We start from the raw sequence: 144,179 nt of genomic DNA on the forward strand, positions 1-144,179 counted from the left end.
GCATCACGGAACGGTTTCCTTTTTTAGTTTCGAGAGAGCACTTCCCAGGAAGAGTCTGACAGCATTGTCAACTCCCACATATATCTCGTGAAATGACCACGACGACAAATTGGAGCTAATACATAGTCTTACAGGGTATCATACCTTCCGCGCCCCATATCCAAGTGGAATAGGAGCGTGGATTAGTTAGGAGAGACATTGCGCATCACGGAACGGTTTACTTCTTTAGTTTCGAGAGAGTACTTCCCGGGAAGCGTCTGACACCATATTGTCTCCTCCCACATTCATCTCGTGAAATGACCACGTTGAGAAATTGGCGCTAATACAAACTCATACGGGGTATCAATCCTTCCTCGCCCCATATCCAAGCCGGCCGCGGTGGTCTAGAGGTTCAGGCGCTCAGTCCAGAACCGTGCGACTGCTACGGGCGCAGGTTCGTATCCTGCCTCGGGCATGGATGTGTGTGATGTCGTTAGGTTGCTTAGGTTTAGGTAGTTCTAAGTTCTAGGGGACTGATGACCACAGGTGTTAAGTCCCATTGTGCTCAGAACCATTTGAACCAACCCATATTCAAGTGGAATAGGAGGGTTGGTTAGTTAGGAGAGATGTGCATCATGGAACGGTTTACTCCTTTACTTTCGAGAGAGCACATCCCAGGAAGAATCGGACAGCATGTTGTCTCCTCCCACTTCTTTATCGCGAAATGACCACGACGAGAATTTCAAGCTAATATATAGTCATACGGGGTATCATTCTTTCCACGCCCCATATCTAAGTGGAATAAGAGGGCGGATTAGTTAGGAGAGACGCTGTGCATCACGGAACGGTTTACGTCTTTAGTTTCGTGAGAGCACTTCCCGGGAAGAGTCTGACCGCATATTGTCTCCTCCCACATATCTCGTGAACTGACCACGTCGAGAAATTGGAGCTAATACATAGTCATACAGGTTATCATTCCTTCCACGCACCATATACAAGTGGAATAGGAGGGTGGATTAGTTGGGAGAGACGTTGTGCATCACGGAACGTTTTACTTCTTTACTTTCGAGAGAGCACTTCCCGGCAAGCGTCTGACAGCATATTGTCTCCTCCCACTTATATCACGTGAAATGACCATGACCGGTAATTGGAGCTAATACATAGTCATACGGGGTATCATACCTTCCACGCCCCATATCCAAGTGGAATAGGAGGGTGGATTAGTTAGGAGGGACATTGTGCATCACGGAACGGTTTACTTCTTTAGTTTCGAAAGAGCACTTCCCGGGAAGAGGCTCACAGCATATTGTCTCCTACCACTTATATCTCGTGAAATGCCCACAACCGGTAATTGGAGCTAATACATAGTCATACGGGGTATCATACCTTCCACGCCCCATATCCGAGTGGAATAGGAGGGTGGATTAGTTAGGAGAGACGTTGTGCATCACGGAACGTTTTACTTCTTTACTTTCGAGAGAGCACTTCCCGGGAAGAGTCTGACCCATATTGTCTCCTCCCACATATATCTCGTGAACTGACCACGTCGAGAAATTGGAGCTAATACATAGTCATACGGGGTATCATTCTTTCAATGCCTCATATCCGAGTGGAACAGGAGGGTGGATTAGTTAGGAGAGACATTGTGCATCACGGAACGGTTTACTTTTTTAGTTTCGAGAGAGCACTTCCCAGGAAGACTCTGACAGCATATTGTCTCCTCCCACATTCATCTCGTGAAATGACCACTTCGAGAAATTGGCGCTAATACAAAGTCATACGGGGTATCAATCCTTCCTCGCCCCATATCCTAGCCGGCCGCGGTGGTCTAGAGGTTCAGGCGCTCAGTCCGGAACCGTGCGACTGCTACGGGCGAAGGTTCGTATCCTGCTTCGGGCATGGATGTGTGTGATGTCGTTAGGTTGCTTAGGTTAAGTAGTTCTAAGTTCTAGGGGACTGATGACCACAGATGTTAAGTCCCATTGTGCTCAGAACCATTTGAACCAACCCATATCCAAGTGGAATAGGAGGGTTGATTAGTTAGGAGAGATGTTGTGCATCATGGAACGGTTAACTCCTTTACTTTCGAGAGAGCACTTCCCAGGAAGAATCGGACAGCATGTTGTGTCCTCCCATTTCTTTATCGCGAAATGACCACGACGAGAATTTTAAGCTAATACATAGTCATACGGGGTATCATTCTTTCCACGCCCCATATCTAAGTGGAATAGGAGGGCGGATTAGTTAGGAGAGACGTTGTGCATCACGAAACGGTTTACTTCTTTAGTTTCGAGAGAGCACTTCGCAGGAAGAGTCTGACTGCATACAGTCTCCTCCCACATATAAATCGTGAAATGACCACGTCGAGAAATTGGGCTAATACATAGTCATACGGGGTATCATTCCTTCCACGCCCCATATCCAAGTGGAATAGGAGGGTGGATTAGTTGGGAGAGACGTTGTGCATTACGGAACGGTTTACTTCATTAGTTTCGAGAGAGCACTTCCCGGGAAGAGTCTGACTGTATATTGTCGTCTCCCACATATACCTCGTGAAATGACCACGACGAGAAATTGGAGTTAACACATAGTCATACAGGGTATCATTCCTTCCACGCCCGATATCCGAGTGGAATAGGACGGTGGATTAGTTAGGAGAGACGTTGTGCATCACGGAACGGTTTACTTCTTTAGTTTCGTAAGAGTACTTCCCGGGAAGAGTCTGACCGCAATTGTCTCCTCCCACATATATCTCGTGAACTGACCACGTCGAGAAATAGGAGCTAATACATAGTCATACGGGGTATAATTCTTTTCACGTCCCATATCCAAGTGGAATAGGGGGTGGATTAGTTAGGAGAGACGTTGTGCATCACGGAACGGTTTACTTCCTTACTTTCGAGAGACTACTTCCCGGGAAGCGTCTGACAGCATATTGTCTCCTCCCACTTATATCTCGTGAAATGACCACGACGGGTAATCGGAGCTAATACATAGTCATACGGGGTATCATACCTTCCACGCCCCATATCCAAGTGGAATAGGAGGGTGGATTAGTTAGGAGAGACATTGTGCATCACGGAACGGTTTACTTCTTTAGTTTCGAAAGAGCACTTCCCGGGAAGAGACTGAAGCATGTTGTCTCCTCCCACATATATCTCGCGAAATGACCACGACGGGTAATCGGAGCTAATACATAGTCATACGGGGTATAATTCTTTTCACGTCCCATATCCAAGTGGAATAGGGGGTGGATTAGTTAGGAGAGACGTTGTGCATCACGGAACCGTTTACTTCTTTACTTTCGTGAGAGTACTTCCCGGGAAGTGTCTGATCGCATATTGTCTCCTCCCACATATATCTCGTGAACTGACCACGTCGAGAAATTGGAGCTAATACATAGTCATACGGGGTATCATTCCTTCCACACCCCATATCCAAGTGGAATAGGAGGGTGGATTAGTTGGGAGAGACGTAGTGCATCACGGAACGGTTTTCCTCATTAGTTTCGAAAGAGGACTTCCCGGGAAGTGTCTGACAGCATATTTACTCCTCCCACATATATCTTGTGAAATGACCACGACGAGAATTTGTAGCTAATACATAGTCATACGGAGTATCATTCTTTCCGCGACCCATATCCGAGTGGAATAGGAGGGTGGATTAGTTAGGAGAGACGTTTTGCATCACGGAACGTTTTACTTCTTTAGTTTCGAAAGAGCACTTCCCGGGAAAAGTCTGACAGCATATTGTCTCCTCCCACTTATATCTCGTGAAATGACCACGACCGGTAATTGGAGCTAATACATAGTCATACAGGGTATCATACCTTCCACGCCCCATATCCAAGTGGAATAGGAGGGTGGATTAGTTAGGAGAGACATTGTGCATCACGGAGCGGTTTACTTCTTTAGTTTCGAAAGAGCAATACCCAGGAAGAGTCTGACAGCATATTGTCTTCTCACACTTATATCTCGTGAAATGACCACGACCGGTAATTGGAGGTAATACATAGTCATACGGGGTATCATACCTTCCACGCCCCATATCCGATTGGAATAGGAGGGTGGATTAGTTAGGAGAGACGTTGTGCATCACGGAACGTTTTACTTCTTTACTTTCAGGAGAGCACTTCATGGGAAGAGTCTGACCGCATATTGTCTCCTCCCACATATATCTCGTGAACTGACCACGTCGAGAAATTGGAGCTAATACATAGTCATACGGGGTATCATTCTTTCCATGCCCCATATCCGAGTGGAACAGTAGGGAGGATTAATTAGGAGAGACATTGTGCATCACGGAACGGTTTACTTCTTTAGTTTCGACAGAGCACTTCCCCGGAAGAGTCTGACAGCATATTGTCTCCTCCAACATTCATCTCGTGAAATGACCACGTCGAGAAATTGGCGGTAATACAAAGTCATACAGGGTATCAATCCTTCCTCGCCCCGTACCCAAGCCGGCCGCGGTGGTCTAGAGGTTCAGCCGCTCAGTCCGGAACCTTGCGACTCCTACGGGTGCAGGTTCGAATCCTGCCTCAGGCATGGATGTGTGTGATGTCGTTAGGTTGCTTAGGTTTAAGTAGTTCTAAGTTCTAGGGGACTGATGACAACAGATGTTAAGTCCCATTGTGCTCAGAACCATTTGAACCAACCCATATCCAAGTGGAATGGGAAGGTTGATTAGGTATGAGAGATGTTGTGCATCATGGAACGGTTTACTCCTTTACTTTCGAGAGAGCACTTCCCGGGAATCATCGGACAGCATGTTGTCTCCTCCCACTTATTTATCGTGAAATGACCACGACAAGAATTTCGAGCTAATACATAGTCATACGGGGTATCATTCTTTCCACGCCCCATATCTAAGTGGAATAGGAGGGTGGATTAGTTAGGAGAGATGTTGTGCATCACGGAACGGCTTACTTCTTTAGTTTCCAGAGAGCACTTCGCGGGAGGAGTCTGACTGCATATAGTCTCCTCCCACATATATGTCGTGAAATGACCACGACGAGAAATTGGAGCTAATATATAGTCATACGGGGTATAATTCCTTTCACGCCCCATATTTAAGTGGAATAGCGGGGTGGATTAGTTAGGAGAGACGTTGTGCATCACAGAACGGTTTACTTCTTTAGTTTCGAGAGAGCACTTCCCTGGAAGAGTCTGACCGCATATTGTCTCCTCCCACATAAATCTCGTGAACTGACCACGTCGAGAAATTGGGCTAATGCATAGTCATACGGGGTATCATTCCTTCCACGCCCCATATCCAAGTGGAATAGGAGGGTGGATTAGTTGGGAGAGACGTTGTGCATTACGGAACGGTTTACTTCATTAGTTTCGAGAGAGCACTTCCCGGGAAGAGTCTGACTGCATATTGTCTTCTCCCACATATACCTCGTGAAATGACCACGACAAGAAATTGGAGGTAATACATAGTCATATGGGGTATCATTACTTCCACGCCCCATATCCGAGTGGAATAGGAGGGTGGATTAGTTAGGAGAGACGTTGTGCATCACGGAACGGTTTACTTCTTTAGTTTCGAGAGAGCACTTCCTGGGAAGCGTCTGACAGCATATTGTCTCCTCCCACTTATATCTCGTGAAAAGACCACGACGGGTAATCAGAGCTAATACATAGTCATACGGGGTATCATTCCTTCCACGCCCCATATCCAAGCGGAATAGGATGGTGGTTTAGTTAGGAGAGACATTGTGCACCACAGAACGGTTGACTTCTTTAGTTTCAAGAGAGCACTTCCCGGGAAGAATCTGAAAGCATATTGTCTCCTCCCACATATATCTCGTGAACTGACCACGTCGAGATATTGGAGCTAATACATAGTCATACGGGGTATCATTCTTTCCATGCCTCATATCCGAGTGGAACAGGAGGGTGGATTAGTTAAGAGAGACATTGTGCATCACGGAACGGTTTACTTCTTTAGTTTCGAGAGAGCAATTCCTGGGAAGTGTCTGACAGCATATTGTCTCCTCCCACATTCATCTCGTGAAATGACCACGACGAGAAATTGTCGCCAATACAAAGTCATACGGGGTATCAATCCTTCCTCGCCCCATATCCAAGCCGGCCGCGGTCGTCTAGAGGACCAGGTGCTCAGTCCGGAACCGTGCGACTGCCACGGGCGCAAGTTCGAATCCTGCCTCAGGCATGGATGTGTGTGATGTCGTTAGGTTGCTTAGGTTTAAGTACTTCTAAGTTCTAGGGGCTGATGACCACACATGTTAAGTCCCATTGTACTCAGAGCCATTTGAACCTACCCATATCCAAGTGGAATAGAAGGGTTGATTAGTTAGGAGAAATGTTGTGCATCATGTAACGGTTTACTCCTTTACTTTCGAGAGAGCACTTCCCAGGAAGAATCGGACAGCATGTTGTGTCCTCCCACTTCTTTATCGCGAAATGACCACGACGAGAATTTCGAGCTAATACATAGTCATACGGGGTATTATTCTTTCCACGCCCCATATCTAAGTGGAATAGGACGGCAGATTACTTAGGAGAGACGTTGTGCATCACGGAACGGTTTACTTCTTTAGTTTCTTGAGAGCACTTCCCGGGAAGAGTCTGACCGCAATTGTCTCCTCCCACATATATCTCGTGAACTGACCACGTCGAGAAATTGGAGCTAATACATAGTCATACCGGGTATAATTCCTTTCACGTCGCATATCCAAGTGGAATAGGGGGGTGGATTAGTTAGGAGAGACGTTGTGCATCACGGAACGGTTTACTTCTTTATTTTCGCGGGAGTACTTCCCGGGAAGCGTCTGACAGCATATTGTCTCCTCCCACATATATCTCGTGAACTGACCACGTCGAGAAATTGGAGTTAATACATAGTCATACGGGGTATCATTCCTTCCACGCCCCATATCCAAGTGGAATAGGAGGGAGGATTAGTTAGGAGCGACGTTGTGCATCACGGATCGGTTTACCTCTTTAATTTCGAGAGAGCACTTCCCTGGAAGCATCGGATAGCATGTTGTCTCCTCCCACTTATATCTCGTGAAATGACCACGAAGAGAATTTGGAGCTAATACATAGTCATACGGGGTATCATTCTTTCCACGCCCCATATCTATGTGGAATAGGAGGGTGGATTAGTTAGGAGAGATGTTGTGCATCACGGAACGGTTTACTTCTTTACTTTCGAGAGAGCACTTCCCGGGAAGAGTCTGACTGCATATAGTCTCCTCCCACATATATATCGTGAAATGAGCACGACGAGAAATTGGAGCTAATACATAGTCATACGGGGTATAATTCGTTTCACGCCCCATATCCAAGTGGAATAGGGGGGTGGATTAGTTAGGAGAGACTTTGTGCATCACGGAATGGTTTACATCTTTAGTTTCGAGAGAGCACTTCCCAGGAAGAATCTGACCGCATATTGTCTCCACCCACATATATCTCGTGAAATGACCACGTCGAGAAATTGGAGCTAATACATAGACATACGGGGTATCATTCCTTCCACGCCCCATATCCAAGTGGAATAGGAGGGTGGATTAGTTGGGAGAGACGTTGTGCATCACGGAACGGTTTACTTTTTTAGTTTCGAGAGAGCACTTCACAGGAAGAGTCTCACAGCATTGTCAACTCCTACATATATCTCGTGAAATGACCGCGACGACAAATTGGAGCTAATACATAGTCTTACAGAGTATCATACCTTCCGTGCCCCTTATCCAAGTGGAATAGGAGGGTGGATTAGTTAGGAGAGACGTTGTGCATCACGGAACGGTTTACTTCTTTAGTTTCGAGAGAGCACTTCCCGGGAAGAGTCTGACAGCATATTGTCTCCTCCCACATTCATCTCGTGAAATGACCACGTCGAGAAATTTGCGCTAATACAAACTCATACGGGGTATCAATCCTTCCTCGCCCCATATCCAAGCCGGCCGCGGTGGTCTAGAGGTTCAGGCGCTCAGTCTGGAACCGTGCGACTGCTACGGGCGCAGGTTCATATCCTACCTCGGGCATGGATGTGTGTGATGTCGTTAGGTTGCTTAGTTTTAAGTAGTTCTAAGTTCTAGGGGACTGATGACCGCAGATGTTAAGTCCCATTGTGCTCAGAACCATTTGAACCAACCCATATCCAAGTGGATTATGAGGGTTGATTAGTTAGGAGAGATGTTGAGCATCATGGAATGGTTTACTCCTTTACTTTCGAGGGAGCACTTCCCGGGAAGCATCGGACAGCATGTTGTCTCCTCCCACTTATTTATCGTGAAATGACCACAACGAGAAATTGGAGTTAATACATAGTCATACGGGCTATAATTCCTTTCACGCCCCATATCCAAGTGGAATAGGTGGGTGAATTAGTTAGGAGAGACGTTGTGCATCACGGAACGGTTTACTTCTATAGTTACGAGAGAGCACTTCCCGGGAAGAGTCTGACCACAAATTGTCTCCTCCCACATAAATCTCGTGAACTGACCACGTCGAGAAATTGGGCTAATACATAGCCATACCGGGTATCATTCCTTCCACGCCCCATATCCGAGTGGAATAGGAGGGTGGATTAGTTAGGAGAGACGCTGTGCATCACGGAACGGTTTACTTCGACCACGACGGGTAATCGGAGCTAATACATAGTCATACGGGGTATAATTCCTTGCACGCCCCATATCCAAGCGGAATAGGAGGGTAGTTTAGTTAGTAGAGACATTGTGCATCACGGAACGGTTGACTTCTTTAGTTTCAAGATAGCACTTCCCGGGAAGGGTATGAAAGCATTTTGTCTCCTCCCACATATATCTCGTGAAACCACCACGACGGGTAATCGGAGCTAATACATAGACATACGGGGTATCATTCTTTCCACGCCCCATATCCGAGTGGAATAGGAGGGTGGATTAGTTAGGAGAGACGTTGTGCATCACGGAACGGTTTACTTCATTAGTTTCGTAAAAGCACTTCCCGGGAAGAGTCTGACCGCATATTGTCTCCTCCCACATATATCTCGTGAACTGACCACGTCGAGAAATTGGAGCTAATACATAGTCATACGGGGTATCATTCTTTCCATGCCCCATATCCAAGTGGAACAGGAGGGTGGATTAATTGGGAGAGACATTGTGCATCACGGAACGGTTTACTTCTTTAGTTTCGAGAGAGCACTTCCCGGGAAGAGTCTGACAGCATATTGTCTCCTCCCACATTCATCTCGTGAAATGACCACGTCGAGAAATTGTCGCTAATACAAAGTCATACGGGGTATCAATCCTTCCTCGCCCCATATCCAAGCCGGCCGCATTAGTCTAGAGGTCCAGGTGCTCAGTCCGGAGCCGTGCGACTGCTACGGGCGCAGGTTCGAATCCTGCCTCATGCATGGATGTGTGTGATGTCGTTAGGTTGCTTAGGTTTAAGTAGTTCTAAGTTCTAGGGGCTGATGACCACAGATGTTAAGTCCCATTCTGCTCAGAACCATTTGAACCAACCCATATCCAAGTGGAATAGGAGGGTTGATTAGTTCGGAGAGATGTTGTGCATCTTGGAACGGTTTACTCCTTTACTTTCGAGAGAGCACTTCCGGGAAGCATCGGACAGCATGTTGTCTCCTCCCACTTATTTATCGTGAAATGGCCACGACGAGAATTTCGAGCTAATACATAGTCATACGGGGTATCATTCCTTCCACGCCCCATATCTAAGTGGAATGGGAGGGCAGATTAGTTAGGAGAGACGTTGTGCATCACGGAACGGTTTACTTCTTTAGTTTCGAGAGAGCACTTCGCAGGAAGAGTCTGACTGCATATAGTCTCCTCCCACAGATATATATCTTGAAATGACCACGACTAGAAATTGGAGCTAATACATAGTCATACGGGGTGTAATTCCTTTCACGCCCCATATCCAAGTGGAATAGCGGGGTGGATTTGTTTGGAGAGACGTTGTGTATCACGGAACGGTTTACTTCTTTAGTTTCGAGAGAGCACTTCCCTGGAAGTGTCTGACCGCATATTGTCTCCTCCCACATAAATCTCGTGAACTGACCACGTCGAGAAATTGGGCTAATACATAGTCATACGGGGTATCATTCCTTCCACGCCCCATATCCAAGTGGAATACGAGGGTGGATTAGTTGGGAGAGACGTTGTGCATCACGGAACGGTTTACTTCATTAGTTTCGAGAGAGCACTTCTCGGGAAGAGTCTGACTGCATATTGTCTTCTCCCCCATATACCTCGTGAAATGACCAAGACGAGAAATTGGAGCTAATACACAGTCATACGGGGTATCATTCCTCTCACGCCCCATATCCGAGTGGAATAGGAGGGTGGATTAGGTAGGAGAGACGTTGTGCATCACGGAACGGTTTACTTCTTTAGTTTCGTGAGAGCACTTCCCGGGAAGAGTCTGACCGCATATTGTCTCCTCCCAAGTATATCTCGTGAACTGACCACGTCGAGAAATTGGAGCTAATACATTGTCATACGGGGTATCATTCGTTCCACACGCCATATCCAAGTCGAATAGGAGGGTGGATTAGATGGGACAGACGTAGTGCATCACGGTACGGTTTACTTCATTAGTTTCGAGAGAGCACTTCCCGGGAAGAGTCTGACAGCATATTGTCTCCTCCCACATATATCTCGTGAAATGACCACGACGAGAAATTGGAGCTAATACATAGTCATACGGGGTATCAATCTTTCCACGCCCCGTATCCGAGAGGAATAGGAGGGTGGATTAGTTAGGAGACTCGTTGTGCATCACGGAACGTTTTACTTCTTTACTTTCGAGAGAGCACTTCCCGGCAAGCGTCTGACAGCATATTGTCTCCCCCCACTTGAATCTCGTGAAATGACCACGACCGGTAATTGGAGCTAATACATAGTCATACGGGGTATCATACCTTCCAAGCCCCATATCCAAGTGGAATAGGAGGGTGGATTAGTTAGGAGAGACATTGTGCATCACGGAACGGTTTACTTATTTAGTTTCGAAAGAGCACTTCCCGGGAAGAGTCTGACAGCATATTGTCTCCTCCCACATATATCTCGTGAAATGACCACGACGAGAAATTGGAGCTAATACATAGTCATACGGAGTATCATACCTTCCACGCCCCATCTCCAAGTGGAATAGGAGGGTGGATTAGTTAGGAGAGACGTTGTGCATCACGGAACATTTTACTTCTTTACTTTGAAGAGAGCACTTCCCGGGAAGAGTCTGACCAAATATTGTCTCCTCCCACATATATCTCGTGAACTGACCACTTCGAGAAATTGGAGCTAATACATAGTCATACCGGGTATAATTCCTTTCACACCCCATATCCAAGGGGAATAGGGGGGTGGATTAGTTAGGAGAGACGTTGTGCATCACGTAACGGTTTACTTCTTTAGTTTCGTGAGAGCACTTGCCGGGAAGAGTCTGACAGCATATTGTCTCCTCCCACATACATCTCGTGAAATGACTACGTCGGGAAATTGGCGCTAATACAAAGTCATACGGGTCTCAATCCTTCCACGCCCCATATCCATGTGGAATAGGAGGTTGGATTCGTTAGCACAGACGTTGTGCATCACGGAACGGTTTACTTCTTAAGTTTCGAGAGAGCACTTCCCAGTAAGAGTCTAACAGCATATTGTCTCCTCCCACATACATCTCGTGAAATGACCACGTCGGGAAATTAGCGCTAATACAAAGTCATACGGATCTCAATCCTCCCACGCCCCATATCGATGTGGAATAGCAGGGTGGATTAGTTGGGAGAGTCGTTGTGCATCACGGAACGTTTTACTTCTTTAGTTGCAAGAGAGCACTTCCCGGGAAGAGTCTGACAGCATAGTCTCCTCCCACATATATCTCGTGAAATGACAACGACGGGTAATTGGAAGTAACACATAGTCATACGGTGTATCATTCCTTCCACGCCCCATATCCAAGTGGAATAGGAGGTTGGATTCGTTAGGAGAGACTTTGTGCATCACGGAACGGTTTACTTCTTTAGTTTCGACAGAGCACTTCCCGGGAAGAGTCTGACAGCATATTGTCCCCTCCCACATACATCCCGTGAAATGACCACGTCGAGAAATTGGCGCTAATACAAAGTCATACGGGGTCTCAATCCATCCACGCAACATATCCATGTGGAATAGGAGCGTGGATTAGTTGGGAGAGACGTTGTGCATCAGGGAACGGTTTACCTCTTTAGTTTCGAGAGAGCACTTCCCGTAATGGGTCTGGCAGCATTATATCTTCTCCCACTTATATCTCGTGAAATGACCACGACGAGAAATTGGAGCTAATACATATTCATACCGGGTTTCATTCTTTCCAGGCCCCATGCCGAAGTGGAATAAATGGGTGAATTAGTTAGGAGAAACGTTGTGCATCACGGAACGGTTTACTTCTTTAGTTTCGAGAGAGCACTTCCCGGGAAGTGTCTGACAGCATATTGTCTCCTCCCACGTACATCTCGCGAAATGAAAACGACGAGAAATTGGAGCTAATACATAGTAATACGGGGTATCATTTTTTTCCACGCCCCACATCCAAGTGGAATAGGAGGGTGGATTACTTTGGAGGGACGTTGTGTATCACGGAACGGTTTACCTCTTTAGTTTCGAAATAGCACTTTCCGGGAAGAGTCTGAGCGCATATTGATCCTCCCACATATATCTCGTGAACTGACCACTTCGAGAAATTGGAGCTAATACATAGTCTTACCGGGTATAATTCCTTTCACGCCCAATATCCAAGGGGAATAGGGGCGTGGATTAGTTAGGAGAGACGTTGTGCATCACGGAACGGTTTACTTCTTTAGTTTCGTGAGAGCACTTCCCGAGAAGATTCTGACCGCATATTGTCTCCTCCCACATATATCTCGTGAAATGACCACGACGAGAAATTGGAGCTAATACATAATCATACGGCGTATCATTCTTTCCACGCCCCATATCCGACTGGAATAGGAGGGTGGATTAGTTAGGAGATACGTTGTGCATCACGGAACATTTTACTTCTTTACTTTCGAGAGAACACTTCCCGGGAAGCGTCTGACAGCATATTGTCTCCTCCCACATATATCTCGTGAAATGACCACGACGGGTAATTGGAGCTAATACGTAATCATACGGGGTATCATTCCTTCCACGCCCCATATCCAAGTGGAATAGGAGGGTGGATTAGTTAGGAGAAACATTGTGCATCACGGAACGGTTTACTTCTTTAGTTTCGAGAGAGCACTTCCCGGGAAGAGTCTGAAAGCATATTGTCTCCTCCCACATATATCTCCTGAAATGACCACGACGTGAAATTGGAGCTAATACATAGTCGTACGGGGTATCATTACTCCCACGCCCCATATCCATGTGGAATAGGAGGGTGGATTAGTTGGGAGAGTCGTTGCGCATCACGGAACGGTTTACTTCTTTAGTTTCGAAAGAGCACTTCCCGGGAAGAGTCTGACTGCATATAGTCTCCTCCCACATACATATCGTGAAATGACCACGGCGAGAAATTGGAGCTAATACATAGTCATACGGGGTATAATTCCTTTCACGCCCCATATCCAAGTGGAATAGGGGGGTGGATTAGTTAGGAGAGACGTTGTGCATCACGGAACGGTTTACTTCTTTAGCTTCGAGGGGGCACTTCCCGGGACGAGTCTGACTACATATTGTCTCCTCCCACATATATCTCCTGAAATGACCGCGACGTGAAACCAGAGCCAATACATAGTCATACAGGGTATCATTCCTTCCACGCCCCATATCCATGTGGAATACGATGGTGGATTAGTTGGGAGAGACGTTGTGCATCACGGAACGGTTTACTTCTTTAGCTTCGAGAGAGCACTTCCCGGGAAGAGTCTGACAGCATATTGTCTCCTCCCACATATATCTCGTGAAATGACCACGACGAGAAATTGTAGCTAATACATAGTCGTACGGGGTATCATTCCCTCCTTGCCCCATATCCAAGCGGAATAGGAGGATGGATTAGTTAGGAGAGACATTGTGCATCACGGAACGGTTTACTTCTTTAGTTTCAAGAGAGCACTTCCCGGGAAGTGTCTGATAGCATATTGTCTCCTCCCACATATATCTCGTGAAATGACCACGACGTGAAATTGGAGCTAATACATAGTCATACGGGGTATCATTCCTTCCACGCCCCATATCCAAGCCGGCCGCGGTGGTCTAGCGGTTCAGGCGCTCACTCCGGAACCGTGCGACTGCTACGGTCGCAGGTTCGAATCCTGCCTCGGGCATGGATGTGTGTGATGTCCTTCGGTTGCTTAGGTTTTAGTAGTTCTAAGTTCTATGGGACTGATGACAACAGATGTTAAGTCCCATAGTGCTCAGAACCATTTGAACCAACCCATATCCAAGTGGCATAGGAGGGTTGATTAGTTAGGAGAGATTTTGTGCATCACAAAACGGTTTACTCCTTTACTTTCGAGATAGCACTTCTTGGGAAGAGTCTGACAGCATATTGTCTCCTCCCACGTATATCTCGCGAAATGAAAACGACGAGATATTGGAGCTAATACACAGTAATACGGGGGATCATTTTTTCCACGCCCCACATCCAAGTGGAATGGGAGGGTGGATTACTTAGGAGGGACGTTATGTATCACGGAACGGTTTACCTCTTTAGTTTCGAAATAGCACCTTCCAGGAAGAGTCTGACAGCATATTGTCTCCTCCCTCATATATCTCGTGAAGTGACAACGACGAGAAAGTGGAGCTAATACATAGTCATACGGGGTATCAATCTTTCCACGCCCCGTATCCGAGTGGAATAGGAGGGTGGATTAGTTAGGAGACACGTTGTGCATCACGGAAATTTTACTTCTTTACTTTCGAGAGAGCAATTCCAGGGAAGCGTCTGACAGCATATTGTCTCGTCCCACTTATATCTCGTGAAATGACCACGACAGGTAATCGGAGCTAATACATAGTCATACAAGGTATCATTCTTTCCACGCCCCATATCCGAGTGGAATAGGAGGGTGGGTTAGTTAGGAGAGACGTTGTGCATCACGGAACGGTTTACTTCTTTAGTTTCGTGAGAGCTCTTCCCGGGAAGAGTCTGACCGCATATTGTCTCCCCCCACATGTATCTCGTGAACTGACCACGTCGAGAAATTGGAGCTAATACATAGTCATACGGGGTATCATTCCTTCCATGCTCCATATCCAAGTGGAATAGGAGGGTGGATTATTTGGGAGAGACGTTGTGCATCACGGAACGGTTTACTTCATTAGTTTCGAGAGTGCACTTCCCGGGAAGAGTCTGACAGCATATTGTCTCCTCCCACATACATCTCGTGAACTGACCACGTCAGGAAATTGGCGCTAATACAAAGTGATACGGGGTCTCAATCCTTCCACAACCCATATCCATGTGGAATAGGAGGGTGGATTAGTTGGGAGAGTCGTTGTGCATCACGGTACGGATTACTTCTTTAGTTTCGAAAGAGCACTTCCCGGGAATAGTCTGACTGCATATAGTCTCCTCCCACATATATATCGTGAAATGACCACAGCGAGAAATTGGAGCTAATACATAGTCATACGGGGTATAATTTCTTTCACTCCCCATATCCAAGTGGAATAGGGGGATGGATTGGTTAGGAGAGACGTTGTGCATCACGGAACGGTTTACTTCTTTAGTTTTGAGAGAGCACTTCCAGGGAAGAGTCTGACAGCATTGTCTCCTCCCACATATATCTCGTGAAATGATCACGACGAGAAATCGGAGCTAATGCATAGTCTTACGGGGTATCATACCTTCTGCGCCCCATATCCAAGTGGAATAGGAGGGTGGATTAGTTGGGAGAGACGTTGTGCATCACGGAACGGTTTACTTCTTTACTTTCGAGAGAGCACTTCCAGGGAAGAGTCTAACAGCATTATCTCCTCCCACATATATCTCGTGAAATGACAACGACGGGTAATTGGAGCTAACACATAGTCATACGGGGTATCATTCCCTCCACGCCCCATATCCAAGTGGAATAGGAGGTGGATTAGTTAGGAGAGACATTGTGCATCACGGAACGGGTTACTTCCTTAGTTTCGAGAGAGCACTTCCCGGGAAGAGTCTGACAGCATTTTGTCTCCTCCCACATATATCTCGTGAAATGACCACGACGAGAAATTGGAACTAATACATAGTCTTACGGGGTATCATACCTTCTGCGCCCCATATCCAAGTGGAATAGGAGGGTGGATTAGTTGGGAGAGACGTTGTGCATCACGGAACGGTTTACTTCTTTACTTTCGAGAGAGCACTTCCAGGGAAGAGTCTAACAGCATTATCTCCTCCCACATATATCTCGTGAAATGACAACGACGGGTAATTGGAGCTAACACTTAGTCATACGGGGTATCATTCCTTCCACGCCCCATATCCAGGTGGAATAGGAGGGTGGATTAGTTAGGAGAGACATTGTGCATCACGGAACGGTTTACTTCTTTAGTTTCGAGAGAGCACTTCCCGGGAAGAGTCTGACAGCATATTGTCCCCTCCCACATACATCTCGTCAAAAGACCACGTCAAGAAATTGGCGCTAATACAAAGTCATACGGGGTATCAATCCATCCACGCCCCATATCCATGTGGAATAGGAGCGTGGATTAGTTGGGAGAGACGTTGTGCATCAGGGAACGGTTTATTTCTTTAGTTTCGAGGGAGCACTTCCCGGGATGAGTCTGGCAGCATATTGTCTCCTCCCACGTATATCTCGCGAAATGAAAACGACGAGAAATTGGAGCTAATACATAGTCATACGGGGTATCATTTTTTCCATGCCCCGCATCCAAGTGGAATAGGAGGTTGGATTACTTAGGAGGGACGTTGTGCATCACGGAACGGTTTACCTCTTTAGATTCGAAATAGCACTTTCCGGGAATAGTCTGACAGCATATTGTCTCCTCCCACATATATCCCGTGAATTGACAACGACGCGAAATTGGAGCTAATACATAGTAATACGGGGTATCATTCGTTCCACGCCCCGTATCCGAGTGGAATAGGAGGGTGGATTAGTTAGGATGGACGTCGTGCTTCACGGAACGGTTTACTTCTTTAGTTGCTTGAGAGCACTTCCCGCGAAGAGTCTAAAAGCATATTGTCTCCTCCCACATATATCTCGTGATATGACCACGACAGGTAATCGGAGCTAATACATATTCATACGGGGTATCATTCTTTCCACGCCCCATATCCGAGTGGAATAGGAGGGTGGATTAGGTAGGAGAGACGTTGTGCATCACGGAACGGTTTACTTCTTTAGTTTCGTGAGAGCACTTCCCGGGAAGAGTCTGACCGCATATTGTCTCCCCCCACATGTATCTCGTGAACTGACCACGTCGAGAAATTGGAGCTAATACATAGTCATACGGGGTATCATTCCTTCCATGCCCCATATCCAAGTGGAATTGGAGTGTGGATTAGTTGGGAGAGACGTTGTGCATCACGGATCGGTTTACTTCTTTACTTTCGAGAGAGCACTTCCCGGGAAGAGTCTGACAGCATTGTCTCCTCCCACATATATCTCGTGAAATGACAACGACGGGTAATTGGAGCTAACACATAGTCATACGGGGTATCATTCCTTCCACGCCCCATATCCAAGTGGAATAGGAGGGTGGATTAGTTAGGAGAGACATTGTGCATCACGGAACGGTTTACTTCTTTAGTTTTGAGAGAGCACTTCCCGGGAAGAGTCTGACAGCATATTGTCTCCTCAGACATATAACTCGTGAAATGACCACGACGAGAAATTGGAGCTAATACATAGTCTTACAGGGTATCATACCTTCTGCGTCCCATATCGAAGTGGAATAGTAGGGTGGATTAATTGGGAGAGACGTTGTGCATCACGGAACGGTTTACTTCTTTACTTTCGAGAGAGCACTTCCAGGGAAGAACCTGACAGCATTGTCTCCTCCCACATATATCTCGTGAAATGACAACGACGGGTAATTGGAGCTAACACTTAGTCATACGGGGTATCATTCCTTCCACGCCCCATATCCAAGTGGAATAGGAGGGTGGATTAGTTGGGAGAGATTTTGTGCATCACGGAACGGTTTACTTCTTTAGTTTCGAGAGAGCACTTCCCGGGAAGAGTCTGACAGCATATTGTCTCCTCCCACATATATCTCGTGAAATGACCACGACGAGAAATTGGAACTAATACATAGTCTTACAGGGTATCATACCTTCTGCGCCCCATATCCAAGTGGAATAGGAGGGTGGATTAGTTGGGAGAGACGTTGTGCATCACGGAACGGTTTACTTCTTTACTTTCGAGAGAGCACTTCCAGGGAAGAGTCTGACAGCATTGTCTCCTCCCACGTATATCTCGCGAAATGAAAACGTCGAGAAATTGGAGCTAATACATAGTCATAGGGGGTATCATTCGTTCCACACCTTATATCCGAGTGGAATAGGAGGGTGGATTAGTTAGGAGAGACATTGTGCATCACGGAACAGTTTACTTCTTTAGTTTCGAGAGAGCACTTCCCGGGAAGAGTCTGACAGCATATTGTCCCCTCCCACATACATCTCGTCAAATGACCACGTCGAGAAATTGGCGCTAATACAAAGTCAAACGGGGTATCAATCCATCCACGCCCCATATCCATGTGGAATAGGAGCATGGATTAGTTGGGAGAGACGTTGTGCATCAGGGATCGGTTTACTTCTTTAGTTTCGAGGGAGCACTTCCCGGGATGAGTCTGACAGCATATTGTCTCTTCCCACGTATATCTCGCGAAATGAAAACGACGAGAAATTGGAGCTAATACATAGTCATACGGGGTATCATTCGTTCCACGCCTTATATCCGAGTGGAATAGGAGGGTGGATTAGTTAGGATGGACGTTGTGCATTACGGAACGGTTTACTTCTTTAGTACCGTGAGAGCACTTCCCGGGAAGAGTCTGACCGCATATTGTCTCCTCCCACTTATATCTTCTGAAATGACCACGACGGGTAATCGGAGCTAATACGTAGTCATACGGGGTATCATTCCTTCCACGCCCCATTTCCAAGCGGAATAGGAGGGTGGTTTAGATAGGAGAGACATTGTGAATCACGGAACGGTTTACTTCTTCAGTTTCAAGAGAGCACTTCCCGGGAAGAGTCTGAGAGCATATTATCTCCTCCCACATATATCTCGTGAAATGACCACGACGGGTAATCGGAGCTAATACATATTCATACGGGGTATCATTCTTTCCACGCCCCATATCCGAGTGGAATAGGAGGGTGGATTGGTTAGGAGAGACGTTGTGGATCACGGAACGGTTTACTTCTTTAGTTTCGAGAGAGCACTTCCCGGGAAGAGTCTGACCGCATATTGTCTCCCACCACATGTATCGCTTGAACTGACCACGTCGAGAAATTGGAGCTAATACATAGTCATACGGGGTATCATTCCTTCCATGCCCCATATCCAAGTGGAATAGGAGGGTGGATTAGTTGGGAGAGACGTTGTGCATCATGGAACGGTTTACTTCTTTACTTTCGAGAGAGCACTTCCGGGGAAGAGTCTGACAGCATTGTCTCCTCCCACATATATCTCGTGAAATGACAACGACGGGTAATTGGAGCTAACACTTAGTCATACGGGGTATCATTCCTTCCACGCCCCATATCCAAGTGGAATAGGAGGGTGGATTAGTTAGGAGAGACATTGTGCATCACGGAACGGTTTACTTTTTTAGTGTCGAGAGAGCACTTCCCGGGAAGAGTCTGACAGCATATTGCCTCCTCCCACATACATGTCGTGAAATGACCACGACGAGAAATTGGAGCTAATACAGAGTCTTACAGGGTATCATACCTTCTGCGCCCCATATCGAAGTGGAATAGGAGGGTGGATTAATTGGGAGAGACGTTGTGCATCACGGAACGGTTTACTTCTTTACTTTCGAGAGAGCACTTCCAGGGAAGAACCTGACAGCATTGTCTCCTCCCACATATATCTCGTGAAATGACAAAGACGGGTAATTGGAGCTAACACTTAGTCATACGGGGTATCATTCCTTCCACGCCCCATATCCAAGTGGAATAGGAGGGTGGATTAGTTAGGAGAGACATTTTGCATCACGGAACGGTTTACTTCTTTAGTTTCGAGAGAGCACTTACCGGGAAGAGTCTGACAGCATATTGTCTCCTCCCACATATATCTCGTAAAATGACCACGACGGGTAATCGGAGCTAATACATATTCATACGGGGTATCATTGTTTCCACGCCCCATATCCGAGTGGAATAGGAGGGTGGATTAGTTAGGAGACACGTTGTGCATCACGGAACGGTTTACTTCTTTAGTTTCAAGAGAGCACTTCCCGGGAAGAGTCTGAGAGCATATTATCTCCTCCCACATATATATCGTGAAATGACCACGACGGGTAATCGGAGCTAATACAGATTCATACGGGGTATCATTCTTTCCACGCCCCTTATGCGAGTGGAATAGGAGGGTGGATTAGTTAGGAGAGACGTTGTGCATCACGGAACGGTTTACTTCTTTAGTTTCGTGAGAGCAATTCCCGGGAAGAGTCTGACCGCATATTGTCTCCCCCCACATGTATCTCGTGAACTGACCACGTCGAGAAATTGGAGCTAATACATAGTCGTAGGGGGTATCATTCCTTCCATGCCCCATATCCAAGTGGAATAGGAGGGTGGATTAGTTGGGAGAGACGTTGTGCATCACGGAACGTTTCACTTCATTAGTTTCGAAAGAGCATTTCCTGGGAAGAGTCTGACAGCATATTGTCTCCTCCCACATATATCTCGTGAAATGACCACGACGAGAAGTTCGAGCTAATACATAGTCATACGGGGTATCATTCTTTCCACGCCCCATATCAGACTGGAATAGGAGGGTGGATTAGTTAGGAGAGACGTTGTGCATCACGGAACGTTTTACCTCTTTACTTTCGAGAGTGCACTTCCCGGGAAGCGTCTGACAGCATATTGTCTCCTCCCACATATATCTCCTGAAATGACCACGACGTGAAATTGGAGCTAATGCATAGTCGTACGGGGTATCATTCCTTCCACGCCCATATTGATGTGGAATAGGAGGGTGGATTAGTTGGGAGAGACGTTGTGCATCACGGAACGGTTTACTTCTTTAGCTTCGAGAGAGCACTTCCCGGGAAGAGTCAGACAGCATATTGTCTCCTCCCACATATTCCTCGTGAAATGACCACGACGAGAAATTGGAGCTAATACATAGTCATACGGGGTATCATTCCTTCCACGCCCCATATCCGAGCGGAATAAGAGGGTGGAATAGTTAGGAGAGACATTGTGCATCACGGAACGGTTTACTTCTTTAGTTTCAAGGGAGCACTTCCCGGGAAGAGTCTGACAGCATATTGTCTCCTCCCACATATATCTCGTGAAATGACCACGACGTGAAATTGGAGCTAATACATAGTCATACGGGGTATCATTCCTTCCACGCACCATCTCCAAGCCGGCCGCGGTGGTCTAGCGGTTCAGGCGCTCAGTCCGGAACCGTGCGACTGCTACGGTCGCAGGTTCGAATCCTGCCTCGCGCATGGATGTGTGTGATGTCCTTAGGTTGCTTAGGTTTTAGTAGTTCTAAGTTCTAAGAGACTGATGACCACAGATGTTAAGTCCCATAGTGCTCAGAACCATTTGAACCTACCCATATCCAAGTGGAATAGGTGGGTGGATTAGTTAGGAGAGACGTTGTGCATCATGGTCCGGTTTACTTCTTTAGTTTCGAGAGAGCGATTCCCGGAAAGAGTCTGACTGCATTTAGTCTCCTCCCACATATCTATCGTGAAATGACCACAACGAGAAATTGGAGGTAATACATTGTCATACGGGGTGTAATTCCTTTCACGCCCCATATCCAAGTGGAGTAGGGGGTGGATTAGTTAGGAGAGACGTTGTGCATCACGGAACGGTTTACTTCTTTAGATTCGAGAGAGCCCTTCCCGGGAAGAGTCTGACAGCATACTGTCTCCTCCCACATACATCTCGACAAATGACCACGTCGAGAAATTGGCGCTAATACAATGTCATACGGGGTATCAATCCTTCCACGCCCAATATCCAGGTGGAATAGGAGCGTGGATTATTTGGAAGAGACGTTGTGCATCAGGGAACGGTTCACTTCTTTAGTTTCGAGAGAACACCTCCAGGGATGAGTCTGGCAGCATTATATCTTCTCCCACTTATATCTCGTGAAATGACCACGACGAGAAATTGGAGCTAATACATAGTCATACCGATTATCATTATTTCCACGCCCCATACCCAAGTGGAATAAATGGGCGAAGTAGTTAGGTGTAACGTTGTGCATCACGGAACGGTTTACTTCTTTAGTTTCAAGAGAGCACTTCCCGGGAAGAGTCTGAGAGCACATTATCTCCTCCCACATATATCTCGTGAAATGACCACGACGGGTAATCGGAGCTAATACATATTCATACGGGGTATCATTCTTTCCACGCCCCATATCCGAGTGGAATAGGAGGGTGGATTAGTTAGGAGAGATGTTGTGCATCACGGAACGGTTTACTTCTTTACTTTCGAGAGAGCACTTCCAGGGAATAGTCTGACAGCATTGTCTCCTCCCACGTATATCTCGCGAAATGAAAACGTGGAGAAATTGGAGCTAATACATAGTCATAGGGGGTATCATTCGTTCCACACCTTATATCCGAGTGGAATAGGAGGGTGGATTAGTTAGGAGAGACATTGTGCATCACGGAACGGTTTACTTCTTTAGTTTCGAGAGAGCACTTCCCGGGAAGAGTCTGACACCATATTGTCCCCTCCCACATACATCTCGTCAAATGACCACGTCGAGAAATTGGCGCTAATACAAAGTCATACGGGGTATCAATCCATCCACGCCCCATATCCATGTGGAATAGGAGCATGGATTAGTTGGGAGAGACGTTGTGCATCAGGGAACGGTTTACTTCTTTAGTTTCGAGGGAGCACTTCCCGGGATGAGTCTGACAGCATATTGTCTCCTCCCACGTATATCTCGCGAAATTAAAACGACAAGAAATTGGAGCTAATACATAGTCATACGGGGTATCATTCGTTCCACGCCTTATATCCGAGTGGAATAGGAGGGTGGATTAGTTAGGATGGACGTTGTGCATTACGGAACGGTTTACTTCTTTAGTCTCGTGAGAGCACTTCCCGGGAAGAGTCTGACCGCATATTGTCTCCTCCCACTTATATCTTCTGAAATGACCACGACGGGTAATCGGAGCTAATACGTAGTCATACGGGGTATCATTCCTTCCACGCCCCATTTCCAAGCGGAATAGGAGGGTGGTTTAGTTAGGAGAGACATTGTGTATCACGGAACGGTTTACTTCTTCAGTTTCAAGAGAGCACTTCCCGGGAAGAGTCTGAGAGCATATTATCTCCTCCCACATATATCTCATGAAATGACCACGACGGATAATCGGAGCTAATACATATTCATACGGGGTATCATTCTTTCCACGCCCCATATCCAAGTGGAATAGGAGGGTGGATTAGTTGGGAGAGATGTTGTGCATCACGGAACGGTTTACTTCTTTACTTTCGAGAGAGCCCTTCCGGGGAAGAGTCTGACAGCATTGTCTCCTCCCACATATATCTCGTGAAATGACAACGACGGGTAATTGGAGCTAACACTTAGTCATATGGGGTATCATTCCTTCCACGCCCCATATCCAAGTGGAATAGGAGGGTGGATTAGTTAGGAGAGACATTTTGCATCACGGAACGGTTTACTTCTTTAGTTTCGAGAGAGCACTTACCGGGAAGAGTCTGACAGCATATTGTCTCCTCCCACATATATCTCGTGAAATGACCACGACGGGTAATCGGAGCTAATACATATTCATACGGGGTATCATTGTTTCCACGCCCCATATCCGAGTGGAATTGGAGGGTGGATTAGTTAGGAAACACGTTGTGCATCACGGAACGGTTTACTTCTTTAGTTTCAAGAGAGCACTTCCCGGGAAGAGTCTGAGAGCATATTATCTCCTCCCACATATATATCGTGAAATGACCACGACGGGTAATCGGAGCTAATACAGATTCATACGGGGTATCATTCTTTCCACGCCCCTTATCCGAGTGGAATAGGAGGGTGGATTAGTTAGGAGAGACATTGTGCATCACGGAGCGGTTTACTTCTTTAGTTTCGTGAGAGCACTTCCCGGGTAGAGTCTGACCGCATATTGTCTCCCCCCACATGTATCCCGTGAACTGACCACGTCGAGAAATTGGAGCTAATACATAGTCGTACGGGGTATCATTCCTTCCATGCCCCATATCAGACTGGAATAGGAGGGTGGATTAGTTAGGAGAGACGTTGTGCATCACGGAACGTTTTACCTCTTTACTTTCGAGAGTGCACTTCCCGGGAAGCGTCATACAGCATATTGTCTCCTCCCACATATATCTCCTGAAATGACCACGACGTGAAATTGGAGCTAATACATAGTCGTACGGGGTATCATTCCTTCCACGCCCATATTCATGTGGAATAGGAGGGTGGATTAGTTGGGAGAGACGTTGTGCATCGCGGAACGGTTTACTTCTTTAGCTTCGAGAGAGCACTTCCCGGGAAGAGTCAGACAGCATATTGTCTCCTCCCACATATTCCTCGTGAAATGACCACGACGAGAAATTGGAGCTAATACATAGTCATACGGGGTATCATTCCTTCCACGCCCCATATCCGAGCGGAATAAGAGGGTGGAATAGTTAGGAGAGACATTGTGCATCACGGAACGGTTTACTTCTTTAGTTTCAAGGGAGCACTTCCCGGGAAGAGTCTGACAGCATATTGTCTCCTCCCACATATATCTCGTGAAATGACCACGACGTGAAATTGGAGCTAATACATAGTCATACGGGGTATCATTCCTTCCACGCACCATATCCAAGCCGGCCGCGGTGGTCTAGCGGTTCAGGCGCTCAGTCCGGAACCGTGCGACTGCTACGGTCGCAGGCTCGAATCCTGCCTCGCGCATGGATGTGTGTGATGTCCTTAGGTTGCTTAGGTTTTAGTAGTTCTAAGTTCTAAGAGACTGATGACCACAGATGTTAAGTCCCATAGTGCTCAGAACCATTTGAACCAACCCATATCCAAGTGGTATAGGAGGGTGGTTTAGTTAGGAGAGACGTTGTGCATCATGGAACGGTTTACTTCTTTAGTTTCGAGAGAGCACTTCCCGGAAAGATTCTGACTGCATTTAGTCTCCTCCCACATATCTATCGTGAAATGACCACGACGAGAAAGTGGTGGTAATACATAGTCATACGGGGTGTAATTCCTTTCACGCCCCATATCCAAGTGGAATAGGGGGTGGATTAGTTAGGAGAGACGTTGTGCATCACGGAACGGTTTACTTCTTTAGATTCGAGAGAGCCCTTCCCGGGAAGAGTCTGACAGCATACTGTCTCCTCCCACATACATCTCGACAAATGACCACGTCGAGAAATTGGCGCTAATACAATGTCATACGGGGTATCAATTCTTCCACGCCCAATATCCAGGTGGAATAGGAGCGTGGATTAGTTGGAAGAGACGTTGTGCATCAGGGAACGGTTTACTTCTTTAGTTTCGAGAGAGCACTTCCAGGGATGAGTCTGGCGGCATTGTATCTTCTCCCACTTATATCTCGTGAAATGACCACGACGAGAAATTGGAGCTAATACATAGTCATACCGATTATCATTATTTCCACGCCCCGTACCCAAGTGGAATAAATGGGTGAAGTAGTTAGGTGAAACGTTGTGCATCACGGAATGGTTTACTTCTTTAGTTTCAGGAGAGCACTTCCCGGGAAGAGTCTGAGAGCATATTATCTCCTCCCACATATATCTCGTGAAATGACCACGACGGGTAATCGGAGCTAATACATATTCATACGGGGTATCATTCTTTCCACGCCCGATATCCGAGTGGAATAGGAGGGTGGATTAGTTAGGAGAGATGTTGTGCATCACGGAACGGTTTACTTCTTTAGTTTCGTGAGAGCACTTCCCGGGAAGAGTCTGACCGTATATTGTCTCCCCCCACATGTATCTCGTGAACTGACCACGTCGAGAAATTGGAGCTAATACATAGTCATACGGGGTATCATTCATTCCATGCCCCATATCCAAGTGGAATAGGAGGGTGGATTAGTTGGGAGAGACGTTGCGCATCACGTGAACGGTTCACTTCATTAGTTTCGAAAGTGCATTTCCCGGGAAGAGTCTGACAGCATATTGTCTCCTCCCACATATATCTCGTGAAATGACCACGACGTTAAGTTGGAGCCAATACATAGTCATACGGGGTATCATTCTTTCCACGCCCCATATCAGACTGGAATAGGCGGGTGGATTAGTTAGGAGAGACGTTGTGCATCACGGAACGTTTTACCTCTTTACTTTCGAGAGAGCACTTCCCGGGAAGCGTCTGACAGCATATTGTCTCCTCCCACATATATCTCCTGAAATGACCACGACGTGAAATTGGAGCTAATACATAGTCGTACGGGGTATCATTCCTTCCACGCCCCATATCCATGTGGAATAGGAGGGTGGAATAGTTAGGAGAGACATTGTGCATCACGATACGGTTTACTTCTTTAGTTTCAAGGGAGCACTTCCCGGGAAGAGTCTGACAGCATATTGTCTCCTCCCACATATATCTCGTGAAATGACCACGACGTGAAATTGGAGCTAATACACAGTCATACGTGGTATCATTCCTTCCACGCACCATATCCAAGCCGGCCACGGTGATCTAGCGGTTCAGGCGCTCAGTCCGGAACCGTGCGACTGCTACGGTCGCAGGTTCGAATCCTGCCTTGGGCATGGATGTGTATGATGTCCTTAGGTTGCTTAGGTTTTAGTAGTTCTAAGTTCTAAGAGACTGATGACCACAGATGTTAAGTCTTATAGTTCTCAGAACCATTTGAACCAACCCATATCCAAGTGGAAGAGGAGGGTGGATTAGTTAGGAGAGACGTTGTGCATCACGGAACGGTTTACTTCTTTAGTTTCGAGAGAGCACTTCCCGGAATGAGTCTGACTGCATTTAGTCTCCTCCCACATATCTATCGTGAAATGACCACGACGAGAAATTGGAGGTAATACATAGTCATACGGGGTATAATTCCTTTCCCGCCCCATATCCAAGTGGAATAGGGTGGTGGATTAGTTAGGAGAGACGTTGTGCATCACGGAACGGTTTACTTCTTTAGCTTCGAGAGAGCACTTCCCGGGAAGAGTCTGACCGCATATTGTCTCCTATCACATATATCTCGTGAAATGACCACGTCGAGAAATTGGAGCAAATACATAGTCATACGGGGTATCATTCCTTCCACGCCCCATATCCAAGTGGAATAGGAGGGTGGATTAGTTGGGAGAGACGTTGTGCATCACGGAACGGTTTACTTCTTTAGTTTCGAGTGAGCACGTTCCGGGAAGCGTATGACAGCTTATTGTCTCCCACCACATATATCTCGTGAAATGACCACGACGAGAATTTGGAATTAATACATAGTCATACCGGGTATCATTCTTTCCACGCCCCATATCTAAGTGGAATAAAATGGTTAACAAGCTAGGGGAAACGTTGTGCGTTACCGAACGGTTTACTTACTTAGTTTCGAGAGTGCTCTTCCCGGGAAGAGTCTGACAGCAATTAGGCTCCTCCCACATATTTATCGTGAAATGACCACTACGAGAAATTGGAGCTAATACATAGGCATACCAGATATCATTCTTTCCACGCCCTATATCCAAGTGGAATAATAGGCTGAATTGGTTAGGTGAAACGTTGTGCATCACGGAACGGTTTACTTCTTTAGTTTCGAGAGAGCACTTCCCGGGAAGAGTCTGACAGCATATACTCTCCTCCCACATATATATCGTGAAATGACCACGACGAGAAATTGATGCTAATACATAGTCATACGGGGTATCATTCTTTCCATGCCCATATCCGAGTGGAACAGGAGGGTGGATTAGTTAGGAGAGACGTTGTGCGTCACGGAACAGTTTACTTCTTTAGTGTGGAGAGATTACTTCCCGGGAAGAGTCTGACAGCTTATTGTCTCCTCCCACATATATCTCATGAAATGACCACGTCGAGAAATTGGAGCTAATACATAGTCATACGGGGTATCATTCCTTCCACGCCCCATATCCCAGTGGAATAGGAGGGTGGATTAGTTAGGAGAGACATTGTGCATCACGGAACGGTTTACTTCTCTAGTTTCGAGAGAGCACTTCCCGGGATGAGTCTGGCAGCATATTGTCTCCTCCCACATATATCTCGAGAAATGACCACATCGAGAAATTGTAGCTAATACATAGTCATACGGGGTATCATTCCTTCCACGCCCCATATCCAAGTGGAATAGGAGGGTGGATTAGTTGGGAGAGACATTGTGCATCACGGAACGGTTTACTTCTTTAGATTCGAGAGAGCCCTTCCCGGGAAGAGTCTGAGAGCATATTGTCTCCTCCCACATACATCTCGTCAAATGACCACGTCGAGAAATTGGCGCTAATACAATGTCATACGGGGTATCAATCCTTCCACGCCCAATATCCAGGTGGAATAGGAGCGTGGATTAGTTGGGAGAGACGTTGCGCATCAGGGAACGGTTTACTTCTATAGTTTCGAGAGAGCACTTCCAGGGATGAGTCTGGCGGCATTATATCTTCTCCCACTTATATCTCGTGAAATGACCACGACGAGAAATTGGAGCTAATACATAGTCATACCGATTATCATTATTTCCACGCCCCATACCCAAGTGGAATAAATAGGTGAATTAGTTAGGTGAAACGTTGTGCATCACGGAACGGTTTACTTCTTTAGTTTCAAGAGAGCACTTCCCGGGAAGAGTCTGACTGCATATTGTCTCCCCCCACATGTATCTCGTAAACTGACCACGTCGCGAAATTGGAGCTAATACATAGTCATACGGGGTATCATTCCTTCCACGCCCCATATCCAAGTGGAATAGGAGGGTGGATTAGTTGGGAGAGACGTTGTGCATCACGGAACAGTTCACTTCATTAGTTTCGAAAGAACATTTCCCGGGAATAGTCTGACAGCATATTGTCTCCTCCCACATATATCTCGTGAATGACCACGACGAGAAGTTGGAGCTAATACATAGTCATACGGGGTATCATTCTTTCCACGCCCCATATCAGACTGGAATAGGAGGGTGGATTAGTTAGGAGAGACGTTGTGCATCAGGGAACGTTTTACCTCTTTTCTTTCGAGAGAGCACTTCCCGGGAAGCGTCTGACAGCATATTGTCTCCTCCCACATATATCTCATGAAATGACCACGTCGAGAAATTGGAGCTAATACATAGTCATACGGGGTATCATTCCTTCCACGCCCCATATCCCAGTGGAATAGGAGGGTGGATTAGTTAGGAGAGACATTGTGCATCACGGAACGGTTTACTTCTTTAGTTTCGAGAGAGCACTTCCCGGGATGAGTCTGGCAGCATATTGTCTCCTCCCACATATATCTCGAGAAATGACCACATCGAGAAATTGTAGCTAATACATAGTCATACGGGGTATCATTCCTTCCAAGCCCCATATCCAAGTGGAATAGGAGGGTGGATTAGTTAGGAGAGACATTGTGCATCACGGAACGGTTTACTTCTTTAGTTTCAAGAGAGCACTTCCCGGGAAGAGTCTGACAGCATATTGTCTCCTCCCACATATATCTCGTGAAATGACCACGACGTGAAATTGGAGCTAATACATAGTCATAGGGGGATCATTCATTCCACGCACCATCTCCAAGCCGGCCGCGGTGGTCTAGCGTTTCAGGCGCTCAGTCCGGAACCGTGCGACTGCTACGGTCGCAGGTTCCAATCCTGCCTCAGGCATGGATTTGTGTGATGTCCTTAGGTTGCTTAGGTTTTAGTAGTTCTAAGTTCTAAGAGACTGATGACCACAGATGTTAAGTCCCATAGTGCTGAGAACCATTTGAACCAACCCATATCCAAGTGGAATAGGAGGGTGGATTAGTTAGGAGAGACGTTGTGCATCACGGAACGGTTTACTTCTTTAGTTTCGAGAGAGCACTTCCCGGAATGAGTCTGACTGCATTTAGTCTCCTCCCACATATCTATCGTGAAATGACCACGACGAGAAATTTGAGGTAATACATAGTCATACGGGGTATAATTCCTTTCACTCCCCATATCCAAGTGGATTTGGGGGGTGGATTAGTTAGGAGAGACGTTGTACATCACGGAACGGTTTACTTCTTTAGCTTCGACAGAGCACTTCCCGGGAAGAGTCTGACCGCATATTGTCTCCTCCCACATATATCTCGTGAATTGACCACGTCGAGAAATTGGAGCTAATACATAGTCATACGGGGTATCATTCCTTCCACGCCCCATATCCAAGTGGAATAGGAGGGTGGATTAGTTAGGAGAGACGTTGTGCATCACGGAACGGTTTACTTCTTTAGTTTCGAGAGCGCATTTCCCAGGAACAGTCTGACAGCATTATCAACTGCCACATATATGTCGTGAAATGACCACGACGAGAAATTGGAGCTAATACATAGTCATACCGATTACCATTATTTCCACGCCCCATACCCAAGTGGAATAAATGGGTGAATTAGTTAGGTGAAACGTTGTGCATCACGGAACGGTTTACTTCTTTAGTTTCGAGAGAGCACTTCCCGGGAAGAGTCTAACAGCATATTGTCTCCTCCCACGTATTCCTCGCGAAATGAAAACGACGAGAAATTGGAGCTAATACATAGTCATACGGGGTATCATTCCTTCCACGCCACATATCCAAGTGGAATAGGAGGGTGGATTAGTTGGGAGAGACATTGTCCATCAAGGAACAGGTTTACTTCTTTAGTTTCGAGAGAGCAATTCCCGGGAAGAGTCTGACAGCATATTGTCTCCTCTCTCATATATCTCGTGAAATGACCACGACGAGAATATGGAGATAATACATAGTCATACCAGGTATCATTCTTTCCACGCCCCATATCTAAGTGGAATAAAATGGTGAACAAGCTAGGGGAAACGTTGTGCGTTACCGAACGGTTTACTTACTTAGTTTCGAGAGTGCTCTTCCCGGGAAGAGTCTGACAGCAATTAGGCACCTCCCACATATATATCGTGAATGACCACGACGAGAAATTCGAACTAATACATAGGCATACCGGATATCATTCTTTCCACGCCCAATATCCAAGTGGAATAAAAGGCTGAATTGGTTAGGAATAACGTTGTGCATCACGGAACGGATTACTTCTTTAGTTTCGAGAGAGCACTTCCCGGGAAGAGTCTGACAGCATATACTCTCCTCCCTTATATATATCGTGAAATGACCACGACGAGAAATTGGACCTAATACATAGTCATACGGGGAATCATTCCTTCGACGCCCCATATCCAAGTGGAATCGGAAGGTGGATTATTTGGGAGAGACATTGTGCATTACGGAATGGTTTACTTCTTTAGTTTCGAGAGAGCACTTCCCGGGAAGAGTCTGACAGCATATTGTCTCCTCCCACATGTATCTCGTGAACTTACCACGTCGAGAAATTGGAGCTAGTACATAGTCATACGGGGTATCATTCCTTCCATGCTCCATATCCAAGTGGAATAGGAGGGTGGATTATTTGGGAGAGACATTGTGCATCACGGAACGGTTTACTTCATTAGTTTCGAGAGAGCACTTCCCGGGAAGAGTCTGACAGCATATACTCTCCTCCCTTATATATATCGTGAAATGACCACGACGAGAAATTGGAGCTAATACATAATCATACGGGGTATCATTCTTTCCACGCCCCATATCCGACTGGAATAGGAGGGTGGATTAGTTAGGAGAGACGTTGTGCATCATGGAACGCTTTACTTCTTTACTTTCGAGAGAGCACTTCCCGGGAAGCGTCTGACAGCATATTGTCTCCTCCCACTTATATCTCGTAAAATGACCACAACGGGTAATTGGAGCTAATACGTAGTCATACGGGGTATCATTCCTTCCATGACCCATATCCAAGTGGAGTAGGAGGTTGGATTAGTTAGGAGAGAGATTGTGCATCACGGAACGGTTTACTTCTTTAGTTTCGAGAGAGCACTTCCCGGGAAGAGTCTGAAAGCATATTGTCTCCTCCCACATATATCTCGTGAAATGACCACGACGGGTAATCGGAGCTAATACATATTCATACGGGGTATCATTCTTTCCACGCCCATATCCGAGTGGAATAGGAGGATGGATTAGTCAGGAGAGACGTTGTGCATCACGGAAAGGTTTACTTCTTTAGTTTCATGAGAGCACTTCCCGGGAAGAGTCTGACCGCATATTGTCTCCCCCCACATGTATCTCGTGAACTGACCACGTCGAGAAATTGGAGCTAATACATAGTCATACGGGGTATCATTCCTTCCATGCCCCATATCCAAGTGGAATAGGAGGGTGGATTAGTTGGGAGAGACGTTGTGCATCACGGAACGGTTTACTTCATTAGTTTCGAGAGAGCGCTTCCCGGGAAGAGTCTGACAGCATATTGTCTCCTCCTACATATATCTCGTGAAATGACCACGACGAGAAATTGGAGCTAATACATAGTCATGTGGGGTATCATTCTTTCCACGCCCCATATCCGACTGGAATAGGAGGGTGGATTAGTTAGGAGAGACGTTGTGCATCACGGAACGTTTTACTTCTTTACTTTCGAGAGAGCACTTCCCGGGAAGCGTCTGACAGCATATTGTCTCCTCCCACTTATATCTCGTGAAATGACCACGACGGGTAATTGGAGCTAATACGTAGTCATACGGGGTATCATTCCTTCCACGCCCCATATCCAAGTGGAATAGGAGGGTGGATTAGTTGGGAGAGACGTTGTGCATCACGGAACGGTTTACTTCTTTAGCTTCGAGAGAGCACTTCCAGGGAATAGTCTGACAGCATATTGTCTCCTCCCACATATATCTCCTGAAATGACTACGACGTGAAATTGTAGCCAATACATAGTCCTACGGGGTATCATTCCTTCCACGCCCCGTATCCATGTGGAATAGGAGGGTGGATTAGTTGGGAGAGACGTTGTGCATCAGGCAACGGTTTACTTCTTTTGTTTCGAGAGAGCACTTCCCAGGATGAGTCTGGCAGCATATTATCTTCTCTCACTTATATCTCGTGAAATGCCCACGACGTGAAATTGGAGCTAATACATAGTCACACGGGGTATCATTCCTTCCACGCCCCATATCCAAGCCGGCCGCGGTGGTCTAGCGGTTCAGGCGCACAGTCCGGAACCGTGCGACTGCTACGGTCGCAGGTTCGAATCCTGCCTCTGGCATGGATGTGTGTGATGTCTTTAGGTTGTTTAGGTTTTAGTAGTTCTAAGTTCTAGGGGACTGATGACCACAGATGTTAAGTCCCATAGTGCTCAGAACCATTTGAACCAACCCATATCCAAGTGAAATAGGAGGGTTGATTAGTTAGGAGAGATTTTGTGCATTACAGAACGGTTTACTCCTTTACTTTCGAAAGAACACTTCCCGGGAAGCATCGGACAGCATGTTGTCTCTTCCCACTTATATCTCGTGAAATGACCAGGACGAGAATTTGGAGCTAATACATAGTCATACGGGGTATCATTCTTTCCACGCCCCATTTCTAAGTGGAATAGGAAGGTGGATTAGTTAGGAGAGACGTTGTGCATCACGGAACGGTTTACTTCTTTAGTTTCGAGAGAGTACTTCCCGGGAAGAGTCTGACAGCATATTGTCCCCTCTCACATACATCTCGTCAAATGGCCACGTCGAGAAAATGGCGCTAATACAAAGTCATACGGGGTATCAATCCATCCACGCCCCATATCCATGTGGAATAGGAGCGTGGATTAGTTGGGAGAGATGTTGTGCATCACGGAACGGTTTACTTCTTTAGTTTCGTGAGAATACTTCCCGGGAAGAGTCTGACCACATATTGTCTCCCCCCACATGTATCTCGTGAACTGACCACGTCGAGAAATTGGCGCTAATACAAAGTCATATGGGGTATCATTCTTTCCACGCCCCATATCCGAGTGGAATAGGAGGGTGGATTAGTTAGGAGAGACGTTGTGCATCACGGAACGGTTTACTTCATTAGTTTCGTGAAAGCACTTCCCGGGAAGAGTCTGACCGCATATTGTCTACTCCCACATATATCTCGTGAATTGACCACGAGGAGAAACTGGACCTAATACATAGTCATACGGGGTATAATTCCTTTCACGCCCCATATCCAGGTGGAATAGGGGGGTGGATTAGTTAGGAGAGACGTTGTGCATCACGGAACGTTTTACTTCTTTACTTTCGAGATAGCACTTCCCGGCAAGCGTCTGACAGCATATTGTGTTCTCCCACATATATCTCGTGAAATAACCACGACGAGAAATTGGAGCTAATACATAGTCATACGGGGTATCATTCTTTCCACGCCCCATATCCGAGTGGAATAGGAGGGTGGATTAGTTAGGACAGACGTTGTGCATCACGGAACGGTTTACATCTTAAGTTTCGAGAGAGCACTTCCCGGGAAGAGTCTGACAGCATATTGTCTCCTCCCACATACATGTCGTGAAATGACCACGTCGGGAAATTGTCGCTAATACAAAGTCATACGGGGTCTCAATCCTTCCACGCCCCATATTCATGTGGAATAGGAGGGTGGATTAGTGGGGGAGTGGTTGTGCATCACGGAACGGTTTACTTCTTTAGTTTCGAAAGAGCACTTCCCGGGAAGAGTCTGACTGCATATAGTCTCCTCCCACATATATATCGTGAAATGACCACGGCGAGAAATTTGTAGATAATATATAGTCATACGGGGTATAATTCCTTTCACACCCTATATCCAAGTGGAATAGGGGGATGGATTATTTAGGAGAGACGTTGTGCATTACAGAACGGTTTACTTCTTGAGCTTCGAGAGAGCACTTCCCGGGAATAGTCTGACAGCATATTGTCTCCTCCCACATATATCTCCTGAAATGACCACACCGTGAAATTGGAGCCAATACATAGTCATACGGGGTATCATTCCTTCCACGCCCCGTATCCATGTGGAATAGGAGGGTGGATTAGTTGGGAGAGTCGTTGTGCATCACGGAACGGTTTACTTCTTTAGTTTCAAGAGAGCACTTCCCGGGAAGAGTCTGACAGCATATTGTCTACTCCCACATATATCTCGTGAAATGACCACGACGTGAAATTGGAGCTAATACATAGACATACGGGGTATCATTCCTTCCACGCCCCATATCCAAGCCGGCCGCGGTGGTCTAGCGGATCAGACGCTCAGTCCGGAACCGTGCGACTGCAACGGTCGCAGGTTCGAATCCTGCCTCTGGCACGGATGTGTGTGATGTCCTTAGGTTGCTTAGGTTTTAGTAGTTCTAAGTTCTAGGGGACTGATGACCACAGATGTTAAGTCCCATAGTGCTCAGAACCATTTGAACCAACCCATATCCAAGTGGAATAGGAGGGTTGATTAGTTAGGAGAGATTTCGTGCATCACAGAACGGTTTACTCCTTTACTTTCGAGAGAGCACTTCCCGGGAAGCATCGGACAGCATGTTGTCTCCTCCCACTTATATCTCGTGAAATGACCACGACGAGAATTTGGAGCTAATACATAGTCATACGAGGTATCATTCCCTCCACGCCCCATATCCAAGTGGAATAGGAGGGTGGATTAGTTGGGAGAGACGTTGTGCATCACGGAACGGTTTACTTCTTTAGTTTCGAGAGAGCACTTCCCAGAAAGAGTCTGACAGCATTGTCAACTCCCACATATATCTCGTGAAATGACCACGACGAGAAATTGGAGCTAATACATAGTCTTACAGGGTATCATACCTTCTGCGCCCCATATCCAAGTGGAATAGGAGGGTGGATTAGTTGGGAGAGACATTGTGCATCACGGAACGGTTTACTTATTTACTTTCGAGAAAGCACTTCCCGGGAAGGGTCTGACAGCATTGTCTCCTCCCACATATATCTCGTGAAATGACAACGACGGGTAATTGGAGCTAACACATAGTCATACGGGGTATCATTCCTTCCACGCCCCATATCCAAGTGGAATAGGTGGGTGGATTAGTTAGGAGAGACATTGTGCATCACGGAACGGGTTACTTCTTTAGTTTCGAGAGAGCACTTCCCGGGAAGAGTCTGACAGCATATTGTCTCCTCCCACATATATCTCGTGAAATGACCACGACGAGAAATTGGAGCTAATACATAGTCTTACAGGATATCATACCCTCTGCGCCCCATATCCAAGTGGAATAAGAGGGTGGATTAGTTGGGTGAGACGTTGTGCATCACGGAACGGTTTACTTCTTTACTTTCGAGAGAGCACTTCCGGGGAAGAGTCTGACAGCATTGTCTCCTCCCACATATATCTCGTGAAATGAAAACGACGAGAAATTGGAGCTAATACATAGTCATACGGGGTATCATTTTTTCCATGCCCCACATCCAAGTGGAATAGGAGGTTGGATTACTTAGGAGGGACGTTGTGCATCACGGAACGGTTTACCTCTTTAGTTTCGAAATAGCACTTTCCGGGAAGAGTCTGACAGCATATTGTCTCCTCCCACATATATCTCGTGAAATGACAACAACGAGAAATTGGAGCTAATACATAGTAATACGGGGTATCATTCGTTTCACGCCCCGTATCCGAGTGGAATAGGAGGGTGGATTAGTTAGAATGAACGTTGTGCTTCACGGAACGGTTTACTTCTTTAGTTGCTTGAGAGCACTTCCCGGGAAGCGTCTGACCGCATATTGTCTCCTCCCACATATATCTCGTGAACTGACCACTTCGAGAAATTGGAGCTAATACATAGTCATACTGGGTATAATTCCTTTCACGCCCCATATCCAAGGGGAATAGGGGGCTGGAATAGTTAGGAGAGACGTTGTGCATCATGGAACGGTTTACTTCTTTACTTTCGAGAGAGCACTTCCCGGGAAGCGTCTGACAGCATATTGTCTCGTCCCACTTATATCTTGTGAAATGACCACGTCGAGAAATTGGAGCTAATACATAGTCATACGGGGTATCATTCCTTCCATGCCCCATATCCAAGTGGAATAGGAGGGCGGATTAGTTGGGAGAGACGTTGTGCATCACGGAACGGTTTACTTCATTAGTTTCGAGAGAGCACTTCCCGGGATAAGTCTGACAGCATATTGTCTCCTCCCACATATTTCTCGTGAAATGACCACGACGGGTAATCGGAGCTAATACATAGTCATGCGGGGTATCATTCTTTCCACGCCCCATATCCGAGTGGAATAGGAGGGTGCATTAGTTAGGAGAGACGTTGTGCATCACGGAACGGTTTACTTCTTTAGTTTCGTGAGAGCACTTCCCGGGAAGTCTCTGACCGCATATTGTCTCCCCCCACATGTATCTCGTGAACTGACCACGTCGAGAAATTGGAGCTAATACATAGTCATACGGGGTATCATTCCTTCCATGCCCCATATCCAAGTGGAATTGGAGGGTGGATTAGTTGGGAGAGACGTTGTGCATCACGGAACGGTTTACTTCCTTCCTTTCGAGAGAGCACTTCCTGGGAAGGGTTTGACAGCATTGTCTCCTCCCACATATATCTCGTGAAATGACAACGACGGGTAATTGGAGCTAACACATAGTCATACGGGGTATCATTCCTTCCACGCCCCATATCCAAGTGGAATAGGGGGGTGGAATAGTTAGGAGAGACGTTGTGCATCACGGAACGGTTTACTTCTTTACTTTCGAGAGAGCACTTCCCGGGAAGCGTCTGACAGCATATTGTCTCCTCCCACTTATATCTTCTGAAATGACCACGACGGGTAATCGGAGCTAATACATAGTCATACGGGGTATTATTCCATCCACGCCCCATATCCAAGCGGAATAGGAGGGTGGATTAGTTGGGTGAGACGTTGTGCATCACGGAACGGTTTACTTCTTTACTTTCGAGAGAGCACTTCCAGGGAAGAGTCTGACAGCATTGTCTCCTCCCACACAAATCTCGTGAAATGACAACGACGGGTAATTGGAGCTAACACTTAGTCATACGGGGTATCATTCCTTCCACGCCCCATATCCAGGTGGAATAGGAGGGTGGATTAGTTAGGAGAGACATTGTGCATCACGGAACGGTTTACTTCTTTAGTTTCGAGAGAGCACTTCCCGGGAAGAGTCTGACAGCATATTGTCCCCTCCCACATACATCTCGCGAAATGAAAACGACGAGAAATTGGCGCTAATACATAGTCATACGGGGTATCATTTTTTCCATGCCCCACATCCAAGTGGAATAGGAGGTTGGATTACTTAGGAGGGACGTTGTGCATCACGGAACGGTTTACCTCTTTAGTTTCGAAATAGCACTTTCCGGGAAGAGTCTGACAGCATATTGTCTCCTCCCACATATATCTCGTGAAATGACCACGACGAGAAATTATAGCTAATACATAGTCTTACAGGGTATCATACTTTCTGCACCCCATATCCAAGTGGAATAGGAGATTGGAATAGTAAGGAGAGACGTTGTGCATCACGGAATGGTTTACTTCTTTACTTTCGAGAGAGCACTTCCCGGGAAGCGTCTGACAGCATATTGTCTCCTCCCACTTATATCTTCTGAAATGACCACGACGGGTAATCGGAGCTAATACATAGTCATACGGGGTATTATTCCATCCACGCCCCATATCCAAGCGGAATAGGAGGGTGGATTAGTTGGGTGACACGTTGTGCATCACGGAACGGTTTACTTCTTTACTTTCAAGAGAGCACTTCCAGGGAAGAGTCTGACAGCATTGTCTCCTCCCACACAAATCTCGTGAAATGACAACGACGGGTAATTGGAGCTAACACTTAGTCATACGGGGTATCATTCCTTCCACGCCCCATATCCAGGTGGAATAGGAGGGTGGATTAGTTAGGAGAGACATTGTGCATCACGGAACGGTTTACTTCTTTAGTTTCGAGAGAGCACTTCCCGGGAAGAGTCTGACAGCATATTGTCCCCTCCCACATACATCTCGCGAAATGAAAACGACGAGAAATTGGAGCTATTACATAGTCATACGGGCTATCGTTTTTTCCATGCCCCACATCCAAGTGGAATAGGAGGTTGGATTACTTAGGAGGGACGTTGTGCATCACGGAACGGTTTACCTCTTTAGTTTCGAAATAGCACTTTCCGGGAAGAGTCTGACAGCATATTGTCTCCTCCCACATGTATCTCGTGAACTGACCACGTCGAGAAATTTGAGCTAATACATGGTCATATGGGGTATCATTCCTTCCATGCCCCATATCCAAGTGGAATAGGAGGGTGGATTAGTTGGGAGAGACGTTGTGCATCACGGAACGGTTTACTTCGTAGTTTCGAGAGAGCACTTCCCGGGATAAGTCTGACAGCATATTGTCTCCTCCCACATATATCTCGTGAAATGACCACGACGGGTAATCGGAGCTAATACATAGTCATACGGGGTATCATTCTTTCCACGCCCCATATCCGAGTGGAATAGCAGGGCGCATTAGTTAGGAGAGACGTTGTGCATCACGGAACGGTTTACTTCTTTAGTTTCGTGAGAGCACTTCCCGGGAAGTCTCTGACCGCATATTGCCTCCCCCCACATGTATCTCGTGAACTGACCACGTCGAGAAATTGTAGCTAATACATAGTCATACGGGGTATCATTCCTTCCACGCCCCATATCCAAGTGGAATTGGAGGGTGGATTATTTGGGAGAGACGTTGTGTATCACGGAACGGTTTACTTCTTAACTTTCGAGAGAGCACTTCCCGGGAAGAGTCTGGCAGCATTGTCTCCTCCCACATATAACTCGTGAAATGACCACGACGAGAAATTGGAGCTAATACATAGTCTTACAGGGTATCATACCTTCTGCGCCCCATATCGAAGTGGAATAGTAGGGTGGATTAATTGGGAGAGACGTTGTGCATCATGGAACGGTTTACTTCTTTACTTTCGAGAGAGCACTTCCAGGGAAGAACCTGACAGCATTGTCTCCTCCCACATATATCTCGTGAAATGACAACGACGGGTAATTGGAGCTAACACTTAGTCATACGGGGTATCATTCCTTCCACGCCCCATATCCAAGTGGAATAGGAGGGTGGATTAGTTAGGAGAGACATTCTGCATCACGGAACGGTTTACTTCTTTAGTTTCGAGAGAGCACTTCCCGGGAAGAGTCTGACAGCATATTGTCTCCTCCCACATATATCTCGTGAAATGACCACGACGAGAAATCGGAGCTAATACATAGTCTTACAGGGTATCATACTTTCTGCGCCCCATATCCAAGTGGAATAGGAGGGTGGATTAGTTGGGAGAGACGTTGTGCATCACGGAACGGTTTACTTCTTTACTTTCGAGAGAGCACTTCCAGGGAAGAGTCTGACAGCATTGTCTCCTCCCACGTATATCTCGCGAAATGAAAAAGACGAGAAATTGGAGCTAATACATAGTCATAGGGGGTATCATTCGTTCCACACCTTATATCCGAGTGGAATAGGAGGGTGGATTAGTTAGGAGAGACATTGTGCATCACGGAACGGTTTACTTCTTTAGTTTCGAGAGAGCACTTCCCGGGAAGCGTCTGACAGCATATTGTCCCCTCCCACATACATCTCGTCAAATGACCACGTCGAGAAATTGGCGCTAATACAAAGTCATACGGGGTATCAATCCATCCACGCCCCATATCCATGTGGAATAGGAGCATGGATTAGTTGGGAGAGACGTTGTGCATCAGGGAACGGTTTACTTCTTTAGTTTCGAGGGAGCACTTCCCGGGATGAGTCTGGCAGCATATTGTCTCCTCCCACGTATATCTCGCGAAATGAAAACGACGAGAAATTGGAGCTAATACATAGGCATACGGGGTATCATTCCTTCCACGCCCCATATCCAAGGGGAATAGGAGGGTGGTTTAGTTAGGAGAGACATTGTATATCCCAGAACGGTTTACTTCTTCAGTTTCAAGAGAGCACTTCCCGGGAAGAGTCTGAGAGCATATTATCTCCTCCCACATATATCTCGTGAAATGACCACGACGGGTAATCGGAGCTAATACATATTCATACGGGGTATCATTCTTTCCACGCCCCATATCCGAGTGGAATAGGAGGGTGGATTAGTTAGGAGAGACGTTGTGCATCACGGAACGGTTTACTTCTTTAGTTTCGTGAGAGCACTTCCCGGGAAGGGTCTGACCGCATATTGTCTCCCCCCACATGTATCTCGTGAACTGACCACGTCGAGAAATTGGAGCTAATACATAGTCATACGGGGTATCATTCTTTCCATGCCCCATATCCAAGTGGAATAGGAGGGTTGATTAGTTGGGAGAGTCGTTGTGCATCACGGAACGGTTTACTTCTTTAGTTTCAAGAGAGCACTTCCCGGGAGAATCTGACAGCATATTGTCTCCTCCCACATATATCTCGTGAAATGACCACGACGTGAAATTGGAGCTAATACATAGACATACGGGGTATCATTCCTTCCACGCCCCATATCCAAGCCGGCCGCGGTCTTCTAGCTGATCAGGCGCTCAGTCCGGAACCGTGCGACTGCTACGGTCGCAGGTACGAATCCTGCCTCTGGCATGGATGTGTGTGATGTCCTTAGGTTGCTTAGGTTTTAGTAGTTCTAAGTTCTAGGGGGCTGATGACCACAGATGTTAAGTCCCATAGTGCTCAGAACCATTTGAACCAACCCATATCCAAGTGAAATAGGAGGGTTGATTAGTTAGGAGAGATTTCGTGCATCACAGAACGGTTTACTCCTTTACTTTCGAGAGAGCACTTCCCGGGAAGCATCGGACAGCATGTTGTCTCCTCCCACTTATATCTCGTGAAATGACCACGACGAGAATTTGGAGCTAATACATAGTCATACGGTGTATCATTCTTTCCACGCCCCACTTCTAAGTGGAATAGGAGGGTGGATTACTTTTGAGAGACGTTGTGCATCACGGAACGGTTTACTTCTATAGTTTAGTGAGAGCACTTCCCGGGAAGAGTCTGACCGCATATTGTCTCCCCCCACATGTATCTCGTGAACTGACCACGTCGAGAAATTGGAGCTAATACATAGTCATACGGGGTATCATTCCTTCCATGCCCCATATCCAAGTGGAATAGCAGGGTGGATTAGTTGGGAGAGACGTTGTGCATCACGGAACGGTTCACTTAATTAATTTCGAAAGAGCACTTCCCGGGAAGAGTCTGACAGCATATTGTCTCCTCCCACATATATCTCGTGAAATGACCACGACGAGAAGTTGGAGCTAATACATAGTCATACGGGGTATCATTCTTTCCACGCCCCATATCAGACTGGAATAGGAGGGTGGATTAGTTAGGAGAGACGTTGTGCATCACGGAACGTTTTACCTCTTTACTTTCGAGAGAGCACTTCCCGGGAAGCGTCTGACAGCATATTGTCTCCTCCCACATATATCTCCTGAAACGACCACGACGTGAAATTGGAGCTAATACATAGTCGTACGTGGTATCATTCCTTCCACGCCCCATATACATGTGGAATAGGAGGGTGGATTAGTTGGGAGAGACGTTGTGCATCACGGAACGGTTTACTTCTTTAGCTTCGAGAGAGCACTTCCCGGGAAGAGTCTGACAGCATATTGTCTCCTCCCACATATTCCTCGTGAAATGACCACGACCAGAAATTGGAGCTAATACATAGTCATACGGGGTATCATTCCTTCCACGCCCCATATCCAAGCGGAATAGGAAGGTGGAATAGTTAGGAGAGACATTGTGCATCACGGAACGGTTTACTTCTTTAGTTTCAAGGGAGCACTTCCCGGGAAGAGTCTGACCGAATATTGTCTCCTCCCACATATATCTCGTGAAATGACCACGTCGAGAAATTGGAGCTAATACATAGTCATATGGGGTATCATTCCTTCCACGCCCCATATCCAAGTGGAATGGGAGGGTGGATTAGTTGGGAGAGACGTTGTGCATCATGGAACGGTTTACTTCTTTAGTTTCGAGAGCGCATTTCCCAGGAAGAGTCTGACAGCATTGTCAACTGCCACATATATCTCGTGAAATGACAACGACGGGTAATTGGAGCTAATACATAGTCATACGGGGTATCATTCCTTCCACGCCCTATATCCAAGTGGAATAGGAGGGTGGACTAGTTGGGAGAGACATTGTGCACCACGGAACGGTTTACTTCTTTAGATTCCAGAGAGCCCTTCCCGGGAAGAGTCTGACAGCATATTGTCTCCTCCCACATACATCTCGTCAAATGACCACGTCGAGAAATTGGCGCTGATACAATGTCATACGGGGTATCAATCCTTCCACGCCCAATATCCAGATGGAATAGGAGCGTGTATTAGTTGGAAGAGACGTTGTGCATCAAGGAACGGTTTACTTCTTTAGTTTCGTGAGAGCACTTCCAGGGATGAGTCTGGCGGCATTATATCTTCTCCCACTTATATCTCGTGAAATGACCACGACGAGAAATTGGAGCTAATACATAGTCATACCGATTATCATTATTTCCACGCCCCATACCCAAGTGGAATAAATGGGTGAATTAGTTAGGTGAAACGTTGTGCATCACGGAACAGTTTACTTCTTTAGTTTCAAGAGAGCACTTCCCGGGAAGAGTCTGAGAGCATATTATCTCCTCCCACATATATCTTGTGAAATGACCACGACGGGTAATCGGAGCTAATACATATTCATACGCGGTATCATTCTTTCCACGCCCCATATCCGAGTGGAATAGGAGGGTGGATTAGTTAGGAGAGACGTTGTGCATCACGGAACGGTTTATTTCTTTAGTTTCGTGAGAGCACTTCCCGGGAAGAGTCTGACCGCATATTGTCTCCCCCCACATGTATCTCGTGAAATGACCACGACGAGAAATTGGAGGTAATACATAGTCATACGGGGTATAATTCCTTTCACTCCCCATATCCAAGTGGAATAGGGGGGTGGATTAGTTAGGAGTGACGTTGTGCATCACGTAACGGTTTACTTCTTTAGTTTCGAGAGCGCATTTCCCAGGAAGAGTCTGACAGCATTGTCAACTGCCACATATATCTCGTGAAATGACCACGACGAGAAATTGGAGCTAATACATAGTCATACCGATTATCATTATTTCCACGCCCCATACCCAAGTGGAATAAATGGGTGAATTAGTTAGGTGAAACGTTGTGCATCACGGAACGGTTTACTTCTTTAGTTTCGAGAGAGCAATTCCCGGGAAGAGTCCGACAGCATATTGTCTACTCCCTCATATATCTCGTGAAATGACCACAACGAGAAATTGGGACTAATACATAGTCATACGGGGTATCAATCTTTCCATGCCCCATATCCGAGTGGAACAGGAGGGTGGATTAGTTAGGAGAGACGTTGTGCGTCATGGAACAGTTTACTTCTTTAGTGTAGAGAGATTACTTCCCGGGAAGAGTCTGACAGCATATTGTCTCCTCCCACATATATCTCATGAAATGACCACGTCGACAAATTGGAGCTAATACATAGTCAGACGTTGTATCATTCCTTCCACGCCCCATATCCCAGTGGAATAGGAGGGTGGATTAGTTAGGAGAGACGTTGTGCATCACGGAACGGTTTACTTCTTTAGCTTCGAGAGAGCCCTTCCCGGGAAGAGTCTGATAGCATATTGTCTCCTCCCACATACATCTCGTCAAATGACCACGTCGAGACATTGGCGCTTATACAATGTCATACGGGGTATCAATCCTTCCACGCCCAATATCCAGGTGGAATAGGAGCATGGATTAGTTGGGAGAGACGTTGTGCATCACGGAACGGTTTACTTCTTTAGTTTCAAGAGAGTACTTCCCGGGAAGAGTCTGAGAGCATATTATCTCCTCCCACATATATCTCGTGAAATGACCACGACGGGTAATCGGAGTTAATACATATAATCATACGGGGTATCATTCTTTCCACGCCCCATATCCTAGTGGAATAGGAGGGTGGATTAGTTAGGAGAGACGTTGTGCATCACGGAACGGTTTACTTCTTTAGTTTCGTGAGAGCACTTCCCGGGAAGAGTCTGACCGCATATTGTCTCCCCCCACATGTATCTCGTGAACTGACCACGTCGAGAAATTGGAGCTAATACATAGTCATACGGGGTATCATTCCTTCCATGCTCCATATCCAAGTGGAATAGGAGGGTGGATTAGTTGGGAGAGACGTTGTGCATCACGGAACGGTTCACTTCATTAGTTTCGAAAGAGCATTTCCCGGGAAGAGTCTGACAGCATATTGTCTCCTCCCACATATATCTCGTGAAATGACCACGACGAGAAGTTGGAGCTAATACATTGTCATACGGGGTATCATTCTTTCCACGCCCCATATCCATGTGGAATAGGAGGGTGGATTAGTTAGGAGAGACGTTGTGCATCACAGAACGTTTTACCTCTTTACTTTCGAGAGAGCACTTCCCGGGAAGCGTCTGACAGCATATTATCTCATCCCACATATATCTCCTGAAATGACCACGACGTGAAATTGGAGCTAATACATAGTCGTACGGGGTATCATTCCTTCCACGTTCCATATCCAAGTGGAATAGGAGGGTGGATTAGTTGGGAGAGACGTTGTGCATCACGGAACGGTTTACTTCTTTAGTTTCGAGAGCGCATTTCCCAGGAAGAGTCTGACAGCATTGTCAACTGCCACATATATTTCGTGAAATGACCACGACGAGAAATTGGAGCTAATACATAGTCATACCGATTATCATTATTTCCACGCCCCATACCCATGTGGAATAAATGGGTGAATTAGTTAGGTGAAACGTTGTGCATCACGGAACGATTTACTTCTTCAGTTTCGAGTGAGCACTTCCCGGGAAGAGTCTAACAGCATATTGTCTCCTCCCACGTATACCTCGCGAAATGAAAACGACGAGAAATTGGAGCTAATACATTATCATACGGGGTATCATTCCTTCCACGCCACATATCCAAGTGGAATAGGAGTGTGGATTAGTTGGGAGAGACATTGTCCATCAAGGAACAGGTTTACTTCTATAGTTTCGAGAGAGCAATTCCCGGGAAGAGTCTGACAGCATATTGTCTCCTCCCACATATATCTCGTGAAATGACCACAACGAGAAATTGGAGGTAATACATAGTCATACCGGGTATAATTCCTTTCACGCCCCATATCCAAGTGGAATAGGGGGGTGGATTAGTTAGGAGAGACGTTGTGCATCACGGAACGGTTTACTTCTTTAGTTTCGAGTGAGCACTTTCCGGGAAGCGTCTGACAGCTTATTGCCTCCCACCACATATATCTCGTGAAATGACCACGACGAGAATTTGGAGATAATACATAGTCACACCGGGTATCATTCTTCCCACGCCCCATAACTAAGTGGAATAAAATGGTGAACAAGCTAGGGGAAACGTTGTGCGTTACCGAACGGTTTACTTACTTAGTTTCGAGAGTGCTCTTCCCGGCAAGAGTCTGACAGCAATTAGGCTCCTCCCACATATATATCGTGAAATGACCACGACGAGAAATTGGAGCTAATACATAGGCATACCGGATATCATTCTTTCCACGCCCAATATCCAAGTGAAATAAAAGGCTGAATTGGTTAGGAGAAACGTTGTGCATCACGGAACGGTTTACTTCTTTAGTTTCGAGAGAGCACATCCCGGGAAGAGTCTGACAGCATATACTCTCCTCCCACATATATATCGTGAAATGACCACGACGAGAAATTGGAGCTAATACATAGTCATACGGGGTATCATTCTTTCCATGCCCCATATCCGAGTGGAACAGGAGGGTGGATTAGTTAGGAGAGACGTTGTGCGTCACGGAACAGTTTACTTCTTTAGTGTAGAGAGATTACTTCCCGGGAATAGTCTGACAGCATATTGTCTCCTCCCACATATATCTCATGAAATGACAACGTCGAGAAATTGGAGCTAATACATAGTCATACGGGGTATCATTTCTTCCACGCCCCATATCCCAGTGGAATAGGAGGGTGGATTAGTTAGGAGAGACTTTGTGCATCACGGAACGGTTTACCTCTTTAGTTTCGAGAGAGCACTTCCCGGGATGAGTCTGGCAGCATATTGTCTCCTCCCACATATATCTCGTGAAATGACCAGATCCAGAAATTGTAGCTAATACATAGTCATACGGGGTATCATTCCTTCGACGCCCCATATCCAAGTGGAATCGGAAGGTGGATTATTTGGGAGAGACATTGTGCATTACGGAATGGTTTACTTCTTTAGTTCCGAGAGAGCACTTCCCGGGAAGAGTCTGACAGCATATTGTTTCCTCCCACATATAACTCGTGAATTGACCACGACAAGAAATTGGGGTTAATACATAGTCATACGGGGTACCATTCTTTCCATGCCCCACATCCAAGTGGAATAGGAGTGTGGATTAGTTAGGAGAGACGTTGTGCATCACGGAATGGATTACCCCTTTAGTTTCGAGAGAGCACTTCCCGGGAAGGGTCTGACAGCATATTGTCTCGTCCCACTTATATCTCGAGAAATGACCACGACGACAAATTGGAGCTAATACATAGTCATACGGGGTATCATTCCTTCCACACCACATATCCAAGTGGAATGGGAGGGTGTATTATTCGGGAGTGATGGTGTGCATCATGGAACGGTTTACTTTTTTATTTTCGAGAGAGCACATCCCGGGCAGAGTCTGACAGCATATTGTCTCCTCCCACACATATCTCGTGAAATGACAACGACGAGAAATTGGAGCTAATACATAGTCATACAGGGTATCATTCCTTCCACGCCCCATATCCGAGTGGAATAGGAGGGTGGATTAGTTAGGAGAGACGTTGTGCATCACGGAAAGGTTTACTTCTTTAGTTTCGTGAGAGCACTTCCCAGGAAGAGTCTGACCGCATAATGTCTCCCCCCACATGTATCTCGTGAACTGACCACGTCGAGAAATTGGAGCTAATACATAGTCATACGGGGTATCATTCCTTCCATGCCCCATATCCAAGTGGAATAGGAGGGTGGATTAGTTGGGAGAGACGTTGTGCATCACGGAACGTTTTACTTCTTTACTTTCGAGAGAGCACTTCCCGGGAAGCGTCTGACAGCATATTGTCTCCTCCCACTTATATCTCGTGAAATGACCACGACGGGTAATTGGAGCTAATACGTAGTCATACGGGGTATCATTCCTTCCACGCCCCATATCCAAGTGGAATAGGAGGGTGGATTAGTTAGGAGAGACATTGTGCATCACGGAACGGTTTACATCTTTTGTTTCGAGAGAGCACTTCCCGGGAAGAGTCTGAAAGCATATTGTCTCCTCCCACATATATCTCCTGATATGACCACGACATGAAATTGGAGCTAATACATAGTCGTTCGGGGTATCATTCCTTCCACGCCCCATATCCATTTGGAATAGGAGGGTGGATTAGTTGGGAGAGACGTTGCGCATCACGGAACGGTTTACTTCTTTAGCTTCGAGAGAGCACTTCCCGGGAAGAGTCTGACAGCATATTGTCTCCTCCCACATATATCTCGTGAAATGACCACGACGAGAAATTGGAGCTAATACATAGTCATACGGGGTATCATTCCTTCCACGCCCCATATCCAAGCGGAATAGGAGGGTGGATTATTTAGGAGAGACATTGTGCATCACGGAACGGTTTACTTCTTTAGTTTCAAAAGAGCACTTCCCGGGAAGCGTCTGACAGCATATTGTCACCTGCCACATATATCTCGTGAAATGACAACGAAGAGAAATTGGAGCTAATACATAGTCATACGGGGTATCATTCCTTCCACGCCACATTTCCAAGTGGAATAGGAGGGTGGATTAGTTAGAAGAGACGTCGTGCATCACGGAACAGTTTTCTTCTTTAGTTTCGAGAGAGCACATCCTGGGAAGAGTCAGACAGCATATTGTCTCCTCCCACATATATCTCGTGAAATGACCATGTGGAGAAATTGGAGCTAATACATAGTCATATGTTGTATCATTCCTTCCACGCCCCATATCCAAGTGGAATAGGAGGGTGGATTAGTTGGGAGAGACATTGTCCATCAAGGAACAGGTTTACTTCTTTAGTTTCGAGAGAGCAATTCCCGGGAAGAGTCTGACAGCATATTGTCTCCTCCCACATATATCTCGTGAAATGGCCACAACGAGAAATTGGGGCTAATACATAGTCATACGAGGTATCATTCTTTCCACGCCCCATATCCAAGTGGAATAAGAGGGTGGATTAGTTAGGAGAGACGTTGTGCATCACGGACCGGTTTACTTCTTTAGTTTCGAGTGAGCACTTTCCGGGAAGCGTCAGACAGCTTATTGTCTCCTATCACATATATTTCGTGAAATAACCACGACGAGAATTTGGAGATAATACATAGTCATACCGGGTATCATTCTTTCCACGCCCCATATCTAAGTGGAATAAAATGGTGAATAAGCTAGGGGAAACGTTGTCCGTTACCGAACGGTTTACTTCCTTAGTTTCGAGAGAGCTCTTCCCGGGAATAGGCTGACAGCATAATGTCTCCTCCCACATGTATCTCGTGAAATGACCACGTCGAGAAATTGGAGCTAATACATAGTCATACGGGGTATCATTCCTTCCACGCCCCATATCGTAGTGGAATAGGAGGGTGGATTAGTTGGGTGAGACATTTTGCATCACGGAACGGTTTTATTTCTTTAATTTCGGGAGAGCACTTCCCGGGAAGAGTCTGACAGCATATTGTCTCGTCCCACATATATCTCGTGAAATGACCACGACGAGAAATTGGAGCTAATACATAGTCATACCGGGTTTCATTCTTTCCACGCCCCATATCAAAGTGGAGTAGGGGGGTGGATTAGGTAGGAGGGACGTTGTGCAACAGGAAACGGTTTACTTTTTTAGTTTCGAGAGAGCACTTTCCGGGAAGAGTCTGACAGCATATTGTCTCCTCCCACATATATCTCGTGAAATGACCACGACGAGAAATTGGAGCTAATATAAATTCATACGAAGTATCATTCTTTCCATGCCCCATATCCAAGTGCAATAAAAGGGTGAATTAGTTAGGAAAAACGTTGTGCATCAAGGAACGATTTACATCTTTAGTTTCGAGAGAGCACTTCCTGGGATGAGTCTGACAGCATATTGTTTCCTCCCACATATATCTCGTGAAATGACCACGTCGTGAAATTGGAGCTAATACATAGTCATACGGGGTATCATTCCTTCCACGCCCCATATCCAAGTGCAATAGGAGGATGGATTAGTTAGGACAGATCCCGGGAAGAGTCTGACAGCATTGTCACCTCCCACATATATCTCGTGTAATGACCACGACGAGAAATTGGAGCTAATACACAGTCATACAGGGTATCATTCCTTCCACGCCCCATATCCAAGTGGAATAGGATGGTGGATTAGTTAGGAGAGACGTTGTGTGTCACGGAACGGTTTACTTCTTTAGTTTCGAGAGAGCACTTCCCGGGAAGAATCTGACAGCATATTGTCTCGTCCCACATATATCTCGTGAAATGAACACGACGAGAAATTGGAACTAATACATAGTCATACGGGGTATCATTCTTTCCATGCCCCATATCCAAGTGGAATAGGAGGTGGATTAGTTAGGAGAGACGTTGTCCATCACGGAACGGTTTACTTCTTTAGTTTCGAGAGAGCACTTCCCAGGAAGAATCTGACAGCATGTTTTCTCCTCCCACATATATCTCGTGAAATGACCACGACGAGAAATTGTAGCTAATACATATTCATACGGGGTATTATTCTTTCCACGCCCCATATCCAAGTGGAATAAGAGGGTGGATTAGTTAGGAGAGACGTTGTGCATCACGGAACGGTTTACTTCTTTAGTTTCGAGAGAGCACTTCCCGGGAAGAGTCTAACAGCATATTGTCTCCCCCCACATAAATCTCGTGAAATGACCACGATGAGAATTTGTAGCTAATACATAGTCATACGGGGTATCATTCTTTCGACGCCGCATATCCAAGTGGAATAGGTGGGTGGATTAGTTAGGAGGGACGTCATGCATCACGGAACGGTTTGCTTCCTTAGTTTTGAGAGAGCACTTCCCGGGAAGAGTCTGATAGCATTATGTCTCCTCCCACATATATCTCGTGAAATGACCATGACGGGAAATGGGAGCTAATACACTCCTGGAAATGGAAAAAAGAACACATTGACACCGGTGTGTCAGACCCACCATACTTTCTCCGGACACTGCGAGAGGGCTGTACAAGCAATGATCACACGCACGGCACAGCGGACACACCAGGAACCGCGGCGTTGGCCGTCGAATGGCGCTAGCTGCGCAGCATTTGTGCACCGCCGCCATCAGTGTCAGCCAGTTTGCCGTGGCATACGGAGCTCCATCGCCGTCTTTAACACTGGTAGCATGCCGCGACAGCGTGGACGTGAACCGTATGTGCAGTTGACGGACTTTGAGCGAGGGCGTATAGTGGGCATGCGGAAGGCCGGGTGGACGTACCGCCGAATTGCTCAACACGTGGGGCGTGAGGTCTCCACAGTACATCGATGTTGTCGCCAGTGGTCGGTGGAAGGTGCACGTGCCCGTCGACCTGGGACCGGACCGCAGCGACGCACGGATGCACGCTAAGACCGTAGGATCCTACGCAGTGCCGTAGGGGACCGCACCGCCACTTCCCAGCAAATTAGGGACACTGTTGGTCCTGGGGTATCGGCGAGGACCATTCGCAACCGTCTCCATGAAGCTGGGCTACGGTCCCGCACACCGTTAGGCCGTCTTCCGCTCACGCCCCAACATCGTGCAGCCCGCCTCCAGTGGTGTCGCCACAGGCGTGAATGGAGGGACGAATGGAGACGTGTCGTCTTCAGCGATGAGAGTCGCTTCTGCCTTGGTGCCAATGATGGTCGTATGCGTGTTTGGCGCCGTGCAGGTGAGCGCCACAATCAGGACTGCATACGACCGAGGCACACACGGCCAACACCCGGCATCATGGTGTGGGGAGCGATCTCCTACACTGGCCGTACACCACTGGTGATCGTCGAGGGGACACTGAATAGTGCACGGTACATCCAAACCGTCATCGAACCCATCGTTCTACCATTCCTAGACCGGCAAGGGAACTTGCTGTTCCAACAGGACAATGCACGTCCGCATGTATCCCGTGCCACTCAACGTGCTCTAGAAGGTGTAAGTCAACTACCCTGGTCAGCAAGATCTCCTTATCTGTCCCCCATTGAGCATGTTTGGGACTGGATGAAGCGTCGTCTCACGCGGTCTGCACGTCCAGCACGAACGCTGGTCCAACTGAGGCGCCAGGTGGAAATGGCATGGCAAGCCGTTCCACAGGACTACATCCAGCATCTCTACGATCGTCTCCATGGGAGAATAGCAGCCTGCATTGTTGCGAAAGGTGGATATACACTGTACTAGCGCCGACATTGTGCATGCTCTGTTGCCTGTGTCTATGTGCCTGTGGTTCTGTCAGTGTGATCATGTGATGTATCTGACCCCAGGAATGTGTCAATAAAGTTTCCCCTTCCTGGGACAATGAATTCACGGTGTTCTTATTTCAATTTCCAGGAGTGTACATAGTCATACGGGGTATCATACTTTCTACGCCCCATTTCCAAGTGGAATTTGAGGGTGGATCAGTTAGGAGAGACGTTGTGCATCACGGAATGGTTTTCTTCTTTAACTTCGAGATAGTACTTCCCGGGAAGAGTCTGACAGCATATTGTCTCCTCCCACATATGTCTCGTGAAATGACCCCGACGATAAATTGAAGCTAATACATAGTCGTACCGGGTATCATTCTTTCCACGCCCCATATCCAAGTGGAATAGGAGGTTGGATTAGTTAGGAGAGACGTTGTGCATCACGGAACGGTTTACTTCTTTAGTTTCGAGAGAGCACTTCGCAGGAAGAGTCTGACAGCATATTGTCTCCTCCCACATATATCTCGTGAAATGACCACGACGAGAAATTGGAGCTAATACGTAGTCATACGGGGTATGATTCTTTCCACGCCCATATCTAAGTGGAATAGGAGGGTGGATTAATTAGAGGTACCATTTTCAACTACCAGAAGTAACCTCCGCGACACACCGTTGAGTGGCTTTCGGAGTATGATGTAGATGTAGATGTAGATGTAGATATTCCTGAAGAAGACATTCCGAGGTGGTTTCTGTTCATGACAAAACAAATTCAAGAGTGTAGTCGTACCCGTGGGGTCACACGTCATACTGATCTCGATAATGTATATCGGTTCAGTATGGATTGGAAGTTTAATTATGTGATAAACATCTCCATAAAATTTGACAGATACCGCGTCAGTGTATATAATACTGTGTCCTGCTTCGGTAGCTGACGACTGCTGTCCTTACTTCGTGAGATACTGCAACAGAGTATAACAGCTTATCTGTGGCTTTATCGGAAGCATTGCTATGTGGAGCACCGCCCGTGCGAGTGCGGTATTTGATTTACGGCATCCCCACTACGGGCGATAACCGCTCGTCCATCTCGCCAGCTCTTCCGCTCGGCTGCTGCCAAAGGGAACCTGAAACCTCGGTAGCACCCTTCTCTGCGGAGGAGCGGTTTTATTCGATGTAGCTGCGAGAGGAGGCACTGTCGTCCTCTGCCAGGTGTACACGTTCTTGCCGTCCCCTGCACCTGTGTGTGCCACAGGTTCTCCAGTGTCGTCCCTTCTAATCTGTGAACGGACCAGTGACTAACAACATTCGTGAGCTGAGTCTTCAACGCCGTGTGTTTAATGTAAGATTCCATAGTAGGAAGAAATCCTTACTAATCTACAATGAATAGGAAGAGTACAGAATGTAACAAATAAGAGAAAGATATACCTAGTCATAAAAACAGATAAAAATTCACTTGACACCTTCCTGAGAGACAATCTCCACTCATTCCAAATTAATAATATAAGTGTAGACCAGATGTGGCTTAAATTCAAAGAAATAGTATTGGCAGAAGTTGAGAGTTTTATACTAAGTAAATTAACAAGCGTCGGAGCTGATCCTCCTTGGTACACAAAACGGGATAGAACACTATTGCAGAAAAAACGAAACAAACATGCCAAATTTAAACAGACGCATAATCCCCAAGATTGGCGATCTTTTACAGAAGCTCGAAATTTAGCGTGGACTTCAATGCGAGAAGCTATAACAGTTTCCACAACGAACCTTTGTCTCCAAACCTGGCGGAAAATCCAAAGAGATTCTGGCCGTATGTGAAGTATGTTAGTGGCAAGAAACAATCAATGCCTTCTCTGCACGATAGCAATGGAGATACTATCGAAGACAGTGCTAGAGATGACGCTGTCGTTTATCGACCAATAAAGTCATCAGAAGATGAAAACAAACTGCAAAACGATTTAGAAGATATATCGGAATGTTGCGAAATGTGGCAGTTAAATAACGAAAAGTGTGAGGTCATCCACATCAGTGCTAAAAGGAACTCATTAAACTTCGGTTACACGATAAATCGGTCTAATCTAAAACCCGTAAATTCAGCTAAATACCTAGATATTACAATTATGAACGACTTAAATTGGAAGTAACACATAGAAAATGTTGCGGGCAAGGCTAACCAAAGTCTGTGTATTATGGCAGGACATTCACAAAATGTAACAGATCTACTAAGGAGACTACCAACACTATGCTTGTCCGTCCTCTTATAGAATACTGCTGCGCGGTGTGGGATCCTTACCAGGTAAGACTGACGGAGTACATCGAAAAAGTTCGAAGAATGGCAGCACGTTTTGTACTATCGCGAAATATGGGAGAGAGTGTCACAGAAATGATACAGGACTTGGGATGAACATCATTAAAAGAAAGGCGTTTTTCGTTGCGACGGAATCTTCCCAAGAAATTCCAATCACCAACTTTCTGCTCCGAATGCGAAAATATTTTTTGACCCCGACTTACGTAGGGAGGAACGATCACCAAGATAAAATAAGGGAAATATATAGGTGTTGATTCTTTCCGCGCGCTATACAAGGTTGGAATAATAGAGAATTGTGAAGGTGGTTCGGTGAACCCTCTGCCAGGCACTTAAATGTTTCTCATATGTAATAGAGTAGCCCGAAGCAAACGTCTTATACGAACGAAAACAGATGAAAGATAAGGTCGTGAAAAAAAAAAGATGTGGTAATACAATGCAAAAGTGTAATGAAGAATATTGATTGGGAATTGACAAGGGAACGTTGCAGCATGCTAAGTGTCGAAGCCGTGACACATGACGACGTTCTGCATTTACACTCTGGAAACCATATTGCGGTATTGTAAGTTCGAAGGCTTAGGTGTGGGCTCAAGGTACTTCTAATGTCGTTGCTATTAGTTCTCCCGTTACCTTTGAAACGTTCCGTCTCCCTCACGGTTGTGGGCAAGGTCCATATACTCTAAACGAGATACGACACGCTACTTCGAAGATTAACTCAGAAACATTTATTGACCGATGCGCATTAAGCCTCTGAACTGGTTCTCCTAAGCCATCATATCAGTCTAAACAAGGGTCGCCCTCCTCATTTTGAGACGTGAGACAAATTGTCATTAGTCTTATCCCACAAACACATATCCTGCAGCAAACCAATTAGTTTCAAAAAAAGCTCAAAGATTCGGCTGAGTACATATGCCACAAACAGTCAACATATTACCTACATTTGCTTTCTACCAACCCCGTCAATAATCTCTTCATCAACGTGTTATCTACGGAAATTAAAGGTCGTCCTGCAAGCATATCTTCTCAGATATGCCACCAGGTTCAATGTTTGGCACGCTATTGTTTTCCTTATTTACACTGAGGTGACAAAAGTCGTGGTACAGCGATCTGAACATATACAGACGGCAGTAGCGTCACGCACTCAGGGTATAAAAGGGCAGAGCTGTTATTTGCAGCCCGCATCTCGTGGTCGTGCGGTAGCGTTCTCGCTTCCCACGCCCGGGTTCCCGGGTTCGATTCCCGGCGGGGTCAGGGATTTTCTCTGCCTTGTGATGGCTGGGTGTTGTGTGATGTCCTGAGGTTAGTTCGGTTTAAGTAGTTCTAAGTTCTAGGGGACTGATGACGATAGATGTTAAGTCCCATAGTGCACAGAGCCATTTGAACCATTTTGTTATTTGCACTCAGGTGATTGATGTGAAAAGGTTTCGGCGTGATTATGGCCGCACAACGGGAATTAATAGGTTCTGAATGCGGAATGGTAGTTGGAGCTAGACGCATGGGACATTCCATTTCTGAACTCGTTAGGTAATTCAATATTCCGAGATCCACCGTGTCGAGAGTGCGCCAAAAATACGAAATTTTAGGCATTATCTGTCACCATGGACAATGTGGTGGCCGACAGACTTTACGTAACGACCGAAAGCAGCGGCGTTCCCGTAGAGTTATCAGTGCCAACAGACAAGCAACACTGCGTGAAATAACCGCAGAAATCAATGTGGGACGTACGACGAACGTATCCGTTAGGACAGTGCGGCTAAATGTGGCGTTAATGGGCTATGGCAGCAGACGTCTGACACGACTGCCTTTCCTCTGTTTGGTTCGTCACCATACAGTTCGATCCCAGGCGACTGAAAAACCGAGGCCACGTGAGATGACTGCCGATTTCAATTGATAAGAGCTGATGTTAGGGTTCCCATTTGGTGCAAAACCCAACACATCACGGCGCAAGTTTATCAATAAGGCACTCTGCTAGTTGGTGATAGCTCCATAATGGTGTGAGCTGTGTTTACTTGGAATGGACTGGGTCCTCTCGTCCAACAGAACCGATCACTGACTGAAGATGATTACATTCGGCTACAAGAAGACCCTTTGCAGCCATTCAGCGATGGAATTTTTATCGATGGAAATGGAATCAGCGTTTGGCGTCTTTGGCCGGGAGGCCCGTTACGGGGAATGTTCGGCCGCCATGGTGTAGGTCTTATTACAGTCGACGCCGCACTGGGCGACCTGCGTGCCGTATAGGGATGAAATGATGATGAAGACGACGAAACACCCGGTCCCTGAGCGGAAAAAATCCGCGACCCAACCGGGAATCGAACCCGGGCCCGTCAGGACGGCAGTCCATCACGCTGACCATTCAGCTATTGGGACGGACATTTTTATGGATGATAATGTGCCATGTCACCGGACTACAGCTGTTCGCTACTGGTTTGAAGAACACCCTGAACAGTTCGATCATATGATTTGCTCGCCCATATCACCCAACACGAATCCCGTAGAAGATTTATGGGACGTAATTGAGAGCTCAGTTTATGCACAAAGTTCTGCACCGGTAATACTTTCGCAATTATGGACGGTTGTAGAGGCAGCATGGCTCAGTATTTCTGTAGGGAACTTCCAAACCATGCTACGTCGAGTTGGTGCACTGATCCGGGCAAAAGGAGATCCGATACGCTATTAATAGGAACCCCAAGACTTTTTTCACCTGATTGTGAGTCTATGTTATCACGTCGGTTTTGTCCCCTGCAAATATTATTTCAATGCCAACAATCTCTAGGTTTACCCAAGTGCTAGAAATGGAGATATCAACACTGTTATCGTCCATAGAAGTCATGAGCTGTTGTTAAGTGGTGAGATGAGACTCCAACATGGCGCTTGGACAAAATGAGAAAAGTCCCAACTAATTTTAGTATCACATCAGAAACCAGTACTTTTCAGTTCTGCGCATATTAATTACCTCGTATTCTCCTTGACGCTATTCCAGTGCCTTATCAAAAAACGGTGAGGAAGTTGTATGAAAATTTGTATGAGCATCTCATCTGGGCAGACAACATTGTTAACATGTAAAAGAAGACTTTGGCTTGCCTCTGTGTCCTTAAAATATTTCCGAACGTATTTCCACATAGCGTGAAACGTAAAATTGTAGAAGCACTTAGCGATGTGATCTAATTCGCTAGACTGTCAAAATGAAGTACGAATATTTCTGTGTGTTACACTTGCAGCATCCCTCTATATGAACACGTCAGTGCTTCAGACTCAGAGTTAAGTTTGCTGCAGCCAGGCAAGCGACGTGACTACCACACTCTAACTCATTGGCTCGGGCCACAGAATCGAAACAAAAGTCTGATATAGTACCATAGCTATGCCAGTTCATAGAAAAAAGCTTTCTCAAACTTCACCACTTTTCCTGCTGTCCGCCCCTGGAACAGGCTACGCTGTGGTCTGCGCACAATTAAATTCCCTGCTGCTTTTATGATGAAGCCGAGAGGTCTCTCCCTCGTAACGATTCTCCAAAAATAAATGCGTAGGCCAGTCAGTCACTAAAACAGAGGCCCGTGTCTTCTAGCATTTACGCTTCTTGCTCTTCCGTTTATCAGTCAGTCACGGTACTGCTTTTCCCTATCTGGCAGCTGTAGAAGAATGCCATGGCCGCCTGCAGTTTCCGCAAGGAAATTGATATAATTAATGAGGAAATACTGAATCGAATTCGGAGATGAAGAAGCTTACACAGTATACAGTAGCGTGGAGAGCTGCATCAAGCCAGTTTCGGACTGAAGGCCACAAAAACATCAACAACAATATGTGAGAGAAAGTAATACCGTCCAAGACAAAAGGAATTATCCCAGTGCGACGGAAATCGATAGATGTGATGTAAATGTACAGACTAGCAAATTACTGCTATATGAGAAAACTGAATGACTTGTTCAAGAGAAAGAGTTTCCCAAATTAAGCAAGTCAATAACGTGTTGGTTCACCTCTGGCACTTATGCAAGCAGTTGTTCGCTTTGGCGTTGATAGCTTTGCTGGATGTCCTCTTCAGGGATATCGTGCCAAATTCTGTCCAATTGGCGCCTTAGATCGTCAAACTCTCAAGGTGCTTGGAGGGCCCTGCCCCTAATGCTCCAAGTGCTTTCGATTAGGGAGAGATCCTGCGACATTGATGGCCAAAGTAGGGTTTGGCAAGCACTAAAACAACCAGTAGAAACTCTCGCCGTGAGTGGGTGGGCGTTATCTTCCTGAAATTTAAGCGCAAAATGGTTGTCATGGAGAATATCGTCGTTGTACCGCTGTGCTGTAAGGGTGCCGCCGATGACAACCAATCTGGTTGTCGGGCCGTATGAAGGGCGACAACCAAATTGGCATCCCGCCACTGCCCGGGGCTTCTGCCGACACATCTTCTGCCTGGAATCTCACTGACTGGTGTAGTGGTGTCTTCAATGACAAGTCCCGATTCGAACTGATTCCTGCTCTCGTCCATTCTAAACGATCCTGTGATGAAAGAGTGCCGCTTTTCGTTGGATCTGCTACCTTGTTTCCACCTAGTAAGGATCCGTGGCTGTCGAGAAATATTCAAAAATCGATAAAAGTGTGTTAAGGTATTTCTTCCGTGAAGGAATTATATTATACTGATATTTTATAATTATTACTGTTTCAAGGTAGCTATTAATGCGTGTACTGACTTCTATAGATATGATACGTTACATTTATTTCCGTTCAGGGTCAGCAGTCAGACACTGTACCAGTCGCCGATCATCCGCAGATCTTCCTACATTTCGCCACAGTATTCTGGCGCATCAAGCTTTTTACGGACCACAGCTTTGATCTCTAACAGTCTCACGGAACTTCCGGCATTGTCCCCAAAATCACTTGTCCCATGAGAAATGTTCAATATTCAGGGATATAACAGGAATGATCATTCGAAGCAAAAATATGCAATACAAATGACCTCTAAAACACGTATCTTAAGAGCTATGAGCATTTATTTGTCTTCGATACCGTCAAACAAATCTCTTCTACTGCAAGTTCTTTCCTTTCCTTATTTTGGAAGGAGGTAAAAGGAACAATAAGACAGTTAGACACTGTGTATTTGATTTGAGGTATCGTAACCGATAACGCGCAGACACCGGGTCATCCTTCATCCAGCAACTGAAAATGACAGCATATGTCGAAGTATCTATCAAACGTGGGCTCTGTAGTGCATACATTTATAGCTACAGCCACCTGTTCAGTAGAAGAAATGTATTTCGAAGTAGCGAAGATGAAAACGTGCTCATTGCTCTTAAGGTATGCCTCTTGGAACCCATATTTACTGGATTCTTTTTTCCTTGTTTGAGTCCATACTAAAACTCTCAAAATATGGAAAACAAAGAGCTCCCAATAGAAAATATTTGCTTTACAGAATCGAACATCCGTTATGTCACTGAACATTGAGCATTCCTCTTGGTAAATGCTGTACACCATTAAGGGACTTAGCCCGCAGCCAGCAGCTAAATACCAGTTGCATGTTGCCTATCTAAGGCTTCTGTGGACAACAGAAATTTGTTTTTAGATACTTCCCGTAATTGTCGATCGAATTTAAAAATTTAAAATTCTGTCGTAATTTACTCATCAAGAGGTATAACCTTATGTTAAAAGTTTAACACAATAAGACAGACACTTTGTATTTGACTTGACATATCGTAACTGATAACTCACAGACACCGGGTCATCCTTCATCCAGCAACTGAAAATGACAGTAAAAAATCGACTTCTAACAAACTTGACACGTAATTTCAAACCCTTACAAAACTTTTGCTCACTGACACTCCCCACATACTGACGACAGGAAAAAGGTCTATCTCTTACTATATTTTCGGTGTTCATGCAATCAGTCTTCCTTATAAGGCATCACGTTTTAATTTATCAGCTACTTCTTTGCTACTTTCTCTCACCACTGTTTGCAGAAAGTACCCATACACAGCACTCAGCGTAACTATGCAAACGACACATAGCACAGGAGATATGACGTCTTAAACATTTAGACGAGTGGAAAACCAGCAGCCGGCCGGGGTGGCCGAGCGGTTCTAGGCGCTACAGTCTCGAACCGAGCGACCGCTACGGTCGCAGGTTCGAATCCTGCCTCGGGCATGGATGTGTGTGATGTCCTTAGGTTAGTTAGGTTTAATTAGTTCTAAGTTCTAGGCGACTGATGACCTCAGAAGTTGAGTGGCATAGTGCTCAGAGCCATTTGCACCATTTGAACCCATAGTGCTCAGAGCCATTTGAACCATTTTTGAGTATGCGCAGAACTAAAAAGTACTGGTTTCTGATGTCATACTAAAGTTAGTTGGGACTTTTCTCATTTAGTCCAAGTGCCATGTTGGAGTCTCATCTCACCGCTTACAACAGTTCAACGTCAATAAAACTTCAACGTTACCCAAGACGTCTTAATTTACTACTTTTTACTGTTATCTCTATCCGCAACACATTTCGTAGATAGCATCTACATATATTGTTTAATGTACCTGCAAAATTATATGATTGGACTACATGTAGTCTAAGAGATGTCGCAAATATCGACATGCGTGAGAAACTAGCTTTTGCTTACGAATTATCGCAAAGTATATTCAGCAAAATGAGTGCAGTTAGCGGCTTCCAGCTGACTTCAAGCATAATTTCAACCTTTGTCTACGCTTTTCCTGGCTTACATGCTAAAAGTCAAATATTAAGCCAATCGCAAAGTAATCACGCTTTTTAAATTGTTTGATACATAGTGTTCGATTCTTTAAAGATTCAGGGTTTACTGGGAAACACACCACTGCCAAGTCGTGCCAGATGAAGCTAATACTGCTGGCGGCGGTCGCAGTGCCTAACACTTTCTAACAACATCGTTATCAGTACAGTCCGTAGTGGAGGAGGCAAAATACGTCTGCCGTGATTCTGAAGATAAAGGAATAATATCTTTTTCTTGTTAGTGGAAAACGTGCAGGGATATTTTCTGCAAAAGTCTGGGTGTCAGAGGCGACTTACTAGCTCATAAGGAGACGACACGGGAAAGGTATTTTTATGTTTTCTTGTATTTATGGTATGCGAAGTTCAGGAATCATATAGCAACGTGACACAGAAATTCGATGTAACTCTCAAAATTCTCGAGAAAATCAGTCTCGTGTGAAATATTGTGCTGTCATTCAGGAACAGCATTTCAGTTATGCAACAAGGTAACGCTCGCCCACTTACCGCTGTTGTAGCTCAACATGATGCTCTGCAGTGTAGACATGTTTGCTTGGTCTGCTCGATTACAAGATCTGTCTCAAATTGAGCACATATGGGACATCATCTGTCGACAACTGCAGCGTCATCCACAACCAGCATTAACCGTCCCTTTATCAATCGACCACGTGCAGTAGGCATGGCATTCCATCCCATATACTGACGTGCGAAACTTGCACAACACAACGCGTGCAAGTTTGCATGCTTTCATTCAACAGCCTGGCGGTAACTCCTACTATTAATGCACTAGCATTTCGCATCTGCAATGGCTTATCTCGCACTTACGTTAACCTGCGCTCTTGCAATATTAATCACTTAAATATGTTACGTAGACAAATGAATTGTCTTTCAGAGGTTCCTGTGTTGGGTGTTGAAATGTGGATTTACAGCCCGCCGGCCAAGGCGAAAGGACGTTCGGCGAGCACCACTTTGCCTCCAACGAATAGGCGCAAACAGCTGCCCTCGTGACGAAGAAGGTGCTTTATCACAGAGGAGATTAAAATGTAATATGAAATTTTGGGGCTATTGTACCAAAACACATAGTGGCTTACTGTGGTATACTATACATGAACCTCCTATACAGTTTTTAGAGGTCATTATCAAGTGTAACTGTCATTAGTGCCCAAAAGACGTGCTTATCGGATATATTCCGTGGATAGAACGAAGTATTTATATAGTAAATCTCAAAAATTCGATCGCCGTAATATTGGGCCAGAACCTGTGTCCGAAAGTAAATAAGGCGAATTTACTCTTGGAAAGGTACCGAGTAGTGAAGTTAAGCGCTGTGTTTCACGAGAACTATTCTTTTGCTTTTAAAATTTTAATGGTGGCTTTATAGCGTAAGAAGTGCAATCCACATTTTGTCGAAAACATACGTAGCTAAATTTGTGAAGAATATTATTGACGTCTCCCACATGATAAATTACCACTCCCTCGCTGTCAGTTCCGTTTCAGCCGCGCTAGCGAGAGGCCGCTGTTAACTGCTGCGCTGCACTTCCATGTTTACATCGCTGTATTTGTGCTTCGCCTAGTGCTGTCCGTCCGTTAATCTCCTTGTTCGTTCCTATTTCTTGTGATCTGATCGCTCTTTCTGGTCTTGCTGCTGCTAATCGGAATTTCGGTTGTTTAACCGAAATTGGGTCGCTAGATTAAACATGGCTACAAACCTCAGGAAGAATACTCTGGTATTTGCTTTTGACAAGGAATCCCGTCTTGTTCAGCCGACATCCCTGGAAACAGATGGCAGGATTACACAGGTAATTGGTCTCAATTCTGAAACCGTCCACACCTGGCAACTGGATCAGGAAAAATTCTGTGTTTTTGTCAATTTCATCAGTGCTGCGACTGTTGATAAGTGTTACGAAAGTGGGTTATTAAGTGGATTTTGTGCATAGAAATGGTTATAAAAGTAAGGTTTCCATCTATAGAGCGGACATTCATTACAAAACCCTCCGTGTCTTGAATCTTCCCATTGAAATAGAAAATGATAAGATTAAGGAAGCTCTTTCAAACTACGGGGACGTTAAATCAATTGCAAATGAAAGATGGTCGCCTCGCTTTAAACTGCAGTGCTTCAACGGGGTCCGCTGTGTAGAGATGGAAGTTAAGACGGATATTCCGTCTCACGTAACTGTTTGTGGGTATAAGGCACAAATTGCTTATATAAGTCAGGAAGCTACATGTCATATATGTAACGAAACCGGCCACTTCAGACAGGAATGTCTGTGGCGAACTGTTGATCTTAAAAGTAATTTGATACAGCGTCAGAAGCTTACCTTAAATGATCTGTTACCAAAGAATAGCCAGAATTAACTGGTTGAGGATGTTAACGCAGCGGGCCAAGCCGATGTCTCCCTTCACGATAACAGTAATTTTCCCCCGTTAACAACAAAGGAAAACTCTGTTACCACTACTCGTGAAACTGAAATGCAACCGAAGAAACGACCTCTGGAGACAACTGATAGTTGTTCAGAGGACGAGATGTCGTGTCCAACTCCCTCACTTCTCAAGCAAAAACAGTGCGATGAGGAGGCAGAGGAACCTGAGGGAAAAATGCGAATGGAAACTGATGAACAGAAAGATAATACACATGCTGCAGCAGAAAATGAAGCGGGTGTAATCAGTATTAATCTGCAAAAAACAACAGGTGCAGTAACCGATTGCAAAGATCGGCAGGTATCTGTTAATAAACTAATTCAGGTAGAGGGTGCAAAACTACAGTCTCCATTTGTTTCCCTCGATCAGGAAGCGAGTGAAATTAATTAAGAGCGAGGAAGTGGTGGCCAAACTGAAATCACGGTCAACACCTCAGGGCAGGCGCCGTCAACCGAAATTGCGAAAGCGTCTGCTGCTGTTCCAGATAAGCCGCGAAGTAAAATACCGACGCAACCAAATGAGAATGTAGCTCGTAACCAAGGGAAGGGAAAATCCGGTAGGGGCGACCCAAGCCCAAAGAATGTTCAGTCCGAAACGGTTGTACACGAATCACTGGAGGAAAAATCAGAAAGTTCACCAGGAAGTCAGTCTGCTTGCGGTACAAGAGAAAACATCAGAAGTAGAAAAACACGGGACAGTAACTAATAAACTGATTGAAGTGTTATTCCATGTTCAGCCTTCCGAGAAAAGTGTTAAAGCTTAATTGAACCCTGAACCACAGGAAACTAAATTAGTTCATCAAAACAACTACATAGTGACAGCACAATGACGCAGTCTTATTCTGTCACCACTATAAACATAAATAAAATTACGACCGGTTTGAAATTATCGGCCCTTAAGGAATTTTTGTACGAATCCGCGACTGATATTGCCCTGTCACAAGAAATTCTAATTTCGGATTTAGTAATCCCCGGTTTTGTCAATTACGTAAATGTGTCTCCCGAAACAAGTGTGGCACCAGCGATTTTGGTGAGGGAAGGGATTACAGTAAGCGAGGTGGAACGACTGGAATCCGGAAGAGAAATAGGACTAAATATCTATGAGGTGACTATCATCAACTTGTACGCCCCTCAGGAAGTTCTCACCCTGTTGACAGGCCACGTTTCTTCAAAGATGATCTGATGAACTTGTTAAGGAAAACTCCAAGACATTTATTACTTGGAGGTGACTTTACTTGTGTTTTAAATCGAAAAGATCAGCTACCTAATTTTAATTTCTCAAGTGAAGTAAAACAAGTAGTTACTGGTTTAGAATTAAAGGGTATATGGGAAATCAAACACCCCTCCATTGTTGAGTTCACTTATGTCACGGCAACATCACGTAGCAGGATTGATAGATTATATATTTCAAAAAAGCTTGAAACTTCAGTGACAATAATAGAAACCATTCCTACGTACTTTTCAGACCATTCAAGTGTCTTAGCCTGCATAATTCTAACAAGACAGCCGGTTCGCCGATTCAAGAATCAGTGGATTTTGAACACTTCCTTGTTAGTAAATCATGATTTAGAAGATCTGATGAAAGAAACATGGGCAATATGCCTGCGTGCTCGTAGTAGATATGCCACTGCTATTGAATGGTGGGTTAAAATGGCAAAGCCAAAGTTGAGGAAGGTTCTAATTCAATGCAGTACCCAGAACGCAAGAGAAATGAAATGCACTGTAGAATATTACTTTTCCGTTTTGAGACATCTATATGATCAAGTCTCACTTCGAATAGCAGACATCAAAAAAGTCAAAGCCAAGTTATTTGATATCAAGAGAAGTCAAATGGAAGGGTTGAAAATAAAATCGACGGTAAATTCAGTGTCAGAAGATGAAACTACTTCCTTATATCATGTAGTGAAGCATGCTAAAAACGGGAGGAGGACTTTTATTGATGAAATTCGAACAAAACACGGTACGATTCTCAGAACTCAGCAGGGTATCATGGACGAGATTTATCGCTATTATTGCGAGCTATATTCTGTACATCAAAGTAGTGATGCTTCCTTGGAAGAATTTCTTGACATCCTAGCCCCACAGCTGACAGAAGATGACAAAAAAAATTTTCTCGAGGTTGTCAGTGAAGAAGACGTGTATGAGACTCTGTGCGACTCACCACCAAAAAAATCCCCAGGACAGGATGGTCTGCCAGCAGAGTTTTACATCCGTTACTGGCCAATAGTAGGTGCGAAAATCACGGACATTGTAAATGAAGTTATTCAGGCTAAAATGATTCCGGCTGAGTTTAAGGAGGGTAAAATTGTTCTGGTGCCAAAAAATGATGGAAACAAAGATTTAAATAATTTTCGTCCAATTTCACTGCTGAATTCTGATTATAAATTAATAGCTAGAATAGTAAACAGGAGAATTTCGTGCCCTACAGATAAAATTATTTATCAACATCAGAACTGTGCGCAAGGCAGAACCATTTTTCAAAATCTAGCAGAATTCAGGGATATCATTGCAATAACTTCTGTAACAAACATAAAGTGTGCTTTATTGTTTTTAGATTTTTATAAAGCGTTCGATGTAGTAAATCATGAATATCTTCTACAGACTTTGAAGAAAATAGGTTTCAACGATTGGGGATTACAGTTGGTTAAGAACATAGCAACTGAAATAAGTGCTAAAATAGCAGTGAATTGTCAACATCCAGGCCGTTGCACATATAACGAGGTGTTCCTCAAGGAATTTCGCTGGAACCTTTCCTCCGACATGTTCATGCTAGATTAAAAGGCTTAACATTATCAGGAAATAAAACAGCCTATGCTGACGATATAGGGGTCATTATAAGGAATAATGACGAGGTAACCGCGCTAGCAACAGTGATTGATTCGTACTGTAGAGCATCTGGCGCCAATACAAACGAAAAAAAGTAAGATATTAAATCTCAGAGGTTTTGATAATGTCAACATCTAGTGGGCAAAATTAGTCCGACAACATAAAAGACTTGGGATCATCCTGACAGCATGCCCCATGAAAATGACGGCTTTAAATTGGGAAGTTGCAGCAGCTAACATGCAAGGAGCCATTATAGAGAATTTAACTCGATATATGAACCAAGTTTAGAGAACACAGTATATCAGTTCATGCATCCTTGCTAAAGCTTATTATACTGCCCAGCTGGTTCCAATACCGAGAATGATAGCGAGGAGAATAATGTCCAAAATCACCAGCTTTTTGTGGAGAGGTGAAGTGTTCAGCGTACCTGCTAAAGTATCCACTTTAGATCCTAAAAATGGTGGACTAGGATTAACTGATATAACAGATAAAGCCTCTGCACTTTTTATTAAAAGGCAAGTTAATTTAATAAGAGACTCGCGAGAAAGCATAACCTGCCAACTTTTCGAGATGACTAAACTTTGAAGCCTGCTTCCCCCGATTGACGTGCAGAATATCAACAGTCGCTTACAGCATGTGAGGATTTTTATATTGAGTTTAGTTATGTAAGTGTCGAACTCAGGCAGTCACGACACATAACATCAAGAGTCATAATGCGGGAACGAAAGAAAAGCGAAGGCAGGAACAAAATAGAACGGCAGTTTCCAAACATTGAGTGGACTGGGATTTAGAAAAACATTAGTTCTAATGTGCTCACATCTAATATAGAAACGTCGTGGTACAAGACAGTTAACAACATAGTTAGCACCAATGAAAGACTGCACGCAGTCGGACTCTGTGAAACAAATTTATGTCAACAATGACATCTAGTTGACACAATAATTCATAGATATACTTGCAGTGGTCACATGAATAGCTGGAAGTGGATCCGGGAGTAAATAGCATTGACTACAAGAACATTCCCTGAGTATATATCGCCGTCATTGATACACAGGTCTGAAGCACGCTATTTCCCAGAAGCAAAAAATAACGCTGTGTACTAGTTGCTGGGAAATTTTGTTAATTACATCCTTAACAAATGAGGATCCGATAGCATCATAGAGTTCAAGGTACACATGCTGTGTTAATTCCACAAAATTAGAAGGTATTCTAATCACAAGAAAAAGTTCGGTAATATGTTAAAAATTGTATCTGAAAGAATGGGCACTGGTTAATATAAAAAAGGAGCCTATGTTGACAGTGATTTATTGTAGGTACCTTAAAGATATTATTTAAAATTTTATAGTATATTTTTGGTGTGTGCTTTTTTTACTTCAGAGAGTAGCTTTTAAAATTTATAAGCTAATGTACAGAACTTATGTGACTGTGAGATTGTGTGTGGAATAGTGTCAAAACACAAAACATTAAAGGTGCATTATTGGCTTATATTACAAATCTGGAACTAGACAGTCGATTGGTTAAAACCATAAGATTCTATCTGATATGTTGTAATATTCAATGGCTGGCACATTGCCCTGTTCATTTTTGCTCTATGATGTGTAAGTCAGTAATGCAGTGAAAGACTTACTATATAGGTCTGATCACTTCAGATACTTAACATTCAATTAATGTGCAGGAAGTGTAGTTGGAAGGCTGGTCATCCTTATTATATATCTCCTCTCCACCATTCTCAAGTACTTCAGAAATTGTCTAATATGATTATTAAATTGTTTTATATTTAAAATTATCCCACCAACTTGCTGACATCCATCATGAAACGCTATTTATGCTTCTGTAAAGATTTGAGCTCATGTAATTCAACGCGAAGATTTTATTTCTTCATGTTGAAGTTTGAATTTCTTTAAGAAAAACTTTTCTTGATGTTTAACTTAATTCTTTCTGGTAATTTAGTCAGTAAGACAATCTTCTGTTGTCTTTCTTTAACATCAGCATAACTGAAAAGATCAAACTGTTTTTGTTTAAATCACTTCATGTATAGCGTGTGTACATGATTATTACATGAACTTAGTATGCATTTGGAATGTGTGACATTGTTCTTTTTAATAAATGTTTTTATAAATAAAAAAAAACAGTCCGCCTTCTTAGCTGAGTGGTAACATGCTTGCTTCCCATGCAGTGGACCCGGGTTCGATTCCCGGCTGGGTTGGAGATTTTCTCAGCCCGTCGACTGCATGTTGTGTGTTCTCATCATCTTTTCATCATCACCGTTGCGCAAGTCTCAATGTAGCATCACATGAAATAAGACTTGCAACAAGGCAGCCAAACCCAGCAGCCAACAATGCCTTACGATCATTTCATTTTTCGCTGCCACACAAGAAGTGAAAGCTGCATCTAATTCTCTGGAAACAGATTTTTATATACTCACAGGTGAGCAGATGTCAGGCAACGCTGGTTTCTGAAAGCAAGCGCGTATTCGGCTCCCACGTGTATGTAATGTCGTTTAATTAATTACTGACATCAATAGCAAAACTCTCTCCTAAAGATTTTCCTTCATTTAATGGCGTGATTGAATTCTTTTTAAAAATGTACCTGGCTACAATCTAGATAATGAAAAGATAGATGAATCTGAGATTACTTACAGTGTATTGATGTGTACAATGGAGCAAAATTCATTTACAAATATCTTTCTCTCTTTACAGTTCCAGTTATCTTGCATGCTTTTATTTTTCATTTCATCCCCCTACGCCCCATATGGGCCGAGGGTGGGCTGTCAATGATGCATTCAAGTCGCTTATCAGCCATATGGGAAAAGAAAGAAAGTAAGATGAAAAACAAACCTAACCAAAGGCGAAATACAGTGTTTACCAGTGCAAAAAATTTGAAGGGATGTAATGGAATTATTTATTGGTATCAAAAGCAAGTCTTTCTTCATGTTTAATTTAAAACAGTAATAATAAAAAGGAAAGAAAGGAACGAGAAAGAAAAGGGGGAGATTTTAAAGTTTTAAAACACGATTTAAAAAACACTGATCTTAACAAGAAACACATCAGTGGAACTATAACTGAAAGGATATGCCCTGGCATTGTTAGTTCTTTGTCGAAGGGAAGAAACATTATTGGAGGATGAGGGTGGTGCTTGTGTGGGTGGAGTAGTGGGGCGAAGTGTCGTTGGGGTAATAGGGTGGTTGCTGGGAAGTGACAAAGGGGGTGTAGATGGAGGTATCGATGAGGATAAAATCGAAACGGGAAAACATGTGACAGGGAAAGAACGGGGAAGAAGAAAAAAGGAGGTGGGGAAGTATGTGGAGGGAAAGCAAAGGGAGCTCTGACGATATGGAATTGGTGGAGTGGATTTGAAGTTGGTAGGACGATTAAATGATGTCAAGATGGAGTTCATATAATGGGAGGTGAAAACGGTTGAAGTTTCATTGGGAGGGGTTGCGGACTGTATGTAGGTGAAGGGTTAGTGGTATGTGTTGTCAGAGGAGCGGCAGCGTACGAGGATTGGAAAGCAGAGGGGAAACTATAGGGCTATTGAAGTCGAGTTTGCGAATAGTGTAGGTCGTTCGGATGTGTACACTGTGGGTGAGTAACGAATTTGATGAGATGGTAATGAATCGATCTAGTAGAAACTAAACGTATGCAAAAAGCCAGGGGAAGTGCATGACGATTCGGATTTGGAGGGACTTACAGAAATTTGAAGGAACAGATATCGATACGTCATTCGGACTGTGAAGGATCAACGTTTTGTAGTCGTGGAGGACAGTGGAGGCGTGCAATACCCATGTTCTACGAGTAGGTAGTTTTAATAATTTTAGTCTATTGTCGGCTTGCTTTTAGATGGTGGGCCAAGATATTTCAGTGTCTCAGTTAACTGGATAGGACGATCGTAAATGGTAAGGTAGAAGTCATCCATATAGACAATGCGGGTGGTGTCCTATAATTATTGCCTGAATTATGAAAGGATTGATTTGAGGAAGATTGGTTACATCAAGAGACAAAATTAGAGACGTGGGTTTGGAGACATTGTTGAATCTTTCTTGCTTTCCATGTAACTTTCTAACATTTCATTTTCTACAAACTTCTCTTACGTCCACCCACAAAAAATTAACATTAGTTCAGAAATGTCCACAACATTTCGTTCTCCGTTAAACAACAGAAACTTGATACGCATTAAAAAGCAACGTATCCTTACAGCTTTTATAATTACCTCGCTACTGACGAAAAAAGTCGCCGGCGCTGTTTAGAAATTTTGGCTCGCTCACAGATAGTACTCTCGTCAAGAGTTCATAATCTCTGTATCGAGTTCACCTTATTCCCAACACATGGCAATATCCGCAACTGTCACAGAACACCTTTCTCTCTCACCTGCGTACGTTGTAAACATTACTTAACGGCGTGAAAAACGAAAAAAGAAAAAGACTCCTTCTTCTACATGGTTTCAAAAACATTTGACATAAATTATATTTCGTCTGAATGCTGGAAAGAAATTATCTGTAACTCTTTCTAGTCAAATGAACACGCAGCTTTCGTACGGAATACGCTTGTAAAATATATGTGGTAATGTGTAACTTTACACAGGACCTTACTGAGTATGTCTACATGACGCTCAGGATAAACGGAACGAGATGGTTCACTTGTCTTGAGTCACAATCTACATTTAGGATGAGCAGCGTTCAAATCTCTATTCAAATGTTAAAGTTTAGATTCTCTGTAAATCCACAAAAACGTCTTTTCAAGCAATGCGTCCTATATTCATCCGACCAGTGTTCGTGTCCTGTTTCAATTACCTCACCTAATCTTGTCTTTCCCGTCACAACTGAACGGAATACTGATCTCTGCGTAGTTTGGTTCCAACTAAGCTCTTTAGCCCCTCTGAGAGTAAGCCGGCTCAAGGATTTCCGGGAGCAATAAGTCGACAGACGGTCTGCGTGGGGTGCTGTGCTGCATATTTGGACATCAGACATATGGCCACCGCAAAGGGCGACGCCCCAGGAGAAATCAGTCACCGTGCTTTGGGACACGGAAGGCCAAACCAGGCCAGGCCCTTCGGGGTGCTTGCGGAAAACACTCACCGCTTGCGACCGCGCACTCGGAATACGACACGAGAAGTAAGCATCCTACCCGAGTATTCGCGCCTTCGATGATCACATTTCTCTTCTTCTGCTAGGTTTTCTCGTATTATCCTACATCTTCATCGCGTTAATCGTTGTTTCAGTTCACATTATTAGTTTTGTTGTCATCAATTTACACTGTTGGCCATCAATATTGCAGCTGTAGGAAGGATGATAGACAATGAAATTCTTTTCGCGTATGGAGCATAGTAGGATGATACGGTATTACTTCTGTAGGTGATTCAGCGGTGTATGGAGACCTAAGGTTAGTATATATACACACACAAGGGATCTAATCCGGGTGGGGGCATCCAGCTGAACTGAGCTTGGATGGTGGACAGGGTTACGTCATTCCATGCTGTTGCAGCTTTGTTACAAAGATCAATCGTAGTCGCTGGCTGATGGTAGCGTGCTAGTCTCTCGGCAACCTACAGCCAAATGTTTTCACTGGGGGAGAATTCTGGAGACTGTATCTGTACAGAGGTATGTCAAGACATTATGAGGAGTAGGTTGCGTTATCTCGGTCAGGCAACGTCATACAGATGTAGCAAACATGCCACTGTCACCAGCCTTAAAACGTCATTAATGTAACAATTACAGTTTGAAATACTGGCTGTACGAACGAGACGTGATTTTATTGCGTATTCAACAGCACGCTGTACCACAACGCCCGGTGCAGGGCTGTAAGTATATAACAAATGCTATCTGGCATCATTTGTTCTGTTCCGATCATCAGCACACCAACACGTCCATAGTAGTTCTGTGTGCATAACCAGAACTCGTCTGAATAAGCAGCGTGGCGCCACACATACCCCCTGTTTGCACTTCTGACTGCAGCCGCGTCAAGGGAACGTAACGACGGTCGGGTGCAGAGACTCAGGAGCACTCCACACCCCATCAAAGTGTATTGCTGCAAAAGAGCCCTTTTCCTCACTCAGGGTGCAACGGATGGAGAAAGTGGGGAAACATAGCGATAAATGCTTGCTGGAACACAATTGCAGCAGTCAGCCAAGTCCGCAGGTTGCGCTGTGGTATTTGGTCACGAAAAGCACCTGTGAATGAAGTGTCCTCATTGCGTTGCAAGTGTCAGTAGTGCTCAGAACAATATTCTCTGTAGTTATAAGTGAATTATTTCGAAAGTAGGCAAACTGTTGGTGCTCCTATGGTGTTGCTTCTGCATCCAAATTCGCCGCAGTGTTTGATGTTTCCGAAGTCATCGTATCGAAGATTTATACTGCGTACAGAGAAAGCGGAAAATAATCAACCGCTAATTCACAACGCTGACGAAGGTATGCGCTGAGTGATCGTACCAAAAAGTCATTGAAGAGGATTATGACGAAAAATAAGAGGACGAAGATGCAAAAGTAGCACTCGCCAACTCTGTTAACACCAAAACCAGAGAACGGGAGCTCTATAATAAGGGATATGGAGGTGACCTGAAATACGAAAACTACGCATCAATTACGCAAACGCCCGTAAAAGGGAAACGTCGTGCCGAAGCTATAAAACCTGTACTATGGAGCAATGAGCATGTGTTAGATGACAATCAGTTCCGCTTTAGGAAAGGTAAAGGCAGCAGAGAGACAATCCTGACGTTGCTGTAGATAATGGAAGCAAGACTAACGAAAAATCAAGACACGTTGATAGGATTTGTCGACCTGGAAAATACGTTTGACAATGCAGAATGGTGCAAAATGTTCGGAAATTTTGAGAAAACTAGGGGTAAGCTATAGGGAGAAATCGGTAATACGCTATATGTGCAAGAGCTAAGAGGAAATAAGAGTTGTCGACCAAGAACGAAGTGCTCGGATTTGAAATGGTGTAAGACACGGATGTAGTCTTTCGCCCTACTGTTCAATCTCAATATCGTACAAGCAATGATGGGAATAAAAGAAAGTTTCAGGAGTGGGATTAAAATTCAAGGTGAAAGGATATAAATGATACGATTCCCTGACGAAATTGCTATCCTGAGTGAAAATGAAGAAGAATTACAGGACATGCTGAATGGAATGAAAAGTCTAATGAATGCAGAATATTGTGAGTAAACTGAAGAACGACGAAAGTAATGGGAAGTAGTACAAATGAGAACAGCGAGGCACTTAACATCAGGATTGATGGTCACGAAGTAGATGAAGTTAAGGAATTCTGCCACCTAGGCAGTAAAATAACCAATGACAGACAGAGCAAGGAGAGCATCAAAAGCAGACTAGCAATGGCACAAAGGGCATTCCTGACCAAGAGAAGTCTACTAGTATCAAATATCGGCCTTAATTTGAGGAAGAAATTTCTAGGAATGTACGCTTGGAGCAGACCATTCTATGGTAGCGGAACATAGACTATGGGAAAACCGGCACAGAAGAGGAAGCATTTGAGATATGGTGTTAAAGACGAATATTGAAATTCGGTGGACTGATAAGGTAAGGGACGAGGAGGTTCTGCACAGAATCGGTGAGGAAAGGAATATGTGGAAAACATTACAAAAAGAAAGGGCAGAATGATAGGACGTCTGTTAAGACATCAGGGAATGACTTCCATGGTACCAAAGGGAGCTGTAGAAAGCTAAAACTGTATCGGATGACGGGGATTGGAATCTATCCAGCAAATAATTGAGGACGTAGGTTGCACGTGCTACTCTGACATGAAGAGGTTGTCACAGGAGAGGAAATCAGGCGACCGCATCAAACTAGTCAGTAGAATGATGACTCAAAAAAGAAAAGTGGAGGAATGGAAGAGTGACATTTGATCGGAGGAGTCTTGTTCCACACAGTTGCAAATTTACGGCCAAATTTACGTCTCTAGAGTGAAACATGGCAGACTTTCAGTGATGATGATTTAAGGATGCCATATTGTGGTATTCCATGAGGCCCTTCGGCACTCTCCAAGTTCGCATTACTGGCACGGATCATGTGAGCATTTTTGGCTTAACAGGTCCATCCCATGGGACGATGCTTCTTCTCGAATGATGGTGCTGTGTTCTAAGACGACAGGCATGCTGTTCACACAGCTCACATCGTCCACGAGCACGAGGTGAGTTGTCGCATATCCTCTGGCGACCACAAAAAAAAAAAAAAAAAAAAAAAATGGTTCAAATGCCTCTGAGCACCATGGGACGTAACTTCTGAGGTCATCAGTCACCTAGAACCTAACTAACCTAAGAACATCACAAACATCCATGCCCGAGGCAGGATTCGAACCTGCGACCGTAGCGGTCACGCGGTTCCATACTGTAGCGCCCAGAACCGTTCACCACTCAGGCCGGCTCTAGCGACCACAGTCCGACTGCTTTGGAGCGAAGTGCTCGTAATCGCTAAAGACTTCCTTCATCTTTTCCTGAAGATTATCTATTTTGCAGGCAGAATGGCGTAAAATTCCCTTAAAAACTGCACAGGAGCTGTATTAGCCCATCGCGATACGACTGGAAGCTGTTTTGAATGCCAGTTGTTTTCCTACATCATAACAGCCACGGTAATGTGTTGTGATTGTGGGGTCTCCATATTTTTGTAGAACTCATGTAAGCGACCAGGATGTACAGCCTTACACGGGCAACTGAGAGTTATACGGTTTTACATTCTCATGTGAAGATGACCGGATATAGATGAAACCAGTTACCCATTTTCCTACATGCGATTTTGGAAAATAAAAGTTTTCACAAAAAAGTATCAGCATTCTTTGAATCGACATTCACATGCGGTTTATGAATGTAACACATGTTGCTAATCTTTCCTTATCTACAGAATATCGAAGGAATTGCTACTTCCAATTTTTAATGGTTACACTCAAATCCTACTCAGTTGCATGTCCACTTCATATCGATTTGATGGTTTCAGCCCATCATCTTCATGATGTTGCAATTTTAATAGCCAGCAGGGTAATTAGGTAAAAGCCCCCTATTGGTCACCAATTATTTTAATCTGGGATTATGTTAAGGAAAATTTAGTAATCTTGTTTGACGTTGGTTAAAGATCACTTACTATTTATGAAATAACTCACCTGAATGCGACATTTGGCATTTTTTCTCTAACCAAAGCGGTAGATGTGTTAGTTGCAGGAATATGAACAGAGTACATTATCTCCCGTTTTGGACGACGAATAAATGGTTGCCCTTTTTAAAATACAATTACAAAAATATAATACCTTCCCATCGCTAGTATGAAAATTACAAAGCAATAACTATTTAAAATAAATTGTCAAGGGCGCTTTCCATAGCTAGGTATTGATACCATGAGATAAATGGAGCATTTTCTGGCAGCCTATGAGTACGTGGCAGAACTGTCTGGCGGTTGATTGTCCTAATCGCTGCTCGGCTGCATGAATGAGTCTGCGGGTAGCATGTCCGATTCGTTGGTTTTGCGTGAAGGCGACTGCGGCCAACAGTTCTGTTTCAGAAGTGCCACATCATGAAAATATCGGGCTGAATTGGACCTTCGTCGTTAACGACAGTGACCTCAAATAACTGGATAGTTCAGCAGCAAAGCCTTGATCGATCTCCGATCTGTAATGTAGAGTGTCTCGTAAAGGACACCATAAAAGGCTCTCTACACCAGAATAATCTCTCCCCGACGCTCTGCAAATTTTTCATGATGTATCCAGATTCTTCCCTACGGTTACATTCTTGAACAGCAACTGTCATAGCTGCTCCGTAGCATGTTCTTTTTACATACTAAAACAACTACTCACTGTTTCTTGGAAAACCACTGGTATCTGGAAGAATACCTTTGATGCATCAATTTTTCAGCTATATGCGAAAACTGCTGCCATAATCTAATACAACGGTTTAGGTACTTTTTTTTTTTTTTTTAGTCAGCAGTCTTCCAACTGGTTTGATGCTGTTCCCCATATTTTCCTGTCTTGTTTCTATCCCTGCGTAGCTGCTACACCTACAATCCTTTACAATATGCTATTGCTCATTAAAACAGAAACTCTAGCATGAATGGTAAATGTCAAAATCTTAATATTGTGTACAGCATAGCATGGAGAAAACATGATTATGTTTATGGGTGGACCCGTGGTATTCAGAAATCGAAATGCAGTACACAGGGCTCTCAACTTTAACGAAACAAATTATTGTGGCGAAACGAGACTGGATGGCGGATACACGCACACTGTGCCATGTCGCTTCAACTCTGCGTCACAGTACAGCAATCTTCATGACTGGTGATTGGTGTCTTGACATATCAGTCTCAACAATATCTGACCACGCCGTCGTCTGTATCAAGGTAGGTCAGGACAGTGTGGGCAACAAATGGCGTTACGTTATCTTCTCGATACATAAGGCTCCGGTCCAAATTATTTGGTATGTCAAGCAGAGGTGATTGTTTCGTATGTCCAATGGCATTTTGACCCACTATCGTATGACGATGATGAATGTAACCTGGTAACATTCAGTCTCTACACAGATTTCACATATAGCTATGTCCATCGTGATGCTGCACGCATAACAGGAACTAGTCTGAAGAGGCGACGTGGTGCCATTCCTACGACTAGTGCTGTCGCTGGGTGCATCACTCTCTGTGCTGCGAAGTCTAGTGAAGCTACACCACCTGTCGCCGTGCAGATGCAGCCAACTTGCGTGAAGCGACTGTGTGATCCTGCGTGGGTGGGCAAACAATAAGCCTGTTCTTTCGGGTGCTAGGCTCTGCTACCAGTTTTGTGTGTTTGCACTGAAGTGTTATACACTGATGAGTCAGAGCGTTTTGACCACCTACGTAATAGCCGGTATGTCCACATTTTCCTTCGAAAAAGCGGCGACACGTCGTGGAATGAAAGCAATGAGGCCTTGGTAGGTCCCTAGAGGGAGATGGCACCACATCTACACACACAAGTCAACTAATTCCCGTAAATTCCTGGGGGGGGGGGGGGGGGCGATAAGATCTAACGCCACGTTCATTAGCATCCAAGATGTGTTGGGTCAGGTTCATATCTGGCGGGTTCAGGGGCCAGAGCATCACTTGGAACTCGCCACTGCTTTCATCGAACCACTCCATCACTCTCCTGGCCTTATGACACGGTGCATTATCTAGTTGAAAAATACCACTGATCGTCATGAAGAAGTCATCATGGTGCGTTGTATAAGCTCCATTGGACCCATGTATGCCAACGTGCATGTTCCCCACAATGTAATGGAACCACCACCAGCTTTTCTCCATTCCGCAGTACAGCTGTCCAGAAAGAACTGTTCCTCTGGAAGACAACGGGTTCACGCCCTCCTATCGGCACGATGAAGAAGGTATCGGGATTAATCAGATCATAGAACGCTCTGCCACTGCGCCAACGTCCAGTGCCGACGATTATGTGCCCATTTCACTAGTAATTTCCGAAGTCGTGGTTTTCACATTGGCATATCCATGGGTCGTGGAGACCCATCTTTTGGAGTGTTTGTTGCACTGTATGTTGACCTTAGTCAAGACATTTGTCTCGGATTTGCAAAGATCGCGTTAAAGATATTTTCGTGTGAGAACATACGAAAATTTCATGACTGCGTATTTAATGCGTGTTCATTACCACTATATGCTTATTCGGCGCTGTCAGAGTCATCTACCGAGAACTTTAACAGTTATATGGATCAGGGTTGCTGCCTAACGTTAACGCGAGAACTCGATGAATTTAGTGGAAAGAACTTCAAGAACAAAATACGAATGTAACCTGGTCACTGGTACTGAAATCAGTCATTGTAATACCGTTTGTAAAGAAAGAAAGCACTCCCCATCTTAGCAGTTGTACGAAAGATTTCCTAGTAGCTAGGACAGAACAAGCAAATCGAGTATGATGATACACTAGAAGTTCTCATTGTATAGGGTACATCAAAACAGTCCAGAACCGGTATGCGAATGAGGCAATATCACCGTAAGCATTGTGGCAATCGTCTCACAGACGCAAAAAGTTTAAAATACTTGTTTGGTAAAACACTGTATCCTGCTGCGTGAAGAAGGCCTTAACTGCCGGCTGCACATTCTCGTCCAACAGCAATCGTCAGCCATTCAAGACCTTTTTTTTTTTAGGGGACAGAAGGCATGACAATCGCAAGACGACGCTGTGTGCTGAAGCGTCTCCCACGGGAGTCGACGTAACTTCCGCTTTACGACATTTCCAATACGGAGATGTGCGTTATCAAGAAGCAGCTGCAACCCCTTGTGGTGGGGCGACTTTCGGCAGACTTGCTGTCCCACACACATTATTCATTCTCCAGAGGGTGTTTACCGATGCCTGTCTTTCACAGCCGAGAAACGATTAACACCACGTTGGTCTTGTTTCGATGCATTTGATAACAACGTCGCCGTAGTTGACGTTTCCGCATTCATCGTACGCACGTCGGAAAGGCATGAGTCCCTTGCCTACACATTGGCGCTTATATATCCACATCGGAGTCGCGCTACGTTGCAGCTACACTGATGTATCAACTCTCTCAATCGGAAACTTTTTGATCGCCCCTTATAATTTACGAGAAGGTAATGTACAAAAAGAAGCGCGCTTTGAAACTCCGATGTTGACGTTGATGTATGAGTCGCAGCTGTGAAATATTGTAAAGTAATAATGGGTTTTGTATACAGAGAGGAAGATAGTGTGTGAATACTATGAAAGGCCTATTTACTGTATTTATGTGGACAAAAAGTGGCAGAGCTGTGTGGTAATTGCCTCCAATTTATTATTTTTAATTTTTTTGTAAAGGGAATGCGGGTTACACAAGCATAGGGAATTTTATTTCGAATTTTATTGACACAGCATTATACCAAACGTTCTAAGATTTGTGCAAAAAGTACGTGTCTTTCCATCCTAGGTACGTTGATTTGGCATACACTTAAAAAGTGAAATAATAATAAGTGTAGTAAATGTTGTGTCTAGACAAGACAGCCTAGACACAATGAGAGGAAGCCGAAAGGAACGCGCTAAGCTAAAGCAGGATGGCTTGAGGTCGAAACAGGATACGTAATGAATGCTATAAAGAAAAGTACGTAGCTTCTGGAATACTTTAATCCATCCTTTTGGTACATCTGGAGATTGTGGCGATACAAGTGAGACTCTTTAGATACATGCAATGTTACTAGGTCGTAGCCATTGACATAGCTGAAGGCTATTCTAACTATCTGCTCTGCAAACGAGCGAGGCTTCGTCAGTGTGCATCGCTAGCTACGTCGTCTGTACAACTGGGGCGAGTGCTATTCCGTATCTCGAGACCTGCCTTGTGGTGGCGCTCGGTCTGCGATCACACAGTGGCGACACGCGGGTCCGACCTGTACTAATGGACCGCGGCCGATTTAAAACTACCACCTAGCAAGTGTGGTGTCTGGCGGTGACACCACAGTAAATGTCAATTTGTTATTCATAAATAAGAATCAACTAAATGAAACCCACACCGCTAAATAATAAAGGAATATCACTGGCATTGTACAGCAGTATTATCAGCAATTACGAAAACGCTAGACTCAAATAGACAATGGTATATTGTATATCACAATTATAAAATTTAACCTGAAGTTACTTTACTGAAGTGGGATATTTTTATTTGAGTATCTGGTCAAATGGAGCAATTTGTTAACAAACGTATGGAGAATTGCATTATAAACTGGTAAAACAGTATTTCTCGAAGGTAAAGATACACATCATGTCTATTGCAAATAGCTACACTGTAACATTACAGAAGTAAAACTGGCGCTACAGCATTTATTTGTACATTAAGAACTGTTTCTATGTAATACAAAGTCAGACTTTATTGAGTTTAAAAATGTATATCTATTCTACGATACCAAGATAATTTAGCTGTTGTGGCACAGTTTTGATTACATTTGTTAATACTGCATCTGGCATATCTCGTTAAATATTAAATGCACGTGTGATAACTTCGAGTTACACCCTATTAGTCGGCGGTCTTATATTTAACGATCATGAAGAGATAGAGAAAGTATATGAGTATATGAAACGGTATAATTCAGTATGTAAAGGAAGATGAAAGTCTAATAATCATGGGGAATTAGTACGCGATTGTAGGAGAAGGAATAGCAGAAAGAGGTACGGTAGAATATAGGTTTAGCGGCAGGAGTGAGAGAGGAGAGAGACTGAGTTTTGCAAATTCCAGATGGTAATAGTGAATTACCTATTCAAAAATGCAAGAGGAGGAAATATACTTGAAAACATCCAGAGACGCGGAAAGATTGCAAATAGATTACATCACGGACGCAGAGCTTGTCAGGTAATAGATCGTAAAGTGCACCCACGTAGAAACTGAGAACACAATTTAGTAATGAAGTGTAGACTGAAGTGTAAGACAGTCATCCGGAGGAATAAGTGTGAAAGATAGTGCAATACCGAAGTATCGAGGAAGGATGAGACATGTTTGAAGTTCGCTAAGGATTTCGACAGTGCGGCAAAGAATACCAGAGCAGGCAGTTGAGTTTAAGAGGAGTGTACAGCAATAAAAACGTCAATCACAGTTGTTGGACAGTCAAACATAGGTACAAGGAGGGTAAATGGAGGAAGTATTAGGTAAAGGAAGAAATATTTCAATTGACCGACGATTGAGGGAAGCAGAAAATGCTCTTGGACAGACAGAAATACAGCGATGAAAATCACTTAGGAATGAAATGAATAGTAAAAGCAGGGCAGCCAAACCGCAATGGCTGCAGGGAGGACGTTAAGAATTTGTATGGAAATTATCGCCAGGAGGACTGACTAAAAGTAAAGTCAAAACAACCTTCCTTGAAATTAAAAGAAGCGTGGTCGAGTGCAATGGGAATTCCAATGTTAAAGGCGTAGGAGAAAGCGGATAGGCGGAAAATGTGCGCTGAAGGCCACTATGGGAGGGAAGACTAGCTGACGACGTGATAGAAAAAGAAATTGGAGTTGCTGTGTATGGCAGAGGGGATCCAGTGTTACAGCTCTGCAGGGTCCGAGATCAAATAAAGCAGAAGGGATAGATAACATTCTGCCGGAATTCCTAAAAACATTGGGGCCAGTAGCAACCGAACGGAGGTGGCGCAGTGGTTAGACACTGGACTCGCATTCTGGAGCTCAAGCATCACATGCGCCGGCCGGATTGACCGAGCGGTTCTAGGCGCTACAGTTTGGAACTGCGCGACCGCTACGGTCGCAGGTTCGACCGTGTGTGATGTCTTTAGGTTAGTTAGCTTTAAGTAGTTCTACACTCCTGGAAATTGAAATAAGAACACCGTGAATTCATTGTCCCAGGAAGGGGAAACTTTATTGACACATTCCTGGGGTCAGATACATCACATGATCACACTGACAGAACCACAGGCACATAGACACAGGCAACAGAGCATGCACAATGTCGGCACTAGTACAGTGTATATCCACCTTTCGCAGCAATGCAGGCTGCTATTCTCCCATGGAGACGATCGTAGAGATGCTGGATGTAGTCCTGTGGAACGGCTTGCCATGCCATTTCCACCTGGCGCCTCAGTTGGACCAGCGTTCGTGCTGGACGTGCAGACCGCGTGAGACGACGCTTCATCCAGTCCCAAACATGCTCAATGGGGGACAGATCCGGAGATCTTGCTGGCCAGGGTAGTTGACTTACACCTTCTAGAGCACGTTGGGTGGCACGGGATACATGCGGACGTGCATTGTCCTGTTGGAACAGCAAGTTCCCTTGCCGGTCTAGGAATGGTAGAACGATGGGTTCGATGACGGTTTGGATGTACCGTGCACTATTCAGTGTCCCCTCGACGATCACCAGTGGTGTACGGCCAGTGTAGGAGATCGCTCCCCACACCATGATGCCGGGTGTTGGCCCTGTGTGCCTCGGTCGTACGCAGTCCTGATTGTGGCACTCACCTGCACGGCGCCAAACACGCATACGACCATCATTGGCACCAAGGCAGAAGCGACTCTCATCGCTGAAGACGACACGTCTCCATTCGTCCCTCCATTCACGCCTGTCGCGACACCACTGGAGGCGGGCTGCACGATGTTGGGGCGTGAGCGGAAGACGGCCTAACGGTGTGCGGGACCGTAGCCCAGCTTCATGGTGACGGTTGCGAATGGTCCTCGCCGATACCCCAGGAGCAACAGTGTCCCTAATTTGCTGGGAAGTGGCGGTGCGGTCCCCTACGGCACTGCGTAGGATCCTACGGTCTTGGCGTGCGTCCGTGCGTCGCTGCAGTCCGGTCCCAGGTCGACGGGCACGTGCACCTTCCGCCGACCACTGGCGACAACATCGATGTACTGTGGAGACCTCACGCCCCACGTGTTGAGCAATTCGGCGGTACGTCCACCCGGCCTCCCGCATGCCCACTATACGCCCTCGCTCAAAGTCCGTCAACTGCACATACGGTTCACGTCCACGCTGTCGCGGCATGCTACCAGTGTTAAAGACTGCGATGGAGCTCCGTATGCCACGGCAAACTGGCTGACACTGACGGCGGCGGTGCACAAATGCTGCGCAGCTAGCGCCATTCGACGGCCAACACCGCGGTTCCTGATGTGTCCGCTGTGCCGTGCGTGTGATCATTGCTTGTACAGCCCTCTCGCAGTGTCCGGAGCAAGTATGGTGGGTCTGACACACCGGTGTCAATGTGTTCTTTTTTCCATTTCCAGGAGTGTATGTTCTAAGGGACTGATGACCTCAGAGCCATTTGAACCATTTTTGAGCATCACATGCAGACAGTAAAACGCAGCGGGGATTTCATTTTATAACATTTATACATGCCAATCGAGCTTGGAAAGAGCCTGTGACCGAGAATGGCATTCCGGCCTCGTTTTCACACTCCATAGCTGTAAACATCTTTCTATACACCAATCATATTCCGAAGCCACTTTCGCAAGTCTCTCCTTCAGTATTCTGATGACCCTGCTTTCCTTGCTCTCTATTCTCTCTCCATAAATCCAGACGATCCTCCCAAATCCACATCAATTTATCTCCTAGTGCAACCAAGGGGTCCTCAAAATCAACCCTTTCAAACCCAGGCAATGATTACACGACAAAGTAACGCAGTTCCCGCCTGCACGGCTTCTAACATACCATTTACAGCCATTCTGTCTAATTAATTAACATACTAAAATGTCTTAGACTAACACTTCATCGCCAACTAACATGGAAATCCCATCTAAATGCGATTAAATAGTAAGTCCACAATAAACAAAAACAACTAAAGCCTCCATCTGAACGAATTTGCGATCTACACTCCTCCACTATTCTCAACACCTGCAAAACCTTGATCCGACCAATCCTCTCCTATGCAAATGTTGCATAGACATTAGTCCCTCCAAATCCTTGAACTTGATGCACATCGCCTTGCTTTCCAAATTCTTTTACTCTTCCCCCACGTGGATCGTCACCCTTCTCGTCAAATTCCCACCCTTCTTTACCAACATTGGACGCCTTCTCAGCTCCTATGCTAAATGCAAACTACTTTCCAATAGCCCCTCTGTTTTCTCTGTGATCACCAGTATGCTGTCGCCCCTTCACAAAAACATCCCACCGTCCCTACACCTACAAGCACTCCATATCCTATCCCAACACGGCCTCAACTGACTTCCTCGCCAAGACAATGAAATCCGTCTCGCTATTCGTCCTTCCTATCAACTACAGTTCCCTACCTACCCCAATCCACATCAGAGTCCCCGCCCCTCTACCCACTTGTCCCTCCCATCTCTACCTATCCCTCCCCCTCTCCATATCTCTGCCGTGCTCACCCACCAAACTCCTCTTCACTTTCCGACTTGCCATTGCCCACCCTAAGATCAACCTTTCTTTTTTTTTCTATAGGTACCTCCCACCATCCCATAATCATTGCCCACACACACTTCCCCGCTACAGAGCTGCCTGTGTTTTCCTCTCCCCACAAACATCTCTCCTTAATGCAGGTCCTTCGGCACTAATGCTTATGTACGTCACTGTCCTTTTCGTCCGTCATTGGTTATTTTACTGCCTAGGTAACAGAATTCCTTAACTGCATCTGCCTCGTGACCATCAATCGTGACGATAAGTTTCTCGCTGTTCTCATTTCTGCTAGTTCTCATTACTTTCGTCTTTCTTCGATTTACTCTCAACCCATATTCTGTACTCATTAGATTGTTCATTCCATTCAGTATATCATGTAATTTTTCTTTACTTTCACTCATTGTAGCAATGTCATCAGCGAATCGTATTATTGATGTCCTTTTACCTTGAATTTTAATTCCACTTTCAAACCTTTCTTTTATTTCCGTCATTGCTTCTTCAATGAACAGATTGAACAGTTGAGGCGAAAGACTACATCCCTGTCTTACACCCTTTTTAATCCGAGCACTTTGCTCTTGGTCGTCCACTCTTATTGTTCTCTCTTTGCTCTTGTACATATTGTATATTACCCATCTCTCCCAATAGCTTACCACTGTTTTTCTCAGAATTTCGAACATTTTGCACAATCCTGCATTGTCGAACGCTTTTCCCAGGTCGACAAATCCTATGAACGTGTCTTGATTGTTCTTTAGTCTTGTTTCCATTATTAACCACAACGACAGAATTGCCTCTCTCGCGCCTTTACTTTTCATAAAGCCAAACTGATTGTCATTTAACTTATCCTCAAGTTTATTTTCCATTCTTCTTATATTATTCTTGTAAGCAACTTGGATGCATGTGCTGCTAAGTTGATTGTGTTGCACTTATCAGCTCTTGCTCTCTTCCGAATTGTGTGTGTGATGCTTTTCCGATAGTCAGATGGTATGTCGCCACTCATACATTCTACACAATGTTATCGATCTCTTCTGCCTTATTTGATCTTAAGCCCTCCAAAGCACCCCTGTATGTCCTAAATCGACTCCTGTTTCTTCTTCTATCACATCAGACAAATCTTCCCCCTCATAGAGGCTTTCAATGTATTGTTTCCACCTATCCGTTCTCTCCTCTGCATTTAACAGAGGAATCCCCATTGCACACTTAATGTGATCACCATTGCTTTTAATGTCACCGAAGGTTGTTTTGACTTTCCTGTACGCTGAGTCTGTCCTTCCGACAATCATGTCTTTTTCGATGTCTTCACATTTTTCGTGCAGCTATTTCGTGTTAGCTTCCCTGAACTTCCTATATATTTCATTTCTCAGCGACTTGTATTTCTGTATTCCTGAGTTTCCCGGACATTTTTGTTCTTCCTTCTGTCATCGATCAATTGAAGTATTTCGTCTGTTACCCATGGTGCTTCGTAGTTACCTTTTTTGTACCTATGTTTTCCTTTCCAACATCTAGGGTGGCTCTTTTTAGAGATATACATTCGTCTTCAAATGTACTGCCTACTGAGCTATTCCTTATTGCTGTATCTACAGTCTTATAAAACTTCAACCGTATCGCGTCATTCCTTAGTACTTCCGTATCCCATTTCTTTGCGTATTGATTCTTCCTGACTAATGTCTTGAACTTCAGCCTACTCTTCATCACTATTGTGATCTGAGTCTGTCTGCTCCTGGGTACGCTTTACAACCCAGTATCTGATTTCGGATGTCTCGACCTATGCCTTGCATAATGTCATGTGCGAATCGGACTTCGCGTAACCGATGCTTTCGGAATCCATGCCGCATGGATTCTGTCAAAAATACCCTATTGCGTGTAAGCTTAGAATATGTTCCAGGATTCTACAAAAGATATACGTCAAAGACGTTATTACACGATGCAGTTGCTGAGAGAGAGCTGTATTAAAATTCTGGAAATCATAACAAACGAAACAGAAATTTCGCGGAACTTATTTATTTATTAAAGTGAACGTTTTAGATGTCTTTATCTCTTACTATTGTTTACAATTGTTTACCCTTGTTTACAAAGTCTAAGCGTGGAGAGTAACAAAAACCTACCTTGCTATTTTCGTAAATCAAGGCGATAGAGGAAAGGAAAAAGGGAATTTCTTGTGTTATCGGATACGTGTAAAACATGTGGCACCATGACGTATATGCAACGTAAAGCAGCAGACATCGGGCCGAGAAGTAGTAGCAGGATTTTTCCGTTTATGGCCTCGCATATTTCGTCTACCTGCTGAAATATACGGCGGTTAGGAGAGCACGTCCCAAAGGTCAACAGTTATGCTTGGGGGTAAGGCAGCTTCTCTGAAAACTTCTTTCTTTCGAAACAACTATAAATAAAATTGAACGGAAACCTAAGTCGCGGCTCTATAAACAGTCCCTTAAAATAACTAAGTAAGATATTAGTATTGTTCTTATAAGACGTCGGCAAAACTTTCTACGCGTTGCAACTTTTCTATGCTACGAGAAGACGTCGTAATTGAAGCAGGTATCAGTTCTTTAGTTGTTTACTTCGGAATTTAGATGCTACCCCCCCCCCTCCCCTCTTGAACCTTTTTTCAACCATTCCACACACTTACCGACAGAATGATGAAGTAATTTTCATAATCAACCTCTGACAGCAATCTTACTTACGTCTGTTCACATAGTTTCATAAGTTTTACCCCTAGCCAGTAACATGTTCACATAGCCAATAAAGATTGTGCGCAGACGAATGTCTGTATATTGTTAAATGTATGTAAACCCATAAGATTCCGTGGGACTGGCTTTCCATCGATATGAGAGAAGCTATAGCCAAAGGTGTTTCGTGTCCCGCAGAATGAAGATGATTCGGTCGTTGAACACGGAGCACAATATCATGATGTTGAAGCAATTGGCTGAGCCTTTCCAAACGCATCATTCCAAAACATGCCTTAAGCAATTAATGGAAACTGTTGTGAAGTTAAATTTGGATGGCCTGACTCCATTCTCCAGGAATGAGACCCCAGGAGCATAACCAGTTCGCTCCTGCGTTCGGGTTTCTTGTACAATAAATTTACTACAGCGTATTATTATTTTTATCACATACAATAATGCAACGAAAGAAATATTTAATTTTGAGAAGAAGTGACAAAAACTTTACTTTGAAAATATGAAGAAGTCTTTTCGACATTTTAGGTTCATCTACGTTTCTAAGGAGTTCTATCGAAGCCATAACTCCCTTGTGGCTAACATATCTTGTAACTCTTTTCCAGTCATCAGTACTAGCACTCAATATTTATTTGAACACGTTAATTACAAAATGTTATGATAAATTTGATCGCCAAGTATCAAAGTAATTTTTAATGCGTATCCGTGACACTTGCTTCATAAACAACGAATAACGATTCCACAAAATTTTCTTGAACGAAGAGCCACAAAATACCTAAACCCGGATCACAATATCACGTTTGTAATAAGCAACATTGTTCTGACACTTATAAAACTGATATAAGAGTGCTCAGCTACATCATATAAGGACCCAAGCAGAGTATGGGCTAAATACATGATGAGAAAACTCTTTCCTGGTATGCTATCTTCTTGAGACAGTAGACCACGTACACATATTAGAGACTTAAGATAGTCTGGAAATGATAAAACAGACAACAGTTATTTATCAATATGTACAACAAGATTTCGAAACCAGGTTTTAAACTGTAAAACATTTCCAGGGATTAATAAGGACTTGACCGTAATTATTGGCTAAGATCTATAGATTAAAGATGAACAAATGGCAAAGAGGTGGTAATTTAACGGGAGAGGACTGGAAAAATTGAAATAATCAGATTGTTTAGAGTTTCAGAGGAAACACGAAAATATTGAAATACATCGAATAAACAAGGCAATAGGAAATACAGGTGTCTAAAAAGTGAGAGTGACAGTAAGTACCAAATGCCTAAGCAAGGATGGTCAGAATGAAAGGCTGTTGAGACATGCATGGCTACGGGAATGACAGATGCTACCTATAGGAAAATCGCGAGACTTTGGAGAAACCAGAAACAGTTGTATGAATATCAACATTTCAGACAGTGGACCAGCACTCAGCAAAGATGTGAAAGCTGAAATGTGGAAGGAATATACAGTGAATAAGTAAAAAGAACTTGAGAACAGTACTAAGAAACAGAAGAGAAAGCGGTGAAGGTGAAATGGGAAATACGATACTGCGAGAAGAATTTGACAAAGCACTGTGTAGAAACAATGAATCTGGGGTAGACCGATTTATTCCACCGATTTATTGATATCATTGGGAGAGCTGGCCATGACAAAACTATTCCATCTGATGTGCAATATATGAGAGTTGGATGAAAAATCTCAAAACTTCTAGAAGAATGCAATAACTCCAGTCCCAAATTAGACAAGGGCTAACATGTATGAATACTACAGATCCATCAGTTTAAGAGACGATTGCTAAATACTGACATAAATTATTTGGAGGTGAATAAAAATTCTGGTAGAAGCCGACCTCAACGAAGATCAGTTCCATACAAACGCAGGAACTCAAAAGGCAATGTCGACTTTACGTCTTACCTTAGAAGGTAAACTCAACTAAGACAAACTTACATTAATAGCGTTTTTATATTTAAGGAAATCTTTCGTTAATAAAGACCGGCCTACACTCTTTCAAGTTCTGAAGATAAATGGGGGAAAACTGAGAGAGTGTAAGGTTATTTACGACCTATATAGAAACCAGATAGTAGCTATAACAGTCGAAGGACATGAAACGGAAGCAACAGTTGTGAATGGAGTAAGAAAGAGCTGTAGCATATCCTCGATGTTAGTATATCGGTACGTTGAGCAAGCATAAAGGGAATCAAAGTAAAGTTTGGAGGAGTGATCAAAGTTCAGCTAGAAGAAATATGCTTTGAGGTATGCGGATGACATTGTCATTCTGTCAGAGAAAGCAAATGACTCGAAGAGCAGCTGAATGGAAAGGATGGCGTCTTTAAAAGAGATTATAAAATGAGCATCGACAAAAGTGAAAGAAGCGGACCATCTCGGGATGCTGAAAGGGTTATGTTTGGAAATGAGACATTACGAATAGTAGCTGAGTTTCGCTATTTGAGCAGCAAAATAACTGACGATGCCTTAAGCAAACAGGATATAAAATGGAGACTGGCTACAGCAAGGAGAACATGTATGAAAAACTGGAGTTTTAAACACCTAACGTAAGTTTAAGAGTTAGGAAATATTTTGTATAGATATTTGCAGGGGGTATAGCTTTGCACAGAAGTGGAAAAAGGACGATAAGTGGTTAAGACAAGAAAAATATACAAGCTTTTGAAATGTGGCAGTATAGAAGAATGCTGGAGTTTAAATGAGTAGGTCTAATAATAAAATAGGAGGTACCTGACTGAAACGGAGTCAAAGAAATTTATGTCCACAGCTTAGCTGAAAGAAGAGATCTGTTGATAAGACATATCTTGGAACTTCAAGTAATGGTGAATTTGGTAATGGTGGGAATTGTAGTGGTTAAAAATTGTACAGGATGACCTAGGCATGAATGTGGAAAACAACTCCAAATGGAGATAGGCTGCAATCGTTATTTCGAGATGAACATGTTTGCACAGGTAGGCTAGCTTGCATCAAAACTAGTCTCCTGACTGAAAACCACAACAGCATTATAATGAATACCAAAAAAAAAAAAAAAAAAAAAAAACATGCATGAGATGACCATCTCTACATGCAATTTTATGTTCGTTTTTCTCGCTTCAATCAAACACAAAGAGCCATTCAGTAACTATACATTGAAGGCAACGTCAGTGCCGGGAAATGAAACTTTTATAACAGTTATCTGGCAACTTTGCAAGCAGTCTTAATCATTTGTTCCATTAATATTTACGTGAACATAACGTATCAGACCTTAGCTACAAGGTAATGTCCGTCCTAAGAAATTGATTTTGAATTAGTTATGCAACTATCTTTTCCTTAAACTATACCTTAACTAATATAAGATATCGGAATAATTAACAAATAGTGAGTAATGAAATGTGTGTCGGTATCAATGATTACCGGTAGGTAATGAACGTAGTTTACACTTTTACACGGATTTTACGTGGATCACCTATATAAGGGTTCACTCTTGAGCCACAGGCGAACGAGCAAGCTCCAGGTCATGTAGGCCGACAAGTATTGCCTCACCCGCCCGGGAAAGCGTTAGCCGACAGCCGCTGATCTCAACACCACTTGATCATCTGGTCTTTCTTTGAAGAAACTTTGCTGGGCGCCGGTCATTGACGTCGCAATATCACTCATTTCAAAATTTCTGTAAACTGTAAAACAGAATTGAGGAGAATAGTTTATTTTAACAATAATTTATTTTACAACATACCTTCAAGGGCCCTCAATATAATCTCCATTCTTGCTTGCGACGTCTTCCCAACGTTTTGGAAACTTCTATATTCCGGATACGGCACATTCACTGTTGTGCTCTCTGATTATTCGAATCACCTCACTGGTAGCTTCTTCAATCTTTCCATTGTTACAACTGAGATTTGAGTTGTGGCTCAAAATCCAGGTTTCGTCAGGTGCAACGGTCTTTTCGGAAACTGTTCATATTTTCGGCAAATTTTAAGGATTTCTTCCGCGATTCTTTCGTGACCTACTTTAAGCTTTTCACTCAGATCATATAGAATCCATCTGGCAGCAACTTTTCATTTACGACCCTGTAGACGTACGTTATAGACATTCCGGCCTCATATGCAATTTCCTAATGTGTGTTTGGTTGACCCTCTCTGAAAATGTTATTGACACTAACCTGAGAAGTGTCGTCTGTTGCAGTTGATGGCCTCCCACTTCTTGGCTTGTCCTGAGTGCTTACCCGATCGTCACGGAAACGAGCAGCTCGTCGTGTAAGTGCTACGATCCACTACACTACTGCCACCCACCTCTCTCAAAGCATTGTAAATTTCCGTTCGGTTCCTTCCATTCAACTTTGATGTAAGAACTCTTGGTCACTTCGTGTAATCAAACCTGACTTAGTCCCAGCTTCCATTTTAAGACTGAATTACGCAGGACACAACCACGCGAACCAGCAAACACGTATACGACCGTTACACCTAAAGTCTTGCTCGCTATTGACATGAATTTCAACTTGAGCACACCACCTTAAAGGTCGCGCAGGCGCAGTATGCTGGACTTTCAAAAGTACCTGGTATATACACCCACAGAATAGGGCCACCATCATAGTCTGTTTTGCAATTGAAGGTGGAAAGAGGACAAACGCCGTTTTTGAGAGGCCGAGAAGGACGCTTTTGTGAACAAAACGTAGAAACACTTCGAACTACAATGCCTGCAGATAAGATTGAAACGTGAAGTGAGAACCTGTTGGCAGGCCACCTTCGAGGGTGTGGGTTGCCGACGAGCCGTGGCACTGCAAAAACTAAACGTTTAACACAAAGTAAGAACCGCCATGACCGGCTAACGTAAATAAATTAGAAAGAGAAACACGCCGTGTTGTCGAGGACCCATCTCATTAACCATACACTGCTGTGCTGTCGTGCACCAAATTCATTACAGAGAGAGAGAGAGAGCAGGGCATTGATTTTCAGCACCAGATGTTAGAGAATGTTTTACTGGTTAACGGCCTGACATAAAAGTCAGGTAGCTGACCTGCTTAAGGTGTCTTATTACTGGGTGGCACTTGGAATATCCATAGCTCAGAGAATAAAATTACGTAAATAATGAGCACGTGAAAACCCTAGTCTGCCTCTTCGACCAGATGAGCAGGGGGCTTTTCGGGCTGAGTTCAACTTAGCCGCTGACGCAAGTTTTTCGTGCCACACAAGTGACTGATTTTGCATCCTCCACTAAAGATTACATGGTGAGATCCGGCCGCGACAGCGAGATGGACTGTAGGGACAGTAAAATAATTTCTGCTAAGTTTTGGTAATATTCAAGCTTCAGTCTGAAGACACTTGCTTGAAGATTTTTACGATGCAAATGTACACCCTCCTATAGCGCTGCCTACCTTTCACTACTAACATTTCAGCAATCACGATACGAGTTCGCGAACGTTATTGTTTTGTACTGAGACGCAATTATTAGAATCAGATCCCAGTTCTTTTACCTGACTTGCCAAGCTAATAGTTCTAGATTGCCAATATCTGTCGGATGATTTAATTCCCACATTAACACAATAAACTGAATTAATTGTGAATAGTGTTCGATTTCGAAGGTAATGAATTCCCTTTTCGTTATTTTGAAGGAGCTACGATTTATTAATGTCAGATTAACTGGGCCAATTTACATAACACAAAAGCTGAAATACAGCGTCCACCAGCATTAACAGTGTTCTTTTATCTGTTTTTCAGTTTGGGAATGTGAAGGATAATCAAATTATTCTTTCGGGTGAACAAGCCAAACGACATTAATGGATCGAACGGTGCCAGTTTATATGTGTGCGCAGAGAAATGTAAAAATGGCCATAAAAGTGTAACATACGAGCACTGCTCCGGGAGTTGCAGACTCGTAATGATGCACTTATTCCCGAAGGTCAAAGACATACAGCTGCAAGAAATTAATAGAAAATTCCATCACTCGAAACAAACTTAGGTAACTAAGTGCAAGGTAGGTTGTGACTTGTGCAAGGTGGGTTGGTGAGCTTGGAATTCATTACAGAGAGCAGAGATTTCACTTTGTTTCTTTTCACCAGCAAATGTTATGTAGTTTGGACAGAATTTTAACCTGTGGTGGCACTTGTATGTATTATTTTGAGGCAGAGTCCAAGCGTCAAAGCACCCAGGAGATACACAATCAATCGCCAGTCTATAAGGAATAAAAACACAACCATCGATTAGAAAGGTCATGTTAATCTGTTTTGGACTACTCATGACCCAACTTCTGCGATTTTTTGGAAAAGTACGAGCTATAAACATCCGTTAGTACCCAAGTATGACTGAGAACCTGGCCAAGACCTCGAAGAAGAGGAAGCACTTGCAACATGCAACAAGGTGACTTGCGGAGAATAGAAGTAAATGTGTTTCATGTGCACCCTGGTTGCACTGGATAGCATTGATACTCCTAATCGTTTTAAATCCATCTAGTGCGATTCATAGATTCCCAAAGGCGTCCTGGATGGCCATTCTGTCGAATAATGTTTCACTTAAGACCATTCGTGTTTGTTGCCTGTAACCGAGGTTGTGGTGTCAGTAATACACCTTCTCTGCCTTCTTGCTTCAGCGTCCAACGTAAGTCCTTATCTCAAATTTTGAGAAACCCTATGAAACTACTACTTTCGCGCTCAGTACTAAGCAACGTCCTTAGTTCGAGATGATAAAATCACACTGAATATCGTAACACTGTGATGTTTGTGCTTACGTAGTTTTGTACCAGTAATCCTATTGACGTGCAGGACAGTACTGATTGTAGCTACATAACGAAGGTAACTGATACGCTGCACGTAGATCAACTTAAGGGGCTCCGGAAAGGCTCAAAATCATGAAAAGTTCAATTTTTACTTTTTTGCGTTTTCTGAATCTGCAGACTACTACCTTTTAATAGATATATAATTTATTCAATTCCGAAGACTACAATTATTTTTAAATTTTTTTTGAAATGTGTTCTACATGGGCGTGACCCACTGTGGCGCTGTTAAACTGCTGTCAAATGGTGTTATTATTAACGTCCGTGTTCATCAGGTACATTTTAGTGATGTGAGATAAAGTATGTGTTGTGGCTAACCTGTGATGGTTCAATATATATCGCTGGTGCGATTGTCGATTGTTTCATGTTTATTTACTCTGTCGTTATCTCGAAAATATTCGTAATTAATTCTGTTTCTTGAGTCTCTGTTTTGTTGAAGTATAATAATGAGTAAAAGTAAAGTTATTAGAAATCCTGTGAAGGCTTTTAAGAAACGGAGAAATGTTGGAAAGCCAAAGGTATGTGTTATTACTGTAAACAATAAAGACGATAACCAAGTGAGTGAACCTAACCTCTCAAGTACACCTGCCCATACCAGTCAAAGTGGGAAAGAAAATACATCACAGAAGAAGCTTGGTTCAATGAGTGAAAACTATGAATGTTTTATGGGCGAATCGGATGTGAATGAAATATTTGATATGTCGGTTCTCAAAGGAATTTTTTCAAACTGTGTAAGATGTATTCATTGTAGTGAAGTTGGTCTGGAACTCTCCATAATAAAACACGTAGGACTTGCTAGTGAAATACAACTGAAATGTGATAAGTGTTCATACATGACCACCTTTTCGAACAGTGTTGCAGTAACTGCAACTGAAGAAAATGGTAGCAAAATTACGAACACAACAACGAGCGATGCTTGCTTTAGACAAGGAACGCCTTCGGGCTGCAGACAGGGCTGTAAAGAGTCTAGAAATACAAGCAAGAGTAAACAGGAGGAGGAACAAGAGGAAGCTGGAGGAGTAGTTTGCAGAGGATGAAGATAATCGATCCTATGGACCTGGAATGCACTATAAAGTTAATCCAATCTTTGTCGCTCGATTCCCAAAACTTTTATTTTCTCATACTAATTAGATGTTTTCTAAGGATCTTCCAAACATATTTGTTTCAAACTTTCAGTAAATGTTACACAGTACCTTCTGCATAATTTAACACAGACTTCTTCCAAAAAACTGTAAATTTTTGAATATATAAATAAAAAATTGCAAAAAAAGTTGTGAATTTTCATTACAATTGAAAAAAAAATCATCTTTAATAACTGAACTAAAATTTTGTAAAATCCCTGTGTTAAGTTGTAGCCCATATTCCAATAAATAATCTGTAAAAAGTTCAACTTCCTACCTCAAATACTTTGTGAGGGAAGATGTAATTTATAAGCGTTATTTTAACATTGCAAGTATAGGGCGTTCCGGAGCCCCTTAAATATGGAATTACATACTGCAAAATTCCTTTGGACGCTGTATTTACATTTTCTCTTCTTTTTAATTTCGTACTGTGCAGAAGCGCTCACACTTCGTTTAACAGTAAGACATTTACTTCTAAGTATAAGTTCCCTGTAAGTACGAGTACTTAAAAAGTAAAAGTTAACAAAAGCAATGTAATGAACGACCTTTCCTTTCAGAAACTACGTAGAAAGGAACGTCTAGTTTATTTAACTTTGTAACTGACTCTCTGCAGCTAGAATTTTCGTTGTCAAAAAGATCTCATCCTCTCACCTCTTCCCTGATATCAAATATCAGCCCATGGCTGGAAGTAATGGAAGATATGTAAGAAAACTGCAACAATGATCACATAACATTCATCATACCAAAGCATTATGCTACATGGTTGTAAAGCTGCTCCGCCAAACAGACCAGCACCGTCTAGATGAGAGGGTGCAAAATATAAACATGAGAGTGTGAAGGACACAAGCTTAAAAGACTTCAAAATGCATATAGGAAACGGTATGATATTTTTGTCTTACGAAATTATCTCTCAAGATAGTATCCATAGCCTTGCCGCTTCTCATGACTGTACTAGTCTACTGTTACTGTAGGAGGTTACACGGGATACTGAAAGAGTTGGCCATGTAAATATGTTCGTAGACGTGGTACTCATAATTCCTTTGGGACTATGTTTCGGAAATTATCGTTTTTTATGTTTCACTAGAGTATGTCTAGCTTCAAACGAGCTGAGTAATACGATACATTTATTAGAATAGGCGATGAGTCAAAAGGTTATCTAATGAGCAATTTTTGCAAACTTTGATGTCTACAAAATATTAACAAAAATCTACGAAATATTACTTGAAGCTGAATGTGCCACTTTAGAATATAAAAGTTGGCTCTGTTATCCATCACAAATGATACTGACAACGTTCGTTTTAATTTTCAAGTCGTTTCTATTAACTGTTGTTTCTTTAAGTTTCACTGTTATTCTTAAGTTTTTTTGCTAGAGACAGTTGGAAGACAATAATTCTGGAAATGCGGCATAACTTTCATACTAGCATTGGAAACGATCTAAAGAAACAATAACAAAATGCAAATCAAAGCAGTGCATCTGCACCCTTGTGTTTCCAACTTCTGTTTTTTTAGACTGAGTTAGATGTTATGGCCAACAACAAAGTTGTGTTTTAGCACAGTAATTATAATGATGATGATAATAATAATAAGTAGTTAGTAATTAAGCTATGATGTTTTAGTAGTAATACTGCTTGCAAGAATCTTGTAGTGGTTAAATAAAAAGGAAAATTGAACACTTTAAAAAGGAATGAATAAGTATAAAATGTAACAGAAAGGGGCATTTGAAACATGTTTCACAATAACAATGCAAGGGCGAGACACCTGTTCACAGATACAGCGTGAACCAGAACTCAATTGTCAATCTTCCGGAAGTCGTTATATGGATAAAAACAAGAAAAAAAGTCTAGTAAACGTGGTCTATAAAATGAGATAATTAAACGGCTATAAACATTTGTTCAGTAGAAGAGTTGTGTTTCACAGTAGCGAATATGACCTAATTCTCGTAGAATTTAGTTATCTAATTTAGAGCCCAGCTTTACTGAACATTTGTTTCTTGTTTTCGTTCGTACTACCGACTGTGAAAGTTGTCTGTGGAGTTCTGGTTCACTCTGTATTTTGTCACGCGGAAATCACAAGCAGGTCCAAGTCCGAAGGCAAGATCGTCAATGAAGTACAATATGTAGCACTCAAAGCGCGTTTATTATTGATGCCAACTTACAGCTACAATTAAGAATGTTGCTATTTATACAACATAGAATATTCCAGAATACACAACATTTCCTCTTTGTGTGCTGTAATTAATCTAATCTCGTCCTCACGATCTCTATGGGACAGAAATAGAGGGGTTTATAGTATATCCCTGTAGACATTAAAAGGTGGTTCTTGAATTTTTGTTAGTTTACTTTGTCGGGATTGTTTCTATCTTCAACAGCCTGCTACTTCAGTTTGCATCGTCTCTGTGACAGTCTCTCACGACTCAAACAAATCTGAGTCCATTCGTCCTGCCCTTCTCTCTAAACGTTCAACATCACCTGTTAGTCCTATTTTGTGGGGGTCCCACACACTCGAACAGTATTCTAGAATGGGTCGCCCAAATGATTTGTAAGCAATCTCCTTAGTAGACGGATTGTATTCCCCAAATGCTATAGCAGTAAATCGAAGTCTCTACTTGCTTTACCCAAGACTGAGCCTGTGTCTCTACTGAGTATTACCCCCTCGTATGTGTACGAGTTTACACATTCCAACTATGACTCACTGATCTTATATTCACAGGATGTTATATTTTCGTTTCTCTGGAGAAACAGGGACTCATTGTTTCTGAAATTCCCGCCGAAGACGACAACAGCAGCCAGGATCAAAGTCTTGTCAGGGGTCGTCAGTATGGCACCGTTGGAGGATTTTTGCGTTCTAGTTATGTTCTTACATCTGCTTTCGATATGTAGGACTGTACTACGGCTTCCTACTGGTGACACAGACCAATTATTTCTGATTGATGAGGGGTAATATCTGTTGACTTTGTATGCAACGTCTGACAAGCAGTTAATAATACAATTCGGTCACACATGGTGCTTTAGTAATTTTCGATAGTCTCACTTTCTGCAGAGGCATAAAAATCCGTATAAGTCTCCTGTGTTGCACCCCACTAGCTGGTGCCTTGGGTCTGAGTACTCTCGGTCCTTCTACTGGGCGTCCAGGGTCTGTATGTGATCAACTGCCTTGCTTCTTCGGTCCTGATGATGAGCGGTTTCACGTAATCATCCTGCGTACCGCCCGACTAAACGGTAACCATGTATCCATTATTGTTTCAGCATTGGTGGATGAGATAAGGAGCAATCAAAAACGCTCAATGTAAAATTAAAACCACTTGCAGCCTCTGTAATTTGAATACAACGTATTCATGAGACCACTTTTTTTGTTTCACTACGCCATCTTTAGGCATCTGTGCAAAAATAGCAATAACTACACGACGTTACGTAACATTACGTAACATAAAACGTATATAATAATGGGGCGGTATAAAGTATCGGAGATCAGTTATATACTGTGGCAGTATGTGGTTAACAAAAATCAACTGTGTAATCAATAATAAACTAAAAAATGAGACGGAAGAATAATCGCACACTGTGTAAATATAAACACGGGAACAAAATACGCATATATGACATAACAGTAAAATGAACCTACCAATCGGACGTCAGCATTACATTTCATTCTTAGATAATAGGTGGACAGTTCTTCCTGTACCGCCCGGCCATTTACAAGTATATCTCTTCCTCTTGTGATTCTTGGACAGAGTATTCGCTACTGTTAATTCATATTTATTACAGAACTCAATTGGCCTCTCTCCTATCTCATTCCTATTATCAAACCCATGTTCTCCCTTAACCCCATCTCCCATGGCTATTATATTTTCGTCTTCTCGTACGTGCTGAATTACTCATTCAATATCCTCGCATACTTTCTCCATTTCTTTATCTTCTGCTTGCATCTTCGTCACGTATAACTAAAGCATTGTTGTTGGTGTTGGTTTGCTGTCGATTCTGATGAGAATAAACCTATTACTGAACTGTTCACACTAACTCACTCTCTGCCCTACTTTCCTATCAAAACAATTCCTGTTCCCGCTATACTATTTGCTGCTGATGTTGATATTACCCTGTGCCCATTTGATCATAAATCATAACCATCATTTCATTTCAGTTGACTGACCCCCTCTGTATCTAGACTCAGCGTCAGTATTTCCCTTTTCAGATTTTCTAGCTTTCTTACTATTTTCAAACTTTTGACATTCCAAGTCCAGTCTCGTAGAACATCATCCTTTCGTTGGTTATTTAGTTTTTTTTTTTTTTCATGGTCACCTCACCATTGGCAGTCCCTTCCTGGAGATCCGAAAGGGGAATTACTCTTACTCCTTATTACGCATGAATTTCATAATACAATGTTCTCTATAATACGTCAAATTAAAATAGTTTGACTCGTCGCTTAGAGTAGGATTTTGTTAAAATCTTAAAAAATATGAGCTCTGTTTTCTGGGATCTCACAGTTCGGTGATAAGTTTATAACTTACAAAGATGGAGCAGTTTTAGGACTACATTTCGTGGTCCTGGAATTGTGTTTCTCTCTTTTTCTTATTCTGAAGAGTTTAATATTTACCGCACTTACCAGATGTGTACGGAAGGTGTGTCCTGCACAGTAACCGGGAGAAGCTAAGGTAACATGTCTCTTCGTGTTTTGAGCCATCTGTACCGTGCAAATGTATATTGCCGTTACCCGTACACTGCCAGGAACGCTGGACTCTAGTTGCAGAGAGTGGGATTTCAAATCACCATCCATCTTTGTTTCCCATGGTATCTCTTAAGACCTTGAAGTGATACCAGACTTGTTCTCGCAGCCACCTCAGGATCAACTCCTTGCCACTCCTTGTACCGAGAGATTCGGTCGTTTATACCTACATAAACACATTATCCGTAGGATATTGTAAGTAAGCCGAAGCATAATCTACTAAGTCTCAATACTAGTTTCATTCCTTATGGTCTTCTCTTTCGTCGTATTTATGTCTAAAAGTAATGTGATCACGCTTAGTGTACTTAAACGTTGGTCTTTCAAGTCGCAGCTCCATCCATGTTGGCTATAGAGGTCCATGATCTTCGTATCGTCCTTTAAGAACAAATTAACAGAGGTCAGTCATAGTTCCTTCCCTGTTCCTGCTCGGTCCAACGCCGATCTTTAGATGGCGGGCCGCTTTACTTGCACAAGTAAGTTTGGCACTATTGCGTCCGTATTGGTCATGCTACCGCGTCGCCCTGTGTGAGTACTGTGGTGTCGTCCGAATTGCGAGGTCCCAAGGTAACGATGGTACCTCGTGACGGAACACACGTAAGCACAGCCGCTGTGAATGTGCTCAATAAGTTCTTTCTTATTTCATTTACCATCCAATTCTCGACAGAATTGCATCACTACTTGCCCTTTCCGTTGAGCTGCTACCGGATATCAGTATCATACTGCCATTAAAGTCAGTGCAGAACGTTCCGGCCAAACGTTTTGCTTCCGGTCACGAGTTCTCTTGTAAAACGACCAATATTTTGCTGTTTCTATACATACTGTGTATGAGTCCATCAGCTTTTCCCAAACATTCGTGAACGTCCAGCTCTAGGCCATGTAAACCAGAGCCATCGCTTGTTACGTTACTTAACACGATGCGGTCAATAACTAATTCACCTGTGTCAGTTCAAACTGAAAGATAATTATAACTGTTGATGTGGTCATGCGGAAACGTCCGTCTACGCCATCTTTAACTATGACACCTACACTGTTATTAGAGAATCTGTCGAAATAACCAATCCTTTTAAGAGATCACAAATGATTGATGAGAATGAAAAATTGCGCTAACGTCGAAAAAGAAAAATGTCAGCATACAACGCATAGAGATCGCCCCCGCCCCGCTTTAAAAGTTCCACACAACGTCATCATAGTGATATGAATGTGATTGACGAGGTGCTAAGAAGTGCATGTAGTGAGGGTGGAAGATGTGAAAGTGAATGCTGTTTGATAAAATGTGTGTATGCACCCAAAACCACAGCACCATAACAGGTGAAAACGGTAGTGTCACATCAGACCTATGTCGGCGCAACATCTAGTTCATCTTATCGATAATGTGGGGTTGTGTGCCAGATGGTGGTATGGAACACGTGAAATGCCATAAATTGCTGTAAAGAGTCCCGTTGATTTTCCAAGATCGTTTTCTTGTTTTTTAACTAAAACCCAATGCTATATATTCTGCTTTTACATTATAGTAGGAAGAATAACGTAACATTAAATATGTTGGCATGAAGAGTGTGAAATGTAGTGCACATGTATGCTGAATCTGTCAGCAAAAACGGCTCTAACCCAGCTGGCTGTCAAGTAACATGAGTTTTTTGATATACACGGATACATTAGTCCATGTTTCAGCTCTGTGAAACATTTCGTCTATCCTAATGGGTGGCGCGCCAGTCTCTCGGCAACCTACGGCCAGGTGAGAGATCTAGAGAACAAGTTGGTCAGGGAAACATTCGAGCACGCTTAGACCACCACGGGTAACATGTGTTATTCCGTTATCTTGTTGAAAGATAACATCACGGAAACTGCGTAGACAGGACAAAGCAACCAGCTTAATCTCATTCCGCAGTGGTTATAGCACAACTGGTAATATACAGATCCCGCGTGAATGTCTAATCGGACCAAGGAGTATAAAATGTCACAATCCGTTGCTTATATAGACGTTGAAAATGTTTTAGATTTTTTCTGCCACTCCGCAGTGACACAACAGTGGCCTAGCGAGGTGTGGAAACAAAGTGTATGAATGTGTCGATAACGTCTACCATATTTCGATGACTTCTGTCAGCACAGCAATAAATACGAGGTAATTTTCTATTGGAAAACAAGTACAGCAGTCCTTGAGATGGCTATGTCCAAAATTATTGGAAACAAATGGGATTAGAACAAATGGGAAAAAGTTTACCAACGTGAAATTTACCAACGAAATAATACAGCCGACAGCAGAAGATAATTGCAATCCTCCATTAAAAATTTATCAGATAGTGGTAACAAATTGGATCTTAAGATAAAACCGTTCAAAAAATGTAATATACACAGGAAGTGGGTAACTGAAAGACAAACAATACGGTAGAAAAACAGTCTAAAATGTTAACAAATGTTTATTTGTGACTTTTAATTGATATCCAAGGAGACATAAAACCTGTAATTTTTCGACCAATCAAACTACATTGGAAGTTCAGGCAAAAAATGCAACCCTGTTTAGACCTAATATGTCAACTTAAGAAAAAAATTTTTTCGAACACTATGTTTTTCCTGTACTAACATATGGATGTAAAACTTGCATTTTAAGAAAAATGAACTGCTCAAAGTCCTAGGGAAATCACACCTCTACTTTAACGAAGAGAAGAAAAGAAGAAAAGATGTAAGGGCAGTAACATGAATTTAGGATAATATGAAAGGGTGAAGACTGAAAATGGGAATGGAAAAGGGCAGGACATATAACACGAAAAAATTACGGAAGATGGACGAAGTCAGTATTAGGATGTAGTCCCAGAGAAAGGTGAACAAAGTAAAATTGCCGCTGATTGTCGCCAAACCTTTCCTTCAGTCCGGCGTGATATTTATCACAGATAGTTTCTCTTCGCCATTCTCGAATTGCTGCTGGGCTAGGCACACCAATGAAACGTACACATTTGCCAAATACGCATCCCACCTCTTGTCTTCGGCGATTCAATCCAGTCGTTTCAGTCATTAGGTGGGCTCTGACCAGCGTCTCTGGAAAACAATGATATATGCCTAATATGCAGCTGGCCTACTGCTATTTTGGAATCCATTTAGCCTGAATATACTGACCATGGGGACGGTATATTGCTTGTATTCTCGTTCCGTGTAGGCGACAGCTTATACCCTGCCTAACTGGAACCACAGTTCTGTAGATTATTTTCAGGTACTCGGGGTCTCTAACAAGCAGTGTCACGTCGAAAGCACAATTAAGTCAAATCAGAAGGTAGGATCATCTGTGAAATATTTCTTACTGACACCAACGTACGCGGGTTGGAAAAGACTACGGAAACATAGTAAGAAATGCATGCTTGAACATAAAGCCAAGCCTGCAGGTTGCGCTGTTTTATTTATCGTGAACGGAACATGTGCAGTATCCCCAATACATTACGTGTGTTAGTTGTGGTCAGAACAGTGTATTGTGTACTTTCGAGTGCATTATGTCCAAGATAAGTCAATTCGGTCTTTGGAATATTGTTGATATGCGTGTGATCAGTGCTTCTGACTGAGGTGGCCGCGGTGTTTGCTCTTTCAAGAGGTACCGTATACAAAGAAAGAAAAGCTTCGTCCGCAAACTCATAACAAGGGCGAAAGTGGGTGATGAGCGATGTTGACAGACGGTCATTGAGGAGAATCGTGGCAAAAAATAAGAGGAAGACAGACAGCTGCAAAAGACACTGAAGAACTGCGTGTCACACTCTCTAATGTTGTCAGCATGAAAACAACACGAATGGATCTCCAGACACAGCAAATTTCGGGGCGAGCTGGAATTCCGACACCACTCATCAGTGGTGCGAATGCCCGTAACAGGAAAACATGTTTCAAAAGCCATAAAACCTGCTATCATGCAGCAGTGTAAAAAGTTACGGGAAGGTACAGACTCCTATCACAGGTTAATAATGACGAAGAGTGGGTTGAATTTGAAGAGACTAGTCAGGAAGTATGGAAGTATGGAAGTGAAGTATGGAAGTATGGAAGTGAAACATGGACGATACTTAGCTTGGACAAGAAGAGAATAGAAGCTTTCGAAATGTGGTGCTACAGAAGAATGTTGAAGATAAGGTGGGTAGATCACATAACTAATGAGGAGGTATTGAACAGGATTGGGGAGAAGAGAAGTTTGTGGCACAACTTGACCAGAAGAAGGGATCGGTTGGTAGGACATGTTTTGAGACATCAAGGGATCACAAATTCAGAATTGGAGGGCACCGTGGAGGGTAAAAATCGTAGAGGGAGACCAAGAGATGAATACACTAAGCAGATTCAGAAGGATGTAGGTTGCAGTAGGTACTGAGAGATGAAGAAGCTTGCACAGGATAGAGTATCATGGAGAGCTGCATCAAACCAGTCTCAGGACTGAAGACCACAACAACAACAGTCAGGAAGAGTAGAAGTGAGATACAGATGTACTAACCGCTACACCAACTTACATAACGCCCCACAACGTCACGTATAGGAATAGGTACATCAAAGTGGTATAATAAACAAGTAGCGACATACATTTCGCTTAGTACCCGGCTGATAGCTAGAGATACACCAACAAGTAATGGATAAACAGGAATCTACGTGGCTGAGGGGTAGTGGTTAGCAACTCTTCCTAGCATGCAGCTCTTCCTAGACTCGGCAGTGGCATAAACTTTAATTCATTGGATCACCTTCCATCCTTACAGAACGTAAAGTAGATACCAGTGTCTCCAGGAAAATGTGGTTCCATCGAATCAATAGATCACCTATACCTGAGTTACAGGCAGGATTTCCCCATTACGCACAAAGCTGGAGTGCTATTCCAGTGTCAGAGGGTCTCGGCAATACCGACGAGCTACGAAGGGGAAAATAGACTGTAGGTATAAACTGTTATGGAGGGCGTTGGACCAGTTTACAGTTGGTAGTGCTACAGTATTTAACATATAAAAAATAAATATCACTGCTACTCACATAGAGCCATATCGGCGTGAGAAATAAAATTTGGTGTACGAGTACAACGTTATTGAAAACCATAATTACTAATATACCACTGCAGTTACAAAATTTCTCCGTGAAGAATGTACTCTAATATGTATAATATTGCAGCTATACCACTGGTACAGTACATCAAGTAAAATATGAACTACGACATAATGTCAGATAGTTATGCCAACAGTATGCAGGAACATGTAAAATAAAAAAAGGAGATGAAAACAAGTGCAAATTATATAACATGAAAAAATATCGTCTACATAACGAGCGACGTTCAGCATTGTCACATTGACACAGAAAACGTATAGGTAACTTTAATGTTCTTGAACAATTGGCGTTAATGCGCATAAGCAATTCCCTTATTTAAAATTCAAGCATTTGCCCATAATGAACATCATATACGACGGTGTGTCAAATAGAAACCTTAAATATTCTTTTAAATATTATTTATTGTGCAGAAGTGGTACAAAGCTGCATTATTTTTCAACATAATCTTCCCCACGCTCAATGCAAGTCCTCCGACGCTTACAAAGTGCATAAATTTCTTTAGAGAAAAATTCTTTTGGTAGTCCGCGCAACCACTCATGCACCGCGTGGCGAACCTCTTCATCAGAACGGAATTTCTTTCCTCCCATTGAGTCCAAACATATGGAAATCACTTGGGACAAGGTCTGGTGAGTATGGTGGATGAGAAAGACACTCAAAATGCAAGTCTGTCATTGTAGCAGTTGTTTTACGGGCAGCGTGGGGTCTTGCATTGTCATGTTGCAAAAGGACATCTGCTGACGGCAATCCGCGTCGCTTTGATTTTATTGCAGGCCGCAGATGATTTTTAGGAGATCTGTGTATTATGCACTGACAGTGGTCCCTCTAGGCATGTAATGCTCCAAAATGACGCCTTTTTCGTCCCAAAAGAGAGTCAGCATAACCTTCCCCGCTGATGATTCTGTTCGAAACTTATTTGGTTTTCGTGATGAGGAATGGCGCCATTTCTTGCTCGCTCTCTTCGTTTCTGGTTGGTGGAAGTGAACCCAGGTTTCGTCCCCAGTAACGATTCTAGCATGGAAGCCATCACCTTCTCATTCAAAGCGCCGAAGAAGTTCTTCACAAGCATCAACACGTCGTTCTCTCATTTCAGGAGTCATCTGCCGTGGCACCCATCTTGCAGACACTTTGTGAAACTGGAGCACATCGTGCACAATGTGGCGTGCTGACCCACGACTAATATGTAAACATGCTGAAATGTCATTCAGTGTCACTCGGCGGTTTTCCTTCACTATGGCTTCAACTGTTGCAATGTTCTGTGGAGTCACAACTCGTTGTGCCTGACCTGGAGGAGGAGCATCTTCCGATGAAGTCACACCATTTGCGAACTTCCTACTCCATTCGTAGACTTGCTGCCGTGACAAACATGCATCACCGTACTGAACCTTCATTCGTCGATGAATTTCAATATGTTTCACACCTTCACTACGCAAAAACCGAATAACAGAACGCTGTTCTGCCCTGGTGCAAGTCGCAAGTGAGGCGGCCTACTTTATACTGATACTGCGACGGTATGTGTGCATTTGCACTATGCTGCCACCTACAGGCCAGTCTGCACGCTGTTTGTAGCACGCTTACCAACTTACAGGATAACGGCGCGAAATTTCTGTTTGTTACTACAAATTTAAGGTTTTCATTTGACTCGCCCTCGTGATGTGGTGAAATAAGTCGTGACCCCGTGCATTGTAGATATAAGCTGTCATCAAGTCCAAACCGTGTGCAGCTCTCACACACAGCTATTTTAGAATTTATATATTAAATATTGCAGTGTTACTAACTACAAACTTGTTTTTATATCTCTGTATAGCAGTATGACAAAGCATGAGCATCCGTGTCCCTTTGTATCTCAGCAATATTACATTGGCGTTAGCTAAAGAAGGTCTGATTTTAACGTAGACGTCTATGTATCGTACACGTCCTTGGGGAACGCCAGAAATCACTTCTGCTTTACTCGATGACTTTCTGTCTATTACTAAGAACTGTGACCTCTCTGACAGGAAATCACAAATGCAGTCACATAACTGCGACGACATTCCATAAGCACGCAATTTCACTACAAGCCGCTTGTGTGGTACGGTGTCAAAAGCCTTCTGGATATCCAGAAATACGGTGTCGGTCTGAAATCCCTAGCACTAAACACTTCAATAGCACTAAACATTTCATGCAAATAAAGAGCTAGTCGTGTTTCACAAGAACGATGTTTTCTAAACTCATGTTGACTGTGTGTCAATAGATCGGTTTCCTCGAGGTAACTCATAATGTTCGAACACAATATGTGTTCTTAAATCCTGTTGCATATCGACGTTATGATATGGACCTGTAATTAAGTGGATTAATCCCACTACCTTTCTTGAATATTGGTGTGACCTGTGAAACTTTCCAGTCTTTGGATACGGATCTTTCGTCGAGCGAACGGTTGTGTACGGTTGTTAAGTATGGAGCTAATGCATCAGCATACTCTGAGAGGAACCTAATTGGTACACAGTCTGCACCAGAAGACTTGCTTTTATTAAGTGATTTAAGTTGCTTCACTACTCCGAAGATATTTACTTCTACCTTACTCATGTCGGCAGCTGTTCTTGATTCGTATTCTGGAATATTTACTTCGTCTTCTTTTGTGAAGGCATTGAGACCTGGTTGCTAGGTAACTAGAGAGCACACAGGATAAGTTTAAAGTTGTGGATGGCGCTGTGAACAGTGACTATTGGTTGCACAATCAAACGCACAGCTTTATTTTCTAAGAACCACTTATTTACACATTGGCTTGAAGGTCACAACTAAACAATATAGTTAAAGAAAACTTGAGATGCTTTCCAGGCTGAAGGCCCCAAAACCACAGCAAACACAAGAACGGCTGAAGGTCTGGCTTGGAAATCAAAACAAAAGTAGAAGGTAATCTTTTTTTCAAAAAACATGCAATGGAAACAAATAGCGGTTGAACGCCTACACTACACGTCTGAAGGACAACTATAATTACAGAACATAATAAACAATTTTTCTAACCAAGAAATTTCCTTCTGAACTTACAACAGAATGGCCAGAACCTGATTAAGGAAATATTAACTTATTGCACGGCTGAAGGCCACAAACAATTTTGAAACAACGGCTGAAGGCCTGGGCCACAAGTCTGATGAATAACATTGAATTATTAAAAAAAATGCCTTTAAAGAATATACACACGTAAAAGCCTTATTAAGGTGTCCATGCAAATCCTTGGCTGAAGGCCACACGTAACACATGGAACAACTAATGGCCTAGGGCCTGAGGGCCTGCATTACAAACAATTTCAGATAGAACAATTTCTAAAAATAATTTTTTTTGTAAAACAATCAACGCTCAAAATTTTAATTTGACATGGCTGAAGGCCTTCATGTAAAATTTAAAGAAAGAAACCTGAATTAATACATGGCCAAAGGTCTCGCACAATTCTTCAACTAAAATGAAAATCACAATTTTATAACAAACAGAACAACTGGTGCACAGAAGTGTTCCAAGGATCGCCTTGGAAGGTAGCTCAGACGTAAGGTGAGATGAAAAAGGCAGCCAAGAGTTAAAGTTAGGTAATCGGATGGCAACACAAACTAGGGATAGCCCAAGGACCGACCAACAACTCTCATCCGTCCGACAAACGGCACAATGATGGAGAATATCGGCCGAGGACGAGAATACGAACAGCTCTATGCCTCCAGAAATTGGCGTCTAAAAACAGCCATGGAAACAGTAACCACACTAGGCAAATATGAACCAAACAGCTTAAAAGGCTGTCGAACTACACGCCTTGTTGGACAGCAACATGACGAGGAAAAGACACACTGCCCACAAACTACGACCAGGACAGGTAACTGGAGCGATAACGGCCACGGGGCAGAAAATACCGCTAGTGCACCTCACTGATAAGTAACAGTGGAACTAAAAATTAATCACAACATACGAAGACGGTTGCAAGATTTCGCTGACTCCAGCACAACATATAATGCTGCTAGCCCGAACGGCCAAGGGGGCAACAACCTACAAATGAACGAAGAGGTCTCACAGTAGTTTAGGTTTCATAACAGGTTAACTGATCACTCAACTTCAGCGTCCAGGTTCAGTGGGCAGCGAACTTGTCGCTCTCACAGCTAGCACCTCACGATCCAACAGCGTGTGCACGCCGTCGTCGGTCCCGGCCTGGCGACGCACCGTGGAGATTTGTTTGCTGCTCCGTCCCAACTGACTCACTCGCCTGCAGCATGCAGACAGCATTAAAATAGCTGCTCAGTCAAAATCACACAAGTTACACACGGTTCCACGAAACACTTCCACAAACAACTCGAACAATACTAAAACCAGTGACTGTGGAACAACTCGGAAGAATCACAAGTCGACACACAGAGAACCCGGAAGCGGTCGGCGACCAAATGCACGTTGTCTAATGAGACGACCGACTGAACGACCAACCGAGGCCGCCCCAATGAAGTCATGTGTGCTGGCAACATTTGGGCGAGTCATGGTTGTCCGGACCTCACTGCTGCTCCATCCCCGACTGCCTTTGGATGGACGACGACCCAGAGACACTGGCTTGGACCCAAACATACGGAGGGAACACTTGTCCATTGGCCATTAGACATCTCTGCACAAGGAAGCAACTGACCGAAGTCCCGCAAGATAATCAATTGAAGGGCCCCAGAAGCGATTGGAAGACCAAATACACGTCGCTCAATGAGACAACTGAACCAACGGTCGTCGTCGCTCCAGTCTCCTTCCGTTGGACAGTGTATGTGTGTGACCCCAGCGGTCGCGCGAGTACTGTCTGTCCAGGCCTCACTGAAGCTCCATCCCGACTCAACTCACTGCACTCCACAACCTGGAAATACTAGCGGTCTCTCCAAAGATAGTACAACAGTGCTATTCTTGATAGCGCTGCTGCTGCCACTCACGGGCAGGCAGGCCAGCAACTTAGTGACGCCAGTAAATCGAATAAGAAACGAGACGGCAGTACCGGAAAGATAAGATGTCAAGTAAAAAAAACGGCACGAACACGAGCCGTGTACGTCTCAGGCATTACGGAAAGTTGTGTTTAGTAAATCTGCTTTGGCAGCAGTGTCTTCGACAATACCTCCATTGCTATCGCACAGAGAAAGCACATTTGTTTCGTTGTTTCTGCAACAACAATGGGACTGCTCAGAAAGCCCATATCGATGATGTTTCGTTGAGTGGTTCGCACGCTGACTCTTGTTGATGGCCCAGCATTGAAATCCGCAGGAATTTGCGGAAGGGTTGTGCTTCTTTCACGCTGAATGATTCTCTTAAGATTCTCTTCCGTCGTCGTTGGTCCTGTTCTTTCGCAGGGTCTTTTTCCGGCCGCTACGATGTCGGAGATTTGATGTTTTACCGGATTCCTGATATTCACGGTACAGTCGTGAAATGGTCGTATGGGAAAATCTGCACTTCATCGCTACCTCGGAGAAGCTCTGTCCCATCCGCTGACTATAACACCACGTTCAAATTCACTTAAATCTTGAAAACCTGCCATTGTAGCAGCAGTAGCCGATCTAACAACTGCACCAGACACGTCTTGTCTTATATAGGCGTTGCCGATCGCAACGCCGTATTCTGCCTGATTACATATCTCAGTATTTGATTACCATGTGTGTACGCTTCTTTGGCGCTTCAGTGTAGGAATTTCTAATTATTTTAGTAGATATGAAACGATCCTTTCAAAAGAAAAATGCAAAACATAATTTCTGAATGAGAAACCTGCCATATAATTTTTCCTCGCGTATAGATTGCAGACGACGTTCTTGCGCGGTTGCTCTTAAATCCTAATCATTTGCATATACAATCAAAGAAGTGTACTTCATACCTATCTGACTTTTGATATTAATATGTAACTGTCGTATGGCATTATTGGCCGGGAAATCCCCTGATAATGACGAGCATCCTGTTGGAGAGAGGGTTCTTCCGCCATGCAAACTGATCCATTTCCTTCCTGGAACGTGAGAGTTCCGTCGTATGTGTATTTTTTGTGTTTAGATGAATCTGATGGATGAAATTATAGTGTAGTGTTATGTTTGTGTCGTGTGATGACGATGAGAGAAGGGAGAAGGCGAAACTCAGTGGCGTCACGCAGCTGCTGCACCCCAAAAAAGTTCAGCACGCGAACTTTTACTCCTGCGCGTGGCTACGCAGTAGAGGCCATCCCAGTCGATGGGTCAGTTGAGTAAGCCACTAAACTATGTCGTTGACAATACGATAAAGCTCTTCGGGAAGGCGAGAGATTGCGACACTGATCAACGAATGAGGACATGGATCAGTTAACACAGTGTGAGCAAGTTTGGATTAATATTTTATAACTCGGGCACTTGCGTGCTACGGGGAAACTTCGCAAACTGCAAATCTGGCAACCCGTGCTTGGGGCAGAACGATCTAGGAAAGGATGACAGGACAAGTTTAACGAAGGAAACTTACTCGTCCTCTCCAGTAGGTCTATGTCAGAATCTTAGCTATAAGTGTATAAATCATCGTGCTTAGGGGCTCCAAGCTTTCTATCGTGCCGCCATTCTTCTCCTCTTGAGTAGTACAAAGGGGGCCACCAAGCTTGAGAAACCTGGTTTCTCAGTCCCCATCCGACAGACAAATGACTAAACAGTGTGACACGCCTTCATTTCATGTGACGCTGCGGCGATGTTTTACAGTTAATCCACGACACTGGCGCAGAGGCTGATGAACACGAACCTTATGTCACCACCCGTTCTCGCCTTTCCGGGCAGATACATTCAGTGAAGATTTCATCTACAACAAGGATTAGAGACAATGCACCTCCGAATTGAGCATCCAGTGCAGACAACTCCAGATCTACGATATTTCCGAATCGGGGCAAACATTTGATAATGGCACCCCTTCCCCGCCCTCCTGCCACTCCAGGGTTTGAGGTCGAAAGTAAAATTTTTAAAAACTCGATTTTTCAAAAATCTGTTCATTTTGTGGCGCTCATCTTTCTGAAGAGGTTGATGTATAAAGCATATACGGTCGGGAAAATTTAAGACATGTTGTTTGGTCTAATGTGTTCCAAAGTGCAGTGCCAAACCTCTTCATACATCATTCTTCGGTGGCACGTGCCTGTATTTCGCTCTGTGGAATTCAAATATCTATATTTTGTGATGCAAGCCAACAAACATATGCTCATGATAGTTGAAATTAAAATGTCCTCTTCCGCTCCCAGTCTGCCGGTTTGGCGTCCTATACCCTTAAAAAAACCTCACAGTTAATACTGGATGCGATTATTTGTGACACAGTGAGAGTAACAACTCTTCAGAAAACTGCACTCTTTTATTATCTAGTTGCTAAGAACTTTCTCTTTTCTGTGACACAAAATTAAATATAGGAAACATGAGACAAGCAATACAGTACGCATTTCTTCAATCCTTAGGTCCCAACATTTTTTTTCTTTCTAATCTTCTATCGTTTGACACAGTGTTCCTTCCTTTCAGCGAAAGAATCTGTTACCTCATGAAGGTTCGTCAAACTTTTGCTGCGTGAAAAATCAAAATGCCCTTGTCTAATACTGAAAAAGCTGTTAATATGAATAGTACCGAGACTGGTGTGATTTCTCGATTTTATTACTTCTATTTTGTCAGTGTTTGCTAGATAAACCGAAATAGGCCTTTCTAATATTGCAACAGTTGTAACAAATGCCAAGTAAGATACTGTTTTGGCACAAATGGTCATTTCCGTCTACCTCATTTACATAAATAGCTCGACAGAATATAATTCACAAGTAGCAATATCAAACGTCTATTAGGTCTGCTAGAAGGAAAATGTTATATGTGAGAAAATAGTTTCACATTCCATTCGTATACTCAAAGTTATCAAGCATGACATCGAAAGGTAGTAATAGCAATAATTTTTATATAAATTTCTTATCGTCATATTCTTCCATATAATTTGTGAAGTGCCCCCTTTCTTCTCCTGCCTCGTTCTAACAAATGATCTTGTCATCAATATTTCTGTAACTATTCCTGCCGTTATCAAAGCTTATTCTCCAGTTAACTTCGCTAACCGTGTCAGAATCACGTGTAGTTATCCAGAGTTTATGCTTCGGTCAGGCGTTATTAAGTGTTTGTACAACGCTTCTTCCGCGCTTCCGAGAATAGATCCTAAGTGGCTGCTAACTGGAGACTGTACAACTGACCCTTAGTAGTGCGGCAATCTGGCAAAAATTTTGTCAGTTTTTTTTCTTTGGTACATCGAGAAGATAATATGTAATCTTTCTTATCTGTTATTCGTGCTAGTGGTGTATTTCCACTCTTTCAATCTGAATCTACGGATTTCGCTACTAATTATAACAACGTTTATCATTTGTACACACAGTCAACCACATAAACAAACAGCGGTTGGTATTCACCCGTTCATGTTTATCCGGCTCAGTTCGTATAGCCCTGTGCCTGTTTTTCTGCGGAAAAGGTTTTCTTTCTTGATGCGACGGGGATTCTCCCGGCGTAGCCATCAAGTACACTATGCCCACATTCAAAAATGAACTTATGATTCGTTCAGAAATTAACTTAGAATGTGTTCAAAAACCAACAGGGATACGTTTCAAATTCACATGAATAATCGATTGACCAACGTGCCCTGGACGCTAGCCGCTTTGTGTTTGTGAAGCAAGGCTGTTTTCTTCAAGATTTGCCACCCGGGCCAGATACCCCGGTTTGCACCCCCCTAGATCCGGGCCGGAGGCATGCCTAGCGACCTCCACTACGGAGACGTGTTACCTTTGACGTATGCCACCTTCGTAATGCCGCATGCCGCCTTCGTAATGCCGCAATTTTAATAGCCAGCAGTGTAGTTCTCTGTGCTGCGGCGGTATAAGTGAATTGAGACAACTTCGGATAGGTGGTGGTTTGCTCTGAGGCCTTGGTGAGCGTACCCGCAGCTGCACTCGCCCGCAGCACAGCAGCGCTCTGCGGGTAGCGGCCGCAGGCGGCGCTCAGCTCGCAGTTAGGAGGACGTCGTAAACCGAACTGCGCGCCCTAAAACCGGAGCACCAGGTGCTCTGCTCCGCGCTGCACCGTCCAATGCAGACAGTAACCTGCCGGCCACGTGGCACGTGCAGCGCACAACGCCGCACCGGGCAAAAGCCACTCTCGTTGTGCTACAGCGTGACCCTGGTGTCCATAAAAGGCAAGTGTGACCCGTAGAAGCCGGAAGTCCGACAGGATAAATGCGTTTCGAGAAGTCTGCAAGGCAGGGCTGCAACTTACTGTTACACCTGTATGTCACAAAAGAAAGGTATAGAACGGCAGAAAATTGCAGAACGCAGAAAAATAGTAAAAGACAATACTGCGTAATCCTTTTGCTGGAAAGAACAACGTACCATAACTACTGAAATGAGAAGAATATCTATCTAGCACACAACTCTATTTGTCTTTTATGCATTTATTTCACCTGGCCCGTCTCACATCTAACCACACTCCCTCACTGATCAAACATTGCAGATAGGAACAATACGTAGTTATAATTACTACGACAAATATTCGAATTAGTATGTGGAATATAAGAAATCTCGGTCTTATCAACATTAAGCAATTTTCTCAATAAGTGCTTGTTAATGCGAGTAGCGACATCTAACAGAAACGTAAGACAAGCTGTAACGCCATAGCTTTGATACTACATACCTTTTATTGATTCCTTTCGGTTCCTGTTTTGTTCAATATTCCATTGTAGAGCTTCTGTAAATGTTGTTTGATTGAATCGATAACACAAAACTGTATACTTCTTTATTTGTAAAAACGTTAATGTCTCGATAAAATACAGTGCAATGTAGTGTATCTATCATTTAAATTCTTTGCTTATTTGGAGGGAACAAAACTTAATATATATAATTGTAATTTTATTTAAATAATTTTTTGTAGAACTACCAATGTGTGCAAATAATATGTTTCGTTTAAAGGTTTGCTGTTATGTCAACTGCTGGCCATCACTTAGGGTTCTGAGTTATTTTGTATGTAAAAGGTGGTGTGGTACGGAACGGAACTTAGTAGCGCTGGCAAAATATGGTGGGCATGGATAAAAATGTGGAATCAAGAGCCAGTCAGGGACGAGCCACCAAACTGTCAACTGCTCATGTAAAAGTTGTGTCTTGTGCTGGTGCCGAGAGAGGCTTTCCGTGTCGCTTTCCAATGCATCGGATGGATTGATAAGGAGCTGGAACTGTTTTGGAATTGGTACCTATCATCGCCACCAAGAAATGACAAGGTCCAGCATTTCCGCCTGAAAATCCACCCACCGACATGTACTCGCCACCACATTGCGCAATCGCTGAAAGAAGGAACCAAGGATATGTAAATATGTAAAGTGAAAGATCAGCTCATTGGATGTTTTAGTGCGCGCAAATATAAGGTAACTTATACTCGAACTCTTATACCTACTTTGATTTTTTATCCCTAGTCACACAACCACTTAGGGTCCTTCCCATGTCAAAAATGCAATAGGAAAGCCCAGTGTTTACTAATTAGTGCCATTTGAAGATATTAAGAAGAATCTACGTTAAAGTCAATGTAGCAGAACTGAGTAATATAGTAAATGATGCTTGTGGAAAATAATATTTCTATTAAAATTGTTTTATAATATTTTGTTGACAAAACCGTGGCTTATAGAGTTTTTGCAAATTAAATGATCACGGTGCAGCCTGTTGAAAACCACCCAAAGGTGAGCTGTTGTCTTATAAGCACGTCAAGTTGTATTCTACTGCAGTAGAAGTTGAGAACTATTACTGTTGAAAGTTACTTGTTCATGCTTCATAAGGGCTTGTTTCTATAGTGTATTGAATGAGTGTTTAATTTGCTCTGCTACAGTGGTCAAGAGTAAGTCCCCTCCCACCCCCCCCCCTCCATTGAAAGTAGTTAAAATACACAAAGTTACTTAATTATAGAAAGTTTCAATTATTGTTGCTATTCAATAGAAATTCTGTACAATATTGGGTTCCTCTTGTGTATTAAAAGTGCATATTAATGGTGTAGCAGGATCAACAGTTTGTCTATTGTAATGTTAGATGACGATTAATAGAAAGACCTCTATATATGAAAACAGTAATTTCTTTAGTCAAAAGACAGTGAGAAGTAATCTGTTAGTGAATTCCATTTAATTTTCATTCTAAGCAGAAAGGTGTTTAGTATTGAGAGACTTAATCTATGCACAATAACTACTTTTGCTGTGAACCATATCCATATTTCATGTCAGATATGTCTGAAAAGTAATATTGAACCCATGTCCAATTTACGATTCTATAGTGAGTATTAGCAGTACCCTTATTGAGACCATTCAGTTTGACTAAGTCCTCAAGGTAATTTGTTGTCCTTATGCAAGTAGTCTTGTTCTCCTATAACTTTAGTACTTTCTTTAATGTCAGACAGAGTTCATTGCGCTCTCATATGATAAAGTAGAAGTTTTGTCTGTCCATTAAAGTTACTCACATCTATTTTCTTGCACAAGAATGTTACTCATTCTTATGCCTGATTAGGCTATCGACCGTTTTCTTTATTATCATTTGGACGCTGTGGATAAGTAAATTATTGTTTGTTACTGTTTGAATATTTACATAATTCTGACTTTCACTTCTGATAAGCCACCTCCGTTAGGTACAACACGGTCAACACTACAAAATTCCTTTCAGAGGGTAACACTGCTCTGTTGCTTTATACCATAACTGCTTTATCAAGATAGTTTTATTTCACGACCTGCCTTCAACTTTAAGGTTATGGTATAGCAGTAGCAGACGGTAGTGGTATAAAGCGTGGAGAAGTATTCATTGTGAGGAAGAACTAGTCAGAGGAGGAGGAGAGATGACAGGGTAAGATTAGCAGATTAGATTGAAGGAAGAAATCAGAATTAACAAGGGATGAGGAAAGCATTAGTAGTTTATAGTGTGACAAAAATACTGATTACCGTTTGCCAGAGAGAAGATAGGCGGGATTTGCTGAGAGGGCAATTACGCTCATGTTAGAAAACTTTAAACTCCTCTTGAACGCGGAATGGTTTTAGACATGGCTCAGGTGACAGAGTAATTCATTCCACAAACGTATAGCTGAAATAGACGTGGAGAAAAAGAAAGATTCATGGCCAGCTCCATCAACGTCGATTACAAAGCAAGGTAACAGAATGTCTCGTGATCATGGTTACACATTAATCACGATTACATTGTCTCTTCGCTGCATCAACGTTAAATACCGGTTAGCAAAACACATTCAGGTACCGGGAAATTGATCGCAGTTAACTCCGTATGTTACAAGTGAAAGCGCGCATTACACATGCAAAGACAATGATAATCGCTATACTTGGCACTTACGCGCTCTTTTCAGTTTGCTATCGTAACGTGGGTATTGTTACCACGCTGTGGAGAGCAGCAAAAGGATGCATAATTTCTCAAAATTTGAAACTTATATCCCTTTGGAGCCGGTCGGCTGTAACGCAAAAATTTTACAATGCATGAAAACTAACGAGTGTGGTTTTAAGAAGATTCTGGACTCTTCGATGCTTAAACAGCAGATAATGCTGCACAACGACCTGACATACATAATAGTAAAAATTATTCGTTAAATCAAGCGAATCATCATCCCATTTTCGGTTGTAAATTGAATATAGATAAAGTATAGTGTCTAATGTCAGTTTCCACATGCATAATTTCAATGTTCCCTATGTTTCATTTAGTACCACTGCTCTGACATAACATGCTTCCACACACATACTTTTCGTAATTTCATTTGAATCTAGCTTGAGAGTTTTTCAAATGTGCTCATCGTTATTTAAAAATACATTTACCGGCAAGATATCATCGAGTACTACATCCAATACTTCCATTAAAATTAACGAGAAAGACAGATAATAGATAAGAAAACAAACAGTGAAAAACTATATTTGGAAGAAGGTGAACGCGAAGCTTCTACCTTTCTCTTCCTAGCTTAGGACGCTATTAGTTTTCTTTCTGATTTAATAGCGCTTGAAGGGTACCTAGAAAAGGAAAACAGAAAACCTCGGACTAACCCTACGGGGCACCGCCACTTCTGACCCTACCATACAAAAATAAACTGATCCCTCTTGAGGCATGCCATCCTAACTACACCTAAACCTACCCCCCCCCCCCCCCCTCCCGCCTAAGGAAACAAAGATAACAAAAATGGGGCAGTAGTTCGAACGCCAATCTTTAAGGCGATAGGAACTATGGATAGGAGATCGCAGCAGCCATGAAACAAGGATTTTTCTTTTCATGCTATATTCATTCGTTGGCCTGTAAGCCTGTAAGTGTTGGCGCACATTATAGTGAAAGTGATCACGGGTGCGTCATGGAATGGGGCAACGACGCACATCCCAACTGAAAGGGGGGGGGGCTGGTCAAAGAATGGCGCTATGGAGATTTCCTACGTTGTTTAGTCGCTAATAGGGTACCTGGATGAGTGTACTGTGCACGATCACATCCCGATTCAGAAAGTCAAGGTCAGCACACGGACAGTCATGGAGGTATTCTAAAGGCCGTTCTCGAAACCAGATGAGGGCGTGCGTAGCGTTTTGTAAGAGGGTAGTGAAAAGTCTGGAGCAACACATAATAAACTCTAGGGTGGTCGTCGTTGGCATGAGTACAACAGTCCATGACACATGTTTGCAGATGGGGATATTCAGCCGCCAAATAATTGTTACAGTTCATGGTGAAACCTTCGGCTGTCATTTATTTTGTTCAATTCGCTACTAGTTTCGGTCAAATGACAATTATCAATTTAAGCTGGCATAAACGGCAGGAAAGTTATACCATAATTTCAATAAAAGTAATTCACTCTTATGAGCCCACCATTTTTTTACAAAAATGCTTTCAATAGCTTTTGTCAAGAAGCAAAGCCCACATCGATAGCTAGTAACACGCTGAGTCTCCATCGGGTTGCGAAGGGTGGACGATGTAAACAAAGGATAAAAGTCTGCACAGAGAGGGTGGGTGACCAGGAGATTGTCCCGAACGTAGCTGAATTCGACGAAATGAGTTTCAACATGGGATATGTGCTATGGGGATCGGTGGTTGGAGAGAAGCATACGTAGTATGCATAAAGAGCACGGTGGCTCGCGTTTGCACGTTGTGAGGTACGTGGCCGGCTTTTAGAGGGGGCACTATTAAAATTTTATAACAGACCTTGAGAAGGGTCCCTGTTGAGATGAAAATCCGAAGGTCGATTGAAGTTGTCGACCAATGCGTAATGGCATCGGGCAACATGTACCAGTTTAGGGGCACAAATGTGTTGACATAGGACACACGTTGTAGTTGGCTCCAGTTGTCGTGGACATGGTAGTGAACATGAAGCCACATGGGCTGTAAAAGACAGCAGTAAGTCAGTGCCGCAGTGCGGTGTGTGGAGCCCTTACAGTCGATCTCTAAGTAATGCTGCGTGGTACTGACGTGCAGCGGGTCCGGCACCACGACCCCGAGTTCACGTCTGATGTGTATCATCATCGAATTGCGGAAGTTAAGAATGCTACCTGAAATACGTCTGTACAACTGCATCCGGCGGCTGGCATCTTTGAGTTCCTGTGCGAAGTGAGTGAGAAGTCAGAGATCATCTGTGCAGGCCCAGCAACGATAGGTATGACTGTGCTAGAGGAGACACTATAGGCGAGTTGTAAGATCGGCGACGAGGGCCTCGAGTGCGATGGCATGTTAGTGTGGACGGAGGGCATCCATAACTCACAGAACGGCTTATAGGACTTGGTCCAACAAGTCTCCCATTGATCTTGACCGAGGAGACAGTGGGAATCAGTAACCGGCGAATAGCATCCAAAAAGAGCGACAGGAACGCAATACGCGTCTCTGCTCTGAGGAGGAATGGTATAAGCGCCGAGCGTAGTCGACAGACCATGGCTATCGCGATGAGCTCACGCTATTCTCCCAAAGCCGAAGACCCACAACCACGTGCAATCTGTTCTCATGAAAAAAGCGTTGGTTTATGCGTATGCGCGACGCTAAAGATGAACGTAGATTTTATAATCCACGTGAATTAATGTTAGACGGAGGTATGCAGAGACATTCGTCCGTCCCGAAAGCTTAGGCACTAGTAGAAGGACGCGAGTGAAATATTCTGGTGGTAACAGGAAGAATGGAGTGAATATTTCCTGAAGCTACTCGGTCCAGCGAGGGAGCATTAAGGTGGTGAACACGCGGTAGAGCTCCATCGGAAGACCGTCTGCTCCTCGCGACTTGTTCTTCGACCCACTGTCAATGCTGTCGGCCACCTCGTCCACGGTATCGGTGAGTGTCCGTTCAGAAGCGGAAGGGAGATCATCAGGAGTGGGCGCCGGCGTCGGACCGGCGTCGTAAAAGCGGTAGTGGTCGCCGAAGACAGACACCACCGCCATACGTTTTTTGTAGTGAGTACCATCGAGGCCGCTGAGGCTAGACAGACACCACCGCCATACGTTTTTTGTAGTGAGTACCATCGAGGCCGCTGAGGCTAGAAACGATGAATCGACGTCTGTTAAGCGTGAACTGTGGACGACGATTTGTCGTGTAGAAAGTCCTGACATCACGAACGCACCATGACGCCGTGCAGTTTATCGCTTTGGTGGCTGAGGAGATGGGCTTTAATCTGCTGACGTTCCCTGTGGACATCATCTTTTGGGGGAGTGCTTCAGTCACGCTAAGGACGTTGTATAGGAAGCTGGTGGTGTCTCGCTGTCGCGCCGCTGTTCCCTTGCCACACTGCGTGAAGTCCTTTGTTTGGCACACTTGAGACACCAGTGCAACTTGGATGCGTACCGCGGGAGATGCTTTTCGAAGGACGCCCGTGTAGTGGCAGTTCGTTGTCGGCAGTGTGGGTTTCCAAGCGGGGAAGTGTTATGTTAAGCTTCCGGAACATTTTGCTGCGCCAGACCGACTGAGATGGTAGAGTGAGCATACAGATGATGGCGCAATGTTCAGGAAACGCAAGAGGTCATTTTTATGCTTGGAAGACTTCGTTTCCAAAGTGGACAGAGACATAAAACTCGCCGAGTCTGCTCGTAGATTGTGCTGTATAATGGATATAACAAGGCGCGTCCCCCTGAACCTTATCCCAATTCTTAACGATTTGAAAGACTTCAAATAAAGTGCACAGCTTCAGGCATGTCCAATAACCAGGTGTCTGGTCCTTCGGGTGGAGTCATGTCTGTGAGTGGGATGCCATTGCATATATGAAAGGTACCCTCCCCCCATCCCCCCGACCTCGGTCTAATTTAGTCATGATCAACTCCCTCGTTTAACTTTAACCAAGGTTGCTGCAGTCGAATTTTGCGTTGACCAGTGTTAAATGCCGCCTTAGCAAGAGTTAATCTTTAACCAAAATTGCTGCACTTATCCGTTAGTGTTGTGCAAAAGTACAGTAAATATACTGGACGTGACCAATTTGGTATTTCAGTTATTGGAATGATAGATGGTGTTTGATTTCTGAGAGGAGCTACTGTGGACGTCAGTGTCCAAAGAACGGATTATGTAAACAGAGCGTGTGAAAATCGCACCGCCTTAAATATTAAACTGGGCTGAGATGAAACTGATGAGGTACAGGAAACATAAAAGCGATTTCGATAACTTCTGTAGCGCAAAGAGAGATGTTAAGCACGAGCCCCATAATATGACATATCGTTCGTCGCGAAGTCCGTCTTGCGGCGGACCAAGGAAAGCGTGTCCTTAGTGAGAGACCCGAAAGAACATATTTGTGGAGAGATGGAGTAGTGTGATTTCCACCACTTCGTGCTACGCATTTGCGCTGCCTGAGCCTAGTGTGGTTTGCGTGTAAACCTGTAACTAACCATTTCTTGACCTGTTAAATAGTCAACGTGCTATCTGCATGGTCTCAATTACAAATTTTTGTGTGCGCTCGTTTAGAATGCCGAAACTACCTCGTATTTCTGAGCTGGAGTTATTCCCAGTTTTACTCAGTAAGTGTGATACCGAATTTTGTCTGATGTTTGTCAGATGAAGATTCTCCCTCTGGACTAAAATTCGCGTTACACCAGCCTCCGTAGCTATAACGCATGAGAAAATAATGGATACTGTTTTGAAATTTTTGCTGACTCGTATGAAAATGACGGTGATTGTAACTTCTCTACGAGAACACAGAAGCCGCTATGTGGAAGAGCCTGGTATATATTAAAAGTAGCTTGGATTTGTTCCCCATAGTCTTAATGCGAAAATACCAAAGAAAGGCCTCTGGCTTGAATTCCACCCTACACACAACGCGTGTTCCACGTTTGATTGAGAGGTGTACTCGACGCCTTGTATTATTTGAGAAAGAGGCATTACAGAAGTTACATCGCTCAAAATAAATCTTGTATATTGCCGAAACTTTAATATCGAACGTTATGATTCAGAAATATGTTATGATGTCCACGCAGTATAACGTAACTGTTGCAAAAAAAAAGCTGAATTTCTACCGTGAGGAGACAGTATGTGCAGTCTACAGCAGCCGTGTCACCTGTAAACAATAAATTACTTACGAGAGTTGTGTTGCTTGAGGATGGTTCGAGCAACAACAACAACAACGTAGTATCAGAGGCTCTTTGTAGTTCTCTGGCTAGGCGCAAATTGAGACGCGGATAGTGCGTGTGGCGCGACGCAGCGCAGCGCGCGTTTTTGTAAAATCACAGGTTCAAATGGGACCGCGCAAATTGCGACGCGACGCGACTGGGACGCGACACGCACCTGCGCCAGGTCGCGCTGCGTTGTGTTTGTGGCACAGTTTCTCGCGCCGCGCGTCGCGCGTGCTTTGCTAGCACCGTGGGAAACTTGAGGCGGGGAGCGGAAAAGTAGTCCGGCCATATGCTCGCATCTGAACGGCGCATATGAGTGGTGGTAGTATTGCCCATACGATAAATTTTGCCTTACTCTGTACTAAATTTCATTTCCTTTGGGTAGTGTTTCGTTTTTTTGCCAATTAAACGCTCCATCTTTCTTCGTTAGTACATTATACTTTTCTGTTATTTATATCTGTATTGTTTTGTTTTGTTTTGTTTTTCTTCTGTCAAGAAAAATGCATACGTCAGTAACGGATGAGCCATTGGCCGCTGTTTTCAGATCGCAAGAAGGGGCAGAGGGTAGTGAATAAGGAAGCAAGGAATATTATAAAATCATGTGATTAAGAATCCTAGTGTGCTGGCGTATCTGTACTATCTGTTACAAAAATTTAGAAAAGGATAATCGCCACAGGTGTGATTCCTTTGTGCTCCTGGTAAAAAGCGTCCAAGATCTGAAGTATAGAAGTCTCACTGTGATTACTTGGATATCGGTATAATAATATAATACGACAGGCTGTACTACATGCATGTGAACATCACATTTCCACTGCAAGCTAGAAACAGTCGAAAAGTAGTCACAAATAACAATGTTTTAATTGGTTCGCCGTGATGAGGAAAAGCTTTTCAATTGTTGCATGCACATTGTCAGCATTAAAAAACTAATTATACAACAGGCTATACAAATGAAGAAAATGGTCGGTATTATTACGAAAGTAGGAATTTCCTAAAAGAGTGTTATGATTAGATATATTTAATTTGTTGAAATGTACTGCTGACAAAGGCAGATCTACTTTCATGACAATGGTTTTCGAACTCCAACTCACAAGGCACACATGGTTAGCTTGTGCATTCCTGTCGCGTGCATTATCCTCCGATGCTGACAATACATTGACCATTGTCTTGTGCAACAGATCAGTTGTTTATTTTTCTCAATAACAACTGTTTTATTCGCGATCACACATTGTCAGTTCGGCAAGCCGTAGGTGAGAAACCAGTATCTGGCACGTCCCTATCATTCCGCTCTGAAGGAACGCTCGTCATTATTTTAATACTGCTCAGATCAAGAGAAGGAATAACACCCTTTGGTAAGTTTACATTCCAGTCGCTCAGTGTTAAAAATACGATGGGTTACGTGGATTCCACAAAAATTCTAACGTAATTGACAATCTATTTTTGTGTGAGTTGTTAATCTTTTCTCATTCAAAGAAGCATCACCGTTTGCGAGTAACGGCCACATTTGTCTTGGTGAATAGTTTAATTGTACTTCCTTTGTCACAGTGTAATTTGCCAAATTCATCTCACAGCAGCTATTGAGACAAAATTCCGAAACTGAGTGCCTCATTAAACGAGTAATTGGCAATCACAGAGCTCAATAGCTTACGAAAAACCTCATAGTGTCGGTTGTCAGTAACATAAAAGAAGAAATTTCATGTTTATTTTCATACCACGAAGCTCTTGCTTCGCTAGCTGTCGATAACTCTTAAAACCTCCATCCTGATCAACGCGATTCAGTCATGTTTCGGAGCAGAATTATGTACGGCTGCATGACATCCTTAGTGCCAATACCCGGCCGCGGTGGTCTCGCGGTTCTAGGCGCGCAGTCAGGAACCGTGCGACTGCTACGGTCGCAGGTTCGAATCCTGCCTCGGGCATGGATGTGTGTGATGTCCTTAGGTTTGTTAGGTTTAAGTAGTTCTAAGTTCTAGGGGACTGATGACCACAGCAGTTGAGTCCCATAGTGCTCAGAGCCATTTGAACCATTTGAACCTAGTGCCAATAAGTTGGAGGGGTGTGAAGTATCGGGACGGCATCCTTGCGCGCATTGTGGCTCCGTTTGGCGAACATATTGGAGTGGGATTCACGCTGGTGGACGACAGTGTACACCCTCATAGTCACAATATTGTGAAGTTTCCTTGTGGAGCACAGTAAGTCGGATGAAATGGCCCACATATTATTCAGATATCAACTGCATTCAAAACGCGAAGAGAAAACAAGTGGTTTATCAACCTTACAGTGCATCATAGAGGCCTCTATGGAAGAATGGGAAAATTTCCCATAGACTTGTCTGGACAATTTTGGAATAAGTGTGCCGAACCGCACTCAAAAGTGTCTCCAGTATCAAGGAGGATAACTGGTTCACAAACAAGCAAGACAGTGAGAACAAAATCTACTATTTACTGTGAAATATTTTGTAAGTTTTTTATTTATTTGTGTTTTTCAAGTGGAAACATGTTTATCTTCTTAAGTTTTGTTTTCTTATGACTGTCAGTGAAAGGAAAAAATCAGTTTGGTCGTATTACGCCCAGTATTGACAATAAAGCAATATGCAATATTTATTTTCACCTCTGTAGTTAGATCACACCACAGACTTTGATTCAGCTATTGTCCAGTTTTATTATCTGTTTGACCCATCCAAGCCGAGCAGTTTTATCTGCTGCTGTGAACAACTGTAGTGTAACGACGTAAGTTTTGTGTAAATGGTTTTCTTTTGACATATGACCATGTGCAGACTTCGTCACCTACGTCAGTTACAACACATTTCAAAATTACTTATATTCTTTCTAAAATTTGTCTCTGAATGGTACTTGAACGAAACTGTAAAACATCATCATTTGAGTCGTGTGCGCAGAATTACTTCACACAGTCCAATTGGTTTGAGCAAACTTTTTCAATTTAGATGTCGTTTGTTTCTCTTCAGAAATTATATTAATGCAAGTTATCTGCTTTCACAAATATTAGAACCACATTGAATAAACTTTCAAGAATCAAACTCACGATGAACGTTGTCAAAAAATAATAATCTTGTCAAATAAATTACTTAACATAATTCTTCATAAATAAATTCTCGGAACACGTATTTAAACTTCAGTAGCATCCACTAGTTTATTATCTTCCTACATATAGACGTGAACCTGAGCCTTGACAAGATAGGACTGAACATTTACAACATGATTAAACTTTCTATGACGTCATTGTTGTAGAAACATTACAAATTCTTAATTTTCAATTTTTAGAAGCACGACGCAACAACTCGGTTTCAGGATCTTCTGTTGCTCTTTGACTTTCGACCCGCGACGTATAGTGGCCAGCAATTTTCTCTCTGGTCCCGGCAGTGAAGATGCTGTCTCCGTTCGTTGCGCCGCCCTCACTGTACATGAAACATAAAAAATAAATACAAAAACTTTAGACAATTCACAACCATGACAAATATTACAAAAATACATAAACAAAACTAAATTAAACTTATATTCACCCGCAAACTGGGCTGTCATTTCTTTAAAAAAACACGTAACTATCACGAAAAACCTCACATGAATAAACTATGAACGCCCTTCTGTATGTAACATATACTAAATATTAACTTATTTAGGGATGAAGGGTTTAATTTGATCGACACTATATAATCGTTTAATTACACCTGATGAAGGTTCCATATGAAGTAACGCTTTGGGATGTACAATCTTATGTACAACATATGGACCTTCAAAGATAAAGAAGAACTTTCTACATTCCTTATTGATCTTCGACTTTTTAGGATGAGATCGTACTAATACAAGATCTCCTACCTGAAATGAGGGTTCTATAGCATGTTGATTATAACTTTTAATTCTCCGTTCAGCATTTTTAACAATCTGTTCGCAAACTTTTTCGTCTGGGATGCATTGTTGGATCTCATTTACTGGTGGCCAAGGTAGAGCAGCTAGTAAAGGCTCACCTATAATTCGTTTGCCTAAAATTTCTATAGGTGATAATCCCGTCGTTAGATGAGGCAATTCATTTAATATCTTTTAGAATTCAGGCATTAGTTTGGCTCACCGAGTATGGTTATGTGCACGATAAGTTATATATAATCGTCCTAATTGTTTCATGACTCTTTCTGCTAAATTACTTTGAGGGTGATATTTCGAAATTGAGATATGTTTGATTCCATATTGTTTTATCATATCTTGAAACTTTTGACTAATAAAGGCACTACCGTTGTCAGACATAAGTCGTTTAGGAATGCCCCAGTTAACAAAGTAATTTCGGGTAAGACAGCGTATAACGCTTGCGGTATTCGATCGTTTCAAAGTATATAGCTTCACATGTTTGGACCAACATTCCATTAGAACAAACACATAAGTAAATCCTCCTGAACTACGAGGCACAGGGCCGAAAAAATCTAATGACAGTAGAGCCCACAGACCTCGAGGAATTACAGCATATAATTTATAACGCTTAGATTTGTTATTAACTTTAACCTTTTGACAGGTTTCACAAGTCCTAATAATACTTCTCACAATATGGGACATATTTTTGAAATAATAATACTTCATTAGGTGTTTAATACATTTATGAATTCCAAAATGCCCGTAACCTTCATGAATATAAGTAATTAATTCGTACATAACAGTTTTCGGAATGCAGATTTTCCATCTCTGGTGTTCCCTCTGTGCTTTCGAATACTACAATTCGTTGAAATATAACTACACACCCCGGGTGTTAACTGTTTCGTCCCCATTATTAAGGTTTTGTATAAGTTCCCTATATTGATCGTCATTTGTTTGGTTACATCTAATAGCAGTTACTATCCGTTTAACCTTACGTTCGTTCTCCTGAGTTAAAAGGAAATAAACATGGTAATTTGTTCCTGGTTCTTCTGCAATGTTAATATTCTCCATTCCTACTGGAAGTCTCGACAAAGCATCCGAAACTACATTTTGAGATCCTTTTATATACCTAATTTCGTACTGAAATTTTTGCAAGCATAATACCCAACGTAATAATCTACGGTGAAGTAACCGACAATTGTTCAAAAAGGTTAAAGCCTGATGATCAGTATATACAATTGTTTTTCTTCCCATTAATAATCCTCTAAATCTTTGAAAAGCCCATACCACTGCGAGAGCTTCCTCCTCGGTTATAAAATAATTTCTTTCATATTTATTTAAAGTTCTACTAGCGAATCCAATAGGCTGATATAATCCCTTTTCATTGGTCAGATCACCTTGGAATATTACGCAAGACACACCATAATCAGAGGCATCCGTACACATACAAAAGTCCTGATTGAAATCTGGAAGGTATAACATTTTGGCTTCTGTTAACGCTCCTTTTATCTTATTGAAAACTTCCTCTTTCTCTTTTCCCCAGAGCCACACTGACTTCTCTTTTAATAAATCCGGTAATTTAGGATTAACAATATCCTGCCCTGGAAGAAATCTTCTCAGAAATCCTACCATTCCTACGAATGATTTCAGTTGTTTCCGATTTCTAGGACTCGGGCATCGAGCAATAGCTTCAATACGTGCTGGGTCTGGCCTAATACCTTTACTGTCCACTATATGCCCCAAAAATCTCACTTCCTCCTTTCCGAAGTAAGACTTAGATAATTTTGAAGTAATTCCTCTGTCAATTAAACGGTTAAGCAATTCCAGTAATATCATTACGTGTTCTTCCCACGTTTCAGTTTCTACCAAAAATCATCTGCATATAAAATAATCTTTTGTAATAATTGTTGACCCAAAGCAGAATCTGATGCCCTAATGAAAGTTGACACTGATATATTAAGCCCAAAAGGTAAAACGTGGAACTGCTATGATCTGCCTTCAAAAAGAAAAGGCGTATATTGCCGTGAATCCGGGTGTAATATTACTTGATCGCAGCCAGCAGTTAAATCCATTGTACTCATATAACGAGAACCAGCAATCTTAAGAAGTACGTCCTCCATAGGAATAGGTCTGTGTCTTTCCATCTCTATAATTTTGTTTAATTCACGAGCATCCAGAACCAGTCGTACCCCACCAGTAGCTTTCTTAACTACCCACAAAGGACTGTTAAAAACACTACATGATCGTTCGATAGTATTTTGTTCTAGCATCTTACTTATTTCTCTTCTAGCCGGGTCTTTGAATTGTACTGGAATAGGATAAGGTTTCTTAAAGAATGGTTTTTGATCTCTAATCTTAAGTTTACAAACGTAATCTCTGATTTTCCCCGGTTCATCTGAGAAGACGGCTCTAAATTGTAACAATAAAGACTCCAACTCTTCCTTTTCTTGTTTGGGTAGACAATTCGTAGAATAACATTCTTCGTTCACTCCGGTTTCGATACTATTACTAGCCTGACATTGGTTTACTTCATATTCAAGATCCCTAAAATCTGTTAATAGGTTCATGGTCTGTGTGTACTTAATCTGTAAGGATTCGTAGCAATTTTCAGCTACTTGATTATTAGAAAACCTCACTTTAAAAGCACATGCTTCCTTATGGATGGTTAAGGAAGAGTCTTTAAAATCTAATATAGCTTTATATTTACACAGCCAATCTATACCTAAAATTATGGCCACATTTAAGTAGGCTACGACAAGTACAGAGTGAGAAATTAATTGTTTAGCAATTTCAAAAGTTAAATAAACTTCCTCAGTAATATTTTGACTTTTTTTGCCAGTAACTCCTATAATTTTCACCCCAGTTACGGGTAAGGTTGGGAAATTCCAATATTTTCTTTTAAGTTGAAATAATTCTTTAGATAAAATACTTACTTCGCTACCCGAATCGATTATAATATTTACTTCGGTATCTTTAATATAACCTTTAATAACGGGTTTATAAGTTATATTCTCCCTTATCTGATTGTCTTCAGTAAATCTTGTTGCCAATCACCTTCCTTTTGGCAGCTTAATGATAAATTGCAATTGGGTCTTGTATAATCTTGACTAACAGTTCCCTTTAGTTGACCCGTACTAAAGGACTTTACTAGTTTTCCGACCTTTCTATGATAACGTCACCTACAACTTGACCTTCATTAATTACTTGAGGATGATGTATCTCACTATCGTTATTGTGTAATTTTCGCATTTTAGAGTTATTACCACTATTTTGTTGGCTCTCTTTATCTTTAGATTGCCGTTTTATATAACAAAACCGGCTATGATTGTTGTTGTTAAATTTTCGTGGTTCTGAATTATTATTATTTCGAGGATTGTCATTTCTACCAAATCTAACTTTCTCGTCTTCCCGTTCTCTATTAAGTATATCTAACTGTTCTAAATATCCTAATAATTCACAAGGTTGTGACCATTCCCTTTCTATCATTCTTTCCTTTACATAATACGATAACCTACTAATTAGGACTCGTATTAGATGACTTTCAATAATTGGTTCTTCAATTAATTTAGCACGGTTTAAATGCCATTCGAAATAATTCCTATAACCTCCCCACCGTTTAGAATATGGAGGAGGGTCTAACAACTCTAAAGTTAAGTGTTGTTGTTTTCCTCTTGACCAATTATTTTGTTTAAACTGCTTAACGAAATCATCCCAGTCCCTAAATTCAGTTCTATGCAGTACTGCCCATTCCGCAGCTTCTGCTTCTAAATGTCCTATTACAAATTGAATCCGTTTTTCATTACTCCATTTAGGAGATAATGAAGTTTCAAAAGCTTTTATAAAGATTATAGGGTGAAGTTCGCCTCCTGGTTTGAATACAGGAAATCGACTTGCTACACTTGAATTTGTCGTTATATCATCCCAACATTCTGCGAGAGACATAGTTGGATTTTGTTTAGATTGCAGAGACGGAGTTGCGTCGGATTTGCTTGCCGTGATTTCTTTATTTGTGTTGTTGTCGTCCGAGCTAGCAAACACGATGCGACTGTTGTCTCTGATTACGTTATTACTTTTACTACTTGAAATGTTTTCATTATTATCTAATTCCGATAACCGTTTAGTAATTTCCTGTATTCGCATTTCTGTGTTGGATACGCGGTTAGCCAATATCGATTCATCACTGTGTTCGCGATGTGAACGCTCTGTACCTTCGTCAATGTTATTATCTTTGGTAGTCTCAAGGTTACTGCATATTTCGGTAATTAAAAATTTCATGTTTTCTATTTCAGTATGATCTTTTTCTACTCGATGAGTTAATTTCTCTAATTCTACATTATCTATTGAAGAAATCTCTACAGGTTTGGTAGCAACCTCTTTAATAGATTCTAATAATTCTCTACGAACAGTTTCTGTTTGCATAGAAAATTCATCTCGTAACTTATCGTTATTTTTCTCTATTTCATTTACAACTAAGACATTGACATTATCTAGTCTCTTGGTTAAGTCAGTAATATATCGCCCATGCGAGCTTTTTCCTCACGCGATTCCTGGATATGTTCTTCTAACCTTTTACAATTATCAGAAATCTTATTACTGAGACCTACTAGATTTTCCTGCATTTCTACTTTAGAAGCCTCTATTTTGTCACTTAATTCTCGACTGGTTTCATTGAGATGTTCCTGTTACCTGTCTGTCGATTTTGTTAGCTCCCCTTTAAGTTCCTCTTTTAATCCAGCCGTAGATTCTTCGTTAGACTGTTTTAATCTAGCAGTAGATTCTTCGTTAGACTGTTTTAATTCCTGTTTTAGTTCCTCTTTTAATCTAGCAGTAGATTCTCCGTTAGATTGTTTTAATCTAGCAGTAGATTCTTCGTTAGACTGTTTTAATTCCCGTTTTAGTTCCTCTGTTAATGTAGCAGTAGATTCTTCGTTAGAATGTTTTAATTCAGCTAAAAAATCCCCGTTAGATTGTTTTAGTTTAGCGATCGCCCTAAAAAGGGATCTCATGCTCGTATCGGACACAGATTGCTCTTCGTCTGACATTTCACTTCCCGACGTTACTGTAATATATTAACTAGTTACACACGCAGACTTGTAATCAACAATCCTATTAAAGCACACTCCCTATGTACAACACTCCACTTCCAACTTAAAACAGACTCACCGGACACTAATATTGTAGTTTGTAGTTCTCGGTGACCAGTGTGCTGCTATGGGCTGCAGAAGTAACAGCCGTCGATGCAGCCGCTGAGATGCTGCGACCCCGCTTCCGCAACCGGCAGGACGCTAAGTCGAACACCGGAGACGTCACTGGCTGCAACCACGCCCGGCCCCACCGTAGACAGGCGAAGCCCTCAGCAACACCTCTAATACCAGCCGGAGGAACGCCCAGCTGACGTACTGGGCCTCTAAGTTTAGGGAGGAAAAGGTTGTCGGGGTTTGCAGCGTTCGGCTGCTGCCCAACAGATGCGCCTTCTCGTAGAATAACTGCGTGACCGTACCGCTTGGCTGCGCTCCGCCTGTTGCCCACACCCGCGAAGTCGCCGCTGGCTGGTGAAGGCTCCACGAAGACTCTCGTTGACTTCCGAAGGACTCTTGATGTTTTAATTGTTTCGTACCTGTGTGCCTTAGTTGCACACAAGTCCTGTTTATAAGGTCGCCACGGTGTAGTGTACCGACGTAAGTTTTGTATAAATGGTTTTCTTTTGACATATGACCATGTGCAGACTTCGTCACCTACGTCAGTTACAACACATTTCAAAATTATTTATATCCTTTTTAAAATTTGTCTCTGAATGGTACTTGAACGAAACTATAAAACATCATCATTTGAGTCGTATGCGCAGAATTACTTCACACAGTCCAATTGGTTTGCGCAAACTTTTTCAATTTAGATGTCATTTGTTTCTCTTCAGAAATTATATTAATGCAAGTTATCTGCTTTCATAAATATTAGAACCACATTGAATAAACTTTCAAGAATCAAACTCACGATGAACGTTGTCAAAAAATAATAATCTTGTCAAATAAATTACTTAACATAATTCTTCATAAATAAATTCTCGGAACACGTATTTAAACTTCAGCAGCATCCACTAGTTTATTATCTTCCTACATATAGACGTAAACCTGAGCCTTGACAAGATAGGACTGAAGATTTACAACATGATTAAACTTTCTATGACGTCATTGTTGTAGAAACATTACAAATTCTTAATTTTCAATTTTTAGAAGCACGACGCAACAACTCGGTTTCAGGATCTTCTGTTGCTCTTTGACTTTCGACCCGCGACGTATAGTGGCCAGCAATTTTCTCTCTGGTCCCGGCAGTGAAGATGCTGTCTCCGTTCGTTGCGCCGCCCTCACTGTACATGAAACATAAAAAATAAATACAAAAACTTTAGACAATTCACAACCATGACAAATATTACAAAAATACAGAAACAAAACTAAATTAAACTTATATTCACCTGCAAACTGGGCTGACACTAGTGGATGGGTGACGCTTCAATTTCACGTCCCACTACACAACGACGTTTTTCGAGATACTATAATACTAATATCCATTCCCTTTCGCAATTTTCTCCCAAAATCTGGCTGAGATGCACCAGAATTGACTGACAGCAGCAACTCCTGCCGGTTCTGAAGCCGACTATTATCGACAAGACCTGAAAATCTTCTCGGTTGGACTGTTCTTCTAGAGCCATCAGTTTTTTGACTGCTTTGATAAGGTCCAGCACGAATTCCTTCCCTGTGAAAACGTTTTGATTTTAGAGTAGCAATTGCAGCCTAAGCCCTCAATTATTTGCTTGGTGTAATGCAGTTCCTGTTTTCCTCTTCAGTTTGTACCCTCTCACTGTAGTACTATGGAAGTTCTTTCCTTATGTCTTAACAGCTGTCCTGCCATCTTGTTCCTACTTCTTCTCAGTGTTTTCCAAACATTCCTTTCCTCGCCGATTCTGCGGACAACATCCTGCAATGCAATCAAATGTGTTATTCCCATTTTTAGGGTTCTGTACCTTAGTCGGTAAATACCGAACCATTATAGGATCACCCCTCTGTTCCATCCATGTATTTGTTTGTCAGTCCATCAGTTAAGAGAACCTTTTCTCAGGAACGGGAAGCGGCATCAAGTCAAAATTTATGTCAAATACAAAGGTCTATGGTCCCTTGGCCAAGTAAACATTTTAAGCCTCTAAGTCGATGCAATCGAAAGATACAGCAAAATTATATCACATATTTTCACAGTCGTAAACTCACTCATCAAAATCTATGGATGAACTATATATAAACACTAAATTATATTTGTATGTAACCCTCAAATCACGAGTCCTACTTCCATTTATCCGTTTTTTTTTCTTTTTTTTTAAAAAAGAGTGATGAAACAATTCTGAGTCCATCGAGAGTCATATGTACAATTCCTTTTCATAGAAGAAAGGTAACTAGTGACATTGAGTACAGACACATCATATGAACCACGCGTCCGCTACATCACACGTCTGCCTGGTGACACTTGATTCACCCACGCCCTGCACCTCCAATTAAAATCAACCACGTTAAAAAGCGTGCACTCTACCTACTGTTTGTAAATCACTTATCTGCTAGACTCCTTACTTCTGGACCTGAAGAATTTGGAAGGTTTCATGCTGTCAGTGCTTTGTATCTGGCCACTGCCACTAATAATAATAATAATAATGAAAAGAATAGGCCTCCGGTATGTTCTGCCAGTCGTAAAAGGCGACGAAAAGAACAAACCACTAATAGGGCTAACCCCCCTTTTAGTGTGATTAGTTGGTTCAGGACAGAACTAATGAAGCCTCGGACAAGCGCCGTCATGGTCGGGGTCGACGCTTGAACCCTATGCCCGCCCACAATGGTAACGACACTGCTAGCCAACTGGAAAATGATTTAAATCCAAATAGAGGTGTTTTGCAGGATATGCTTCCTGCAACCGCCCTAGAAGGAAAACAAAGACAGAGGATGAGATGGTCAGATGAAGTTAATCGACACCTCATGTTCTGTTATTACCAAGCAACAAACCTAGGAACCAACACAACTGGATACAGATCACAAGTATACACAACATTTATTACCAGATACCCAGAATTAAAATTTTTAATAGAACAATGACTAGCTGATCAGATGCGTGTAATAATAAAAAATAACAGGATACCCCAGTCAGAATTAGAAAACATCAAACAACAAGTACAACAAATACTGGAACAAAATAATGTGCAATCAGAAGAAGAAGAAAGTACAGTAATGGACTCAAACATCCCAGAGCAAACAAACAAAGAACAACACGCACCAATTAAACAATCAGAGGAAAACGAAATCTTAAGACAGCCACCAGAACAAGCACAAATAGAACACGAAGTGACACAGATGTTAGATATAGAAGAAAAATTTCAGCTAACATATATAGAATACAAAGACACAAATACAGACATTAGACCATTCTTGCATAGACCACCAAATAACCCACAAGTCGAAACAACAATAAAAACTATCAACACAATCATACACAACAAAATAAATGAAAACACAACTATGGAAGAGTTACAACTACTGGTTTATATAGGAGCACTCGGCAGAGATCAGAACCAACCAACACACAGAAGAAACCCACAAAACCAGCATGGCAACACAGGCTACAGATCAAAATAGAAAAACAGATAAAAGACATCGGACAGCTAACACAATTCATAAGAAATGAAATCTCGGAAAAGAAACGAAAAAGGTTAGGTAAAATCTCACAACAAGAAGCGACAGAGCAATTAGACGAAAAGAAGCAGAAATTACAAGCGGACAGCTAACACAATTCATAAGAAATGAAATCTCGGAAAAGAAACGAAAAAGGTTAGGTAAAATCTCACAACAAGAAGCGACAGAGCAATTAGACGAAAAGAAGCAGAAATTACAAGCATTAGCCAAACGACTCAGAAGATACAAAAAAAGTGAAAATAGAAGGAAACAAAACCAAACATTCAACACAAACTGAAAGAAATTTTATCAGACAATAGATAACACACACATTAAAATAAAGAATCCACCAAACATAACAGACATGGAACACTTCTGGAGCAACGTATGGTCAAACCCAATACAACATAACAGGCATGCACGATGGATACAAGCAGAAACAGACACATACAAGATGATACCACAAATGCCTGAAGTGATAATTTTACAACATGAAGTCACCCAAGCAATTAATTCTACTCACAATTGGAAATCCCCTGGAAATGATAAAATAGCAAATTTCTGGTTAAAGAAGTTCACCTCAACACATTCACATCTAACTAAATTATTTAACAGTTACATTGCAGACCCATACACATTCCCTGATACACTTACACACGGAAAACATATCTGAAACCTAAAGATCAAGCAGACACAGCGAACCCAGCTAAATATCGCCCCATAACATGCCTACCAACAATATACAAAATATTAACTTCAGTCATTAAACAGAAATTAATGACACATACAACACAGAATAAAATTATAAATGAAGAACAAAAAGGCTGTTGCAAAGGAGCACGAGGATGTAAAGAGCAACTGATAATAGATGCAGAGGTGACATATCAAGCTAAAACTAAACAAAGGTCGCTACACTACGCATACATTGATTACCAAAAAGCTTTTGATAGTGTACCCCACTCATGGTTACTGCAAATATTGGAAATATACAAAGTAGATCCTAAATTGATATAGTTCCTAAACATAGTAATGAAAAATTGGAAAACCACACTTAATATCCAAACAAAGTCAAATAATATCACATCACAGCCAATACAGATTAAGCGTGGAATATACCAAGGAGATTCATTAAGTCTTTTCTGGTTCTGCCTTGCTCTGAACCCACTATCCAACATGCTAAATAATACAAATTATGGATACAATATTACTGTAACATACCCACACAAAATCACACATTTGCTATACATGGATGATCTAAAACTACTGGCAGCAACAAATCAACAACTCAACCAATTACTAAAGATAACAGAAGGATTCAGCAATAATATAAGTATGGCTTTTGTAACAGACAAATGTAAGAAAAATAGCATAGTCAAGGGAAAACACACTAAACAAGAAGATTACATATTGGATAACCACAGCGACTGCATAGAAGCGATGGAAAAAACGGATGCCTATAAATATCTAGGATACAGACAAAAAATAGGAATAGATAATACAAATATTAAAGAAGAACTAAAAGTAAAATATAGACAAAGACTGACAAAAATACTGAAAACAGAATTGACAGCAAGAAACAAGACAAAAGCTATAAATACTTATGCCATACCAATATTGACCTACTCATTTGGAGTAGTGAAATGGAGTAACACAAACCTCGAAGCACTCAATACACTTACACGATCACAATGCCACAAATATTGAATACATCACATACATTCAGCAACAGAAAGCTTCACATTAAGCAGAAAGGAAGGAGGAAGGGGATTTATCGACATAAAAAACCTACATTAGGGACAGGTAGACAATTTAAGAAAATTCTTTCTAGAACGAGCAGAAACTAGCAAAATACACAAGGCAATCACTCATATAAATACATCGGCTACACCACTGCAATTTCATAACCACTTCTACAACCCTTTAGATCACATAACATCAACAGATACGAGGAAAGTAAATTGGAAAAAGAAAACACTTCATGGCAAGCACCCGTATCATCTAACACAGCCACACATCGATCAAGATGCATCCAACACATGGCTAAGAAAAGGCAATATATACAGTGAGACAGAAGGATTCATGATTGCAATATAGGATCAAACAATAAACACCAGGTATTACAGCAAGCATATTATTAAAGATCCCAATACCACAACGGATAAATGCAGACTTTGTAAACAACAAATAGAAACAGTAGATCACATCACAAGCGGATGTACAATACTAGCAAATACAGAATACCCCAGAAGACATGACAATGTCGCAAAAATAATACATCAACAGCTTGCCTTACAACATAAACTTTTAAAACAACACGTTCCTACATACAAGTATACACCACAAAATGTACTGGAGAATGATGAATACAAATTATACTGGAACAGAACCATTATAACAGATAAAACAACTCCACATAACAAACCTGACATCATACTCACCAATAAAAAGAAGAAATTAACACAACTAATCGAAATATCCATACCCAATACAACAAATATACAAAAGAAAACAGGAGAAAAAATTGAAAAATACATCCAACTGGCTGAGGAAGTCAAAGACATGTGGCATCAGGATAAAGTTGACATCATACCGATTATACTATCAACTACAGGAGTCATACCACACAATATCCACCAGTACATCAATGCAATACAGCTACATCCAAACATATATACACAACTACAGAAATCCGTAATTATTGATACATGTTCAATTACCCAAATGTTCCTAAATGCAATATAACACATACCGTACAGTTAAAAGGAAGTGACGCTTGATCAAGGTCCGTGTCACTCCATTTTTAACCGGACTTAACGTCTGAGAAAGTGAAGGAAATAGTAATAATAATATGGTGTAGGCTTTACCGCAGTGAGTAGTCATTACATAGTTGCTGTGGTGGTGACCTTTCTATTAGTGCGTTTATGGTGGCGAAGTGAGTAATGAAGCAATTTCTAGTCTGCTGTGGGTACTATCTACAACTCAGAGAAAACACATTCATAAGATATTTAAGTAGATAGAATACACATGTCTCAATTTTGCTGTCTTGGAAGATGCATGGTAGGGTGTATCTGTGTAGTGGGTGAAATGTGTGAAGAAGTTGTTCCTACATTCGTTTGACAAACTGTAGCATCCTCCACACTGTGTCATGCGCTAATGTTAGTTTTTGGAAAAAAAGTTAATTATTGCTAACTTCTTAATCAGTATTATTGTCTTACTAAATAGGAATGATCGTTTAAAAATAAATTTGTTTCGTGACCGAAACATAAATAAAGATTTCTGTTTTTCCGGTCAGAAGATACCGCTCTACACCATGCAGTTCTCTGTTTGTGTGGTACGGTGTCAGCAGTAAGTGACACACGGCAACTGGAAATATCCCCCAGCCTCCAGTAATGTGTTCCATATGGTTCGTTGTGATATTCTGCCTACAAATTCTGCCTGAATTAAAGCTAATTTCACCCGTCTATTCGTCAGAACGAGATGGATAACCCTATGGTCTCCTCTTGGTGTAGTCTAGCTGGAGACACCCATCCCTACTATACTGCTACACTGTTGACCTGAAACCGTCTGTTCTACGTCACTACCTTCACTACTGATTTTCCTTTCCTGTACCACTCGCAAAAAAGAAGGGAAAACTAACGTCTATATGCTTCCGTAGGATCTGTAATTTCTCTATGTTCTTGGTACTTACGCAGCAGAATCATTCGGCATCAGATTCTCTAAATTTTCTCAGTGGTCTTCCTCGAAAGGAAAGTCGCCTTCCGTCTATGGTTTGCCATTTAATTTCCCAAAGCATGCCCATAATACTTCGGTGTTGTTCGAAACTGCCAGTAACAAATCTACCTGCGTGTCTCTGAATTGTTCCGATATCTGCCTTTAGTCCGACCTGGTGAGGATCCAAAACACTCGAGCAGTAGTCGAGAATGGGTTGTACGAATGCCCTAGATGCGGTCTTTTTCACAGGTGTACCACATTTTCCTAAAATTCTCCAAATTGACTAGAGTAGAGCATTCGCCTTTCCTTCTACAATCCTTACACGATCGTTCCAGCTCATATCGCTTTGCAACGTTACGCCTAGCTATTTAATCGACGGGTAACTTTGTCTAGTAGCACATTACTAATACTGTATTCTAATATTAAGGGTTTGTTTTCCTACATATTTGCATTCCTTACATATTTTTACATTTAGAGCAAGCTGCCAGTCACCACATCAAGTACAAATTTGTATAGGTCATCTTGTATTCCCCTACAGTCACTCAAGGGTGACACCTTCCCGTAGACAACAGATTTATCAGCTAACAGCCGCAAAATTATTTATGTATGCTGAAAATAGCAGAGGTCCTATCACACTTTTCAGGGCACTCCTGACGATTCCCTTGTCTCTGGACACTCGCCGTCGAAGACAACGCACAGGCTTCTGTCGCTTAAGAAGTCTTTGTACCACTCACTTATCTGGGAACCTATTTCGTATGCTCATAACCAACGAGGTGGCGCAGCTTTTAGTACACAGGGCCGGCAGGTGTGGGCGAGCGGCTCTAGGCTCTTCAGTCTGGAACCGCGCGACCGCTACGGTCGCAGGTTCGAATCCTGCCTCGGGCATGCATGTGTGTGATGTTCTTAGGTTAGTTAGGTTTAAGTAGTTCTAAGTTCTAGGGGACTGATGACCTCAGATGTTAAGTCCGATAGCCCCACTTGAACCATTTTTTTGCTCATACCTACTATAACGGCCTATAGTTGGTCACCATTTCAAATGCTTTTTGAAAATCTAGGAATATGAAACCCGCCTGTTGCCCTTCATCCATAGTTCGCAAGATATCATGTGAGAAAAGGGCAAGCCGAGTTTTGCACGAGCGATTCGTGGACGAAGCTTTTCCGTCTCAAGGAAATTTATTATATTCGAAGTGAGAATATGTTCAAGAACTCAGCAGCAAACCGATGTTAAGGATGTTAGTCTGTGATTTTGCGGTCCATTCCTCTGCCCTTCTCATATAAGGAATCACCTGCGCTTTTTCCCAGTCGCTTGGGACTTAACACTGGGCGAGAGATTAACAATAAATTTAAGCTATGTAAGGGGGCAATGCTGCAGAGTTCTTTGCAAAATCGTATTAGGATTCCATCAGAACCTGTTGACTTGCTTGCTTTCCATTCTTTGAGTTGTACCTCTAGGCTAGGGATAAGTGTTACTATGTCCTCTATACGGCACTGAAATCCTGCAGTAAGCCTAACAGTTTCTTTGCTGACGCTCGCTGTATACACTTTCCAGTTCTATCAGTGTAGACAACGCAATTCTGGCGATCGTACTGAAGTTGTTATAACGTCAGACTCGAATTAGAGAGTTGCGGGGTTCGTATAATCGTCCGTTAAGAATTATTTCACTGAATAAATAAGCGGCAGTTTATATTCCCTACCCTTGACTAATACGACCTTGAACTCCGTCTCTAAAGACCTCTTCATGTGTGCCACATACTTGCAACCTTCCTTTCTCGTTTTATGTTTTCAGACACCTTACCAGACACACTTGCCGCTATTTTTGCGCAGCGAAACCTCTACGGGACACATTTACTTCTGGGATCTTAAACGAGACTAGGCGACGGAGGTGGCGCCGCGAGAAACCATGCAGCTGAAATTAACTCTCGTCCTCTGCAAACATGAAAATTAGAAGCCCGCTTAGTGCAGCCGAGGATCCAGCCGGAAAGTGCAAGTCTGGGCCGGTAAGCCAACGCGGCAGTGGCGTGCTGCGCAGCGCGGCATGCATATGCATCAGGGGCGAGGGCAGTGCTGCCGGCAGTGGTGGTGGGCCGGAGGTTTGCCCAGCAGTGGGCACTCTAGGCCGCGCAGTAGCCGGATTTAATCTATTGAATTACAAGCTATGCGGCGCCCTGCGGCATTGGGTGATTTCCTACCTACGTAGCTCTCCTTAATACGTCGTGAAGTTAAAAAGCCGCCTGGTGCGTAAACAATAAAAAACTTTCGGCGGTCTAAGATTCTCGCAAAATAAAATATATACTTTCTCTTATAACTCAAGAAAACTCTATGCCCAAACATAGTGAGATGATGTACAGGATGAGCCAAAAATGTACTAATTCACGGAACAATATAGGTAGGTAAGACTTGAGACATACGACGTGGGGTTTTATCGAAACCAGGAACGAGTCCGAAGACAGGCCAACCGGTGCCGCTGGGCACCAAGACGTCAGTGACACCGCATGAGACTTGTGTATGAAGTGAGCTGTAGAGAGAGAGGGAGTCAAATGCGCCAGCACTCGCGTCATATTGACTTTACCACAAAAGGCACTATTAGCGAACTTTACTATCAGAATGGAGAACGTGCTACTCCATCTTTATCCCCATAAGAAGGGTATTCGAACAGGTAAGGTACTGCGAGAAATGTCACTGTGAAGGAACGATCACGATATTCGAAGACGTGGGTTGTTTAGACAATCGGCCCAGTAGTGGGCGGCCAGGCAAAGCACTACGGCTGCTCGGACAGTACAGGAAGAAATGGAGAGTTCATCTCCTCGTGGGAAACGCAGTGCTCGCGAAGTCGCACGTCATGGCAGTATTTCACGCACTATCGTTTGGTAAGAAGTAAGGCGTGCCCTCCAATGCTATCCGTACAAAAGCCAGAAGCATCATGAAAAGTTAGCCATCGATACTGTGAGGTGAAGAGCATGTGGACATGTCGAAAATGGCGGTAGATATGGATTGGTTTGTCTAGCATTTTGTCGACCAACGAAGCCCATTTACTCTCGAGGGTCCGTCAGCACACACAGCTGCAGAATCTGGGCTACCGGAAACCCCATTGAATGACGAGAAAGTCACGATGTGAGATGATTTATCACAGCAATCGTGATAGGACACCTTTTCTTCAAGGAACTGCGTGCTGCTGCTTTTTATACCATCAATTTGAAGGCTGCGAGTTACGCTGATACATTACAGAATCGCATAAACCCTAGCCTGCGTGATAAACACCTGCCTGATAGTACGACATTTATGAGGAATGGCGCTCTATGCCATATTGCTACACGCGTGGAAGATTTCTTCAGCACGTCGTTTGATGAGGATCGCGTGCTGTGCCGCCACTTCGTCACGTTTAGCCTACGACGGTCCTCGGTCTCAGTCTGAGTGCTGGATTAGCTGAAGTCGAAACTCTGCCGTTAGTCTCCGACAGTTGACGGCAATTTCTCACGATATTACTGATACGATGCACAGTGGTGTCTACAACATTGTCCCTCGACTACAGGTACTGGAAGTATTCGACTTTCTAACAATGAGATATCAGAAAGTTGGAACGAACACTGCACTGTGTTGCACTTCACTACTGCTTCGCGTTAGAGACCTGCTTACTCGTATAAGAGTTGTAACGGGGAGAGGGAAGGCGGACTGATCCTTACAGGTAGTTACAGCGTTTATTAAGCTGCTTGTTCAGAAGGTTGGGATGTGGGGACAGGCAAATAAACAACAGCATGATGAGTAGGAAGATGTGATTTGGGATAGCGATACCTAGGACAAGGCCCAGTCCAAGTCATGAGGAGGAAACAAAATGTAGAAATCAGGTGGGAGGGGCGTCCTGAAACCGGAAAGAGATGGGGAACAGCGGGTTGCGTCTGACTGGAAGGATAAACGTCACGAAGGATTTTCGTTTTCAAGGTGTGGGAGTACGTTAAAATTGCGCTGCAGAGGTTATAGACGGTATTTAAGTGTAGTGTGGGTGGGATGTGTTACTATATTCACGACTGAACAACAGCATTTATGATCGGGGGGTTGGCGCGGTACGGGGCCGTGGGGCGGGCGGGATGATGTCCCTTATTGGAGTACGTTTATGGTGTAGGATATACGGAGGTGCTCCACGTGGGCGACATGTTGGAGAAATGAGATGAGCCAATATATTGTACTTGTAGGGGAATGTAAGTAGATTTGGAGAGCAAGGTTAAGTGTGTGGTATTCAAGTGTTTGGAGCGACTGATCGAATGTTTGCGAGGTTAATATGCAAGAGGAGGAAAGGACAGATAGGATAGGTGTGAACTACAGTGGCGGTATGCAATCCCCATTATCGACCGGTTTCCTCTGTTTCTACTTGTTAATCATCGTACGAAAGTAAGTTCACAATTTTAGGGAAATGCCAGACTGGATATGTGGCAATTCATAACAATGCATTTGTACCAAAATTATAGTGGTTGGTGGCTGTATTCGAGTACAGGACCATACAGGCCTTTTTGCTTCTCGTTTTCGTTTTCCATGTAATTACCTTTTCCATCTCAGTTTCTCACACTCATTTTCAGTAACTTTTCTAATTTTGAACCGATTGTTCTCAGTTAGTATGTGGTAGTGTATTTGTATGCGTTCAACCATTGGCTGTACATGCTGAGCAATATGTACAAGTTGTACTCCTATTTTCTTGTTGTTTCTTCTTTTACTACATGTTAATGTAAACCACGTTGTTTATCATGTTGTTCAACGCGAATGAAATTTTTGCCTTCCTCTAGATTGTCCACCAGGTCACTGTTGACCCGTTAGCCACATTTTACTCGGCGCACATCGTAAACAGAAATATGAATGCTTCTGATTTCTTCTTACAATGCGCTTTCGCCGTAGGACGAGACCTGGAATCAACAAAGCAGAGGCAAGCAGTCAGACTTCCTGTAGCACAGAAGAGTTGTTTGGCTGCAGAGTAACATGCAGATTATAGTGAAACAAGATAAAAACCTAACTTAAGGCCCGTAAGCATTTTAATTGAGTTCTGGGCAGGGGTAAACTTATACTTCCCTCTTTCAATTCAGAGTTTCAGGGGAGCTGCAGTCTCATTGCAATATTTATAACTCTTATTTCGGTTTTCAAAACACACACACACATACACACACACACACACATGACATTGGGTGATTGGGAGAAACTGAGATGAAAAACAAAGTAAGACCAGGAAACGGTCCGAGGAACACAAGATATAGCTTAGCAGGAAAATGAAGTTCAAGTTACTAACAAGAGCAAAGCTTTATCAACAACAATCGAAGTGCAAGACAACGGCATAGCTAAGCAAGAGCTGTGGTCCAGAGGTGGTCCAGACGAGTTAAAAACAACCTCAAGATGGAAGAGCATTACTGATAACTTTCGCTGATGTTACTGTTGTTCTCTGTGAAATAGAGAGAGA

Source organism: Schistocerca piceifrons, chromosome 2, assembly GCF_021461385.2.
Source record: "Schistocerca piceifrons isolate TAMUIC-IGC-003096 chromosome 2, iqSchPice1.1, whole genome shotgun sequence".
NCBI classification, from domain to species: domain Eukaryota; kingdom Metazoa; phylum Arthropoda; class Insecta; order Orthoptera; family Acrididae; genus Schistocerca; species Schistocerca piceifrons.